The 144,179-nt window shown below is 43.3% G+C and overlaps 3 protein-coding genes and 2 pseudogenes across 11 annotated transcripts in view; 2 read left to right on the top strand and 3 right to left on the bottom strand.

The window, feature by feature from the left end:
• The window catches only part of LOC135541722 (potassium voltage-gated channel subfamily B member 1-like), a 79,476-nt gene extending 57,931 nt beyond the window's left edge, over nucleotides 1-21,545 (top strand). Inside the window, exons 2-3 of the mRNA XM_064968040.1 lie at nucleotides 18,666-18,876; nucleotides 19,028-21,545. Coding sequence (XP_064824112.1) covers nucleotides 18,666-18,876; nucleotides 19,028-20,844 — 2,028 coding nt within the window. The 3' untranslated portion in view covers nucleotides 20,845-21,545. The remainder of the gene's footprint in view (nucleotides 1-18,665; nucleotides 18,877-19,027) is intronic.
• Nucleotides 21,546-31,643: 10,098 nt separating this feature from the next.
• On the bottom strand, nucleotides 31,644-41,961 carry LOC135541529 (somatomedin-B and thrombospondin type-1 domain-containing protein-like; annotated as a pseudogene).
• Nucleotides 41,962-48,782: 6,821 nt separating this feature from the next.
• On the bottom strand, nucleotides 48,783-58,236 carry LOC135541721 (double-stranded RNA-binding protein Staufen homolog 1-like). Of its 3 annotated transcripts, none has more exons than XM_064968036.1 (16): nucleotides 58,044-58,236; nucleotides 56,814-57,132; nucleotides 56,617-56,738; nucleotides 56,180-56,330; nucleotides 55,848-56,004; nucleotides 55,528-55,702; nucleotides 54,893-54,988; nucleotides 54,545-54,763; nucleotides 54,156-54,299; nucleotides 53,787-53,933; nucleotides 53,542-53,620; nucleotides 53,089-53,246; nucleotides 52,729-52,896; nucleotides 52,030-52,152; nucleotides 50,044-50,132; nucleotides 48,783-49,822 (listed from the first exon to the last, which is right to left on the bottom strand). In XM_064968036.1, the coding sequence occupies exons 2-16, from the start codon at nucleotides 57,001-57,003 to the stop codon at nucleotides 49,726-49,728; spliced, it is 2,115 nt and encodes a 704-aa protein (XP_064824108.1). In that variant the 5' UTR covers nucleotides 57,004-57,132; nucleotides 58,044-58,236; the 3' UTR covers nucleotides 48,783-49,725. The 3 variants fall into 3 exon arrangements, with proteins under 3 accessions (XP_064824108.1, XP_064824110.1, XP_064824111.1); XM_064968038.1 differs by having other exon boundaries at nucleotides 55,848-56,001; XM_064968039.1 differs by lacking the exon at nucleotides 56,814-57,132 and having other exon boundaries at nucleotides 58,044-58,234.
• A 270-nt stretch (nucleotides 58,237-58,506) lies between these two features.
• On the bottom strand, nucleotides 58,507-73,983 carry LOC135541720 (protein polybromo-1-like). Of its 7 annotated transcripts, none has more exons than XM_064968029.1 (31): nucleotides 73,876-73,983; nucleotides 73,136-73,285; nucleotides 72,809-72,906; nucleotides 72,442-72,589; nucleotides 72,113-72,262; nucleotides 71,635-71,820; nucleotides 71,340-71,438; nucleotides 70,955-71,132; nucleotides 70,596-70,812; nucleotides 70,195-70,336; nucleotides 69,861-69,958; nucleotides 69,264-69,405; nucleotides 68,824-68,961; nucleotides 68,510-68,621; nucleotides 67,081-67,288; nucleotides 66,464-66,764; nucleotides 66,041-66,177; nucleotides 65,622-65,833; nucleotides 65,330-65,512; nucleotides 65,086-65,243; nucleotides 64,218-64,460; nucleotides 63,682-63,827; nucleotides 63,226-63,383; nucleotides 62,867-63,050; nucleotides 62,043-62,250; nucleotides 61,453-61,651; nucleotides 61,053-61,166; nucleotides 60,384-60,530; nucleotides 59,654-59,718; nucleotides 59,307-59,505; nucleotides 58,507-59,064 (listed from the first exon to the last, which is right to left on the bottom strand). In XM_064968029.1, exons 2-31 carry the CDS (start codon nucleotides 73,271-73,273, stop codon nucleotides 58,901-58,903), a joined length of 4,872 nt encoding a protein of 1,623 aa, XP_064824101.1. In that variant the 5' UTR covers nucleotides 73,274-73,285; nucleotides 73,876-73,983; the 3' UTR covers nucleotides 58,507-58,900. The 7 variants fall into 7 exon arrangements, with proteins under 7 accessions (XP_064824101.1, XP_064824102.1, XP_064824103.1 ...); XM_064968030.1 differs by having other exon boundaries at nucleotides 62,082-62,250; XM_064968031.1 differs by lacking the exon at nucleotides 60,384-60,530.
• Nucleotides 73,984-78,096: 4,113 nt separating this feature from the next.
• LOC135541043 (calcium/calmodulin-dependent protein kinase type 1-like) lies at nucleotides 78,097-105,023 on the top strand (annotated as a pseudogene).
• Nucleotides 105,024-144,179: the final 39,156 nt, after the last annotated feature.

Below are 144,179 nucleotides of genomic sequence, written 5' to 3'. Positions count from 1 at the left end.
CCCAATGAGCCGGAAGCGGCATGGGAGGCTGACGATCCCGGTGAGGCATGTGAGCTTGGTGAGCCGGCTGAGGCGTGGGAGCCCGGTGAACTGGCTGGGACATGACGTGGGATGGGCGCCTGATGAGCTGGCTGAGGCGTGGGAGCCCGGTGAACTGGCTGGGACATGACGTGGGATGGGCGCCTGATGAGCTGGCTGAGGCGTAGTAGCTGACAAGCCGGCTGAGGCATGACGTGGGATGGGAGCCTGCCGACCCAACCGGGGCAAGCAAACCTCTCGAGCCAGCTAAGGCGTGAAAGTCCGACGAGCCAGCTGAGGCGTGAAAGCCCGACGAGCCAGTTGAGGCACCCCCATCGGCAGTGGCAGCTGGACCCGACGTCACCAAAAAAAAAAAAAACTCCCTGATGCTTAGTACAGTGGTGTCAGCATTCTGTGAGGTTTGACGCTGGTAGACGCTGGTAGACGAGAAGCAGGTACAGAGAGAACATTTAATGAACAACGGACATGAAACAGAACACATAGCCTGTCTTCTCTCTTCTCTAGCCAGGTCTGCCTATGGCGGCCTTTCTCAATAGCAAGGCTATGCTCACCGAGTCTATACATAGTCAAAGCTTTCCTTAAGTTTGGGTCAGTCACAGTGGTCAGGTATTCTGCACTCTGAGGTTCGGGCCAAATTAGATTTTTGGTTTCTCATCTTTTGGTTGGTTCTAATTGTGTTGCTGTCCTGCAGCTCTGTGGGGTCTGTTTGTGTTTGTGAACAGAGCCCCAGGACCAGCTTGCTTAGGGGACTCTTCTCCAGGTTCATCTCTCTGTAGGTGATGGCTTTGTTTATGGAAGGTTTGGGAATCGCTTCCTTTTAGGTGGTTGTAGAATTGAATGGCTCTTTTCTGGATTTTGATAATTAGTGGGTATCGGTCTAATTCTGCTCTGCAGGCATTATTTGGTGTTTTACATTGTACACTGAGGATAGTTTTGCAGTCTCAATTTGATGTTTGTCCCATTTTGTGAATTCTTGGTTGGTGAGAGGACTCTCTCTCACATAGCCCATTGACACACAGACAGCAAAATATATATAAAACAACAACAGCCTACATTGGTGTGCTCGGCTCACGCTTACTCATATTAGACAGATTACCTGGGGCTACATGGACACTATTTTTAGACAGACAGACAGTTTCATCATGCATGTTGCCACAGGGTCCAGAATCAGTGTATATCACCAGACTGCCCTGGTATTTACTGTCTGCTGTCACAAACAGTAGTACCACCAACAACTCTCTGTAGAAATATGTGTGTGCATGTGTGTGTGCATGTGTGTATGTGTGCATGCGTGTGTGTTTGCAGTCGCCCCTTAAAGCAGTTGTTTACTTCCCGATCTCTCTATTACAGTGGGATGGATTACTAACAACCTACTGCCCCCACTTAGAGAGAGAGGGGGGGGACCTGGCAGTAAACCCCAAAAAGATTCATATAATGATTTCACAGAGAAGATGCAGATCTCAGGGAATTAGACCAACGTTCTCAATTGGTGCAAAATATAGAGAGTACTGCACACACTACAATTATTTAGGTTTAAAAATAAGCTCAACTGGACACCTTAATGAGGCAGTGAATGAACTGAGAGTGAAAGCATGCATGTCATTCTACGCCATAAAAAAACAAATTCAAATCTAAATACCTATTAAAAGTTGGCTAAAACTAATTGAATGTGTCATTGAACCAATTGCACTTTATGGCAGCGAGGTGCGGGGTCCACTTGCAAAACAAGATTTCACCAAATGGGACAAACACCTCATTGAAACCCTGCATGCAGAGTTCTATAAGATTCTCCTTCATGTCCAGAGGAAAACTACAAACAATCCATGCAGGGCAAAATTAGGCCAATATCCACTAATAATAAAAACTCAAAAAAGAGCATTTAAGTTTTGGAAACATCTAAAATACAGTGACCCCATCTCATATCATTACCAAGCCCTGCAGTGCAAGAGCTGACCAAAGAAAATTGTCCCCTCATCCAGCGGGTCCTGGGGCTGAGTTCACAAACCTGTTCTACCAACACACTGAAGCCTCAGGACCAGAACATCCAATCAATCAGAATAAATCAAATTACAACACAGTGAAAACAAAACTTCATTGCTTATTGGGAAACACAAGCACAAAGCAAAATGCAGTGCTATCTGGCCCTAAATCAACAGTACACCATTGCAAACTATTTGACCATGGTTTCTGATCCAAATCTTAGAAAAACATTGACGAAGTACAGGCTCAGTGAGCACAGCCTTGCCATTGAGAAGGGTAGACACAGGAAAACCTGGCTCCCTGTAGAGGAAAGGCTGTGCAACCACTGCACAACAGCAGAACCTGAGACAGAGCTGCATTTCCTGACAACATGTCAAAAATATAAAACAATTAGAGACTGTCATTTCCCCAAATTTGAAACCCTTATTCAATGTTTCAAAACCTCTCTGATGAGAGTAGGCTACCCATCCTGTTGGGGGAGGACGCAAAGAGCTGTGGGTTGGCAACGCACTACATTGCTGCCTGCCATAAAATGAGGGACAGTGTCTGACAGACCAATCAACCTGCACATGTCCTCTACTGTATGCTTATTGTTATTGTTCAATTTATGTTTATTTTGACCCTTGGTTTTTGTTGTTACTGTTGTCCTGTTGACAATTGTGATTCTTATTATTTTCATATTGTAAATATCAAAAGTAAGCTTTGGCAATATGTACATCGTTAGGTCATGCCAATAAAGCAAATTGAATTGAATTGAATTGAGAGAGAGCGAGAGCGAGAGCGAGAGAGAGAGAGAGAGAGAGAGAGAGAGAGAGATAGTGACAGAAACAGACAGAGACAGAGACAGAGAGAGATTTACAGAGCAAAAAGAAAGACAGACAGACGGATAGAGAATAGAGAGAAGACGGACGGACGGACGGACGGACGGACGGACAGACAGACAGACAGACAGACAGACAGACAGACAGACAGACAGACAGACAGACAGAAAATAAAGACAGACAGACAGACAGACGGACAGACGGACGGACGGACGGACAGAGAATAGAGAGCAGACAGACAGACAGACAGACAGACAGACAGATGGACGGACAGACGGACGGACGGACAGACAGACAGAGAATAGAGAGCAGACAGACAGCCAGCCAGACAGACAGACAGACGGACAGACAGACGGGCGGACGGACAGAGAGAATAGAGAGAAGACCGACAGACGGACAGACAGACGGACGGATGGACGGACAGACGGACGGACAGACAGAGAATAGAGAGAAGACAGACAGACAGACAGACAGACTAGAGAATAGAGAGAAGACAGAAGAGGGACAGAGAGATGAAGAGAGAAGACTGAGAAAAGGGACAGAGACAGATGGAGAGAAGACTGAGAAAAGGGACAGAGGGAGACGATCAGAAGATGAGAGAAGATGCCAGAAGATGAGGGACACTTATCTGCCCGAGGGAGTTATCCAACTGGCCACTCTGTCGCGACGTTAGCGGTCCGCTAATCGTTAGCTGTCTTATAGGCTGCTATCTGAATAGACCTATCAGACAATTTTTTTTATTTTTTTCTTGGCTCTATCTATTTTTTTTTTTTGCGAATTGGATTGAGCCCCTCTACCACACGGAACCCCACTAATCCTACCGACGGAAATGCACGAGGTGGCTAAAAACAGACCTCCATCCTATGCTAGCTGGCTACCGATGGCCCGGCTAGCTGTCTGAATCGCCGTGACCCCAAGCAACCTCACTCTTCACTGGACCCTTTTGATCACTCGACTAAGCACCCCTTCCTTAATGTCAATATGCATTGTCCATTGCTGTTCTGGTTAGTTTTTAATGGCTTATTTCACTGTAGAGCCTCTAGTCCTGCTCACTATACCTTATCCAACCTATTAGTTCCACCACCCACACATGCGATGACATCTCCTGGTTTCAATGACGTTTCTAGAGACAATATCTCTCTCATCATCACTCAATACCTAGGTTTACCTCCACTGTATTCACATCCTATCATAGCTTTGTCTGTACATTATACCTTGAAGCTATTTTATCGCCCCCAGAAACCTCCTTTTACTCTCTGTTCCAGACGTTCTAGAAGACCAATTCTCATTGCTTTTAGCCGTACCCTTATCCTACTCCTCCTCTTTTCCTCTGGTGATGTAGAGGTGAATCCAGGCCCTGCAGTGCCTAGCTCCACTCCTATTCCCCAGACGCGCTCTCATTCGATGACTTTTGTAACCGTAATAGCCTTGGTTTCATGCATGTTAACATTAGAATGGGCATGCTCCTCCCTAAGTTTGTTTTATTCACTGCTTTAGCACACTCTGCCAACCTGGATGTCTGAATCCTGGCTTAGGGAGACCACCAAAAATTCTGAAATTTTCATCCCAAACTACAACATTTTCAGACAAGATAGAACTGCCAAAGGTGGCGGTGTTGCAATCTACTTCAAAGATAGCCTGCAGAGTTCTGTCCTACTATCCAGGTCTGTACCCAAACAATTTGAACTTCTACTTTTAAAATCTACCTCTCTAAAAACAAGCCTCTCACCGTTGCTGCCTGCTATAGACCACCCTCTGCCCCCAGCTGTGCTCTGGACACCATATGTGAACTGATTGCCCCCCATCTATCTTCAGAGCTCGTGCTGCTAGGCGACATAAACTGGAACATGCTTAACACCCCAGCCATCCTACAATCTAAGCTTGATGCCCTCAATCTCACACAAATTATCAATGAACCTACCAGGTACCTTCCCCAAAGCCGTAAACACGGGCACCCTCATAGATATCATCCTAACCAACCTGCCCTCTAAATACACCTCTGCTGTCTTCAACCAAGTTCTCAGCGTTCACTGCCTTATTGCCTGCATCCGTAATGGGTCAGCGGTCAAACGACCTCCACTCATCACTGTCAAACGCTCCCTGAAACACTTCAGCGAGCAGGCCTTTCTAATCGACCTGGCCGGGGTATCCTGGAAGGATATTGATCTCATCCCGTCAGTAGAGGATGCCTGGTTATTTTTTTTAAATGCCTTCCTCACCATCTTAAATAAGCATGCCCATTCAAGAAATTTAGAACCAGGAACAGATATAGCCCTTGGTTCTCCCCAGTTCTGACTGCCCTTAACCAACACAAACACAGCCTATGGTGTTGTGCATTAGCATCGAACAGCCCCTGTGATATGCAGCTTTTCAGGGAAGCTATAAACCATTACACACAGGCAGAAAAGCCAAGGCTAGCTTTTACAAGCAGAAATTTGCTTCCTGCAACACTAACTCAAAAAAGTTCTGGGACACTGTAAAGTCCATGGAGAATAAGAACACCTCCTCCCAGCTGCCCACTGCACTGAAGATAGGAAACACTGTCACCACTATAATTGAGAATTTCAATAAGCATTTTTCTACGGCTGGCCATGCTTTCCACCTGGCTACCCCTACCCCGGTCAACAGCACTGCACCCCCCACAGCAACTCGCCCAAGCCTTCCCCATTTCTCCTTCTCCCAAATCCAGAGAGCTTATGTTCTGAAAGAGCTGCAAAATCTGGACCCCTACAAATCAGCCGGGCTAGACAATCTGGACCCTTTCTTTCTAAAATGATCTGCCAAAATTTATGCCAACCCTATTACTAGCCTGTTCAACCTCTCTTTCATGTCGTCTGAGATTCCCAAAGATTGGAAAGCAGCTGCGGTCATCCCCCTCTTCAATCTATCCTACCCTGCCTTTCTAAGGTCTTCGAAAGCCAAATCAACAAACAGATTACTGACCATTTCGAATCTCACCATACCCTCTCTGCTATGCAATCTGGTTTCAGAGCTGGTCATGGGTGCACCTCAGCCACGCTCAAGGTCCTAAACAATATCTTAACCGCCATCGATAAGAAACATTACTGTGCAGCCATATTCATTGATCTGGCCAAGGCTTTCGACTGTCAATCACCACATCCTCATCGGCAGACTCGACAGCCTTGGTTTCTCAAATGATTGAAACACCTGGCCTCCAATTGCTCTTAAATACAAGTAAAACTAAATGCATGCTCTTCAACCGATCGCTGCCTGTAGCTGCCCGCCTGTCCAACATCACTACTCTGGACGGCTCTGACTTAGAATACGTGGACAACTACAAATACCTAGGTGTCTGGTTAGACTGTAAACTCTCCTTCCAGACCCACATCAAACATCTCCAATCCAAACTTAAATCTAGAATTGGCTTCCTATTTCGCAACAAAGCATCCTTCACTCATGCTGCCAAACATACCCTTGTAAAACTGACCATCCTACCAATCCTCGACTTCGGCGATGTCATTTACAAAATAGCCTCCAATACCCTACTCAACAAATTGGATTCAGTCTATCACAGTGCCATCCATTTTGTCACCAACGCCCCATTGCGACCTGTACGCTCTTGTTGGCTGGCCCTCACTTCATACTCGTCGCCAAACCCACTGGCTCCATGTCATCTACAAGACCCTGCTTGGTAAAGTCCCCCCTTATCTCAGCTCGCTGGTCACCATAGCATCACCCACCTGTAGCACGCGTTCCAGCAGGTATATCTCTCTGGTCACCCCCAAAACCAATTCTTTCTTTGGCCGCCTCTCCTTCCAGTTCTCTGCTACCAATGACTGGAACGAACTACAAAAATCTCTGAAACTGGAAACACTTATCTCCCTCACTAGCTTTAAGCACCAGCTGTCAGAGCAGCTCACAGATTACTGCACCTGTACATAGCCCACCTATAATTTAGCCCAAACAACTATCTCTTTCCCTACTGAATTTATTTTATTTTATTTATTTATTTTGCTCCTTTGCACCCCATTATTTTTATTTCTACTTTGCACATTCTTCCACTGCAAATCTACCATTCCAGTGTTTTACTTGCTATATTGTATTTACTTTGCCACCATGGCCTTTTTTTCCCTTTACCTCCCTTATCTCACCTCATTTGCTCACATCGTATATAGACTTGTTTCTACTGTATTATTGACTGTATGTTTGTTTTACTCCATGTGTAACTCTGTGTCGTTGTATGTGTCGAACTGCTTTGCTTTATCTTGGCCAGGTCTCAATTGTAAATGAGAACTTGTTCTCAACTTGCCTACCTGGTTAAATAAAGGTGAAATAAAATAAATAAATACAATTTGAATTATGTTAATATTGTAAATATCCAAAGTAAGTTTGGCTGCATGTACACTGTTGTGTCATGCCAATAAAGCAAATAGACAAAAAGAGAGAGTGTCATGTGTAGAGAGAATTCCCATTAGATGGCAACAAGGACAGAAGGTACCAGAAGGAACACAACAAACTGCAGGCTTTCCTCCTATAGTGGAACATAGTGCAGCAGCAGCAGAGGCAGCAATGTGCCATTATTAAACTCCCTGTCTTAGCAACCTTTTTGCAGGAGCCTTCCAATCCTATCAGCTCTATCGTTTCCTGTCCTACACAGGCACCTCTTCCCCACGGGCCCCACTCTTGGGGACCCTCACATACACACTTACACACAGAAAACACACACACGCACACACACACACACACACACACACACACACACACACACACACACACACACACACACACACACACACACACACACACACACACAAACACACAACACACACACACACACACACACAGGCACGCTCGCGGGGACCCACACACACAGCAGGGTTTAAAAGCAGGAACCAGGTTACCAAGATGTACTACCCACACCCACACCCACACCTGTGTTCTGAGATAAATAACTGCGAGAAACCAGTAAATTATAATTAATAATTTATATTAACACCGTGAAGTGAAATGGAACTGTTACAGGATATGCAAGGTCTGATTTTGCCTTCTCTACTGTATTCTGTGCTCCGCTATATGTATGATTACTCATGAACGCTCAGTGTGTCCCAAGGATGGTGCCGATAGAGATGGCAGCTTCACTTCTCGTCCTTAGCAAACTGTGCAGTATTTGTTTTTTATGTATTATTTCTTACATTGTTAGCCCAGAAAACCTTAAGTGTTATTACATACAGCCGGGAAGAACTATTGGATATCAGAGAGACTTCAACTTACCAACACAACCAGCATTACGACCAGGAATATGACTTTCCCAAAGGGGATCCTTTGTCTGTACCTCACAGGGCATTTGAACTGATTCCAGAGCCCGACCCAAAACAATGCCACTGGAGGAGAGGGTGCTGGAGCGGTCTTCTAGTGAGGCTTTGGATGCGCACACACTACCCACCGCTTCCGAGTATATTACTCGCTAATGTCTAGTCCCTAGTTAACAAATTCGATGAAATCAGGGCAAGAGTTGATTTCCAAAGAGACATCCGGGATTGTAACATACTCTGTTTCACAAAAACATGGATAGCTTGGGACATGATGTCGGAGTCAATAATGGGATTTTCAGTGCGTCGCGCCGACAGGAATAAACATCTCTACAGTACGAAGAAGGGCAGGGGTGTACAGTTGAATTCGGAAGAATACACCTTAGCCAAATACATTTAAACTCAGTTTTTCACTATCCCTGACATTTAATGCTTACTTATGAGCCCCTAACCAACAGTGCATTTAAAAAGAATATGGATAAGAATAAGAGATAAAAGTAACAAGTATTTAAAGAGCAGCAGTAAAAAATAACAATATATACAGGGGGTGTCGGTACAGAGTCAACGTCCAGGGGCACTGGTTAGTTGAGGTAGTATGTACATGTAGGTAGAGTTATTAAAGTGACTATGCATAGATGACAACAGAGAGTGACAGTGGTGTGGCGAGGGGGGGGGCAATGCAAATAGTCTGAGTAGCCATCTGACTAGATGTTCAGTAGTCTATTTGGCTTGGGGGTTGAAGCTGTTTAGAAGACTCTTGGACCTAGACTTGGCGCTCCTGTAGCGCTTGCCGTGCGGTAGCAGAGAGAACAGTCTATGACTATGGTGGCTGAAGTCTTTGACAATTTTTAGGGCTTTCCTCTGACATTGCCTGGTATAGAGGTCTTGGATGGCAGGAAGCTTGGCCCCAGTGATGTACTGGGCCATTCGTACTACCCTCGGTAGTGCCTTGCGGTCGGAGGCCAAGCAGTTGCCATACCAAGCAGTGATGCAACCAGTCAGGATGCTCTCAAGGGTGCAACTGTAGAACCTTTTGAGGATCTGAGGACCCATGCCAAATCTTTTCGGTCTCCTGAGGGGGAATAGGTTTTCATGCCCGCTTCACGACTGTCATGGTGTGCTTGGACCATGTTAGTTTGTTGGTGATGTGGACACCAAGGAACTTGAAGCTCTCAACCTGCTCCACTGCAGCCCCATTGATGAGAATGGGGGGCGTGCTCGGTCCTCTTTTTCCACAATCATCTCCTTTGTCTTAATCACGTTGAGGGAGAGGTTGTTGTCCTGGCAACACATGGCCAGGTCTCTGACCTCCTCCCTATAGGCTGTCTCATTGTTGTCGGTGATTAGGCCTACCACTGCTGTGTCAACGGCAAATTTAATGATGGTGTTGGGGTCGTTTCTGGTCGTGCAGTCATGAGTGAACAGGGAGTACAGGAGGGAGTTGAGTCATTCCGCTACCCAAGAATAGTAAGCCCCCTTTACTGGCTCAAATAGCCGACCAATCAGCCTGTTACCAACCCTTAGTAAACTTCTGGACAAAATTGTGTTTGACCAGATTCAATGCTATTTCGCAGTATACAAATTGAAAACAGAATTTCAGCATGCTTATAGGGAAGGACACTCAACAAGCACAGCACTTACACAAATGACTGATGATTGGCTGAGAGAAATTGATGATAAAATGATTGTGGGGGCTGTCTTGTTAGACTTCAGCGCAGCTTTTGACATTATCGATCATACTCTGCTGCTGGAAAAACGTATGTGTTATGGCTTTACACCCCTTGCTATAATATGGATAAAGAGTTATTTGTCTAACAGAACACAGAGGGTGTTCTTTAATGGAAGCCTCTCCAATATAATCCAGTTAGAATCAGGAATTCCCCAGGGTAGCTGTTTAGGCCCCTTGCCTTTTTTCAATTTTGACTAACGACATGCCACTGACTTTGGGTAAAGCCAGAGTGTCTATGTATGCGGATGACTCAACACTATACACGTCAGCTACTACAGCGACTGAAATGACTGCAACACTCAACAAAAAGCTGCAGTTAGTTTCAGAGTGGGTGGCAAGGAATAAGTTTGCCCTAAATATTTCTAAAACTAAAAAAATTGTATTTGGAACAAAACTCTCACTAAGCCCTAAACCTCAGCTAAATATTGTAATAAATAATGTGGAAATTGAGCAAGTTGAGGTGACTAAACTGCTTGGTGTAACCCTAGATTGTAAACTGTCATGGTCAAAACATATTGATGCAGTAGTAGTTAAGATGGGGAGAAGTCTGTCTATAATAAAGCGATGCTTTGCCTTTTTAACAACACTATCAACAAGGCAGGTCCTACAGGCCCTAGTTTTGTCGCACCTTGACTTGTGTTCAGTCGTGTGGTCAGGTGCCACAAAAAAGGACTTAGGAAAATTGCAATTGGCTCAGAACAGGGCAGCACGGCTGGCCCTAGGATGTACACACGCATGCACACGCACGCACGCACGCACGCACGCACACACACACACACACACACACACACACACACACACACACACACACACACACACACGCACTATACATATGCACGGCTTTAGTACTGTAGATTAGATATGTGGTAGTGGTGGAGTAGGGGTCTGAGGGCACACAGTGGGTTGTGAAATCTGTGAATGTATTGTAATGGTTTTAAAATTGTATAAACTGCCTTAATTTTGCTGGACTCCAGGAAGAGTAATAAATCCAAAATACAATTTCATCTTGAGCTCTTTCCTGAACACTTCCTTTATGTACCCTACCGCTGTAGCTTGTCACCATTGACCCCTGACTTACTCGCAAAAGATATTGTCACCATAGTCTAGTTCTGAGTCGTACAGTCTGCGACTCACTCCCTGTTTTATTAGGATAATACATTCCAATTCCTTGCGGCCCTTCCATCACCCCTTCTGGTCCTTCCTGCCCGAAAGTATTCGGCCCCCTTGAACTTTGCGACCTTTTGCCACATTTCAGGCTTCAAACATAAAGATATAAAACTGTATTTTTTTGTGAAGAATCAACAAGTGGGACACAATCATGAAGTGGAACGACATTTATTGGATATTTCAAACTTTTTTAACAAATCAAAAACTGAAAAATTGGGCGTGCAAAATTATTCAGCCCCCTTAAGTTAATACTTTGTATCGCCACCTTTTGCTGCAATTACAGCTGTAAGTCACTTGGGGTATGTCTCTATCAGTTTTGCACATCGAGAGACTGAAATTTTTCCCCATTCCTCCTTGCAAAACAGCTCGAGCTCAGTGAGGTTGGATAGAGAGCATTTGTGAACAGCAGTTTTCAGTTCTTTCCACAGATTCTCGATTGGATTCAGGTCTGGACTTTGACTTGGCCATTCTAACACCTGGATATGTTTATTTTTGAACCATTCCATTGTAGATTTTGCTTTATGTTTTGGATCACTGTCTTGTTGGAAGACAAATCTCCATCCCAGCCTCAGGTCTTTTGCAGACTCCATCAGGTTTTCTTCCAGAATGGTCCTGTATTTGGCTCCATCCATCTTCCCATCAATTTTAACCATCTTCCCTGTCCCTGCTGAAGAAAAGCAGGCCCAAACCATGATGCTGCCACCACCATGTTTGACAGTGGGGATGGTGTGTTCAGGGTTATGAGCTGTGTTGCTTTTACGCCAAACATAACGTTTTGCATTGTTGCCAAAAAGTTCAATTTTGGTTTCATCTGACCAGAGCACCTTCTTCCACATGTTTGGTGTGTCTCCCAGGTGGCTTGTGGCAAACTTTAAATGACACTTTTTATGGATATCTTTAAGAAATGGCTTTCTTCTTGCCACTCTTCCATAAAGCCAGATTTGTGCAATATACGACTGATTGTTGTCCTATGGACAAAGTCTCCCACCTCAGCTGTAGATCTCTGCAGTTCATCCAGAGTGATCATGGGCCTCTTGGCTGCATCTCTGATCAGTCTTCTCCTTGTATGAGCTGACAGTTTAGAGGGACGGCCAGGTCTTGGTAGATTTGCAGTGGTCTGATACTCCTTCCATTTCAATATTATGGCTTGCACAGTGCTCCTTGGGATGCTTAAAGCTTGGGAAATCTTTTTGTATCCAAATCCGGCTTTAAACTTCTTCACAACAGTATCTCGGACCTGCCTGGTGTGTTCCTTGTTCTTCATGATGCTCTCTGCGCTTTTAACGGACCTCTGAGACTATCACAGTGCAGGTGCATTTATACGGAGACTTGATTACACACAGGTGGATTGTATTTATCATCATTAGTCATTTAGGTCAACATTGGATCATTCAGAGATCCTCACTGAACTTCTGGAGAGAGTTTGCTGCACTGAAAGTAAAGGGGCTGAACAATTTGCACGCCCAATTTTTCAGTTTTTGATTTGTTAAAAAAGTTTGAAATATCCAATAAATGTCGTTCCACTTCATGATTGTGTCCCACTTGTTGTTGATTCTTCACAAAAAAATACAGTTTTATATCTTTTTGTTTGAAGCCTGAAATGTGGCAAAAGGTCGCAAAGTTCAAGGGGGCCGAATACTTTCGCAAGGCACTGTACACACACACACACACACACACACACACACACACACACACACACACACACACACACACACACACACACACACACACACACACACACACACACACACACACACACACACACACACACACACACACACACAAACAGATGTAGAGCTTGATGTTAAAAAACCACTCCGCTCCAGGAGCATTTAATTCAAACACCAGATTTCAAGCTGAAGGAAGTAGAGAATGGAGAGAAGGAGGAGAAGATAAATGGATGAAGATAAACAGATAGGGTCATTATTCACATCTGCCGTGACACTATGGCAACAGTGTGCTCTGTCTTTTATTGGTCATAGATAAGGCAGCCTGGCTGGCCATAATTTCTCCTCCTGGGAGACTGAGCCGGGCAAAATGATTATGAGACCGTTGTCAAGGCCTTCGCTGTCAATCACTTCCTAACAACCACTCCTATTGCGATGTTTTGGCTCTTATCTCCTCGCTAGTTTTTTAACATCAAGCTCTACATCTGTTTGTGTGTGTGTGTGTGTGTGTGGGGGGGGGGGGTGAGAGAGAGAGAGAGAGAGAGAGAGAGAGAGAGAGAGAGAGAGAGAGAGAGAGAGAGTGAGAGGGAGAGAGAGAGAGAGAGAGAGATGGCTGGGTTGCCCATTTGTTAACTAGTCCTTTTGTAAGACTGCATGTGATACAGGTGGGTAATACTACAGATAAATTGGCAAATTGTGAGGGTGAGTTAAGTTGTTGTCTAGTAGCCTAATATACTGATGAGTTGTAGGCCATAGAGTAGCAGTGTATCCTAATATACTGATGATTTATAGGCAGGGCCTGCCCTGGACCCTCTGCCGCCCTAGGCGAGATGAACCCCCCCCACACACACCCAAAAAATATAGAATTTTCAGGGAATAATGGACAGGAAAATAGGCATTCTTACCATATTTCTTAGTGTCCTACCAGAGTTTCTTGTTTGCAATGCTGTTTGCAAATAATTACATCTTAGACATCCTTATGAATCTAAGCATGGCACTTTCAAAAGTTACCTTTTCACCCAGACAGAGCAGAAAAATGTAAGCTTCAACTGCTGGCTACTCGTCCATTGCATAACCCAACAACAGAAATGTTTCCCTAAAGGCTGCCTGGGTTTAAACAAACATCTTCTCTTTTCAGAAATTGAAATGCTCAATTGATAGGGACAGAATAGCAAAGTACTTTTTTTCTTCTCGAATATTATAGGCTGCAGCTCAGCTTCAGAATGTCATAGAGAGGAATCAATCTATCAAACCAATCTATCCCCATATGCATCGGAGTCATGTCTTTCTCGGGCACTTTAGAGCTTGTTTTTACCATTAGGCATCAACGAGTTAAGCATTGTTATAGAATGCTTGATATAATCTGGATACGTTTCATGTATTTATTTCAAAATATAAAGCAAACAATGGATATCCTTTTTGCCCTTTTCTTTAACAAAGGGTATGTGATACCATCACTCAATTCAATCCCTGGTTTTAACTAAACACACCAAGCCCTTCCCAGATACGGAGGTATTTAATCAGTGCATGCGACAGTATTGTATTTGGCTATGCCGAAATCTATGAATAGCATAATTGTGTCTGTCAAACAGGTAAGCTTTCCACTTATTTTTTGGAGTAGGAAGAAATAGGCTCCAATTATATCTGTAATTCTCTGATTATACCCATAGAAAATGTTGGTGCACACATGCACATATAGGAGGTCCCTTACCAGGCAGAAAGGAATATTTGACTTTAACCCCTGCATTGGAGAGTTACAATGTTGCTATCACTATGCAGAAAGCTGCCTATAGTAGGAAACCGAGTGTCTTATTCATAATATGCCTCCTGTTATCACACATGGCACGATCCCATACTTGTTGCAATAAAGATAACAATTTTATATACAATTTTTAACACATATTTTTGTATTCCCGTAGAACTGTAAAAAAAATAGTAAGATAATTTGAGCTTCAGGAAGAAGTGCTTTCATAAATGCATGGCAGGCCTCGTTTTGCTGGAGCAGTGTAAAATAAGCTTTATTTCAATGACCCATCCTTACGAATTTTGTTTATTTACATATTGGTTTTGATTGTCCAACATCAGTATCAGCATTTATTTATTTAGTCTCTGCCTAAAGCCGCTTTCCTCTTCTGTGGTGCTGCATTGCAGTCAGTGAGGTTTTCTCTCGGTAGCTGTCCATGGTCCTGAAATCAAATCATCTGATAGAGACAGAGAGAGATAGAGGGGAGAGAGAGATTAGGATGTAGTCTATTTAAATTTTAAAAATAAAATGTAAACAGGTGATAGATAATTGAATAATCTCTCATTATTGAGTACTCATTCATGATTTCATCAAAGATTCCCAAGATTTCCACAAACTTCAGAAAGTTCCCATTATTTGGCTCATTCAGCCTGTCGGTGGTCCCACATAACGCAATGTTCTGGGTGGGCATTACGCGTATCAGGGCTATGAACCTCTGCAGCACCTGCTGCCAGTTGACAGTCTCTCCGTCAATAGCCCGTTAGGCTTGGGACAAGAGAGTTTGCTTGGACATGAGCCCGATCTCCAGCTCCTTCCACCTCTGGAAACTAACTTGGTGGTCATGCAAATTCTCATGTGAGCTGAGGAGGTGGCACAGATTCTTCCAGTCCCTGCTTCCATCCCTAACCAGGTCAGATTCTTCCAGTCCCTGCTTCCATCCCTGACCAGCACAGATTCTTCCAGTCCCTGCTTCCATCCCTGACCAGGGCAGATTCTTCCAGTCCCTGCTTCCATCCCTGACCAGGGCAGATTTGCAATACTGTTAAAAAAGTTTGCAGCAAAAACAGAAGACTGCATTGATAGGAAAGACAAGCAATGGTCTCTCCACTCTCTCCCTGTTCGCCATCCTCCTATTGTAACTTTCGATGCCCCTCATCTCTTGGGAAATTCCCGTCTTTATCCTGATGTGGCCCAGCCTGCACTAACATATCCCGTAAAGATCCATTCATATATTGTGGCCACTCACCGGGATCTCTTTTTTTTGTTGTTGTCTGGAAGTCGGATTTAGCAGCAGCACCACCACTGTCAACGGGAACAAGGAGTGACGAATCTGAGCCCGGGTCCAAGATAGTAGGGTCTTTGCCGGCATTGTTTGGAGGTGTGGCGAGGCCTAGTGCAACCACTTGTCCTTTTCCAGCCAGAGAGCTGTCATCATCGTGGAAGTGCATGGCTCGGACTCCTCCGGTTTGCCCTCTTTGCTGCTAGAATCAGCGAATCGCGCAAATTAATGGCCTGTCCTCGGAGGCTTGTCATTCTCCACACCGGCTGATGGACATTGCTGCACGCTGATACATTTCAGCAGCGAATTTCTTTGATTTAGAGATTGTGTCTCTTTTCTCATTCGTTTAAAAAAAATATTTGCTTCCTGATAGTTTTTGTCTTTTAGATATGGTAGCAAATTGTTTCCAATCTCTATTGCTTACTTTTAGCAAAGATTATATCCATTATTAGTAGCTAGCTAACGTTAACAGGCTAGGCTAAGCTACTGTCTTAATCAATAATCATCTTTGTCACTGTCACGCCTGCTCCCGCTCTTCCCCCCTGGTGCTTGAGGGTGCCAGGCTCCCCAGCATTGCGCACTTCTGCCACCATCATTACGCACGCCTGCCTTCCCCCCGTCATGCGCATCAGCGATTATTGGACTCACCTGGACTCAATCACTTCTGTCATTACCTTCCCTGTATATGTCTGGTTCCACGCTCTGTTCCGTGCTTTAGCGTGAATTGTCACTTGTCTTTGATACCTGTCTGTTCCTGGTTAAATGTTGATCCCGTCCCTGCTTCTCATCTCCGGCATCGGTCCTTACAGTCACACACAAACATAAAAAACCAATGCAATCATTTCATTGGCAGATTAATCTTTATTAATGTTTCACAATTAAATAATCCCATATAAACACACACATCACCATAGGATAGTGGGAGTGAACTTTGGGAGAAGTGGGAATGAAATGGGGGCGGGAACTGCAGCAACGCTATGAGCTGGTGGCTGGGTTGCCACTGGTGGTGGAGCCAATCAGGGGCGCCTGAGGGCTGCAGCCAATTGTCAAAATGCCGCCCCAAATTCAAGTGCCGCTATAGGTCTAATGGGAGGGCCAGCCCTGGTTGTAGGCCATAGAGTAGCAGTATATCCTAATATCCTGATGAGTTGTAGGCTATAGAGTAGCAGTATTTCATTATATACAGTTAAGCTAACTTGCACTAATGTGATTACCATGAGGTTGTAAGTAACAAGAACATTTCCCATTACATAGACATATCTGATATGGGGAGAAAGCTTAAATTATTGTTAATCTAACAACACTGTCCAATTTACAGTAGCTATTTCAGTGAAAGCATACCATGCTAGCGTTTGAGGAGAGTGCACTGTTATGAACTTGAAAATGTATCAATAACCAATTAGGCACATTTTGTCAGACTTGATACAACTTTTTTAACAGAAATCTAAATTATGGCTGGGCTGCAATAATACATTATGGCCTTTCTCTTGCATTTCAAAGATGATGAAAAATAATAATATCTATTCATAAAAATATGTTTTGGATTATCTGCAGTGATACTCCAGTAAATCCCAGGTTAAAGCACTGCTGTTGTTGGATAACATCAAGGTCAGATTAACAGTTACCTTGGGATCTATCATGGGCATTATCATTGGAATTCATTTGAATTTGAATACAGTTGGAATCATTTTGAGCAAAGCTAGCGCTACGTAGGCTTGTTTGTTCTAAAATATACACTCTCAGTGTTTTTTAAATTATTATTTTTTATTATTTATGACAAAAAAACACAAGGAAGGGGTAACATTAAATTATGTGTTTTGTATTCAACCTTTTAGATAGAGCAAATAAAACAGTTATGAAATGTATAATTTTTTATTTTAACCTTTATTTAACTTGACAAGTCAATTAAGAACAAATTCTTATTTACAATGACGGCCTACACAGGCCAAACCCGGACGACTCTGGACCAGTTGGGACTCCCAATCACAGCCGGTTGTGATACAGCCTGGATTTGAGCCAGCGTGTCTGTAGTGATGCTTAAAGCATTGAGATGCTGTGCCTTAGACTGCTGCGCCACCCGGCAGCCAAAATGAATTTGGAAATAGGATTTTTCTGCGACTTTTCAGGCTCTCAAAGATATTTCCATCCATTGTTTGACATTTTTATATTTTGGTTGAAATGTCAGATTGTTGTTGCCATTCTGCTGGCTAAGCATTATCTCTCACTCTAACGCTCATTCATAGCAAGGAGGCAATTGTAGTCAGATAAGTGGGTCATGAATTAATCACTGTTCCAAGTCAGTCCCTCTTCATTAGGCTGAACTCCTACCCAAACACACAAAAACCTGTGTAAGCTTTTTTATTGTAGGGTGGTTGAATGGAACCAGGAAACTTGTCTTCAAGACTACTCATTTTTATAATGCATTCAGAGTTTTTCTTTAATACTACTCTTCTCAATTTGTCCTCAATAAATTTGAATCTAGGTATGTGTCAGATGTGCAGATCTGTTCAGAATAACACACGACAGCAAAAAATGAATGTGCAAATCACACTAGACAATAAAGTTGTATGTTGTTTGTTTTCCCATTCATGGGGCTCCTCTTCTTGTATTTTAATGTTTAAGGACTCTTGGAAGATTAGTCCAAATGGGGACTAAAAGAAATCCAAATCAAATCAAATATCCTGACATCTCCACTGATACTTGCTCACATATTGTACTTTACAGTCACTTTGTATGAAGGCGTCTGCTAAATAGCGTATATCATTGACACTGATAATGTCTTTGATAATGACCCTGAGTCTCAAATGGCACCCTATGAGCCCTTGTAAAAAAGTAGTGCACTATATAGGGAATAGGGTTTCATTTGGGACACATTCATTCTCTTTGTCGCAAATCGTCCACAATGATAACCTCTCTCTCTCTCTCTCTCTTTCTCTCTCTCCCACTCCCTCTCTCTCTCTCTCCTCCAGATCCTAGCCATCATCTCCATCCTTTTCATTGTCCTCTCCACCATCGCCCTGTCCCTCAACACCCTGCCTGAGCTGCAGGACACAGATGAGTTTGGCCATGCCTCAGACAACCCCCAGCTGGCCCACGTAGAGGCCATCTGTATAGCCTGGTTCACTATGGAGTACCTACTCCGCTTCCTCTCATCCCCCACCAAATGGAAGTTCATCAAAGGTGAACACTTCTGTTTTTAATGTACATTTAAGATGTGCTACCTTTAGTGTCTGTCTGTGTGTCCACTGTTGTGTATTTATTGGTGTTTTATATTTTAGCTGGTGCAAACAAATTTCCCTGAGGATGAATAAAGTACTATCTTATCTTTAAGGTCCCCTGAACGTGATCGACCTGCTGGCCATCCTTCCTTATTACATCACAATCTTTCTGACAGAGTCCAACAAAAGTGTTCTACAGTTCCAGAACGTCCGGAGGGTGGTTCAGATCTTCCGGATAATGCGCATCCTGAGAATTCTGAAGCTGGCACGTCACTCCACGGGGCTACAGTCTCTAGGTTTCACCCTGAAGAGGAGTTACAACGAGCTGGGTCTACTCATCCTCTTCCTGGCCATGGGCATCATGATCTTCTCCAGCCTAGTCTTCTTTGCCGAGAAGGACGAGGATGACACCAAGTTCAAAAGCATCCCTGCCTCCTTCTGGTGGGCCACCATTACTATGACCACGGTGGGCTACGGGGACATTTACCCTAAGACTTTGCTTGGGAAGATTGTGGGGGGTCTCTGTTGCATTGCAGGGGTGCTGGTGATAGCCTTGCCCATCCCCATCATCGTCAACAACTTCTCTGAGTTCTACAAGGAGCAGAAACGTCAAGAGAAAGCTGTGAAGCGTCGGGAGGCACTGGAGAGGGCGAAACGCAATGGGAGCATTGTCTCCATGAACATGAAGGAGGCATTTGCCCGCAGTGCCGAGCTGATGAACGTGGTGGTGGAGAAGAGCGAGAGGCTGCTGACGCAAGACAACCACCTCTCACCCAGCCACTGGAAGTGGACTCCAAAGCGGGCTGCCAACACCTCAGAGACCAGCTCGGCCCACTCCTTCAACCCTGTGGAGTCCCAGATGGGTTCCCCCAGCAAGGCCATGGCCTCCAGTCCTCAGGGGCTCAACGCTCAGAAGCTGGAGGAGATGTATTACCAGATGGCCAAGACCCAGTCACAGCCCAACCTCAATGCCAAAGACAACAGCTCCAGGGCTGGCAGACAGAGGGATGAGATTGAGCTGGGGGCCATCCCTGGAGGTCCAGGGGACCCTATGCTAGGGGCTCAAGAGGGCGTGGGGGACATGAAGAGCCTGTCTAGTATTGACAGCTACATCAGCTGTGCTGCAGACTTCCAGGAGAATCCACGTGGTGTCTACCCCCTAAGTCCAGCCTCCGGCCTGGCCCTCCTTGCCCAGGAGACCAGCCGCTTCTCCCGTATCAGCCCAGCTACGGCCCTCTCTGGGTGGGTCAGCACCAACCCTGGCCTCCAGACCACACTGGAGCATGAGTTTTTTTCTGCTGAAAAAAACGTAGTCTCGGACAACACTCACAACTTCAACAAACCTTTGAAAGGTGGCAGCCACTCCTACAAGGTGAAGTACCAGAGCAGTGGAGGGGAGTCGGGGCCAGGACCAGGTTGGTTGCCCAGCAACGGTGATCCTCTCTCAGGCATCTCCATCCTGTCTGACCGCTCCCTGCTCAGCCCGGAGACGTCCATCTACACCACAGCCAGTAGCAGGACCCCACCAAAGTCTCCGGACAGCTCCACCCTGACCACGGCCCCGACCTCCACCCCGGCTGTCTTTACCTTCCATGACTCCTCCATCAGTAAGTACATTGACGCCGATACAGATGACGACGAGCACCTGAGGGACATGTCGGATGCCACAAGCCCCTCAGAGTGCCTGCTGGCCGGCTCCAGTGCCCCCAAATGCAGCCAGAACATCAACAGTGGCTACAACCATAGAGGCATCAACCACCTGGCATCAAGCACCACCCAGCGAATGCTGGGGCAGAACTGCCTGTTCCCCAGCCTGGATGGGGGGATGCGGGGGAGCGGGGGCCACATGGAGAACAATGTGGTGCCGGAGCTGCCCCACAGGCCCAAAGGGGACAGAGGAAAGTCTAGTACCATTGACCAGAGCCTTTGAGCTGCAGAGGGACATCCAGGGACATCCAGAGAGACACGGACTAGCCGTGTGAGGAAGGCGGAGAAAGAGAAAGTGATAGAGAGATAGAAAGAGAGAGAAAGAAAGGGAAGGAAAGAGAGACACACTGTGCCAAGTCCCTTTACAAACTAACAGTAAGGGCCAGGAAATGAGAGATTCAGGGCAGAGTTTGGGCTGTGGTGTGGTGTTGAATACTCTGGGAAAAGACTTGTAGAATAGATCGAGAACACCACTCTCCCTCCCTATTAGCCACAGTACACTAGCTACCACAAAACTGGGCAGAGCACTCCCAGGGACCCATCTGAGCAGAGGCCCCACAGGGAGATGTGGGAGTAGGTCAAAGGTCAAAGCAGAGCATGCTGGGATGGGAAATGGTCTGTTGGTTGGGGCTGTGGTGGTTCAGGTCAATTCATTGGCTCTGGGGTAGGTGGAAAGAGGTGAGGCAGAATGGATGAAGGGGGGAACTGGGAGGCAGGGAAGAGCAAGGAGAGATTCATGTTGTGAGCATAGGGATAGAAAGACAATCATCCCCTATATTCTCCTACAGTTCTACCTATCTCAGGTGACCACTGTCCCATTCATGCCTGAGCCCCAGCACAGCTCACACTGTAGTAGGGATTCCAGAAGAGGAGTTACGGTAGACTCCAATAAGCTACTTACTAGTGCCCCCCCCCAGCCCCAAACCTGGCCTTAGTCATATGTGTGTGTGTGTGTGTGTGTGTGTGTGTGTGTGTGTGTGTGTGTGTGTGTGTGTGTGTGTGTGTGTGTGTGTGTGTGTGTGTGCGTGCATGTGTGCGTGTTTAAAGGATAATTTATGTATCCACATTTTGAGATTGTCTTATCTGATTAATTTATTTTTATATAGATAAAGGAGGTTACCTAAATGAGTCTTGGATTTACTAGTCTGTTGTGTCATGACCATATCTGTTTGAGTATTTCTGTATGGGATAATTCTTCTTGTCAGACAGTTACAATCCAGATACAATCCAGACTTGTTTTAGAGGAAACCAGTCTGTGAGTCTTGTTCTTCTTGGTACAGTTTGTTTATCTCGTGGTGAGAGTAGAGAACCACATCTGATCTTCCATTTCTGTCTGTGAATATGTCTTGATTGTCTGTTGTTTTGTGTAACACTGAGTTTGAGTCAGAGGGGAATGGTTGAAAGAATCTGTACATTTTGGTACGAAAGTGAGGAATCATAATCATCCCTGAAGATTTGTGCAGCAAGCACACATTTAGGAGAGCTCTGCTCCAAGGCATCCATGTACCGAACAGCCTGCCTCTATACCACCAAGACACAAGGGTTCAAAAGAATCTCTTCAGACGAAATGCTGAGATGTCAAAAGAAAAATACCTGTTTATTTTTGTGGTATTTTATAAAGAATGTGGTGAATGGATTTATGAATTTATATTTCCAAATCCAAGCAAACATTTAGGATATATGCTCATATTAAAACAGTGAAACATTGATACACAGCTGCCCCAACATGCATCATCATCATTTTCCTTTGAACAACATAAAGAGACTGAGTGTTGAGAGAGAGAGTGGAGGGGACTGAGTGTTGAGAGAGAGGGTGGAGGGGACTGAGTGTTGAGAGAGAGGGTGGAGGGGACTGAGTGGTGAGAGAGAGGGTGGAGGGGACTGAGTGGTGAGAGAGATGGTGGAGGGGACTGAGTGTTGAGAGAGAGGGTGGAGGGGACTGAGTGTTGAGAGAGAGGGTGGAGGGACTGAGTGTTGAGAGAGAGGGTGGAGGGACTGAGTGTTGAGAGAGAGGGTGGAGGGGACTGAGTGTTGAGAGAGAGGGTGGAGGGGACTGAGTGTTGAGAGAGAGGGTGGAGTGGACTGAGTGTTGAGAGAGGGTGGAGGGGACTGAGTGTTGAGAGAGAGGGTGGGGGGACTGAGTGTTGAGAGAGAGGGTGGAGGGGACTGAGTGTTGAGGAGGGGACTGAGTGTTGAGAGAGAGGGTAGAGGGGACTGAGTGTTGAGAGAGAGGGTGGAGGGGACTGAGTGTTGAGAGAGAGGGTGGAGGGGACTGAGTGTTGAGAGAGAGGATGGAGTGGACTGAGTGTTGAGAGAGAGGGTGGAGGGGACTGAGTGTTGAGAGAGAGGGTGGAGGGGACTGAGTGTTGAGAGAGAGGGTGGAGGGGACTGAGTGTTGAGAGAGGGTGGAGGGGACTGAGTGTTGAGAGAGAGGGTGGAGTGGACTGAGTGTTGAGAGAGATGGTGGAGGGGACTGAGTGTTGAGAGAGAGGGTGGAGTGGACTGAGTGTTGAGAGAGATGGTGGAGGGGACTGAGTGTTGAGAGAGAGGGTGGAGTGGACTGAGTGTTGAGAGAGATGGTGGAGGGGACTGAGTGTTGAGAGAGAGGGTGGAGGGGACTGAGTGTTGAGAGAGGGTGGAGGGGACTGAGTGTTGAGAGAGAGGGTGGAGTGGACTGAGTGTTGAGAGAGATGGTGGAGGGGACTGAGTGTTGAGAGAGAGGGTGGAGGGGACTGAGTGTTGAGAGAGAGGGTGGAGGGGACTGAGTGTTGAGAGAGAGGGTGGAGTGGACTGAGTGTTGAGAGAGAGGGTGGAGGGGACTGAGTGTTGAGAGAGAGGGTGGAGGGGACTGAGTGTTGAGAGAGAGGGTGGAGGGGACTGAGTGTTGAGAGAGATGGTGGAGGGGACTGAGTGTTGAGAGAGGGTGGAGGGGACTGAGTGTTGAGAGAGATGGTGGAGGGGACTGAGTGTTGAGAGAGAGGGTGGAGGGGACTGAGTGTTGAGAGAGAGGGTGGAGTGGACTGAGTGTTGAGAGAGAGGGTGAAGGGACTGAGTGTTGAGAGAGATGGTGGAGGGGACTGAGTGTTGAGAGAGAGGGTGGAGGGGACTGAGTGTTGAGAGAGGGTGGAGGGGACTGAGTGCTGAGAGAGAGGGTGGAGGGGACTGAGTGTCGAGAGAGAGGGTGGAGGGGACTGAGTGTTGAGAGAGAGGGTGGAGGGGACTGAGTGTTGAGAGAGAGGATGGAGTGGACTGAGTGTTGAGAGAGATGGTGGAGGGGACTGAGTGTTGAGAGAGAGGGTGGAGGGGACTGAGTGTTGAGAGAGAGGGTGGAGGGGACTGAGTGTTGAGAGAGAGGGTGGAGGGGACTGAGTGTTGAGAGAGAGGGTGGAGGGGACTGAGTGTTGAGAGAGAGGATGGAGTGGACTGAGTGTTGAGAGAGATGGTGGAGGGGACTGAGTGTTGAGAGAGAGGGTGGAGGGGACTGAGTGTTGAGAGAGAGGGTGGAGGGGACTGAGTGTTGAGAGAGGGTGGAGGGGACTGAGTGTTGAGAGAGAGGGTGGAGTGGACTGAGTGTTGAGAGAGATGGTGGAGGGGACTGAGTGTTGAGAGAGAGGGTGGAGTGGACTGAGTGTTGAGTGGGAGAGATGGTGGAGGGGACTGAGTGTTGAGAGAGAGGGTGGAGTGGACTGAGTGTTGAGAGAGATGGTGGAGGGGACTGAGTGTTGAGAGAGAGGGTGGAGGGGACTGAGTGTTGAGAGAGGGTGGAGGGGACTGAGTGTTGAGAGAGAGGGTGGAGTGGACTGAGTGTTGAGAGAGATGGTGGAGGGGACTGAGTGTTGAGGGTGGAGGGGACTGAGTGTTGAGAGAGAGGGTGGAGGGGACTGAGTGTTGAGAGAGAGGGTGGAGTGGACTGAGTGTTGAGAGAGAGGGTGGAGGGGACTGAGTGTTGAGAGAGAGGGTGGAGGGGACTGAGTGTTGAGAGAGAGGGTGGAGGGGACTGAGTGTTGAGAGAGATGGTGGAGGGGACTGAGTGTTGAGAGAGGGTGGAGGGGACTGAGTGTTGAGAGAGAGGGTGGAGGGGACTGAGTGTTGAGAGAGAGGGTGGAGGGGACTGAGTGTTGAGAGAGGGTGGAGTGGACTGAGTGTTGAGAGAGAGGGTGAAGGGACTGAGTGTTGAGAGAGATGGTGGAGGGGACTGAGTGTTGAGAGAGAGGGTGGAGGGGACTGAGTGTTGAGAGAGGGTGGAGGGGAGTGCTGAGAGAGAGGGTGGAGGGGACTGAGTGTCGAGAGAGAGGGTGGAGGGGACTGAGTGTTGAGAGAGAGGGTGGAGTGGACTGAGTGTTGAGAGAGAGGGTGGAGGGGACTGAGTGTTGAGAGAGATGGTGGAGGGGACTGAGTGTTGAGAGAGAGGGTGGAGGGGACTGAGTGTTGAGAGAGAGGGTGGAGTGGACTGAGTGTTGAGAGAGAGGGTGGAGGGGACTGAGTGTTGAGAGAGAGGGTGGAGTGGACTGAGTGTTGAGAGAGAGGGTGGAGTGGACTGAGTGTTGAGAGAGAGGGTGGAGGGGACTGAGTGTTGAGAGAGAGGGTGGAGTGGACTGAGTGTTGAGAGAGAGGGTGGAGGGGACTGAGTGTTGAGAGAGAGGGTGGAGTGGACTGAGTGTTGAGAGAGATGGTGGAGGGGACTGAGTGTTGAGAGAGTGTTGAGAGAGATGGTGGAGGGGACTGAGTGTTGAGAGAGATGGTGGAGGGGACTGAGTGTTGAGAGAGATGGTGGAGTGGACTGAGTGTTGAGAGAGATGGTGGAGTGGACTGAGTGTTGAGAGAGGGTGGAGGGGACTGAGTGTTGAGAGAGGGTGGAGGGGACTGAGTGTTGAGAGATGGTGGAGGGGACTGAGTGTTGATTGAGAGGGTGGAGTGGACTGAGTGTTGAGAGAGGGTGGAGGGGACTGAGTGGTGAGAGAGATGGTGGAGTGGACTGAGTGTTGAGAGAGAGGGTGGAGGGGACTGAGTGTTGAGAGGGTGGAGGGGACTGAGTGTTGAGAGAGGGTGGAGGGGACTGAGTGTTGAGAGAGATGGTGGAGTGGACTGAGTGTTGAGAGAGATGGTGGAGTGGACTGAGTGTTGAGAGAGAGGGTGGAGGGGACTGAGTGTTGAGAGAGAGGGTGGAGGGGACTGAGTGTTGAGAGAGAGGGTGGAGGGGACTGAGTGTTGAGAGAGAGGGTGGAGGGGACTGAGTGTTGAGAGAGAGGGTGGGGGGGACTGAGTGTTGAGAGAGAGGGTGGGAGGACTGAGTGTTGAGAGGGGGGGGGACTGAGAGCGAGATCCTACATGCGGTACTCCTTGGGTTTGCCGTACAAGCCATAAATTCATCCAGAATGCTATCTGAACAGCATATTAATTCATAAAGGGAAGAGCTTACGTAACCAAACCTGGTTATAGGTTTGGATTGAATAGCAAGTCTAGAGTTATTTGAGTGCGTCTGCATTCATTCACACAGACATTCATACATTGAAGGCCAGCTGATACACAGGTCTTATATGGCAGACATCTTCACGATAGCTCCAGCCTAGTTTCCATAGTAACAGGCTCTCTCCTGGCAAGGCTGATACCAGGGCTGCATAGCTCTGCTAATTTGGGTGGGTAGTCTGATTGTATCAAAATGCATGCATTCTAATCCGTTTATACAGTTTGAAAACTCTCAAACATACTGTAGTTAGTACACAGGTATGTACATAGATACATATCCCTCATGAAGCCACAGCCCCCCTGCATTGTTCTGTAATTCAGATACAGGCATCATGCAATCCTAGTTTTGAATATATCCATGATAATCCTATCTGAATAATAGACATCACAGTGCATACTGTAGATATCGTATAAAATCATAGACAGATCCACAACACTGTCCACTTACACGTCCATGTGTTTGTCCTTTGCTCTCTTTCGCTCTGAGAAAAGGTGAGAATTCTGCATCCCCAGAGTCACATGTATCACTTCTGTCCCTGTCTGAGCTGGATCCGAGCGAGTGGAGCTGAGGTGTGAAAGGAATAGCAATGACTGCGGAAGGGGCAGAACCTCTGAAAAAGTGTGTGTGTTGATCATTTCTAAAGGGACTGCTGCTCAGCCAAGCAGAGAGCTAGTGATTAGAGCTGTGGTTACTGCTTAGTGGAGGAAGTTGAGCTGCTTCCAGTGTGTGTGTGTGTGCATATGTTCATATTGGACGAGATAGTTATGATCTAGAGGGTGTATGTCGTTTTCAGCCCTACAGACTGCACCTGTTATCATCAACAGTGATTAGTGTTACAGTCATATCTGGGGAAGACCATTTGCCTATATACTGAGCACTGCTTTTTCACTGGCTACAGTTTTTTTCACTGCCTACAGTTTTTTTCTCTGCCTGTAGAGCTCTTCAAGGCAATCTCCACCTTCACATAACACTCTAGTTCATAGTCTATTTAATGACAGTATTTCACGGCCTATTTAATGCTAAGGCCAAAACAGTCACAGTGGTGTGCATGCGTGTGTATGTATGTTAGTGAGTGAGTGAGTGAGTGAGTGAGTGAGTGAGTGAGTCAGAGAGAGAGATAGAGAGAAAGAGAGAAAGAGAGAAAGAGAGAGAGAGAGAGAGAGAGAGAGAGAGAGAGAGAGAGAGAGAGAGAGAGAGAGAGAGAGAGAGAGATAGAAACAGAGAGAGAGAAAGAGAGAGAGAAGAGAGAGAGAGAAAGAGAGAGAGAGAAAGGGAGAGAATGAGAGAGAGAAAGAAAGAGAGAAAGAGGAGATATATAACTAGACTTCTACTTTGTTTGACAATGTTAACATGAATGACTTTAGCTGTAGGGTGGACATACAGTACAATGTCACAGGTTTATTTTCATTGTGTTCACAATGCATTTCAAATCCTCCTTCAAATCCTTCAACTGCCCCGGTGGTCGAATTAGCTGTCATCTGTAGAGCACTGGCTTCTCGTGCTCGGTTCTGGTTTTGAGCATTGAGATAGATATGTGTTCCTGTCCCCTATGTTTCACATTACCATACATCAATTTATGCTTTCCCTGTAAGAATATATTGTGAGGGTCAGGGACCGCTTTGTCATGGAAACTATCTCTTTAAAGAATGATGACAATCAAATCCTCATGAATAGACATGAAATAAATTGTAGCATTGTGAAGAGAAGATCCAAAGGAGAGTCATAGGATGGACAGAATGACTGGATCACGTCATGGACAGACATTCAGACACATACAGGTCAAGCATCTACTTATAGCCTTTATATATTTCTGTTTTGGTAGGAGGGATGACTCTGGAAAATATTCTGACAATGTCAAATTTCTTTACTAGTATACTGTGACCGCTGACTGGTATGTTTAAAAAAAAACTATTTTCTATATCAGTCCTCTCTTCCATCTCCAAGTCACCCAACATCCAAATATCCTGTAGTACAGTGTTTCCCAACCCTGGCACTTCTTTAGCTTCTACTGTGTTCCTGTACAAGAGGATTTCTGGTGTCAACGGATTTGTAAATGTTATGGTAAAATGAGAAAGCATAATCAAGTGACTTCTTTTATTTCTCTTGTTTTTTTTATAAGCTATGAAAAATGTACAATTAGGAATTAGCCAAAAGCAATTGAAATGTGTTAGATTTCAGGGTTGGGGTCCATTTGAAATGCTTTGGTAAATTAGAATTCAATTAAATAATTTAATTTGAAATTTGAAGATAATATGATGGAATAAGATGGAATTGATTCCAGCCTTGCCGAATCCACCAGTCATTGTAACATACACAAATTCCAGGGAAATTGTGTATGTTACAATTGTGTACCTCTTCTTCTACTGTTTGTAGGTCACTAGTCTACTGTTTGTAGGTCTCTAGGCTACTGTTTGTAGGTCTCTAGGCTACTGTTTGTAAGTCTCTAGGCTACTGTTTGTAGGTCTCTCGGCTACTGTTTGTAAGTCTCTAGGCTACTGTTTGTAAGTCTCTAGGCTACTGTTAGTTTTGTAATGTTTCTACCTGTTGTCTTTCCTATGCTGTAAGTTGTTTCTGTATAAATGTTCTGTTGTTCTATCAATGCATGTTGTAACTTTGGAGCCGTGACTGGCTGTGAAACACACACACACAACTCCGGTTTACCTGTCCTGTAAAAAGTGTCTCAATGTCCCAAGATCTTTCTTTACATTCCGCTTAAATGACTGACAGTTAAATAAAATCAAATTCATTAATGGTTTTGTATTCCAGACATGTATTCCAGGCATTATTGAAGGCTTTCAGTGATACAAAGAAAAATTGAACTGACAATTACATACTCAGCAGATCTACAATAGCATGTTTCAGAAGGAAGATGCTGTCCAACCAGAGAACACAATTACCCATAACACCCATATAAACAAGACTTATATGTTGGCAGAGGTTTCATACCAATTTTTATGGGAGATACTGGTACAGTCTGGTCCATATGCATGTACACACTGTCTGAGCGGCATTCTGATTATGCCTGATCCCTGTGCTGTCCTGTGTCTGTATGTCCATGAAGAGGAGGTAGACAGTAACCCAGGGTTATATAAAGAGGAATCTGTCCAGGGTTATATAAAGAGGAAGCTGTGCAGGGTTAAATAAAGAGGAAGCTGTCCAGGATTATCTGAAGAGGAGGTTGTCCAGGGTTATATAAAGAGGAATCTGTCCAGGGTTATATAAAGAGGAAGCTGTCCAGGGTTATATGAAGAGGAATCTGTCCAGGGTTATATAAAGAGGAATCTGTCCAGGGTTATATAAAGAGGAATCTGTCCAGGGTTATATAAAGAGGAATCTGTCCAGGGTTATATAAAGAGGAATCTGTCCAGGGTTATATAAAGAGGAATCTGTCCAGGGTTATATAAAGAGGAAGCTGTGCAGGGTTAAATAAATAGGAAGCTGTCCAGGATTATCTGAAGAGGAGGTTGTCCAGGATTCTATGAAGAGGAATCTACCCAGGATTATCTGAAGAGGCACATGTCCAGGATTATGTGAAGCGGAGGTTGTCCAGGATTCTATGAAGAGGAATCTACCCAGGATTATCTGAAGAGGAGGTTGTCCAGGATTATCTGAAGAGGAAGCTGTCCAGGATTATCTGAAGAGGCACATGTCCAGGATTATGTGAAGAGGAGGTTGTCCAGGATTATCTGAAGAGGAAGCTGTCCAGGATTATCTGAAGAGGCACATGTCCAGGATTATGTGAAGAGGAGGTTGTCCAGAATAGTATGAAGAGGAAGCTGTCCAGGGTTAAATAAATAGGAAGCTGTCCAGGGTTATATGAATAGGAAGCTGTCCAGGGTTATATGAAGAGGAGGTTGTCCAGGATAGTATGAAGAGGAAGCTGTCCAGGGTTAAATAAATAGAGGAAGCTGTCCAAACTGTCCAGGGTTATATGAAGAGGAGGTTGTCCAGGGTTATATGAAGAGGAGGTTGTCCAGGATAGTATGAAGAGGAAGCTGTCCAGGGTTAAATAAATAGGAAACTGTCCAGGGTTATATGAAGAGGAGGTTGTCCAGGGTTATATGAAGAGGAGGTTGTCCAGGATAGTATGAAGAGGAAGCTGTCCAGGGTTAAATAAATAGGAAGCTGTCCAGGGTTATATGAATAGGAAGCTGTCCAGGGTTATATGAAGAGGAGGTTGTCCAGGATAGTATGAAGAGGAAGCTGTCCAGGGTTAAATAAATAGGAAACTGTCCAGGGTTATATGAAGAGGAGGTTGTCCAGGGTTATATGAAGAGGAGGTTGTCCAGGGTTAGTATGAAGAGGAAGCTGTCCAGGGTTAAATAAATAGGAAGCTGTCCAGGGTTATATGAAGAGGAGGTTGTCCAGGATAGTATGAAGAGGAAGCTGTCCAGGGTTATATGAAGAGGAAGCTGTCCAGGGTTAAATAAAAAGGAAGCTGTCCAGGGTTATATGAAGAGGAGGTTGTCCAGGGTTATATATGTTAAATAAATAGGAAGCTGTCCAGGGTTGTCCAGGATAGTATGAAGAGGAAGCTGTCCAGGGTTATATGAAGAGGAAGCTGTCCAGGGTTAAATAAAAAGGAAGCTGTCCAGGGTTATATGAAGAGGAGGTTGTCCAGGGTTATATGAAGAGGAGGTTGTCCAGGATAGTATGAAGAGGAAGCTGTCCAGGGTTATATGAAGAGGAAGCTGTCCAGGGTTAAATAAATAGGAATCTGTCCAGGGTTATATGAATAGGAATCTGTCCAGGGTTATATGAAGAGGAGGTTGTCCAGGATAGTATGAAGAGGAAGCTGTCCAGGGTTAAATAAATAGGGGAAACTGTCCAGGGTTATATGAAGAGGAGGTTGTCCAGGGTTAAATAAATAGGAAGCTGTCCAGGGTTGAAGAAGGAGGTTGTCCAGGGTTATATGAAGAGGAAGCTGTCCAGGGTTAAATAAATAGGAAGCTGTCCAGGGTTATATGAATAGGAAGCTGTCCAGGGTTATATGAAGAGGAGGTTGTCCAGGATAGTATGAAGAGGAAGCTGTCCAGGGTTAAATAAATAGGAAACTGTCCAGGGTTATATGAAGAGGAGGTTGTCCAGGGTTATATGAAGAGGAGGTTGTCCAGGATAGTATGAAGAGGAAGCTGTCCAGGGTTAAATAAATAGGAAACTGTCCAGGGTTATATGAAGAGGAGGTTGTCCAGGGTTATATGAAGAGGAAGCTGTCCAGGGTTATATGAAGAGGAAGCTGTCCAGGGTTATATGAAGAGGAAGCTGTCCAGGGTTATATGAAGAGGAAGCTGTCCAGGGTTATATGAAGAGGAAGCTGTCCAGGGTTATATGAAGAGGAAGCTGTCCAGGGTTATATGAAGAGGAAGTTCAGGATTATATGAAGAGGAAGGTGTCCAGGATTATCTGAAGAGGAAACTGTCCAGGATTATCTGAAGAGGAAGCTGTCCAGGATTATATGAAGAGGAAGTTGTCCAGGGTTATATGAAGAGGAAGCTGTCCAGGGTTATATGAAGAGGAAGCTGTCCAGGGTTATATGAAGAGGAAGCTGTCCAGGGTTATATGAAGAGGAAGCTGTGGACGGTGGGACAGGAGCAAGAGTCTAGTCTCCCAACACGTCTCCACACACCACGACACCTGGGGTTCCCCACTGCCTGCCACTGCAGAGACTGCCTGCCACTGAGAGAGGGGGGAGGGAGAGATAGATCAAATCTGAGAGAGAGAAGGGGGGAGGGGGTGGGAGTTGGAGAGAGAGAGAGAAACAACTGCTGTTTACTAGACAGTTTTTATCAGGCACTCGTCTAGACTAAGCCTGCCACCTAGTGGCTGAAATCTGACTCTCCAAACAAGAAACACAATATTGGGTTAGTATGTAAACATTATTTAAATATTTACTACATATCTATAGACTCTCCTCTCCTTGTGTGCCCAGCCTGTCCTACCTCTCCTCCTCCTCACTGTCTCCAGTACAGTGTCTCTGCCCGGCAGCGAGGGCAGGAGGCTGGCACTCCATACACACCTGGTGGCCCTCCTTCAGGTACTGCATCCAGCGGGTGTGTGGCCCCACACTACGCTGGCACCAAGGGGTCAGGGAGGTCAGCTGGAACTGCACACAGTGCCTGGATATGCATACACACACACAAACACACAGGCACGCATGCATAAACAAAAGCATATATAGACGTCACATTCACATTTTTTATTTAACCTTTATTTAACTAGGCAAGTCAGTTAAGAACACATTCTTATGTACAATGACGGCCTAGGAACAGTGGGTTAACTGCCTTGTTCAGGGGCAGAACAACAGTTTTTTAACTTGTCAGCTCAGGGATTTGATCTGGCAACCTTTCGGTTACTGGCCCAACGCTCTAACCACTAGGCTACCTGCCGCACATAAACACGGGTTAGATATCATATTTCTCTGAAGATAACAGGAATACCATGGAAGAACACAAACACATAAACCGGGCCTCTCACCCTGTGACATCATCATCATTGTTAACAGGAATGTCTCTCTTCTTCCTGGCGTTGCCATAGCCACCGGTAGTGATGAGAGCCAGTACTGCAAAGACAACAACATCCATAATAACAACAGATTTAGTTCCCTTCCACACACAATATGTTTTTTTATTTAGACTATACTTAACCAGGTAGTATCACAGAGGTCAGAAGACTTCTTTCCCAAGGGAGACCTGGGAAGGTAAGCTTTATTTGAAGACAGGAATATTTGACATAGACAATATGCCATTAACGGCATATGGGTAAGGTCCTAACCAAAGTGAGATGCAACCTACGGCTATATGTTTGGCTGTGGTACTTACCCAGTGATTTGCTGCACTGCCGTTGGTGGTCCCAGTACTCTGCACAGCCGGCATGCTCCTCTACGTGTGGACAGGGTTCCCCCTCCTGCAGGACCTGCCTGCTCCTCATCCGAACTGTGGCCCTGCAGGGCACAGCACAGCCAGACCATGCACTCCACTCACTCACCACACAGGACACCTCTAGGAAGGAGGACAGGACTGGGTGAGGACATATCAGGGAGGAAATGAAAGCAAATACAAGCATGACTCTATAGTTGTGTCCTCTACCATGTTTGCTACTGAAAAAGCATGTCGTCAAAGTGAGACAGATTAAGTATATTGGTATACAGTCCATCTATAAGCAATACATATATGAATTACAAACCAATCATATGTCTGACACAGAAATGAAAAACCCACTTCCAGGAGAAACTCAATTACCTTTGGCCCAAACTGGGTTTTAAAATCACCATATGTATCCAGTGAAGTTAAAAACAGATAACAGGCTACTGTTGTGTTGTTGAAATTGACACAATTTGGGCAACATATAATTTGTCAAGCATCTTACCTGGGCAGGCTAGTTCATAATCATAACAGCAGTCCAGGGTAGAGGTACTAGCCTGGTCGCAATAGCAGGTCCCATACGAACGGTCAGCTCTCCATCCCTTACTGATGCACAACGGGTCACGGCCGTGCAGCAGAAACCAGCCTCCTCACACCCTGCATCCAAAAAACGACCAAGACAACCATCAGCCCGACACAATAATAGATCCAGCGGCCGGTAACAGTATACCTGGCTATGGCACAGAGGAGTAGCCTAGCTTCTGTGCCACTTGGCACCGAAGCCAACACCTGTAAAATCTCAGAGAGCTGTTCGTTCACACGCTCAAATTGAGAGAGTTTCTGATGTAATTTATCTCTGTAATTCGATTTTTAGAAAATATAGATCATTCAGAAATGTTTTTGACACCAAGTTTGTTCAGCCAAATATCCCCATGAATTCAAATGTCAAATTGGTATTCTTGCTCAGACAAACCACCCTGGCAGACTGTTGCTGTACCCTCTACTTCTGTGCGCTGGGTCGAAGTGTCATCGGGCAATCATGCTGCAATCTCTGGCCTCTTCAATGGCCTATATCTACCCCATGTCTCTCTCACTCTCTCTCTTAAAGGGACATCGTTTCTCTAACCACAATGCTCCCTACAAGGAAGCTCATTACCCACCTGCACAGACGTCAATTCAACGTCTATTCCATGTTGTTTCAGCATAATTTCATTGAAATTATGTGGAAATAACATTGATTCAAACAGTGTGTGTCCAGTCGGTAGTCTATTAAATACATGAAAACAGTACAGCTGTGAATCACAGGCTTCTTAATCATATTTGTCCTTATTTCCATGAGATCCTGCATGGCTCCTAATTACAAATAACATGGCAATTAAGCAGACTACTCTGTACTATATTGTAATAATTGCATGGTATGTGGGTGTGCATTTAAAATTGTATATGATCGTGGTACATGCCTAAGAGCAGCTTTACTTAGGTCTACTGCATATATCCATGAGGTTTATGTTATGCTCAGTAGCCTAAAGTGACAGTATGCGTAGCAGGGGCCACACTTCCATGGTTAAATAAATGGGAGGCCTGAATAGTTTGTTTGCTTTGCACAGCCCATCCTTTCTACCCATTGGCTTAAGCTGTCAGTTGTCCTGGCTGTTTGTTCCTCAACATGTGAAAGGAGTGGATTAATCAAATTCCTATGGCCAGGGCCATTCATGCAGAAACAAAATACTGTGAACAATGTGGCAGCACAGGGCTTCCACTCGGATACACATTTCCCAGCTACTTACTGACTGACTGAGTGTGTGTGTGTGGGGGGGGCATATTCCCAAGCATTGACCTGACTGCAGTACCTCTCTCTCCACACACATACCTACAGTGTGAGGGGCCCTGTCCTGGTGTACACTGGGAGTTCTGAAGAACCTATTCATTTACCACTCTAATAAACCCCTAGTCATCTCAAACTGTCGCAGACAGTCCAAAGACACAGACCATATTCACAGCGCAATCAAATGTTACTTTGGTAGTTTCCCCAGGTCATCAGATAAGTGTCACATATAGTAAACTCATTCAATGATTCAGAATGATCAGTTCATAATTGTAGTCTATTTGTTGAAAGATTTGTGTTATATATTAACTTCTCTCTGAGTGGCATATTATACATAGCAGCAATAACTCTGCCTCGTTCTCTCTCAAACTCCTTCTGTTCCTCTCTTTTTGTCTCTGTATCAAGCAGGCCGAGGACAAACTCAATACACTTTAAAATGACTAAAACCAAATCGAAACTGTGTAGGAATGTTAATGGACCTTCTTCATCCCTACATGTGTCCCACTTGCTAATAAAAAATAGAAGCTAGACAGTCAGGGAGCACAACAAATTACAGAAACGATGGATAGGGGATCATTATTGCAAAATTTGACGGCAAAGAAATATTTCCAAAAATTGGTGCGGCCCTCTGGATTTCGTTGAAGACCAAATGCGGCTCTAGGGGCAAAATGAGTTTGACACCCCTGGTCTACATCATAAATAAAACAATGTCACACAAGACATTCTGCACTTTACAAATGGCTACTGCTTCACTATTACAAATTGTAAATATAAAATGTACAACATTTCAAAAATAGAATATTACAATGTGTGGGTGTGTGTAGAGTTTGTATGTTAGAGTGTGTGTGTCTCTCTTCACAGTCCACGTTGTGCTGTGAGGTGTAATTTCCATGTAATTTTAACCTGATTTAACAGCTAGCTTGAGTTACCTGATGTGGAAGAGAGTTTTATGTAGTCATGGCTCCATGTAGTACTGTACATTTCCCGGGGTCTGTTCTGAACTTAGGGACTGTGAAGAGACCCCTGGTGGTATGTGTTGTGGGGTATGTATGGGTGACTGGGCTGTGTGTTAGCTGTTTGAACAGACAGTTTGGTGCTTTGAACACATCAATACTTCTCACAAATACAAGTAGTGATGCAGTCAAGCTCTCCTCTACATTGAGCCAGGAGAGATTGATGTGTACATTTAAGGGCCAGCCATGTGCTCTATTCTGGGCCAACAGTAATTTGCCTATGTCGTTCTTTGCAGAGCTTGAGAATATAACTGGGCAGTAGTCCAGGTGTGATAAAATTAAGGCATGTAGGACTTGTTTGGATGATCGTGATGTCAAGAAAGCAGAGCATTTCCCCATTTTAGCAACCATTGCATCAATATATTTTGACCATGTCAGTTTACAATCTAGGTTTAAACCAAGCAATTTAGTCTCCTCAACTTGTCAAAAGTTTAATTGACAATGATGCTGGCTCCACCAAGTCTTCATGCATTGGGCAACTGAGAAATATTGTTATGCTTTTATTGTTGATATCTGGTAATGTGCAACCAAACTGTCACACCCTGACCATAGTTTACTTTGTATGTTTCTATGTTTTGGTTGGTCAGGGTGTGATTTAGACCAAGCAATTTAGTCTCCTCAACTTGTCAAAAGTTTAATTGACAATGATGCTGGCTCCACCAAGTCTTCATGCATTGGGCAACTGAGAAATATTGTTATGCTTTTATTGTTGATCTCTGGTAATGTGCAACCAAACTGTCACACCCTGACCATAGTTTACTTTGTATGTTTCTATGTTTGGTTGGTCAGGGTGTGATCTGAGTGGGCATTCTATGTTGGATGTCTTGTTTGTCTATTTCTATGTCTGGCCTGATATGGTTCTCAATCAGAGGCAGGTGTTAGTCATTGTCTCTGATTGGGAACCAAATTTAGGTAGCCTGGGTTTCACTGTGTGTTTGTGGGTGATTGTTCCTCTCTCTGTGTTTTGCACCAGATAGGACTGTTTTAGGTTTTCGCACGTTTGTTGTTTTGTTAGTTTATCCGTGTTCAGTTTCTTTATTAAAGTAAAATTACTAACAACCACGTTGCGTTTTGGTCCGCTCCTCCTTCTACAGACGAAAGCCGTGACACAAACACTGGGCCGGTAGATACCATGCAATCTCTACCGACTCTCTATGATTTTAAAAACAGAGCAGGTTTGCTAGCTTATTTGTCCTATTTAGCTACCTTGCTGTTGCTAGCTAATTTGTCCTGGGATATAAACATTGAGTTATTTTACCTGAAATGCACAAGGTCCTCTACTCTGACAATTAATCCACACAAGCGGCCAACCGAATCATTTCTAGTCATCTCTCCTCCTTCCAGGCTTTTTCATCTTTGAACTTATATGGTGATTGTCATCTACACTTTCATAGTATTACCACGACAACCGGCAAAACATTTCATCTTTCAATCACCCATGTGGGTATAACCAATGAGGAGATAGCACATGGGTACCTGCTTCTATAAACCAATGAGGAGATGGGAGAGGCAGGACTTGCAGCGCGATCTACGTCAGAAATAGAAAGGAGTTCTATTTTAGCCCTTGGCAACACAGATGCTCTTTGGCGCGCACGAGCAGTGTGTGTGCAATAATTGAATAACATGGATTTGTAAAATGTATTTTGCGACGCCCGCGCACGCGACGTGTCCAGTCTGGTCAACATGTACGAAACAAATGCACAGGATTGATCAGGAAGTCCAAATCAGATGACTATTTAAATGCAGTCACAGAGAACCTAATCAAATCAGTTTCTAATGTATCCTCTGGCCTTCCTGACCATTTAATGATGGATTCTAATGAAGTGAAGGATAAAGCCAATATTGTAGGGGTTTTTAACAAGCACTTCATATCTGCTGGTTAAGTTTTGATAATGGTGGGGCCCAGGCCTCTAATGTAAACTCTGTTACAGTCAACTATCTCCTGTACACTCAGCCCTCTCCTGTACTCCCTGTTCACCCACGACTGCATGGCCATGCACGTCTCCAACTCAATCATCAAGTTTGCAGACGACACAACAGTGGTAGGCTTGATTACCAACAACAACGAGACGGCCTACAGGGAGGAGGTGAGGGCCCTCGGAGTGTCGTGTCAGGAAAATAACCTCACACTCAATGTCAACAAAGCAAAGGAGATGACCGTGGACTTCAGGAAACATTGATGGGACAAGTTTGGTTGGATGACAAGTTGTCCTTTAAAGTTCATGTGGATAATCTTGTGACAAAGCTTAAATTGAAATTTTATTTTCGTAATAAGGTTTGCTTCCCGCTTATGGCTAGAAAGAAGCTTGTTCAGGCCACTTTTCTCTCTGATTATTCTCTCTGATTATGGTGACTTGTTGTATATGCATGCAACCTCTTCCGTCTTACAGAAACTGGACTCTGTATATCATGCATCCTTCCGCTTCATTACAAATGCCAAGTCACTCACCCACCATTGCACATTGTACCAAATGGACCTCACTTTATATGCGCAGAAAGATACATTTGTATGCGTTCATCTACAAACCCTTTTGGGTAAACTCTCTCTTTACCTCTGATCTCCTTCACCACCAGCAGTTACCATACCTGGTCACAAGGTGGTTTCTACTTAAAGTCCCCAAGACATTCACAGTATTAGGCAAAGCTGCCTTCTCTTCTTGTGCACCAGACGCATTGAATAATCTACAATCCATGCTTTACTAGATATGTTAGTGCCACTGAATTAATTTCAAATATTGATGTTAGACTCTGTTACAGAGGAGTGTAAACGTTTTGTTTTAGGCTGGATCACGTTGTTGTATTGTTGTATGTTTTATTTATGTAATGTATTTATTGTTGCTGCCTTCTTTACCAGGTCTCCCTTGAAAAATTGACTCTGGGTCTCAGTGGGCTTTTCCTGGTTAAATAAAGGGTAAATAACTACAATTTGTTACAAGATTTAAATGAGGTTAAGGGTTTAGAGAGTGATTTGTACCAAATTCAATGCTTTTAATGTTTATATATTTAGGACTATCATATTGCTAGACACCAATTCTGAAACTGACTGCAGCTCTTTGTTAAGGGTTGCAGTGATTTCACTTGCTGTGGTAGATGATGTGTATAATGTTGAGTCATCAGCATACATAGACACACAGGCTTTACTCAAAGCTAATGGTAGGTCATCAGTAAAAATAGGAAACAGTAAAGGACCAAGACAGCTACCTTGAGTTATACCACACTCGACCTGAGAGACTCCCATTAAAGAATGTTCTGTTGGAGAGGTAGCTCTCAATCCGCGATATGCCAAAGGATGTAAAGCCATGACACATATGTTTTTTCAACAGCAGACTACTGAAGCACTAAAGTCTAACAAAACAGCTCCCACAATCTTATCAATTTCTTTCAGCCAATCATCAATCATGTGTGTGTCAGTGCCGTACATGTTAGGTGCCCTTCGTTATAAGCGTGCTGAAAGTCTGTTGTTAAAATGTTTACTGTGAAATAGCATTGTATCTGTTCAAAAAATGTTTTACCTAACTTTTACTAATGGCCAGGAGCAACCAGATTGGCTGGCTGTTTGAACCAGAAAATAGTGCTTTGCTATTCTTGGTTAATGGAATGACTTGTGCTTCCCTCCAGGCCTGAGAGCACACACTTTCATGTAGGCTTAGATTAAAGAGATGGCAAATAGGAGTGGCAATATAGTCCGCTACCATCCTCAGTCATTTTCTATCCAAGTTGTCAGTATCAGGTGGTTTGTCATTATTGATAGACAACAATAATCAGAGTAGGACTTCTGATCCAGCATTGCCTTTTATATCATAATGAATATGGGCCAGATGTATACTGTAAGTTTGTCAGCAGTCCTTTAAGGGCACATCTCACCTCATTTAAAGACGGACAAGTACTGTACATGTATATTGACTAGCCTATTTGGTAATATACTAAACACACACTCTCATATTTACATTTTGCGTTATACAGTATGATCATAGGTTTTAATGTTGTGAGTCAGGATAAGAACTATCAACACTCAAACCAAAATCAAGATAACTGCTATAAAGGGAAACATAGGACTGCTAGCTAACGGTGTGATTGGATTATCCCCACAGGCAGCAATACTGTAATGATCAAACGCTAACTCAGGCTTTAGGGCCTAGCCTGCTATGTGGGCAGGACTTGGCTGGCTGGCACACCATCAGGCAGCACTATGTGCCAACAAGGCAGCCTGAGCCTTAGATCCAAAGTATTGCTGGACTTGGGGCAATTGGAAGCTTTGATGAGATATTTTCACAGTTTCCAAGTCTGAACAGATGTCAGGCCATGCCAGCCACTCTGTAGTAGTAATATAAAGTTGACCTGGTTCCAGGACTGTAAGCAAAAGTTTGTCTGTTAATTATAATTTCTCTGACTGGTCAGCCAGGTGTTGTTCAATGTGTTTAATTCAGACATGATCCTTCACTTTTATCCAACCACACCCCGATGAAGGCTCTTTAGCAGAAACATTGGTGAAATAAATAAACACCAAGTAGAAATGAGTGTCACCTTTTTCTTTTCTAACAACCAAAGAAGCAACCACACCCAAATTATAGAACATTGTGCTGTTCCTATAGAAATAGAATGAGTAATTGTAGTAATTTTATCTCAGATGGCTGCTCCCCTCCCATAACACTGCAAAGGAATGACCTTAAATAGCCTTTAGTCTTTACATTGATTGCATAACCCTGATTCACATGCATGTGTGTGTGTCTTGTATTTCCCTTTGTTCAGTAACTTTGATGCGTGCCTGTGACATTGAATGAATTCAAAGGGGCTGAATAATTTTGCACGCCCATTTTGTCAGTTTTTGATTTGTTAAAAAAGTTTGAAATATCCAATAAATGTCGTTCCACTTCATGATTGTGTCCCACTTGTTGTTGATTCTTCACAAAAAAATACAGTTTTATATCTTTATGTTTGAAGCCTGAAATGTGGCAAAAGGTCGCAAAGTTCAAGGGGGCCGAATACTTTCGCAAGGCACTGTATGTAGAGCAGCCTAGAAGTAGGTAAATGGTGATATATTCCCAGTCTTCTCTGGTGATGAAGAACTGTAGGCTATGGCGTAGGCCACGGTGGGTAGCGAGCTCTTTCCACACAGTGTGTGGTATTGTCTTCAAAGCGCTCTGCGCTCACAGTGAGTGGGCCAAATCGGACATACATGTAAAAAGAACAGCCACAGACGGAAACCTCAAGGTGCTGCTTAAACGTCTGTCTTGTGCCAACTTGGGGCTCATGTACGAAGGACTTATTAATAAATTTGACCTACTGTACGAGTGCTTACAGAAAAGTAACACCACTATTGCATATGCATAGACTGTATGTAGTGCGCGGAAGCATCTAGTGGTGGCTGTTTAACAGTCTGATGGCCTAAGAATAGAAGCTGTTCATCAGTCTCTCAGTCCCAGCTTTGGTGCACCTTTGGTGAACAGGCTGTGACTCGGGTGGCTGACGTCCTTGGTGATCTTCTTGGCCTTCCTGGGAGGGCTTAGGGCCTCACCCTGGGAAGCAAGCACCAGTCAATCAGAAATAGTTTTTCCCCACAAAACAACTTTATTACAGATATAAATACTCCTCAGTTTCATCAGCTGTCCGGGTGGCTAGTCTCAGATGGTCCTGCAGGTGAAGAAGCCTGATGTGGAGGTTGTGGGCTGGCGTAGTTACATATGGTCTGCGATTGCGAGGCCGGTTGGGCGTACTGCCAAATTCTCTAAAACGATATTGGAAGCGGCTTATGGCAGAGAAACGAACATTCAATTCTCTGGTGGACATACCTGCAGTCAGCATGCCAATTTCACACTCCCTCAAAACTTGAGACATCTGTGGCATTGTGTTGTGTGACAAAACAGCACATTTTATTGTCCCCAGCACAAGATGCACCTGTGTAATGACCATGCTGTTTCATCAGCTTCTTGATATGCCACATCTGTCAGGTGGATGTATTATTTTGGCAAATGAGAAATACTCACGAGCAGGGATGTAAACAAGTTTGTGCACACAATTTGAGCTAAATAAGCTTTTGTGCGTATATATCGTTTCTGAAATCTTTTCTTTCAGCTCATGAAACATTGGACCAACACTTCACATGTTGTGTTTATATTTTTGTTCAGTATAGTTCAGTTACCTTCACTTTCTTGGGACCAGGAACGATTTTATACATCTTGAAGCCAGTTGGGCCAACAGACTTGGAATGGGTAGTGAGAGGGTTGAATTATGTCCGTAAACACTCCAGCCTGCTGGTCTGCGCATCCTTATCTCACCACAGAGATTTTTTATGTAAAATAAAACAATATTTTAAACAAATGTTATTTTGTCAAGTTCCTCCAACCTCATTTAACAATAGGTTTTGTGATATCATTTTTAAAAAACTATCCTCGACACAAAAAAAATCTTGTGACGGCCTAATTACATGACAAACTATGGTTGGCAATTGATTATTTTCAGATGGGGAAAACCCCTGGTCTCAATGAAATTCCAAGAGATACAGTGCATTCGGAATGTATTCAGACCCTTTGACTTTTTCCACATTCTGTTTTGCTACAGCCTTATTCTAAAATGGATAGATTTTTTTCCCCACTCATGAATCTACACACAATACCCCATAATGACAAAGCAAAATTTGGCAAATTTATCAAATTAAATTAAAACTCAAATATCATATTTACATAAGTACTCAGACCCTTTAATCAGTACTTTGTTGAAACACCTTTGGCAGCGATTACAGCCTCGAGTCTTCTTGAGTATGACGCTAAAAGCTTGACAAACTTGCATTTGGGGAGTTTCTCCCATTCTTCTCCGCAGATCCTCTCAAGCTCTGTCAGATTGGATGGGGAGCGTCATTGCACAGCTATTTTCAGGTCTCTCCAGAGATGTTCAGAGACTTGTCCAGAAGCCACTCCTGTGTTGTCTTGGCTGTGTCCTTAGGGTCGTTTTCCTGTTGGAATGTGAACCTTCGCCCCAGTATGAGGTCCTGAGCTCTCTGGAGCAGGTTTTCATCAAGGATCTCTCTGTACTTTTCTCCTTTCATCTTTCCCTCGATACTGACTAGTCTCCCAGTTCCTGCTGCTGACAAACATCACCACAGCATGATGCTGCCACCACCACGCTTCACCAAAGGGATGGTGCCAGGTTCACTCCAGACGTAACACTTGGAATTCAGGTCAAATAATTACATTTTGTTTTCATCAGAACAGAGAATCTTGTTGCTCCCTAGGTGTCTTTTGGCAACCTCCAAGCAGGCTGCCATGTGACTTTTACTGAGGAGCACCTTCCGTCTGGCCACTACCATAAAGGCCTGATTGGTGGAGTGGTGCAGAGATGGTTGTCTTTCTAGAAGGTTCTCCCATTTCCACAGAGGAACTCTGGAGCTCTGTCAGAGTGACCATCGGGTTCTTGGTCACCTCCCTGACCAACGCCCTTCTCCCCCGATTCCTCAGTTTGGCCGGGCTATGAAGAGTCTTGGTGGTGCCAAACTTCTTCCATTTAAGAATGATGGAAGGTGTATCATCGGAAGCAGTGTATATATAGCAGTGCATGGTAACATTTATATACACATATATAACAGGTCTTCCATGGCTGTTTCAGTGAGTAGGCCAAAGTAAGCTGAACGAAGCCTATGATAGTAAGCTTGTGGGTGTTCGTTCCGAGCTTGTTTGACCGTGCTAACCAGTGAGCTATCGTGTTTGCGAGTCGCAGAACCACTGATTTCTAATTTCAACGCTGTGGCAAGTTTAGCGTAGTCATTTAGCACGTGTTGCTGTTGTAGACGAATGAACCTTGTCACATGTCTGTTCGACATTCGCTTCAACAGGTAAACCTTAGAGTACTGATTTTGGACACGTGAGTGTCGCTCTTGCTCCTTTCGGTCTCAAACATATCTGTCATGGTGTGCAGCTGTGCACTGTGGTATTGGACTGATGCCACATTTTTATGGCGATAGATCAGTGCAAAAGTGGGGAGAACCGTCACAAAGCCTGTGATTGATGGTTGATTTTGGAGAGCGTTCGCAATTTCGGCTGTTTTTTGCTAATGGTATAATTAGGGTTGATATCGCTGCTGAGGTCAGAGATCAATTATTTTATGGGTGGAGGTTCACTAATTAGCGGAGGAGTGGTGACCACCTCCTTTGATAGCTTGCACATTAGAAAAGTTTAGAAGAAAAATGTTCCTATTTTTTTTTTCAAAGTTTGGGTTTGGAATTCATTGGAAGCTGCAAAGACAAGTTTAATCTATTTATAGATGTTGATGAACCATCAGTACCATACCAGTAATGTGGAAGTTGGACGTGAATGAATTTGCAAAAGCAAATTGAATTAATTAATAATTTCCAATGATTAATCCTACATGGGTATGCTATCTAGGTATTAAACTTTAATTAACCTGAGAAGTTTCTTCATCTAGGTTAATATGAGAAGTTTAAAAGTGTTGAAGAACATTAAGTTATGTTCGACAATTTAACTTATTAAATTGAATGAGACGATAATGTCAGGATTTGGCCAGGGTTGTTCCGGGTTTTGGTCACTAGATGCCCCCATTGTGCTTTTTGACCTCATGTTTTTTCCCTTGTTCCCCATTATTATATGCACCTGTGCCTCGTTTCCCCTGATGGTATTTAAACCCTTAGTTTCCCTCAGTTCTGTGCTCTGTGTTTGTATGTTAGCACCCAGCCCTCGTGTTCTGTGTATTCTTGTCAATTCCGGTGGATGCTCTTGTGGAATTCTGTTTTTGTTTTTGAGTATCTCTTGAGGCTTTTTTGTGCTATTCCTACCACCTTTTGGATTTGCCATTTTTTGTATTGAAGGACTTCTCCTTTTTACTTTATTAAATACACCGTCTTAAGTACTGCTGTGTCTGCCTCATCTTCTGGGTTCTGCTGACTATTCGTGGCTCAGTTGGTTAAGTGACTGTTTCTCACTCCGGAGACCCAGGTTCGTAACCGGGTCCTGACAGATAATCCATACAATCTCCATTGATTGGATATCATAAGTGTAAACAGTAGATCAAATGTTGCGAAAATTCAACACTCTGGTACACTTCTCCCTAAGACCGAAGTCACGTGGGATTACCGCTGGGGCAGGGCTTCTGTCAGTACTGGATTACTGAATGGTTTTGCAAAAACCAAATTTGACTGATTGATCAATTTAATGATAAATCAGACCTGTATAGGCTATTTGGGAATTAAACTTTAATTAACCTGAGAAGTTGCTTCATCTAGGTTAGTATCAATAGCAGTCAATATTAATCGTCACCTTAATTCAGTCTCAACGGAAAGTTGTACATTCTTGGTTATCTTCACGAACCCTGGCAATACAAAATTGGGTTTAATTATTTATTTACTAAATACCTAACTAATCACACAGAATTACACATACACATAATTAATCATAACTTGATTACAAATTACGTCATAAAGGAAAACGTCCCTAGCGAGCGGAACAGATATGACAGCTGGTTACACAAAAGAAAAGGGGCTGGGTTTGAGTGAAAGAGCGGGAAGACCGAGTAACAAAGGAAGAAGCTGTGCTATCGTAAATACAGTATCTTATGCATTCTAAATTACCTCCCATTTAGAAAAGGAAAATGCAATAAATATTTACTCTGAGCTGCGCATCAGTAGATTGGTGGAAGATGGAAGGCCGTGTTGCCAAACCGAATCTTTTGAAGAATGTCTCTGGTGGTCAATTGAATACGTTGTAGTAACGTCGTTGTGTGATAGACGGGATACTCTGTCTGTTTCTTCCTAACCCTCGTTTGCAGCTGTTGTTGCTAACTCAATGGCTAGGAGGTATCACTTCTGTAGTGAATAAAAGTTCAAAGTTCATACCATTCGCAACCAAAGCTCACGCTGATGTTGGCTTCGTTCTGTAGTTATTATCGGAACCATTCTGACATCGGACCGTCGTCCTCACATCCTCGGAACAGGAGGTTATATTGTCGTCAAGGCTTTATATAGGAAGGGAGAGGAGGGCGTGTTTGAAAAGTTTTATAACCCATATCCCTTCACAGGGGCGGGCCACTGATTGAGCAGAGCCCTAACCTTATGAAAACCCAAATCTCACATTTTAGAAGCTAAAATCACGTTTCATCCCATCACGAATAATTTCATATTCAAACATTTAAATTGAACAACAATTCCATGTGAATCCGATAACTCTGACGTGTAGACTTTCCACTGTAGAGTTTATGTCATCTTATCATTGATGAGAATGTCTCAGATGACAACCGAACTGACACCATATTCATTAAGTACCACTGCATATGTTCAATTGGTCGGATTACCAGAATATAGTTCATTTCCCCCCACCTTCTGATGTTCCCAGAATCTCTATGTTAACCAAGGGGTTTGCAAATGTAACATCAGTAGGGTAGAGAGAGGAAAAAGGGGGGGGGAGAGGTATTTATGACTGTCATAAACCTACCCCCAGGCCAACGTCATGACACATGTTCGACAGGTGCAAGATCAGATGAGAGAGACTACAGCTGCGGAGTGGGGACACTAAAGAGGGACTAAGGGAAACTTTGTTGTAGGTCAATCACAGACTGATATTGCAGCTGTAAGCCTACTTCAAACAATCATACACTGTGGTTTATAATATGGCAGAACATATGCTTACTACAGTATGTATCAGAATGTCCCTTGTAGTTGTGCAGTTAAACAGTGGGATGTTGTGAAACTTTTCAATCTGCTGCCCCCCTCAGGAATGAGGTAGAACTGTCCCTTGCATCACTGGAGCCTGAGTACAGTTTGGAGAAGACCATGAACGCCATCCCAATAAGACCAGCCCCGGTCTGCATTCCACACCTCACCTACGTGCCCATCATCTCTTGAGCGCGAGTACACACATTGATTGAAAAAAAAATGTAATGATCACCCACTCACTCGCCTTCGCCTTTCATTGGAAAGGTGCGGAGCACCTCAACATCGGTCTCTCCACGCTGTCCTGTTCTCCCAGGCTGATGTAGTGTTGAGACCCAGGTTGTGTAGGTGGTCCATCAGTTGGTCGGACCATTTGTCAACTGCCGCATATGACCTATACAGAGGCAATACAGACACAGGCATTCATCAGAACACATAGGCCTGAGGCATGATGGCTGGTGAAACCTCAGAACTAGAATAAATGTATACAGTGCCTTGCAAAAGTATTCACCACAATTGGTGTTTATCCTATTTTGTTGCATTACAACCTGTCATTTAAATGGATCTTTATTTTGATATCATGTAGTGGACATAAACAAAAAAGTCAAAATTGGTGAAGGGAAACGAAGAAAAAAAACTGAAAAGTGGTACGTGCACCTTTGCTATGAAGCCCCTAAATAAGATCTGGTGCAACCAATTAGCTTCAGAAGTCACATAATTAGTTAAATAAAGTCCACCTGTGTGCAATCTAAGTGTCACATGATCTCTGTATAAATACACCTGTTCTAAAAGGCCCCAGAGTCTGCAACACCACCAAGCAAGCTGCCGCTCCTGTTTGGAGGACATCTCCAAACAAGTCAGGGACAAAGTTGTGGAGAAGTACAGATCAGGGTTGGGTTATATAGTTTGGGCAGCGGGGTAGCCTAGTGGTTAGAGTGCTGGACTAGTAACCGGAAGGTTGTAAGTTCAAATCCTCAACCTGACAAGGTACAAATCTGTCATTCTGCCCCTGAACGGGCAGTTAACCTAGGCCATAATTGTGAAAGTAAGAATGTTCTTAACTGACTTGCCTAGTTAAAGGTAAAAAAATAAATCTGAAACTTTGAACATCCCATGGAGCGCCATTAAAACCGTGAATAGTTTTGCATGCTCATGTTTGATTTTCTTGTGTTTCACAATAGAAAATATTTTGCATCTGCAAAGTGGTAGGCATGTTTTGTAAATCAAATGATACAACCCCCCCCCCCCCCCAAACCCTAGCCCTTTGGGGTGAATACTTTCGCAAGCCACTGTCTGTACGATACAGCCAGGTTTAACCTGTGTAACTGCAACCTTCTTCCTCTTCCTGCAGGCTGTTTCCGTGGGAGTCCTCCGTGGTGACATATCAGTTCATGGGGTCAGACAAGTGCACATAGCCTTTCATTGAGAGCAAGTGGAGCTGACCAATGGGGAACCTACCCTGATTGCAGTTAACTAACTATCCCTGTAGACTTAGTCTCTACAGATAAAATCTACGGGTGGATTTTCCAGACACATAAGCCTAGTCTTGGACTATAATGATACGTTGACCATGTTTTTTTTATTCCAGATTTAATCTGTCAGGGAAACCAGGTCTGAATGGATAAAAAACACAATATGGGGAAATAAAATGACCAATGACTAATCCCAACTGTACTACTCTTATGGCTTAATGTTTTCCAGTCTGAGGTCAGCCTGCCTTTGTTACACTTATTATCAAGCTGATTTGAGAAGGCCATGGCCAACCAACCATGCCCCTCGGCTGGTTTAAAGGCAGGCTGGCACCCTAGGTCCTGTTCAGCTCGCTTTAAGAAACCCAAGTTGTGCTGGAACTACGATGGAGAGGACAATGTAAAACAAAACAAAAAACCTGAGCTAGCACAGTAAGGTTCAGTTTGGCAAGATAGTGTGAAATGGTTGTGTGAAACAGCACCAGAAGTGGTCCTGATTGCATGTGATGGAATGCCAGTAATAGTCATTGGCCAGAAATTAAGTCTTGCAGGACAGGGTGGTTGTATCATGTGTTTCAGGTCAATAATGTGTCAGCCATTTGTTTGACTTATAAACTGTGTTGATATGTGGTAAAAACATCCACTGTTAAAGTAAAGCCACTGTGTAACTGGTTGGTTGTTCACTCATTGATATCACATCTGTGTAGGGCTAGACTCGCTTTGGCAGAAACACGCCTGTTGAGAGAGACTAGTTTAGGCTTGCACTACACGTCCAGTCCAAAACGTACCCCCAAATGTACCTACCTTTATCATCTACCATTTTGTCTTGGAACATGAGGGCACATACAGTAAGAACAAATATACAACAACTGATGGTTTTGTTTTGTGCGTGATAGCATAAGTTTTACTTACATTTCATGGGGAGCAGAGAGGTGGTTTGACAACAAGGGGAGAGAGGGGGGATATCGTGCTAGGACCGTACGCAACAGACTTATACTGCCCCGACACCTCTGACAGTGGGGACAGACAAAATCACAGGACATCACACACGCTATACTTAGTCACAAAACCTTCGCAGCCCTACATGGTAATGTAGATAAACACTGTTCACTTGCGGTGGTTGTTGTTATAAAGCACTCTAGGAAAATCAACAGTGGTTCGCTAGCTGCATCCTATCCTTCTATGGGGTCCCATACTTCATAAGTAAATGCTATTGTAACAACCAGACTTGGGTTAAAAAGCTATTTTAAATAATTTCAAATACATTAGCTGGGTTTGATTATTCCATTTCCCCAGGCAAGCTCAGAGGCAAAACGGCAAACTCCGCCCATCTGGCACTCATAAAGCAAACTCTCCACGTATTTGAAAGATTTCATTTGTTTTTTAACACAGGTCTGTTAACAACCCTCCAATAATTCCAGGGTCAATGAAGACTTAAACATTTAAAAATAAGAGAAAGATCTCATTAACAGAAAAAAAGGGAAAAATAGACAAAACGCTTCTCAAAAGCTGATTTTCACAGTTATCATATTAACATTATTCCATCTTATCTCAACATATATATATTGGCTATGATGCAGCAAATTTGTTTCTATAAAGCAACAAAAAATAATGAATAATGTGCACAATTAAACAAAATCAAGGAGGAGGAAATAAATGCAATTTTTCTTCTATCAATCTTGTTTAACTGAACATTTCATACAATATGAACACTAGTGATGGTTGCCCTCAGCTTCCTGTAGAAATCTAAAACAGCCTATCAGAACAGTGTTAGTTTTCTTTTAGTGCTTCTTTCAAACAACCAATGGTGTGCGTCTGTCTAGACAGTGCCATCCAGAGTCTGTTGTCCCAGGGTGCTTGAGTTAGCCTGTTTGATGAGGAGAGAGTCACTGCCCTCCATGTCCTGTTTACCACACCTACAGAAACCCAACACAAGACAGACAAGTGTTACCAAGTCATACGGACCTAGTTCTCAGGTTGAAGAGAAACTAGGATTTCTGAATAGCTTTTGGAATGTTTTCAGAGTTTTGCAACCCTAGAAAATAAGACAAATATATTAAACTATTATTATTATTCAACCTCAATAATAGTGTTCTCTTATTGGTCCTCATCTGACCTATTAGATGCATGGTCTTACCCAGAGAGTGGTGCGTTCCCTGCCCTGTCATTGGTCTGCTGCTGGTGCTGGTCCAGCTCTGACAGAATCTTCAGGATATTCAAAGCAGCCTGTAGACAGAGGGAGGATATGGAATATTTGATGTAGCCTAGATCATCATTTCCCTATTGCTTGTGCCTGTATACAGTGCCTTGCGAAAGTATTCGGCCCTACTTGAACTTTGCGACCTTTTACCACATTTCAGGCTTCAAACATAAAGATATAAAACTGTATTTTTTTGTGAAGAATCAACAACAAGTGGGACACAATCATGAAGTGGAACGACATTTATTGGATATTTCAAACTTTTTTAACAAATCAAAAACTGAAAAATTGGGCGTGCAAAATTATTCAGCCACCTTTTGCTGCGATTACAGCTGTAAGTCGCTTGGGGTATGTCTCTATCAGTTTTGCACATCGAGAGACTGACATTTTTTCCCATTCCTCCTTGCAAAACAGCTCGAGCTCAGTGAGGTTGCATGGAGAGCATTTGTGAACAGCAGTTTTCAGTTCTTTCCACAGATTCTCGATTGGATTCAGGTCTGGACTTTGACTTGGCCATTCTAACACCTGGATATGTTTATTTTTGAACCATTCCATTGTAGATTTTGCTTTATGTTTTGGATCATTGTCTTGTTGGAAGACAAATCTCCATCCCAGTCTCAGGTCTTTTGCAGACTTCATCAGGTTTTCTTCCAGAATGGTCCTGTATTTGGCTCCATCCATCTTCCCATCAATTTTAACCATCTTCCCTGTCCCTGCTGAAGAAAAGCAGGCCCAAACCATGATGCTGCCACCACCATGTTTGACAGTGGGGATGGTGTGTTCAGGGTTATGAGCTGTGTTGCTTTTACACCAAACATAACATTTTGCATTGTTGCCAGAAAGTTCAATTTTGGTTTCATCTGACCAGAGCACCTTCTTCCACATGTTTGGTGTGTCTCCCAGGTGACTTGTGGCAAACTTTAAACAACACTTTTTATGGATATCTTTAAGAAATGGCTTTCTTCTTGCAACTCTTCCATAAAGGCCAGATTTGTGCAATATACGACTGATTGTTGTCCTATGGACAGAGTCTCCCACCTCAGCTGTAGATCTCTGCAGTTCATCCAGAGTGATCATGGGCCTCTTGGCTGCATCTCTGATCAGTCTTCTCCTTGTATGAGCTGAAAGTTTAGAGGGACGGTCAGGTCTTGGTAGATTTGCAGTGGTCTGATACTCCTTCCATTTCAATATTATCGCTTGCACAGTGCTCCTTGGGATGTTTAAAGCTTGGGAAATCTTTTTGTATCCAAATCCGGCTTTAAACTTCTTCACAACAGTATCTCGGACCTGCCTGCTGTGTTCCTTGTTCTTCATGATGCTCTCTGCGCTTTTAACGGACCTCTGAGACTATCACAGTGCAGGTGCATTTATACGGAGACTTGATTACACACAGGTGGAATGTATTTATCATCATTAGTCATTTAGGTCAACATTGGATCATTCAGAGATCCTCACTGAACTTCTGGAGAGAGTTTGCTGCACTGAAAGTAAAGGGGCTGAATTTTGCACGCCCAATTTTTCAGTTTTTGATTTGTTAAAAAAGTTTGAAATAACCAATAAATGTCGTTCCACTTCATGATTGTGTCCCACTTGTCGTTGATTCTTCATAAAAAAATACAGTTTTATATCTTTATGTTTGAAGCCTTAAATGTGGCAAAAGGTCGCAAAGTTCAAGGGGGCCGAATACTTTTGCAAGGCACTGTATGTCTGATTTAGAGCATCAGGGTCGTGTTCAGGGGGGACATGTGTAACAGGGAGGAACTTTGTGAACATGTCCAATATACTTGTTTTCTTAGCAATGCAGTGCCTTAGACCGCTACGCCTCTTGGGAGAGAAGCTTGTTTTTGCTACAGTGTGCCCTAATGAACAAGATCCTGGTCTAAACACTAACGCTCCTTCAGTGTGGTTGTGTGCGAGTCTAACCATGTCGTGACAGGACTCCACGTCCTTGCCAATGCCGTGGCTGATGAGGGGGGGCTGGGAGGAGCAGTTGATCAGCGATACAAATTCATTCTTGTTGTTTTTGGGGAAGTCTTTGTATTCCACCTGCAAGAAAAGCAACAGAGGATATTAATACAAACATTAACACTCCACAAAACATTAATATAGTTGTTTCAAAATTGGGGTCGCGACCCCAGGAACTGCAGTGGGGTTGCCCAACAACAACAAAAAGGTAGAGATTGTATGGGACAAAATGCAAACATTTTTGAGAAAGATAATTTATTACAATGTAATAATATTGAGTAAATATATTTATCAGTTTCTTATCATTTGGATAAGAGATGAAAATGTAATGAATTGAAGGTTATTTGTTGATGTAAAAATGTATGAATTTACTGATTTTATAGCTGGGGTGGGGTGGAGTAGACAGAAATTTGTGGGAGAAAATATTATGTCCCCAGATATATTTCCCCACTGAAAAAGTTTGAATACCACTGCATTAATAAAAAGTTTAATTGTGTGTGTGTGTGTGTGTATTTGTTTGTGTGCACACACACCATTGTGTCTATGACTACCTGTAGTCCCTGTACATTAGGCCAGGTAGCTGAGCAGTTTGGAGGGTCTGGTCAGGAACCCATGGGGTAGGTAGGTGTTTGTGTGTGTGTGTGTGTATGTGTGTACCTGCAGTCCCTGTACATTGGCCAGGTAGCTGAGCAGTTCAGAGGGTCTGGTCAGGGGTCCATGGGGTACTAGATGACCCACACTGTTCTGGCTCTTCAGAATGGTCTCGGCGGTCAGGGAGGCGCCAGCGTACAGCAGCTCATTGGCGATGATGGCCGTCAAGGTGGCCTTAATATAATAATAACAATGCTGTTTATTTGCATAGTGCTCATCTTGCTAATCAAAGACACCTTTACAACAAAATATTGAAGTAGTAAAAGAGATCATCACAGGACTAAAATAAACATACAAACTGTGAGGTTAAAGATAGCAGAGCTAAAATAATACCATGGCTAATTCCACTAAAACAAAGGGACACACCTTGGCAGGGTTGGCCCGGGGACCGAAGTCCTTGTTCTGGTGCCCCTTGCTAGGGCTGGCCCCTACAGCCTGGGCCACCTCGGGCACCATGAGCAGAATGCCTGCTGGGAGCTGCTGGTGGCTGAGGAAGGGCAGGCGGTAGTCCTCCTCCTTGGAACCTGAGAGATGATGGGGGAGTCGCCAGAGACATAATCATGTAAAACAGGAAGGAAGGAGAACACGGAATGAAACACCCATGTAACGTAACAGTATCCCACTTTCCAAAATACTAAATCAGTCATCCCGCATAACACTCTGGGGGAAGTTTGTGGATTACCTCTGCTCCCCAAAAGAGACAAAAGGGTTTAAGTCGAGTAAGTAAAATGTCTCATACCAAATCCAAAGAAAGTGTACTGCATAAATCAGTACATATCAAAATATGTGTAGTTTCAACCCTGCGCCTGAACCACTCACCCAGCGACTGGCTCTCTTCCACAGAGCCTGGCTCAAAGAAGGTCACTTTCCTCCCATCTCCATTTTTCTTCAGTGGAACCTTGGGTCACATGATCAACAGAAAGAATACATGGCTCAATGATCATTCAAGTCAATACAAACTATCTTTGCTATGTACTACCTGATAGATAAGCACATGAGTGGAGTCTAACTAAACCAGTGGTCTGGATGGGATGCCTCTGGTGGCTCTTGGGGACCTACTGTACCTTTTCGTCCGTTTTGAGCGCAGGTTTGTGAGGCTGCGGCTGAGGCACTTTGAAACCTAGAAGCTCCAGCATCTTCTCTGCTGCGTTCTTCTTCGCTACCTTCTTACTGGGGCCCAAGCCCTCCGCACACTGACCACACACCGTCACCTGGTGACCACAACCATGGGTCAGAATGAGAGAACCATAGACACTAGTGAGATGAGAGAACTAGCCTAGATAGGCATACACACTATGGTGCAAGCTCCACATTGCCCTCTGATAGGCTAGGTGTTATATTGCTCACACCTGTCCAATCCCCTCAGACCTACACAAGTGCACTAGGCCAAGAGCAGGTAGGGGAAGGCTATGTTCCAGGGTCTCCTGTCTCACCTGCATAACAAACTCCCTGCGTCTGGGCAGCCCCCTCTCTGTCAGCATGTTGTACTCTGGTTCCTTCTCTTTCTTAGCCTGCTGGATCTGAGCCAGTCTGCTGATGGGGTTCATGCCCTGGCCATATTCTGGACTGGTCTGCAGCTGGAGGGGGACGGAGAGAACAAGCACAAGATCAAACATTCCTATAAAAAAAAATCCAACCATGCAAAAGCTTTCCCCATCACCCCTCCTCTCCCTTCTGTTGCCCTGTAAGAATTAACAATGGCTTTCTTAGAAGCCCTTGTTCTTTTTTTATGATGTACAGTTCTTGTATTCACTGCCAGCTCGGAAGCAAATTTCCCATCTGCCCTCTATTCTCCCTGACCTCACCCCCATGGTCCTCTCACCTTAATGATGGACTTGGTCTTCTTCTTGATACGTGCTGGCTGCATCTTTTCCACACAGGGGATCAGCTGGGGCAGTCTCCTCAGTTCCTCCAGCACGGCTGTAGCTGCCAGCTTCTTAGCGATCTTCTTACTCTTGCCCTCGCCCTCACCACAGAACTCCCCCACCGCCACACGCACCATGAAGCTCTTCATGTGGGGAGGACCTGCCTCCTTCAGAACCTGTGGGAAGAGGTAAGGGAAAGACAATTAGAAAAAGACTTGGAAAGGTATATCCTCAGGGGAGAGAACATAATTAGTTCCACTATATAACTGGACTGTTAGTTGAGCAAATGCAGGACCAAAGCCTACCTCAAAGTTGACAGGCATGTTCCTCTTCAGTGCGATCTCAAACACCTGGCTGATTTCTGATTTGTTGAGGTTCTCTTCAGTGTCTTCTCCATTCATCTGAAATGAAATAGTTTGTGTCAAAACATTATATCTGCCAGCTGTGTATGTTGCAGCAGAGTGGCTATAAGATGCAGCGGAATTGCTCTGTGTGGCAGAATTGAATCAAATATGTGCCCTTCACGTTGTGAAGCAGACCGGTGTAGTGATCCATGTAGCTGGTGTTGCCCTTTGGGCAAAATACCAGAAATGTTCCCAAACTTTCATCCAACTTTTTCCAGGAATTCCAGTTGGAGTATTCACAGAAACAGAAAGGAATAAGCAGGGACTGTTCCAACCCTAGTGTTTTCTCCCCAGTTCTGACCCCAGGCAGTTCTAACCCCAGGCAGTTCTGACCCCAGGCAGTTCTGACCCCAGGCAGTTCTGACCCCAGGCAGTTCTGACCCCAGGCAGTTCTGACCCCAGGCAGTTCTGACCCCAGGCAGTTCTAACCCCAGGCAGTTCTGACCCCAGGCAGACCCCAGGCAGTTCTGACCCCAGGCAGTTCTGACCCCAGGCAGTTCTAACCCCAGGCAGTTCTGACCCCAGGCAGTTCTGACCTCAGGCAGCTGCTGCAGCAGTATGGGCTCCTTCTGCATAGTCTTCAGGGCCTTGGAGGCGGCGTCGTGTTTGGCGAGCTGCCGCGTCCGCCCCTTCCCGTGGAACTGCTGGCCCCCGATGTTCAGCTCCATGTGGTACAGCACCGGCCCCACTGGGGGAAACGGGTAGTAGTACCTGACCACACACCGAGAAGACAGGATACGCTCAGGTATAGCTTTTACTGACTGACTTACCTAATCATGCTGGCCTCCAATAAACGCCTGGGGTATTAATTGAAGTTTTACAATGAATACCCCCCCAGAAAAACAAATGGACGTACTGTTGCATGGAGCGTTGGTAAGGCCCCGGTGCCCTGATGTTGTAGTTGAAGCTGGGTGGTCTCATCCCGGGGTAAGGGTCTATGGGCTTGTACATAGGCTTCATCCCTAACTTCATACAGAGGGAATTCAGCTCCACTGTTTGCGTCATGCAGTCTACTGTGGTAGTACACACACAGATGAAACCAAAAACACAAACAGAACACATTAAAGAACAATAGGCACCAAAACTTTAATACACCTAGTGATCAAACTCAAACCCTATTTAATGTAGACTACTTAATGCCACTGACTATCAATGTTTCCCTATCATGATACTGAGCAACGTGATGACCTGTGTTGTTGCGGGTATTGTTCCTCATGCTAGGTTTGGGCATTGTGGTCTGGGCCAAGGCTGTGGCAGCTGCAGAGTGCTGGGCCTTCTTTATGCTGGTCCCCTCTGCCTCCCAGTGCTGATCCCCTAGCGATAACCTCACTGAGAAGATCTGGGAGAGTAAGGAAACAGAAGATAGAAGTAGATTGAGATACATCTTGGTTATAAGTATTAAAGAGCAGGAAGGTAGACATAAAAAGCACACTGATGACTGATCTTTCCAGGCTTGTGTTCAGTTGTCACAAAAGGCCAGAAATGGTATGGCACTATCTGAACTTGTTCAACAAGAAACATTTGTTTTTATTTTCAGTTGCAAAACCTTTTGCTACAGTGAGTGTCTCCTTATAAACACAACCTAAGTTAGCTAGTGAGTACCAGTGGCTGGGTTGTTGAGTTACCTTGGAGTGAGCTGGTCCTTGCTCACAGAGCAGCTTATACTCAGGCTGGATCTTATTGAAACGGGCTAACTCATTCACCAGACACATGGGAGTCTTCTCTTTAGGGTTTGCCATGTTAGATACTAAAAACAAACAAACAAAAACAGATAAGCCCATTGAGAGAGACACACAGACAGCTTTGACACACACTCACACACCTGTGGAGGTGGGGCTGAAGGGAGTGGCTGAGCCCAAGGGCAGGGCTGAGCTCCGGAGAGGGTGACTGGCGCTCTCAGAGGGCAGGGGACTCGAGGCACAGGGGATGCTGTACCCTGGCTGGGGCTGAGACAGCTGCTGCATGGGGCTGGCAGCAGCGCTGGACATAGGGTTACCCGGACACTGGAACATACTGGCTGGTTGGGTTTAGGTGAGTCAGGCGGTTAGCTGAGGTTGAGTTGAGGTGGGTGCTTTTCAGTGCAGCAGCGATAGACGTTTAGGGTTTATTGGATTTTGAGAGGAGTGACTGCAAAGCTCTCCCTGAAAAGAGGGTAACAAAGAGAATGGTATAGTGTTTGTTTTGGGGTAGCTTGTTAACTGCATTTTGAGATGCCACATTCGCATCACTACAACGAAGCCCACTGTCAGTGCCTTGCACAACTGGCTTTCAGGGGCCTTTGTTGATCCAGGCCAGCAGTGACAAGACGGAGCAATTAAAACGTTGCAACACCTGACAACACCTACGCATGAAATGGTTATAAGGGTGCTGTGATTTTGCATTAGACAAAACATGAATGGATTGCAATACATCCAATACAGAGAACATTCAAACGTCAATTATTTCCTTGCAATATGGCTAACATAGTCAGTATAACTTAATACCAAACTTGGTGAGAGAACACCAAGTTTGGAATTCCAGTTGGAAACTGTCGTTTGAAGGTTCTTTGTAAGGCGTGTTCCGCTCGCTACAACTTAGCTAACTAACGTTAGCTGTCTAGCAAGGCTAACTTCGTTTCATATCACATAACTTACCTACTAACGTTAGTACCCAACTACTATAATGTATTTTTTACAAAACGGTCATTGATTAATTCTGGTTGACTAGACAAATGCAGGTGGTTGCACGCTTGTTATAAGTACCGGTAGATAGTTATCGAACCTAGCCTAATATTAAGCTAGATATGTAAGTTAGCTAATTATTGAGGCGACGTCAATACATTTCACACTCATGGCGTTTTTTTATTTGAAATGTGCTTTGAAAACACAACTACAGTATAGTTATAATTTTCAATGACACGTTTGCATCCGGCATAGCAACATCTGAAGCACTAAGCTTAAAAATGAACGATCCGACGCCGCAAGCTTAGCCATCTAACGTTAGGTAACTCCTGCAGCAAATCATGTCTGGCTAGCATTTAGCTAGCGTCTAAGAGTCGTCTAATAAACCTCACCTCGTTATCTTTCTGTTCAGTTCTTAGTTATTCCATTTGGATACGTTGCTTAAGTGTTGTATTGGTTTGTTTTTGCGCCAGTTGTGTAGGGTTTCCGTGTGATTTTGGATCAAAATGTTTCTAGTGAAGAGGTGGGGGAAAGGCAGACAAGGCAAACACTAAAGAGAATGGCCCAATCTTGGCTGTCTCTTCCGGGAAATGACATCGTTCAGCTAGGAGGATGTCTGCCTGGAAAGTGGATTATTTTGTAGCTAATGAATGAACATTAGAAATTGCATATTATAGACATGTCTGTTAGCCACAGACAAGCACATCCATATCTCCAATAAAGGCTCAGAAACCATTTGAAGACTACATACAGAGTGGCCACACCTAGGCCTGAATTTAATGCGGGATATCTCCCGTTATAAACCTTGTGGTGCATGGGTGACTCAAAACAGACAACACAAATGAAACAACCATAAATGTTCTCAGCAAATTTATTTTGTCAGTGACTAAGTGGCTAAGAACGAACTTACATTTAGAAATCTTCAAACATGATACAAAATAAAGAAATTACAAACCTAAGCTTATTCTGCTCTAAAAAAATATAAAAATGCATGATTGATTCACTATAAAATATTGCTTCTCTATCACCTAATTCTTATTCCTGTGTCCATTCTACGATGAGGACAGTGAGCGTGTGACAGTGGTCGTGTACCAGGTCAACTACATTGCAGACATTTGCATTGAATCAACAAATGGTTGTGTGCGATATGTGGTTAGCTAATATGTTAAACACCTATCCAAGTATTTTGGAGATCTGGCAGGTGTCTGCAATGTAGTCAGCCAGGAACACATACAGTTGTTAGAGGTTTCTACAAGTTGTACGCCTGATGTATGTTCAGTGAGTCTCGAAGCATCAGGTCCCGCAGGCGCCACAGTGCGTCTGCCATCGTCGTGTGGGCTCCCTTGCTCTTCAACCAATGGGAAGGGAGTCTGCTCTCCTGCTCTTTGGACAGGTGGACATCTCTCCTACGTGCTATGGAAATGTGACACTTTACCCATCACAAGTCATACCACAAACCCAAAAACTGAACAGTCCAAAAAAATGCAACAATAAATGACACCTAAGAGGACAGCTATTCAAGAGAATGTTAGAAAACATGGTAGTACAGTGAGAAGGAAATTGTTGTAGTTCATTTAGTATGCTGTATGACAGGTGCATGGAAAGAAAGGCAAACGCAATACAGAAGAACAGCAAATTTGTGAGTAGAAATATACCTTTGAGAGATTGGTCCCACTTGCTGACAGTGTTGTTCTCTGCGTTCAGGCCCTCAATGTACTTGAGGTAGGCCTCAGAGTGGAGCACCCTCTGGGTCTTGGGCGGTGGAGCCACAAACATGGGGGTCGTGGGCTGGAGGTGGGAGGGTTGCCCTAGCTGGCCCATGCCTGGGTATGGTGGAGGTGCCTGCATCCCAGGCTGAGGGAGATACAGGAAAACAATAACTTTCCCACTGCATTTGAATACAATATAACATATGGAACTAATGGAAATCCAATCAGGAATCATACACAACATGCAAATAGTTAATTGGTAGCTCATTGGTCATTGTAAGTTCGACTTTTACCTGCTGCATGTAGTGGTGGCCTCCGGGACTTCCTTGCATGCCATTCATACCAGGACCCATCATACCTATCACAACGAGTTCCCACAAAATCGTGACAAGACGGCAAGCACTGTTGTATGAGGGTAATAGATGTTGCATGGTACATTCATAGTGTAGGCTATATAACATGGTGGATGTGCATAGAATGCATGCTGGAAAATAAACATGTGTGATCTTTACAGAAACTGGTGAGATAAAGGGTTAGCTGTAGTCATTGCTCCACAGGCATTACATGTTTGTTCATGTGTTAATTGAGGCGAGCATGGATTCTGATGTTTGAGAAATTAGATATGAGAGTAGATGTGTAGAGAAGTAAATGACTGTGACGGACAGACAGACTGAAAAGGTAGTCAGTTGCACACGATATAGCTACGATGCAGAGCATCTTCATTTCAAACTGTCTGTCTGCCAGGCAGTTAAGCAAGTACCTCTACTCTACACACTACCTTCTTTACTTTGTGTTTTGTTCTGCTGCCTGCAGCTCACCAACTCTGGAGTACACTTTATCTCCCAGCAGACAGAGATGTTTGGCAGCCTGAGTGGTCAGTGGGCCACCACAGCACAGCCTGCCTGTAGACCAGGTAAGCCCCTCCAGCAGGAGAGACAGACACGACTGACTGGGAGCTACTGACTGACCAGGACAGGTGTGGCCTTGGCCTGGAGTGGACGGTGGCTGGTTGGGGGTCCTTACCCGGGTGGGGCATGCCAGGGTGGTACCCAGGCATACCTGGCTGGAAGTGTTGGGGGGGCATCGAGCCCATTGGGCCCATACCCAGCAAGCCCTCATAGGGGCCCTGCATGGGCATACCGTAGGGGGGGCCATAAGCTCCCATCATGCCTTAGGAGGAGGAGGCAGGGAACGGACAACAACATATCCATGCATAAGTGACATGCACTACACATATTAATGAATGATAAAAAAACAAAAAAAATCAACCAGTTAGTAGGCAAAACAAGCATGGTGTTAATGTATATATCTACATGCTGATGGAATGAAATAAAAGGTTAAATAAAACAAATACTTTTCTTGTTCATGCAGTTGATTTGGATCATGCATTTGATGCAAAACAAAAACTGATGGAATAGTATACATTTAAATTAGTAGCAACAAACAAAAACAACCACAGCCTATAATGAGGATGCAGTTGAAAGGCACTGGACAATTTTCAGATAGGAGAAAAAGTTGAATAAAGGTTGAATCGTTTTAGCAGTCCAGCTAAGTCCCAAGCGATCGTGCTGTCTCCCTGAATCACAAATCAACCCCTAGCCCCTATTCTATAGAAATGTATGCACATCTGTGTGCTTAGGGGCTCGTGGTGTATTTGTGTTTCACTGCCTGTCTCTGCGAGTTAGGGGTTACCTGGACCAGGCGTCATTCCCATCATGGCCCCTACTGGGGTACCTGCTCTAGGGGAAGCTTGCTGCTGGGCTGCCCTCTCCCTCTCCTGCTGCTCCACCACCCTGGCTGCCCGCTCTGGAACAAACAGTAACATGCATGCTTCGATAGATTCATAACGCTAACATTGAAGGGACATTACAGTCCAAAATCAAAGTTTGTCAGATGTTTGGCATGGGATTTGGACTACTTTCGTGACCTAAAAACAGATTATGGAGTGTAATAATGTCCCTTTAAATAATGACATTGTCACCTGGCTGGTACATACTGATTGCAGATCTCAACCAGTGCATGAATCTACTGGTGTAACTAAAAGACTCTGTATAGACACCTCAGTACTAGTATTCTTCCCTGGCCTTCCTACCTTCATACTCTACTTTCTTGGGAGCCTCCAGGTTCCTCCACTCGGTTCCCACCAGACGGCTGAGCTCCCCAAAGGAGAAATCAGGGTGGCGGGTCTTGATGACTGAACGCATCTCACTGCTGAACAGGATGTAGCCGCTCATGTTCATCTTCCTCTTGGCTCCATCCTTCTTAGACACACCCTTTACCTTGGGCGTGGACTGTGAAGGGAAACAGGGGGAAGACGGGTCAATCAACAGTAACACGTACTGTTTTTAATGAATTCAAGCTCAATTCCATAAAGAGATACATTGACAGGCCCTAGGTAGTGATGTACACATTGGTTTTGTAGGAGTGTGTGAAGAGCTTTAAGATCTAGGGGGAATGATGGTAATGGGTGTAAAATCATGGGTCGGGCTGTGTGTGATGCATGAGCGGCTGAATGGAGGGGTTATGTGGGGTTGGGTGTGTGTTTGATTGGAGGTAAGAGACTTGTTGGGACAAAGGTGGGTGTATGCATGGAGGTGGAAGGGTAAATCTGTTAAGGTGGGTTGTGTGTGGGCAGAAGGGTACAGCATTTGGGCAAAGGGTGTGGGTGCGTGGATGTAAGACCTGAGGAGGGGTGTAAGGCATGATGTCCAAATCGCTTGCCAGAGGGGTCTGCATGATGGGCATGGAGGGAGTCTCTGGAGCCTCGTCCTCATCCTCCAGGTCATCCAGATCCTCATCCCCCTCATTCGTGTCTGCCAGCTTCATCTCCAACTCTTCAATCTTCTTATTCAGCAGAGGAGACGGCTCCTTCTGGGGCACTATCAACTTCCTGGATATGAACCAATCAGAGAAGAGGGTTGATACCAGCCAGACAAGAAACTCACATATGCTATCAAGCGAATAAAATCTTTGGCTGCAGTTCGATTCTCTTCCCTTGTTCTCCCTGAAGAGAGCAAAGCAGCTTTCTTAGCCTGGGTGTACACCGGTCCAATCCACGAGGGGGAGTGAATTAGTTCAGTGCACACTTAAGGGGGAAATTGGAATAAATGGAATAGGGCTTTTACCTGTTCTATGTTAAAGGCCCAATCAGCAGTTGATACTATAACAAAGCGTTCTCCCGACCACTTTCTGTAAAAATCTGACAGATGCGGCTGGAGAAATAGAATCACTCAAATTTATAGACAAAGATATGGATGCAAGGACGGACCATCCATGTTATTAAAATTATAGTTTAACCTTGTTGAGGCTAGACATTGTTTGTTTACAAACATTGGAGTAAAAAAAGCTTATATTTTGGGTTCTGATGGGGTACGACATTTGAAATAAGCTCATAAGTTATAATCTTCAAGAATCAATGGGAACATATGATTCATGCATATTTCCTAAATGGATGTAGCAACTGCTGATTGCCCCTTTAAAATGTTCAGTATGTGAGTGGCTCCCACCTGAAGTAGTAGATCTCGTCGTCCACCACCTTAGCGTGGAGGGAGAAGCGCTTCAGGCCTTTAAACTTCTTCATTTGCTTCTCACTCTCGATGTAGCGGCTCTCGCACAGCAACACGTCCTCCTCAGACACCTCAGTGGGCCGACACGACAGGTAGTCCTTAAAGGACGACACCACACATTTACCTGCAGGAGGGAGGGAGAGCGTGATGGTTAATTACAGGACCACTCCAGGGGGTGCTATATGTCGGAAACGGTTTTCAGAGACTAGTCTGGAAAAGGTTTGATAATGTAAACAGCAATAATGTGTAGATTGAGTATTTGCATGTTGAGTGTAGTGCCTTGTAAAGTGGTACAGTACCTATGACGCAGGTCATGGGACATGTCTCCTCCAGGTTGCTGAGAAACACCTCTCTCTTGTAAAACATCCTGGTGGGCTCGTGTTCAGTCTCCTCTGGGTGGATGAAGATGGGCCCAAAGAAGAAAGCTGCTCCGTCACGCACCCACAGCTTCTCTATCCTGTTACAGCCCAATCAATTAAAAGTGTTAGCTTCCTAATTGTCACATTCACAGACCTAAACCACATTTCCATATTGAAAACACAAAGCTGACTCAATTCTATATTTCTGGGACTTCTCACATCCCATCTCCCTTGCCTTCTTCTCAACTGTATGGGAGAAGTAGGTCCAAGGTGCCTCCCCTCGGACCTTGTTCTTCAATACATTTTGAGGAGGCGACGAGAGGATGCAAGGATTCGACTAAAGAGCCGCTCACACACAATACATATGAAGAGAAATTCTAGGTTTGATTGACATACCTGCCGATGCGTGGTTTAATGAGCTCATGTGACTGGATGTAGACACAGTCTCCCACCTTCAGCCACATGTTGTTGTAGTGAAGCTGGTCATAGTACGGACAGCCTGGCTCCCCTCCAGTCATCTCCACTGGCACATCCTCACGCTCCTACACATCACACAGTAGGAGAGCACACACACTCAGTAACACTGATATAGTGTTGGCGCCGCAACAACAATATTCAGCTTTACCCCTCTAACACCTTTTACACTAAGTGTACTGTGCTGACTGATATTTTCCTTTCCCATTGTCCTTCACAGCACAGCAACTATGGTGGAAGCTTAACCAGTACAGCATGTCTCAGTTTAGCTCAGCAATATTTAATACATTCTAATGTTTAGTGTTATTTAATATTACATCGGAGGTATTTGCCCAATGAAGTGTTGCCTTACAAGTACAGTAATTGTGGTGGTCTTATTTGTGATGGACATGTCCTATAAGCAGGACAACGGCAATTCACTCTAAAATAAAGAGACCCCCTGTGCTCAGACCTCTCACCTTGTCGACGATGCTGCGGCTGCCATTATCAGCCACAGCCAGCAGTTTCTCCTGATCACGTTTGGCATACATGGAGGCCACCCGGACAACGGGCAAAGGCACGTCCCGAGGGACAAACCTCACGGCGGCTGGCACGGCCCACAGCTTGATCTTTTTAAAGGCCTTGTTCCTGGCAGAATAACGGGACTCACAGACGTACACGTCCTCTGGTCTGACTCCCTCAGGCTGCAGCTTGAAGTAATCCTGTAGAGGAAGCACACGGATGATCAGTGTGTTGGAGGGGATCAATTTAAAGCAAGGCAATGGCTAATCTTCATCACATAATGAGAAGTTCTTTGGAATACAAGGTGATTTGTAGATCAGTGATTCTGCGCAGTAGGACTGCAATGTGGGTTGGGGGGTAAATCGATATATAATATCCCAATATGTAACTTTGACGATATAGCGTATCTTTTTGACAATATTGCACTAGTTGGCTGTACCTGCATTAAAATAGGGAGTTTTAGGCACTTGTTTCAATGACTGATCAAAACTTGTTTTCCATTGGCTCTCTCGTCACTCTACAGCAGACATATGGCGAGCAATATGTTTGGAACCTTGAATCGCAATAAAAAAATAATCACAGTATCAAATCGCAAACGCATTGTATCGGCACCAAAGTATCATGATAACATTGTATCGTGAGGTCCCTGGCAATTCCCTGCCCTAGTAGTCAGTGCATGTTATATTACAAATGACATTACAATTCAGCTCAAATAATGATGTAATCTAATCCAATAGATGAGCATAACATTTCAATTGAATTACATACATCTATGTCGCAGGTGTGTGTATTATCAGAACCGTTCAGATAGATACATGACCTTACCTTGACAAACATGACCATGCATTTGCCCAGTATCTTGCTGACTAGTACTTTGTTGAAGTAGTCACTCTTGAAGACCTCTTGCTGGAGGAACTTGCGTGTTGCCAGATGGAAGGTCTCACCGGGCCTGTAGAACCAACAGCCATACAGCCACTTCTCGCCTACACACATGGAAAAACAGAATAACACATTACTGACAGTAAAGCAGTGTGTGTGCGCGTCTCAAAGTGTGTGTCGTGTTGGTTACCTGCTTCGTCCTCCCACAGGCGCTCGATGCAGACGATGTGAGGCTTGCGGTTGGCCTCGGCCAGCTGCACGTAGACACAGTCTCCCACGTGGTAGGTGCGGTTCTCAAAGCTGCAGTCCTGACTGTACATCCTCTCTGGCCCCGCACCTCCCCCAGCTGGGTCCTCAGCCTTCTCTCCCTCCTCTGGAAGCCACATAGAATATGATAATACATCAACCTCACATTATATAGGCCTCAGACTCAGTCACAATCACCTGCACTGACACACACCCGGCCCCATGCCATCACACACCTTTATTCTCCTCCTCCCTCTTCAGTTTGTCCTCCTCCATCTCCTTGGGTAGTTTCTCTCTCTTCTCCTGCTCTACGTCACTGTGCATGTGTTTAGAGGTGTAGCTGAGAGCCGGGGAGAGGAGGATCTCACCGTTCTTACACAGCTCATCTCTGATCTTTATAAAGAACTGCTGCAGCTCCACCGCATCTTCAAATATCTCAGAGTCTGTCCTGTGAAGGGACAGGGCAAGGCATGCAGGGTCAAAGGTTGAGGGTTCACGGAGAGATCAGTTAGATTTAACTTGGTTCCTGGTTTAAGTTGTGGCATGTTTCAGCTTTCTATCAATGCTGCATAAACTCAAACACAAAACAAAGACTCAGAAAGGTTGGAGAGCAATTCAAAGCGACAAGGGCCTTTCTAATGTGCAGACTACGTACCGGTGCAAGCGCCTGGCCTTCTCCAGCACCTCAAACATGTGCTCCTGGAACACGTCCAGCCTGCGGTAGCGTCCTCGCTCTACGTTGGCCCGGATCACGTCAAAGTTGAGCAAAGGCTTCTCTGGGCTGGCCGGGTCCTGTTGGGGTTAGTTCACTTAGTTTAATGGTCGTTCAGAACTTTTTATTAAAAACTCAATGACTGCTATTAGAATAAACATAAGAATTTCTTAATGCTACACATATTTGTTTAAATCTAAGAAAAAGAGTCTGACCGAAGGCCATTTGAGTGCGGATTTAGTTGCCTGTTAGATCACACTGAATAAGATTACAGACAGGGGGCACCTGATCCTAGATCAGCACTCCTACCCTGATAAACTGTGAATACGGCCCCAGGTAGGATACGGACGATCTCCTATCGCTTACCTGGGCAGGGATCTCAGCCAGTGAGTCGCTGTAACACCTCCCCTCCTCGTCTTGGTGCCCAAGCACAGACATAAACAGGTTCCTGATCAGCTCCCTGACTAGAGGCCCCACAGCAGGGGGCGAGCCACCCTCCTCCACTCCCTCCTGCAGCCTGCGGGTCTCCAGGAGCACGCGGTGGAGAAGCAGAGCGTCGCGGTAGATCAGGCTCTCTGGCTCGTTGTAGGTACAGGCGTTGTTGAACATCAGGGCAAAGTCTTCCACCAGTGCATCCACGTCCTGATAACGGCCGCCCGCCATGTGGCTAGAGAAGGGGAAGAACATAGGACTTTATTTTCTTTCGAAAAATAATTGTCTTTTTTGCTTTATTGACTCCGAATCCCCCCCCCACCCCACACACACACACAGGTTGGAGCACAGGGCGCACTTTAGGGGATAAGTGACGTGCTCAAGGGCACAACACCAGAAGATGGTACATCTAGGATACTGATACCAGAAACACTTCAGTTGCTGGCTCACTCTACACCAGATTCAAACAGGGCTAACTTCCTGGCCCAGCTTTCTAACCTCTCAGCAACCTCACCTCTTGCTAGCCACACACAGGTTAGCCTGTAGCTTACCTGCGCAGGCGCTCCATGTCGATGGGCCTCTTGATGGTGGAGTAGTAGTCAGGCAGCTCAGCGCGGGACGGAAGGCGCAAGAAGATGGTGGAGATACGTCGCCCCCTGCCGTCTGTGTAGTTCCTCACAGCATCATACAGCTCATTGAGGCGCTGCTGCAGCGGGGTCAGGTATTTATTGGACTTCTTAGGAGACGCGCCACTCTTTCCTACAGAGAGAGATGGCGAAAAACACGCATGTGAAAGGGACGAGTACCTAAATTGCTGGACTATTAAGCACACCTGAATATAAACCGCACCCACTGAATTATTTAAAAAAAATGTATTTTGTACATAAATAAGCCGCACATGTCTATAAGCCGAAACAAATGAACTTTACACAGCCACAACGAAACACGGCTTGTAACAAAAATTATTAGGCTTTAACGAAACACGGCTTGTAACAAAATTAAAACAGTGGCCTATCAAGAAAGTCATTGGTCACTATCTTCCTCCTCCTGTGCACTGAAACCACTGAAGTCATCTCCTTCAGTGTCGGAGTTGAATAGCCTCAGAATTGCTTCATCCGATGTAGGATCGTTTTCATTGTCGCTCTCGTCACTTTCATCCGGAGGCAAATACCCCGCTGAGCTCATGCTGCCCCTTCAACACGCAGCAGTCCAGCCTTTCGAAACCCGTTGATGATAGTGGATTTTTTGACAATGCTCCACGCTGTCAGGACCCACTGGCAGACTTGACCATAAGATGCTCTTCGCCTGCGGCCCGTTTTAGTGAAGGATTTCTCCCCACTTGTCATCCAAGCCTCCCACTGAACAAGGAGCGCCACCTTAAATGCACGATTTACACTAATATCGTGGCTGCAAATACTTTGGGCCATCTGCTTTTCTTCCCTCAGAAAGCTTTTGTCTTTTTGCACTGAGTCAGTTCCTCACGCTGCTGTTTCCAACGTCTTATCATCGACTCATTAAGGCCAAGCTCCCATGCAGCAGCTCTATTTCCTTTTCCAACAGCCAGATCGATCGCCTTCAACTTGAAAGCTGCATCATATGCATTTCTCCGTGTCTTTGCCATGATGAGGGTGACAAAATGGACTACCGTAATCAGAATGATGGGAAGTTTGAGCACGCTCGATTTACGTCACATTATGTGACGGTGCTCAGTTTTTTGGCGGCATGAATCTTGTGAAAGCGGGAAAAATCCATAAATTAGCCGCGTCATTGTATAAACCGCGAGGTTCAAAGCGTGGGAATAAAGTAGCGGCTTACAGTCCGGAAATTACGGTATACACAAAGTACAAAAATATTTGAGAATTCTCATGTAAATGTTATCAGAACAACAATATACATTTAGCCTTTTACTCTCGTTTTTAAAAATGTTTATACATATTTCAAAAGTGCTGTTAAACACCCATAGAAAAGAGTCAAACATACTTAGTTTGAGCTTAGGAGATCCCATGTTGTCAGTGCCCTCCTCAGGAGAAGCTCCTAGCTCCTTCCGCTTGTCCTTCACGATCTTCTCCAGGATGTCAGCATCATCATAAACCTCCACAGCAAAACAGATCATTCAATCCTCCCTCCCATGTTGTAAATTTAGCCCAGGGTGGTGTTCATTAGGGCATAGCATAGCAAAACAAAATTATGTTTCTTATTGGCCAAGTTCAGGTAATAACTCCCCGTTTTACTTTATCTTATGCCTACGGAACACTTTGTGACATGGCCTTGTGAGTGATTGGCAGTGGTCCTACCTGAGATCCCTCCTCGTTATAGTGGCGTGCGTTGCGAAACATCAGCCTCATGTCGTCCATAAGGGCCTCTTCGGTGGCGTAGCGCTCTGAGCGGATGTTATGCTCCATGGTCTTAAGATCCATGGGCTCCAGGATCACCTGGTAGAAAGGAGGAGTTAGGTTCATAGATTTGCCGATCTACAGCATCCGTATCGATACCAACATTAGGGAATCAAAAATGTAAAAGTAATATTTTCCATTGCTGGACCAAGATCTATGTTTCAAATAACCAAGATTCTGCTTTAATTTAAAATGTGTGGCTTTTCTCCAATGCAATAGGATGTCCAGTACTCACTATATTCTGTTAGGGGGGAGAGAGAGAGAAAGAACTTTTCATATTTGTCTTAGCAGCCCTAGCAAACTAGTGGATTGTGAAAACCTGGTGTTGACTTCATGCCTACCTTGTAGTAGTCTGCGTAATCCTTCTTGGAGGGCTTCACCATGAACAGATCACAGAGCCTCCGGTTGGTCCCTGCTTCTCTGGCTTCAGTCACTGCAGCATACAGTGCCTTCATACGGTTCTTCTTCACATTCTTCTTATGGCTAAATGGCAAGAGGTGGTTATATTCGATAAATGTTTTTATAAAAAGTATGAATTTCAGCACCCCGCGGAAGGGTCACAGTTATACAGAACAAAAATAGGTACAGATAAAAATGTACATTCAAAAAAACTCTTAAAGTACTAACTGATGGTGACTCAATGTTGTTGCAAGCAAATTGCATGACCAGTTATCAAAACTCAACTCCACCTCGATATAAGAGAACGGAGTTGGGCTGCCTGCAGGCAACTTGAATTGAGTCTAATTACCTTGGCAAAGGGTAAACTTAAAAGCAGGAGGGCAGCAGATGTAGATAAACAACAAAAAATAGTGAGAATGAAAGCTATAGTTGGTTGACTTGGTGTGAGATGTCAACGATTGCATCTATCTAGATGTGGTAATGAAAGAATGAGAGAGAGAGCGAGGGAGGAATGGGGGGGAAGGAGGGGGGGGTCCTACCTTTTCTTCTTGGTAGCACTGCCAGTTCCTGTGTCAGAGGACAGAATGCTGTCCTGATCCTCTTCATCGCCTCTCCTCAACAGCTCCCTCTTCTTCATCTGCAAAACATTCATTACATATCACGGTCAACAATAGCGTACTCACCATTCAGTCTTTTATACACAGAAACACTACCAGAATTTACATTTCAATGTCTTGTATTCCTAGTTGCATTTCCAACTCACCAACAGAAAGAAATCCTACCAGTGTACTCTGAATGACTGTTTATTATATTCATCCCTTTCCTAAACAATCAACAGTATAAAAGGCAGATAAGGTCCAATACCCTACTGACCAGCAGGATCTGTTGCAGCCGCAGGGCCCGTTTGAAGATGGCCGAGTTGGGCACGTTGTAGCGCTTAGCGTTCTCAAACATCAGAGTGAGGTCAGAGTCCATCTGGTCCACGCTCTGGTACTCCCCGTTCTTCATCTTCTCCCTGGGACAGAGGACAAGGTCGGTCATCATTCACTGATGGGTTTTATGTATATCCAAAGTAGCAACAGGAGCTGGGCAAAAAGGTCCAAAGAGTTTTGCTGATCACAAAAGAATATCACATTTGGGAGAAGCAAAACAGCGAGTAGGGACATGATCTTTTCCTCCAGTTCATCATTCAATGACGTTAGTTAGATGGCGAAAAACTCTCCATGTACAGTACCTATAAGACAATGTACTGTAGTACATTGTACAGATCCTACCTGATCTGCTGGAGGGCGATGGGCTGTTTGACCTGCTGGTAGTAGTCAGGGTATTCTTTCCTGGAGGGCACCTGGAGGAAGGGTTCAGAGAGGAGCTGTCCCTGGCTGTTCCTGCCCCCCCTCACAGCCTCATATAGCTGGAACACTGGGTTACCCATGTCCATACTGAAGCTCAGGCACTCCGCCTCAGACTCACCCTCGTCATAATGCACAGAGCCTGGAACACAATAGACAGAGGAGTGCACACAATTAGTCACATATACTTATCCCTACTGAAACAAAGCTATGAAGAGGGTTTGGTCACAAAGATTAAACAATTCAACTCTAGTTAGTGTGTGTATGTGTTGAGACAAACTCGCCAGAGAGCAGGGCGTCCTCGTCACTCTCTGAGCCGTACTGCAGAGCCAGAGTGATGGCAGAGAGACGGTCTCCTTGGGCTGACCTCCGGTTCCTGATGCGGACACTGGTCTTAGTGGGCTCAGCGTGGTCGATCTCAGTCTTTCTCTGGATAAAGACCTTCTTGATGGTGTTAGCATCCTTAACATCAAATTAGGGAAAGCATTGTGATTAGTGTGCTTTGTATAGCATCTACAGTACATTTGGAAAGTTGTAGACATGCAGTAAAATCTAGAGTATAACATAGCTCTACTGAAACTAGACTTTCAACTCAATTGTACACCAGAACATATGAGAATACGGAAATGCAGCATAATATATATTATATTCAGCATAAGATAAATATACCTTAAAAACCTGAGATCCTGGTTCATTGTATGTTTTTGCATTTTTTGCCAGAAGGTCAACATCCTTGGCCATGGCGGTGACACTTTTGTAGTACCCAATCTGAAAAAGACAAATAATCAGTAGTAGTCACAAGAAATCATAGTTAGGTTACACAGTTATCTTATATAATTACACAACGCCAGAAATGATGTCAAGTAGGCCTATATTAACTTGTTTATGTATCAATACGCTTAAATCAATTAGATGTCAATCAATTCTACACAAATCACAATGCTTCAGGAGGTGAATAGGATACTTGTATTCTCTGAGCGATGGCTCTAAGATCAATGGGCTCCTTGATAACGGCATAGTAGTCTGGGTAGTGCATTTTGGAAGGCAGCTTCTGAAAGAGCTCACTGATGACCCGCCCTGATGTGTCCGTGTATGACACCACAGCATCCAACAGCTGCTCCAAAACCTCCTTCAGGCAGCTCGGTGGAGTCTGCAGATCAGAGCATACAGGAACAATAAGCTATGATCCCAAGCACATCCACTGACTATGCAACTTGAGTTGCAAGTGTTACAGAGCTTATAAAGAATGGTTCAACTTAGCTTGACAGTAGCAGTTGTAGACACATTAAAAGTGATAATGAACAGTATTAGGTGGTTGACCTGACACGAGATATGAGCTATCGAGATTAATTTTATATTCTATGATAGATGCACAGCAGCAAGGAAATCGAAGATCATGACAGAGGTAAAACTGATTTGTCCAGATGATCTTTGAGCTTTACCTCATCTTCAGTGGAGAGAGCAGGATTATCCAGCATGTCTTCACCATCGTCATCATCTTCATCACCATCCCCTGGCTGCACAAACTCATTCCTGATGTGAACGTAGAGTTCCCACAGCCTGCAGGCTGCCTTGTACTCTTCACTTTCAGCCTGATAAGTCAGAGATAAAACCATGACTAACCTGCAGTGTTTGAAGAATGTTTTTCCTACTAGTCAAAGAGTAACAATGTTTGTTAATAGTCAAAGTGTAATGGCACAGCGTACAGCATAATCAAGCCTTCAATAGATTTTCATCTCAGAGTTTCCACTGAACATAGTGTGTGTGTCACCTTATAGTAGTTCTTGGCATTTTTGAACATAAGCTGGAAATCAGCAGTGAGCTGCTCCACATCTTGGTAATCCTCTGACTTGAGCTTCTGCTGGATCTTGGTCATGTCTATGGGCTGGGACACCACCTCATAGTAGTCTGGCAGGTTCCTGGAGGAGGGAGAGGCAGATAGAGAAAAAGCCTCCAGGTTACTTCTACATTAAGTCTATGGTCATTTGGCATCAAATGTTAGAAAGTGGGTTGAAATGGGGAGGGATTACTTGGACATGTCAAAAAAATAAACAGGTTAAGTGTCTGTTGCGAATGTTTTGTTACTGTGTGCCCTGATGAAATGACCCACCCATCTCTAATGTCAAATGGTACATTACCTTCTCTTTGGTACCCTGATGAACAGCTCACAAAGCAGCCTCCCCTGGTCATCCTTGTGGTCCCTGACAGTGTTGTACAACTCATGGCACACAGCAATCTGTTTTACACAAAAAATGGTCATACAATGTGTGTCAAAGCAGGTTACAGTACACAAATCCAAGTGTGGGATACTTGGATTCACTGCATCACATGAATAAAACATGACAAAGCTGCCCAAATGTCAAACAACAAGGATGTTAAGAATAACAAGCTTTAAGGGGATAGTTAGTTTGGTCTGATCTCAATAATTTCATACATCAGCGCTAGAACTAAGAAAATCAACTCACAGGGTCTACTGTAGGAACATTAAAGGCTCTTCGTCTTTTTCGTCCGCTTCCAGGAGTGGAGGATGCATCGTCAAAGTCCCCTCCGCTCACACTACTGGAGGGAGAGGTGGCCCTTCTTCTTTTCGAACTCATTTGCATAACTGATGGTACCTTTAAAAAAAAAAATATATATATATATATATATATAAATAATTTTATCACCTTTATTTAAGAAAATAACACACCGCGTTAGCTTGGTAGCTAGGTAACGTTAACTGCAACTTTCTGTATAATATATTATACACACTGACTAGCCCTGTAACCTTAAATAAATTGTTTGTTGAGACTAACTGACATCAACGCAAATATGACCATGTTCCCTTTAAAGTTATTAGCTAACTAACTACTTAGCTTGCTATGTAGCCCATAGTTATACGTTTATGCTCACGTTAGCTAGGTATTTCAAACGCGGGACACGGAGATCTTCGTATACTATTGGTTTATTTCGCTATCTAGCGATACTTCATTTAACTTAACCATAACAAATATAGAGCAACGGTGGTAGCAGACCGTTAGCGCGTAGCTAGCTAATGTAGCTAACTAGCTACGGTAGCTGCTAACATTCCAGCTACAAACAAAGGCGAGCGCCTAAAATGTTCGCTACATGTTCAAACAGAAATTCGATCAAATAACTAGCAAGCTAGTTGTAATGTTAGCTACTTTGTTAAACTAATTTAAGGCACAGTGCAAAGCAGGCTTACCTTAATTATTATATATTTCCCTGAGCAAAATTGTGTTGTACTGTATATCTAGCTAAAGTCAATTCATATGAAACGTCAGGGAGTCAAGCGCCTCCCCATGATTGCCGGAAGTGACAATATACAGCTGCGTTCGATTTGGAAAAAGTGGGAAATAGCAAATATTCATTTCTAGAGTTGGGGCCAATTCCAAACCTACAACATTATCCTAACCCTAACCACCTGAATGGTTTATATCTGATTTAATGTAATAGATAAATACCCAGTCTGAGGTCCTGAAGAACTAGACTAAGTTAATTTGGTTGCGTTGAGAATGTGCCTTGCAGGTAACATAGATAGATGTCTGGAATGGTAACAACCTCAATACAGATTCGATTGAATTGACATGCAATATTAGTCTACAATTCTCCGAATCAACATTATTTTGTTTTAAAATTCTCAAATTAAATCTCACACGAAATTTCTATTGTATATCTATTGTATGTCATGAAAGTGCACCCCCTCTTGAATCGCCAGCCCAAATGGCTTATAATAACATCATCCTGAAGTCTAATGCGGTATGTTAGCTTTAGGCAATAAAATCCATGTCAGGCGATAGATAATTTAAGGTAGGTCCAGATAGTGGGCTACTTTTTATTCAATTATTTAGGACTGTTTCATTTCCTGAGCTCTGAAGCGAGTACCCTTCTTGGCGTTAGGCGAGTAGCTTGAACTGGTCTAGCGATGCGCACAGAGAGCCAAAACTGAAACCGCACTTTGAGAGGGAGATGGGATTCTTGAGCTCCGTGCATTCAGGTAAGATTTGAATTGTATTTGGATGCATTATAAAATGTAACCACCTTTCAATTTTTTGGCCTCTGGTATATTATCGCCGTACACTATTATATAGCCTTCCTAATCCTATCCAACCGGAGCATCTTCGATTTTGCATAAACTGTCTTCTTATACCTTAGCCGACAGTTCATATCCAAGATGCTCTTATATGCTTGTTAGACTATACCCTTGAACGTTGAGAACATGCTTAGGCCTATGCACAGCGCACCCACACACTCCTTTCATTTTCATTTCAACAATCGCCTATTGATGTGCGCTGTACTTGTACTTGGATATATTCAAATATGTATGTATGATAATAGTGTAGATTATTTTTTTTTGTCAGTTCTGATTCATAATTGCACTGGTCAACCCGTCTGCTATAGTACCGTTTTCGTTGACGGCCTAATCGTGCCAAGACCAGAATGTTTCTGACTAAATTAAAAGTATACATATTGTAATCCAATCCATTCCAAATGATAACGATTTTTTTCGGAATATATAGCCCGTTGGAATTTGAATAAAGCTAGAAGAACTATGAGACTATGGAACAAGATGTTGCATCTTTCCCAAGCAATTGGTGATATTCTGCTATAGCCTATTCGGACTCTGGCTGTCCTTACTACTCACTATTTATACATAGAGCAATAATGTCCAGGACTTCCACACATTTCCATGTGACTATGGGTGCACTGTGCAATACACTGGGACTTGGCCAACAGGGTACTAATTGTCATGATCAGTTCTTGACAGGTTGGTTTTAAATACACTTGTTGGAGAGGTTGCGGTTGTACAACATATGTCAGGATCCAGCTAAATCTCCCTTTCTCTGTAGTCGTAACCAAGTACACTAGAAATACAAAAGTATGTGGACACATTCAAATTCGTGAATTTGGCTATTTCAGCCACACCAATTGCTGACAGGTATATAAAAATCAAGCACACAGCCATACAATCTCCATAGAGAAACATTGGCAGCAGAATGGCCTTACTGAAGAGCTCAGTGACTTTCGCTGTGGCACCGTCATAGGATGCCATCTTTCCAAAAAGTCAGTTTTTCAAAGTTCTACCCTGCTAGAGCTGCCCCGGTCAACTGTAAGTGCTGTTATTGTGTACTGTAAATGTCTAGGAGCAACCACGGCTAAGCCGTTAAGTGGTAGGCCACACAAGCTCACAGAACGGGACCACTCACTGCTGAAGCGCGTAGTGCATGAAAACCGTCTGTCCTCGATTGCAACACTCACTACAGAGTTCCTAACTGCCTCTGGAAGCGACGTCAGCACAATGACTGTTTGTCGGAAGCTTCTTGAAATGGGTTTCCATGGCCAAGCATCCACACACAAGCCTAAGATTACCATGCGTAATGCCAAGTATGGGCTAGAGTGGTGTAAAGCTCGCCGCCACTGGACTCTGGAGCAGTGAAAATGCGTTCTCTGTAGTGATGAATCACACTTCACCATCTGGCAGTATGATGGACGAATCTGGGTTTGGCTGATGCCACAAGAACGCTACCTGCCGTAATGCATAGTGCCAACCCTAAAGTTGCAACTTCGGGATGCTGGCCTTCTAGGCAGAGTTGCAAAGAAAAGCCATATCTCAGACTGGCCAGTAAAAGTAGAAGACTAAGATGGGGAAAAGAACAGACACTGGACAGAGGAACTCTGCCTAGAAGGTCAGCATCCCGGAGTCGCATCTTCACTGTTGACGTTGAGACTGGTGTTTTGCGGGTACTAATTAATGAAGCTGCCAGCTTAGGACTTGTGAGGCATCTGTTTCTCAAACTAGACACTAATGTACTTGTCCTCTTGCTCAGTTGTGCACCAGGGCCTCCCACTCCTCTTTCTATTCTGGTTAGAGCCAGTTTGCTCTGTTCTGTGAAGGGAGTAGTACACAGCTTTGAGCCAGATCTTCAGTTTCTTGGCAATTTCATGAATGGAATAGCCTTCATTTCTCAGAACTAGAATATACTGACGAGTTTCAGAAGAAAGCTCTTTGTTTCTGGCCATTTAGAGCCTGTAATCAAACCCGCAAACGCTGATGCTCCAGATACTCTACTAGTCTATAGAAGGCCAGTTTTATTGCTTCTTTAATTAGGACAACAGTTTTCAGCTGTGCTAACATAATTGCAAAAGCATTTTCTAATGATCAATTAGCCTTTTAAAATTCTGAACCTAGATTAGCTAAAACAACGTGCCATTGGAACATGGTTGCTGATAATGGGCCTTTGTACGTCTGATTTAACCAAAATGTTTGATCGATTTCTTGATTGTTTATAGGTTAATAAAGGTGGACTCTGGAAAGCAGAATTTAAAGAGGAGTCTGATGATGTGCCAATATTTATGACAATAGACTTGATGCCATAACAGCTATCATTGAAAGTAAGTATATAGTTTACAGAAAACTATTTATTCTGTTTTTGTTAGGATTTATTAAGTAACTGGCTCCTGTTCAAGCTTTTAATTTGTTTTTGAGCTTTATCATGCCAGGTATCGGGGTATCCTCTCAAGTGAAAACGCTCAAGGAGAGAGAGAATTTGATTGTCTATCATATTTTTCTTATTTTACAGATGTGACGCAGTCTATGAAGTTGTCTTACTGGTAAACCTCTTTTTAGGGGGAGAGGGGGATAAATATCAGCTATCAATATAGTATTTTTATCTGTAGGTTTTCTGTAAACTGTAGTACTTAGAAATGGTCTCTTCTTTGTAACAAGTACATCTAAGAAATGTATAGAGTTAATGGTATTTTCCATAGTGAAGGAAATTAATTGTATTCTAGAGTTAATGTAGTTAAGAAATTAATTTAATTTAGGAACCTGTCCAGCTCTGGCTGTAGAGCCGAAACGTCTGTGTACACTACCCCTGATGTAGTAAAACATTTAAAACGTTGAATAATGAAGTAAGCTTTATGCAACTTATTTGAGTGCGAACCCATTACACCTGTCTGTCTGTCTGTCTGTCTGTCTGTCTGTCTGTCTGTCTGTCTGTCTGTCTGTCTGTCTGTCTGTCTGTCTGTCTGTCTGTCCCTTCCTCCCTTCTCTTAGCCTTGTGGTAAATACAACCTTGAGTAGTGATCACTATTTTCTCTGGTTATTTATCGATTGAAATGACCTCTGTGAGTTGTAATTAATTAAAATACTAAAGAGAGATGGCATTGGAAATTGCTTTAAATCTCCCATGTTGATCCATACATCTGATTTCGCATTAGGCACACCATGGGGTCAATGGGGCTCTGGTCAAAACTAGTCCACTATATAGGGAATAGGGAGCCATTTGGGATGCAACCCATGCTCAGTTAAGACCCTCCATGTTTCATCCATGTAAATACCACATCTTTCAAAGCCTATCATAATTTGGTATTGAATGACTAGATGATAGATTGTCTGTGTCATCATTAGCATGCTTGGCTGTTCTTCTCTTCTCGATTTAAAGTATGAAGTGTATGTGTGTGTGTTTTCCAGTGAGCAGGGTCTGCCTGCTAATAAATGTGGATGCTAAACTTTCTGCCTGACTGTTCACCACTTAATCCCTCCACAGTTCTCCTGTGGCCGATTGGATTGACAGAATAGGTTAGGATGCCCCTTGGAGATCTAGAGGACGGGAATGGATGGAAAAAGAAGACATCAGACATCAAAGAAAACTATGACTTCAAAGAAGTTCTGGGAACGTAAGTGTTCTGACACCACTGTTACAGTAATAGCTAAATACAGTAAGTCTCAATGTATTGCTGGGAGAGAGATGTGCAAGAAGAAGTATATCACGTTTAGCGTAACAGAGAGATTAGTGCTCTTGGACATTATTGTATTTATTTCTAGTGTCTCAGTGAGAGCAGAGCATAGAGCAGCCAGGCCAAATGGCACAGTAACAGCCGCGTGTGAGAGGAACAAAGAGGGAAAATACAAGAAGAAGACAAAGAAAAACAGGATGAGAAGACATTTTATTTAACCAGGAAACACCCTTGAGGATAGAATTTTCTTTTGCGAGGGTGACCGTGACCTGGATATCATTGAGGAAATAACACACATTTTGATATGATAATTGGTCCAAAATGTAACATCTTTGGCCTTTTTCTGTTGCAAGACATCATGCTGTGTCACGCCCTGACCTTAGAGAGCCGTTTTATTTCTCTATTTGGTTAGGTCAGGGTGTGATTTGGGGTGGGCATTCTATGTTGTTTGTTTCTATGTTATGGCCGGGTATGGCTCAATCGTTGTCTCTGATTAGGAATCTTAGGCAGCCTTTTTTCCTTTTATCTTTGTTAGTGGCACTATAGCCCTAGTAAGCTTCACGGTCATTTTGTTGTTTCTTGTTTTGTTGGTGACATTTTAATTAAATAAAGAGAAAATGTACACTCACCACGCTGCACCTTGGTCCGGTCATTTCCAAGACGACGTTCGTGACAAGCTGCCATGGATACATTATGCTTTTACTTGGATGTTCTGAGGAGCAGAACCATAGAGATCATATCATTCATTACAAATGATATGATCTCTATGAGAACTCCATTATGTCTTTGAGTAGTTAAATTTAGAATGTGTACTTAAAAATGCATCCTTGTTTGCTCTCCCAAAGTGTGTGGGTGTGTGTAGCTTAGCATGCCTCTGCTTGGGGTAGAATGCAATGCACATAGTGGGTAATATGAGGCTATGTTGGCAGATCCCCCTTGGAAATAGTCATTATATGGATGCCTGACTCATCTCTCCTGCTAAAGGCAAGAGGTCTGACTGCTGCAGTACTTTCACTGGTCTTGTCCAAATACCCATACTTGTGTACTACATACTTAAACTGCATGCGGTGTACTCATCAATACTATTTAGCATGTACAGTTTAGTAAAAAGTGTGCAGTATGACACGGCCGCAACACAGTAGCAGCTCCAGTCTGGCTGAGTAGGTGGGGCGGGGTCGAGTGCGAGTAGATTTTTCCAAATTCAACAGACATGCATTGCATTAACCAGCCTGATAATAGCCCATTTAGAAAATGATTAATTTCTCTAAACTCGGAATAGAATAGGAATGGAGTTATTGGCTGGTTATAGGCAGTCTATCACAATCAACCTATACCCTTGTAGACCACATAGCCCATCTATCCTATTTATAAACGACTGAAGACAGAAATAGATCATTTGAGTGTGGAAAACTGTCATCAAGGCAACTTTGAAGAATAATAAGTTTGTTTAACACTTTTTTGGTTACCACATGATTCCATATTTGTTAAATCATAGTTTTGATGTCTTCGCTATTTTTCTACAATGTAGAAAATAGTTTAAAAAAATGGTGTGTGTGTCCAAACTTTTGACTGATACTGTATATAAATGAAATCAAATAGCCTAGTACACACACTTTTTAAATGTTCAAATCGAAAGTCTATTGCACAGAAAATTGTGGACATTCGGGTGCATCACAAATTCAGAACCGCTGGACGCAGCCACATCCCAATGTAACAAGTGTTGAATTTCATGTTGTATAAATACACAAAATCGGAATAGTTTCCATGCCTGATATTAGTGTACATTCCCTTTGTTGTTGTAAGTGCCCTTTTTAACATTGCACGATTTCTTCTCCTTCTGTATTCCCCCTCATAAACATCCTCTGCCCCTCTCACCTCTTCCCTGTCTACTGTACCTATGTGGAAGAGAGGAGTTGGTGCATAAGGGCAGCACAACATTCCATTTGTGGATGTTGTTTGTTTCTTTATCAGAGAATAAAAGATCAACACCAACCCTGAATCTTTGGTCAGATGTAAGCTGATCAAAACACAACGCAGAGACAGTCTACACCGGTGACACTGAGTCCCTTTAAAGCTGTAGCCAGCGAAGCAATACTTGTGATCATTTTAAGGAGAACAAAAACTACTTGGCCTACATTTGTACACCACCACAGAAGCTTTGCTATTATGTAGCCTTTTTTATGTAGCCTTTTTGTTTTTTAATCACATACTATAAAACATTCTATTTTCGCATAATTAGAACGTGACAGTATTACCACTATTTGTTGATTTTGGTAGTGCATCACGTGTCTAGTTGATCAGCTGTTGTCAAAGCCCAAATGAGTATGACATCCAGGCATTTAAAGTATACAACATTTTCAAAATGTTGCATACTATTAAAGGTCATTTGTTTCGCACACTCAAACGGCCTACTATTTAGGACGCAGTATGGGTATTCGGAAACGGCCACTGTCTGATGCAGCCTCATTCAGACCATTTCCCTTTCTGTCCATGTGTTTGTGATCAGACTACAGAGCAACACTCGTATTTCATTATTCAACTGCATTGTTTTGTTCGTAAATTAGCACATATTTCTCAGTTGACATTTTAATGGTCCGAACCTTGAAGCACACATGAAGCCTATGATCATCACATTATGTTTTGGTCAGTTCACACAAGCCTATGCACCCCAATGGACCAGAAAATCTATTTCCAAGCAGAAAGCTGAACACAGCCCTTGGCATTATGACTGATGGTTTGTATCTGGAGGGGACAGACTAGATCGAGTCTGACGGCGTGACACTAAGCAACAGGAGGACAGCATTGACTCCAGATGGTCAGGGATTGAGTCTCCACCTTTCCGCTCCCCCCCACTAAAGCACCATGCAATGACCTAACATACATGCACTGGTGTTAACAGAGATATGGTGCTGTGTGTGGATGCTCACCTCTGTCAGGAATCGCATATTAATAACAGGTGTTTCCCTGGGACAGGAATGGTTGGAGCTGGAGATAAGTGGCTCTACTGCATGCAGCTCAAACAGGGTGACATGATAGTGGCTTTGTCCTCTGGTCAAAAGTAGTACACTGTATAGGGAATAGAGTTCCATTTGGGATGCAACCACTGTTGTTGGTTGGATAATGAGGTGGTCCCTTACAGAATATCAGACCTGGTGTAGCCTGGACTCCAGCAATTCACTGTGATGTCCTGTTCTGTGAGACTAGAACTGGCGTAGCCAAGAGGAGTAAACTGAAGTAGTGAGTCAGAGTATAGTCTGTGATATACAGTTACAGTATCACACCATATTTACCCCAATGTCACATCAATGTGAGAGAAGTAGAACATCACACTGCATCAATGCTAAACAGTGACAAAATAACATGAGCAATGATCTTCGTCCGCATATTTCAACCTTCCAGAGTTGTTCATTGTTATCTATTTCTTTCAGTAACATTGGATACAGAACTCAATACAGTGGTGTGGCGTCTGACAGAATATTAAGATATTATAAAAGTCTTATATAAGCAGGAGCCAGGAGGAAAGCATTGCATTCTTCCTATGAAAACCTCATAGCAATCTTCCCTCCCTGTTGTCATGGTTCACAGTGAGACATGGCAGAGTGCAGAATACAATCCCACTGTATGTGTTGACGGAAAGCTGTTTACGCTCCCAGACAGATTACTGAATACAGCTTTATCTGGGAATGCAGGGTAGGGAGTTAATAGATTTATTTGGAAATGTTGTATTAAGTTCTTCTGGTTAAGTCTTGACATTCCTCATGTGTTTACTCAGTGGCGGGTTTAGGATGAACTGTTCTGTCGGTTCTTGTCCTGTCCTGTGTCCGGTCCAGTCCCATTCTATCCTTGTGGACTTGTGGGGTTGACAGAACAATGACCTCCAAATATCATTTGTTTTATGGATCCAGATGTTATCATTTACAGTGACCTCCAAATATCATTTGTTTTATGGATCCAGATGTTATCATTTACAGTGACCTCCAAATATCATTTGTTTTATGGATCCAGATGTTATCATTTACAGTGACCTCCAAATATCATTTGTTTTATGGATCCAGATGTTATCATTTACAGTGAGCTCCAAAAGTATCTGGAACGGTGGGGAAGTGACAATTTTGCTGTTGTTTTAGTTCTGTACTCCAGCACTTTAGATTGAAATAATACAATGACTTGTTGTACATAGTCCCGCCATGTTAATGATGAGAGGCATGTCTTGGGGCTATGATATTTGTGCGTCTGTACCTTTCTCACCGTCATTATTCACAACTCATTCAGGGCTATTCGTAATCTAGCGAGCCAACTTCGTTCAGCAATTAGCTTCAGCAAGCAGGTGTGCGACTGTGGCAAAGTTGGTTTCACTTTGGATTGCCTGTCTGAGGGGCTAGTTAGGGACTGTCAATGAATTACACTATGTAAATGGACAATATACATTTCATATTAATTTATACAAGCTTTTTAAGTCATTGAAATTTGGTGCTATTGAAATGTTTAAATATTGTCCCCTGTACATTTGTCTCTCCTCCGTGGCCCGGTAACCGATAAGTGGTCGAGGAGAGTGTCAATTAATTAAGGAGTCGATTACCTACTTTGGCAAGAATATTGTGCTTAGTGTGCAGCTGCGCACTGAATTGATGATTACTTGGGTGCTGCCAGCTGTGGGGATATGGGCAGGATTTTAAAAAAAACAACCCAAGGAAAACTGGCCTACCTTTTATTCCGTGACCAAAAGAATTTCTAGTTATCTTGCTAATCTCAGTTTTGAACTAAACTGATTTTATGACCAACATTATCCTTATATTATAATCATTATATTATTTTTATACTAGGATAAATGTTTCTAACTCATATCGATGCCACATAGGCCCATTTTAACCAGAGAAGTTGGTTTTTCGGTTCAGTTGCACTTTAAATCTACACTGTCTGCTACATAAAGGAGGTTTCATTTACCCCGATGATAATACCCACCAGAATGTCTTCAAAGATGTTGACAGTGTCCAGGAACACTTAGTGAGCTTTAGAGAGCAGCAATTCAGTGCCCGACGATGGTTGCAATTGAAATCAGCTGTGCCGGTGATATTATGTTGTATTGATGGTTTAACGAGAGTTTTAATTTTAATACACTGGCCAGTGCTGGTTGCAATTGACCCTGTGTGTTTATAGCCAGGTCTAGTACTAAGCATTAGGAAGAATAGGGTCAGTATGTTCCATGGTAGACTACTGTTTCTCTTCAAACCAAACACTGTTCTGTAGGCTAGGTGTTGAAGTAGATGGCGCCGAAGAACATGGCCGATGTTTTATATTCTCCCAACCAAATGTGCCAATTTGTTAGTTTTTTTTGCGTTTTGTGTAACTTTTTTAACTTATTGTATAAATAATGTTGCTGCTACCATCTCTTATGACCGAAAATAACTTCTGGACATGAGAACAGCTGGAAGAACTCACCGCGGACTGGAAGAAACCTTTTTCTTTAATGAGTCCGTCAAGAAGGATATCATGCTTTTAATGGAACAGGCCCAGATCCATGCCTTTTGCATGAAGAAAATATGCAGGAAAAGGGGCCACAGATCAGGCAGCCTTCTGAGAATCTGTAGGTAGTGAAGCGAGTAAACTCCCACTGCCATCCGTTCTTCTTGCTAACGTGCAATCATTGGAAAATAACATTGATGATGCATGATTAAGATTATCCTACCAACAGGACATCAAATACTGTAACCTCTTATGTTTCACTGAGACGTGGCTGAACAACAATACGGACAATATAGAGCTAGCGGGATTCTCTATGCACCGGCAGAACAGAGATGCTACCTCTGGTAAGGCGAGGGGTGGGTGTGTGTGTGTGTGTGTGTGTGTGTGTGTGTGTGTGTGTGTGTGTGTGTGTGTGTGTGTGTGTGTGTGTGTGTGTGTGTATTTGTCAATAACAGCTGGTGCGCGATGTCTAATATTAAATAAGTCTTGAGGTATGCTCGCCTGAGGTAGAGTACCTTATGATAAGCTGTAGACCACACTATCTACCAAGAGAGTTCTATTATTATTCATTGCCGTCTATTTACCACCACAGAACGAAGCTAGCACTAAGACCGCTCTCAATCAACTCTATAAGGCCATAACCAAAGAAGAAAACGCTCACCCAGAAGCGGCGCTCCTAGTGGCCAGGGACTTTAATGGAGGCAAACTTAAATCAGAAAATCCTAGACAACCTTTACTCCACACACAGAGATGCATACAAAGCTCCCCCCCCCCCCCATTTGGCAAATCTGACCATAATTCTATCCTCCTGATTCCTGCTTACAAGCAAAAACAAAAGCGGGAAGTACCAGTGACTCGCTCAATACGGAAGTGGTCAGATGACACGGATTCTACATTCTACGTCGTCCCCACAGTGACTGTATGTACATATCCCAACCAGAATCCATGGATTACAAGCAACATCCGCATTGAGCTAAAGGCTAGAGCTGCTGCTTCTAAAGAGCGAGAGACTAATATGGACGCATATAAGAAATCTCACTATGCCCTCAGACGAACCATCAAACAAGCAAAGCGTCAATACAGGAATAAGATTGAATCCTACTACATCGGCTCTGATGCTCGTCAGATGTGGCAGGGTTTGAAAACTATTACGGATTACAAAGGGAAACAGACTCGAGCTGCCCAGCGACGCTAGCCTACCAGATGAGCTAAATGCCTTTTTATGCTCGCTTCGAGGCAAGCAACACTGAAGCATGCACGAGAGCACCAGCTGTTCTGGATGACAGTGTGATAACATTCTCGTAGCCGATATGAACAGAACCTTTAAGCAGGTCAACATTCACAAAGCCGCTGGGCCAGATGGATTACCAGGACGTGTACTCAAAACATGCTCGGACCAACCTCTCCCTGACTGAGTCTGTAATACCTACATGTTTCAAGCAGACCACCATATTCCCTGTGACCAAGGAAGCGAAAGTAACCTGCCTAAATGATTACCGCCCCGTGGCACTCACATCAGTAGCCATGAAGTGCTTTGAAAGACTGGTCATGGCTCACATCATTAGCATTCTCCCGGACACCCTAAACCCACTCTAATTTGCATACCGCCGTAACAGATCAAACAAAAGGAACACCTATGTGAGAATGCTGTTCATTGACTACAGCTCAGCGTTCAACACCATAGTACCCACGAAGCTCATCACTAAGCTAAGGACTCTGAGACTAAACACCTCCCTCTGCAACTGGATCCTGGACTTCCTGATGGGCCGCTCTCAGGTGGTAAGAGTATGCAATAACACGTCTGCCACGCTGATCCTTAACACTGGGGCCCCTCAGGGGTGCGTGCTTAGTCCCCTCCTGTACTCCCTGTTCACCCATGACTGTGTGGTCAAACATGACTCCAACACCATCATTAAGTTTGCTGATGACACATCAGTGGTAGGTCTTATCACAGACAACGATGAGACAGTCTATAGGGAGGAGGTCAGAGAACTGGCAGTGTGGTGCCAGGACAACAACCTCTCTCTCAATGTGAGCAATACAAAGGAGCTGATTGTGGACTACAGGAAAAGGCAGGTCGAACAGGCCCCTATTAACATCGACCGGGCTGTAGTGGAGCGGGTCAAGATCACCAACAAACTATCATGGTCCAAACATACCAAGACAGTAGCGAAGAGGGCACGTCAAAACCTTTTCCCCCTCAGGAGACTGAAAAGATTTGGCATGTGTCCCCAGATCCTCAAAGGTTCTACAGCTGTACCTTCGAGAGCATCCTGACTGGTTGCATCACCACCTGGTATGGCAACTGATGGGCATCTGACCGTAAGGTGATACAGAGGGTAGTGCAAATGGCCCAGTACATCACTGGGGCCAAGCTTCCTGCTAAACAATAGGCAGTGTCTGAGGAAAGCCCATAAAATGGTCAGAGGCTCAAGTCACCCAAGTTAAAGACTGTTTTCTCTGCTACAGCATGGCAAGTGGTACCGGAGCACCAAGTCTAGGACCAAAAGGCTCCTCAGCGGCATCCCCCAAGCCATAAGACTGCTGAACACTTAATAAAATCGCCACCGGACAATTTACATGGACTGCCCCCCTCCCTTTTGTACACTGCTGCTACTCGTTTATTATCTATGCATAGTCACTTCACCCCCACCTACAGTGAGGGAAAAAAGTATTTGATCCCTTGCTGATTTTGTATGTTTGCCAACTGACAAAGAAATTATCAGTCTATAATTTTAATGGTAGGTTTATTTGAAATGTGAGAGAGAGAATAACAACAAATGTCCAGAAAAACTCATGTCAAAAATGTTATAAACTGATTTGCATTTTAATGAGGGAAATAAGTATTTGACCCCCTCTCAATCTAACAGATTTCTGGCTCCCAGGTGTCTTTTATACAGATAATGAGCTGAGATTAGGAGCACACTCTTAAAGGGATTGCTCCTAATCTCAGTCTGTTACCTGTATAGAATACACCTGTCCACAGAAGCAATCAATCAATCAGATTCCAAACTCTCCACCATGGCCAAGACCAAAGAGCTCTCTTGTAGACCATGTCAGGGACAAGATTGTAGACCTACACAAGCCTGGAATGGGCTACAAGACCATCGCCAAGCAGCTTGGTGAGAAGGTGTCAACAGTTAACAGTTAATGGAAGAAACACAAAAGAACTGTCAATCTCCCTCGGATTGGGACTCCATGCAAGATCTCACCTCGTGGAGCTGCAATGATCATGAGAACGTTAGTCTTAAATCTACTTTGAAACAAAAGTATACACCTCACACATATGGTTATGGGCGACAACAAAAAAAGAAGACACCTGTACCATGTCAGATATAGAATTTAAAGTATTCAATTTTGAGTTTGCATCCCAATATTACACTTTATATCGTGCTTTCAAAAAGTATTCATCCTCCTTGGCGTTTTTCCTATTTTGTTGCATTACAACCTAATTTAAATGGATTTTTATTTGGATTGCATGTAATGGACATACACAGAATAGTCCAAATTGGTGAAGTGAAATTAAAAATAAAAAAATAAAAATTAAAAAAATGTTTTCAAAATGTCAACGGAAAAGTGGTACGTGCATATGTATTCACCCCATTTGCTATAAAGCCCCAAATAAGACCTGGTGTAACCAATTAGCTTCAGAAGTCACATAATTAGTTAAATAAAGTCCACCTGTGTGCAATCTAATTGCAACATGATATGTCACATGATCTCTGTATATATACACCTGTTTTGAAAGGCCCCAGAGTTTAGTGTGCGTTAGGGCTGTGCAGAGAGCTTTGGGAGGGCAGGTGCTCAAAATAAAATAGGGCGAATTCATAACTTGAAATTCATACTATATACCAACTGTCTTTGTAGCTAACATGTAAACATTTGTAGGCCTATTTGTTTTCTGCAACAACACAATCACTCATCACACATGCCACTGACTCCTAGGCCTACTAACTAGATGACAAATTTATTGACATTGGGAAAAGAGTGGCTGTCAGCTGATCATAGCGAATAATGATGTAAATCTGCCAGCTAGCTAGTTAGCTATGCTGTCAAAACAAACATGTTTTTACTTGACTTCAGTTTGTTCTGCTGCTGTGCCAACATCTGCCTTTACAAACATGCGGTCGAATTGCCCCCTTCTTGGCCCCCAACAGTGAGAGATATACACATGACAGATCCAACATAAAGTAGCCTACCAGTATTCAAACGGCCAGTGTCAGTAGCAAGTGGCTGTTGCATGCAGAAGTTAGACAGGTGCACTTGGGGCTGGAGGGCCAGGGAGGGGGAATTTTCTGAGATTCAAGAGTTTATGAAATGAACTAGTTTGATGTGCAATTAGTTACACTTAAAATATGTTTTTTAAAGAGACAAGGACAAGGACGGCAAAAGGGCAGGTTCTCGGGCACTGGTTGAGCCCTATCTGTACACATGCCTGGTGTTCATGCATGTGTGTGTGTGTGCATGTGCGTGCACGTGTGTGTGTGGTTGGTGTTATGCTCACCTCAGTGATAGACAGTAAGTTAAAGCTATGCACCATGCTACCCTATAGCAGGACAGGGTTGCTAATAGTAACAGAGTCTGAGAACCGGAAAGTTTGCATCCTTTCACTTAAGAGATGCGCTTTTAGCCAAACAGGTTGTAAGTGAATGGGAATTATAGTGTCTTCAGAAAAATGTTCACACCCTTTGACTTTTTCCACATTTTGTTGTCTTACAGCCTGAATTTAAGATGTATTAATGTTTTATTTTTTTGTCACTGGCCTACCCACAATTCCTCATAATGTCAAAGTGGAATTATGTTTTTCAACATTTTTACAAATGAATTAAAAATGACAAGCTGAAATGTCTTCAGTCAATAAGTCTTGAACCACTTTGTTAATGCAAGCCTAAATAAGTTCAGGAATAAAAATATGCTTAACAAGTTGCATGGACTCACTATGTGTGCATTAATAGTGTTTAACATTATTTTTTAAATAACTAGCTCATCTCTGTACCCCACACATATAATTATATGTACGGTCCCTCAGTTGAGCAGTGAATTTCAAACACAGATTACACCACAAAGACAAGGGAAGTTTTCCATGCCTCGCTAAGAAGGGCACCTATTGGTAGATGGGTAAAAATGAAAAAAAAGCAGACATTGAATATCCATTTGAGCATGGTGAAGTTATTAATTAGACTTTGGTGTATCAATGCACCCAGTCACTACAAAGATACAGGCGTCCTTCCTGACTCTGTTGCCGGAGAGGAAGGAAACCGGCAACCATGCCAATGGTGACTTTAAAACAGTTAGAGTTTAATGCCTGTGATAGGAGAGAACTGAGTATGGATCAACAAACATTGTAGTTACTTCACAATACTAACCTAATTGAGGGAAAAGAAGAAGAGATAGAAGAAATATTCCAAAATATGCATCCTGTTTGCAAGAAGATATTACAGTAATACTGCAAAAAAATGTGTCAAATCAATAGACTCTTTGTCCTGAATACAACATGTTATGTTTGGGGAACATCCAATACAAGACATTACTGAGTACCACTTGAAAAGAATAATGGGCAAATGTTGCACAATCCAGGTGTAAAAAGCAACGTTTTTCTGTACTTAATTTTCAATAAATGTTCAAACATTTCTAAAAAAATGTTTTCACTTTGTCATCATCTGGTGTTGTGTGTAGATGGATGAGGGGAAAACATGATTTACTGTAATCAGTTTTGAATTGAGCCTCTAACACAACAAAATGTGCAATAAGTCAAGGGGTATGAATACTTTCTGAAGGCAATGTAAGAGAGATCCAGCCAATCTTCTGATAAAGGATGCAGTGATGAGTATTAAACCTGTCACCTGTGATAAAGTGAAGCTCGCTATCATACCCTGCATCCAAGGGTTTTAGAGCAGTGTCTGCTGCAGGAAGTTGGCAGGAAGGCTTTCCCATACAACCTGCTTCCTGCTGCTTAGGGAGAGGAATGATCTATTTCTATAAAAGAAGTGTACTGTAAATATCAGCATCTTAACTAGCTCATCGGTATGTTTGTTAAACATAACATATTTGTCAACCCAGAAGTCCGTATACTGCGCTTTTAACGGACCTCTGAGACTATCACAGTGCAGGTGCATTTATACGGAGACTTACACACAGGTGGATTGTATTTATCATCATTAGTCATTCAGGTCAACATTGGATCATTCAGAGATCCTCACTGAACTTCTGGAGAGAGTTTGCTGCACTGAAAGTAAAGGGGCTGAATAATTTTGCACGCCCAATTTTTCAGTTTTTGATTTGTTAAAAAAGTTTGAAATATCCAATAAATGTCTTTCTACTTCATGATTGTGTCCCACTTGTTGTTGATTCTTCACAAAAAAATACAGTTTTATATCTTTATGTTTGAAGCCTGAAATGTGGCAAAAGGTCGCAAAGTTCAAGGGGGCCGAATACTTTCGCAAGGCACTTTATTTATAGGCGGGAACCTGCTCGATGAAAGAACCATCCAAAGCATAAATGTGTAAACCATCTGAAATATTTCTACAAGAATTAGAAAACATAATACTTTTATTTTTTTCTGCATTAAGTATGAATTTTAAATCTACAAGGGCTTTCTGCAGGGCAACAAAATCAGATTACAGCTCTAACATAGGCTGGTCAGCAGTAGGCAATAGTGTACATAACAGTGCCATCTGCATACAGATGAATGTTACTGATTTTTGCAGATTAACCAATATTATTTATATGAATATTAATTGGCCCCACAATTAACCCCTGTGGGACACCTTTAGTAATGTCGAAGTAATTTCACTTGATCCCATCAGAAAGCACACAGTGTCCTGTCTGACAGATACTTCTCAAACCACTCGTGAGACACCTTGGCCGAGGCACATCTCAGACAACCTCTGAAAGTGTAGGACATGGTCGACAGTATAACATCCCTTGGATAGGTCTATAAATATGGCAGCACAGTGATTCCTATAATCTAAGCAATTTAACAAATTATTTAAGACAAGTGTAGTTGCTGAAGCGGTGCTATGTCCAGGTCTAAAACCAGATTGGTGCACATTATTAAGAATAGAATTAGAAGTTAAAAAGTTAGGAGTTTTGTTTAAAAGATTTTTACCACTTTTCAGAAGTGAGCTAGATTTCCACCACATTCAGTATTTACAATGGTGTTTGTTCTTCACTGGTTGCCCTTTTCCCGTGGCAACAGGTCACAAATCTTGCTGCTGTGATGTCACACTGTGGAATTTCACCCAGTAGATATGGGAGTTTATCAAAATTGGATGTGTTTTCGAATTCTTTGTGGATCTGTGTAATCTGAGGGAAATATGTCTCTCTAACATGGTCATACATTGGGCAGGAGGTTAGGAAGTGCAGCTCAGTTTCCACGTCATTTTGTGGGCAGTGAGCACATAGCCTGTCTTCTCTTGAGAGCCATGTCTGCCTACGGCGGCCTTTCTCAATAGCAAGGCTATGCTCACTGAGTCTGTACATAGTCAAAGCTTTCCTTAATTTTGGGTCAGTCACAGTGGTCAGGTATTTTGCCACTGTGTACTCTCTGTGTAGGGCCAAATAGCATTCTAGTTTGCTCTATTTTTTTGTTAATTCTTTCCAATGTGTCAAGTAATTATCTTTTTGTTTTCTCATGATTTGGTTGGGTCTAATTGTGCTGCTGTCCTGGGGCTCTGTAGGGTGTGTTTGTGTTTGTGAACAGAGCCCCAGGACCAGCTTGCTTAGCGGACTCTTCTCCAGGTTCATCTCTCTGTAGGTGATGGCTTTGTTATGGAAGGTTTGGGAATCGCTTCCTTTTAGGTGGTTATAGAATTTAACGGCTCTTTTCTGGATTTTGTGGGTATCGGCCTAATTCTGCTCTGCATGCATTATTTGGTGTTCTACGTTGTACACGGATGATATTTTTGCAAAATTCTGCGTGCAGAGTCTCAATTTGGTGTTTGTCCCATTTTGTGAAGTCTTGGTTGGTGAGCGGACCCCAGACCTCACAACCATAAAGGGCAATGGGCTCTATGACTGATTCAAGTATTTTTAGCCAAATCCTAATTGGTATGTTGAAATTTATGTTCCTTTCGAGAGAGTGGTGAGAGAGAGAGTGGTGAGAGAGAGAGTGGTGAGCGAGAGAGTGGTGAGAGAGAGAGTGGTGAGAGAGAGTGGTGAGCGAGAGTGGTGAGAGAGAGAGTGGTGAGCGAGAGAGAGTGGTGAGAGAGAGTGGTGAGAGAGAGAGTGGCTCGTAGAAATAAAAAAGGAAATGCTTTATCATCTCAATAATATAGATGGATGGAGTGCAGTTTTTGTGGGAGTTCGGATGGCTGATGTGGATGGATTGTTATAATGGCTGGTAATGGTGAGTGAGAAAACCCAGTCATGTTTTTGTTTGTACAGCCTCTTCTCGGGCCCCACGGGACCCGGCTGCCATGACACACACGGCTGTGAGAGGCTGCTGGCCTGGGACGTACCGTGAAGTGCTTCTGGGATTAGATGAGGGGACGGACAGCATGTGATGATATTGTTATAATAACTCGCCCTCCGTAGGGAAACCCTCCATGGGTGGAGAGACAACCTGTGGTGCTGCTGGGAAGGATGGGGTCGGGTGGGGTGGGAGGGATTGGGTGGGTGGGTGGGATGGGAGACGCAGGATGTGCCTGGTTAGAGACTGGCGTGGGGACACATTTCCTGGATAGAGAGGTGCTGCCTGCTGGGCTACTGGGATCGCTTAGAGACAGACACAATGTGCCTGGTTATAGCTGGCATGGGGATCCACTCTCTCGGTGGAGAGAGCCTACGGTGCTGGGAGGTATCATGGGAAGGATAGGATGAGAGACCGGCAGGATGTGCTTGGTTAGACCATGGGGATCCCGTCCTTAGGTGGAGAGACACTGTGGTCCTGGGAGGGAAGGGAATTGTGGACACTGGACAGAATGTGCCTGCTAATAGTGACTGGCCATGGGGAATGGGTTAGGGTTGGACAGGTTGTGCCTGGTTAGGCCAGGGGTATCCAGGGGGATACCCTACCTTGGTGTGTGTTCTCAAGGGGGAAGGCTCTGTCTGTACCCGCACTCACCCCACCATGAGTCATGCAGCTCACGTGCAAACACTGTCTAAGCAAAGTGAGCCACACAAACACACACACCACACACACAGGGTGGACACTTGCCTTATTTCCCAGGAACTCCACCTATTCATTTGAACCTGAACCTTTCCTTTTATTTAAATGTCACTGTCGTTTTAGTGACCCACCTCAGAGACAGGCCTCACTTTTTAATTGGTGGCATACGTTCAGCAACCACCCTTTAATACAGTTTACTGCATATGATTTGTTAATGTACAGCATTTGAATTGGTCTTTGCAGTTAGTAAGTGTAACTGTACGTGTGTGTGTGTGTGTGTGTGTGTGTGTGTGTGTGTGTGTGTGTGTGTGTATGTGTGTCATGTTTTAGAAAATGTGTGTTTCCTGTGCTGCAGGGGGGCGTTCTCGGAGGTGGTGCTAGCGGAGGAAAAGGGGACACAAAGGCTGGTAGCCATCAAGTGTGTCCCAAAGAAGGCTCTGGAGGGCAAGGAGAACAACATTGAGAATGAGATCACTGTCCTGCACAGGTCAGTAACATAGAGAATGAGCTCATCGTGCTGCACAGGTCAGTAACATACAGAATGAGATCGCTGTGCTGCACAGGTCAGTAACATAGAGAAAGAGATCACTGTGCTGCACAGGTCACTAACATAGAGAATGAGCTTGCGTGCTGCCCAGGTCAGTAATATAGAGAATGAGATCACTGTGCTGTACAGGCCAGTAACATAGAGAATGAGCTTGCCGTGCTGCCCAGGTCAGTAACATAGAGAATGAGCTTGCCGTGCTGCCAGGTCAGTAACATAGAGAATGAGCTTGCCGTGCTGCCAGGTCAGTAACATAGAGAATGAGCTTGCCGTGCTGCCCAGGTCAGTAATATAGAGAATGAGATCGCTGTGCTGCACAGGTCAGTAATATAGAGAATAAGATCCCTGAGCTGCCCAGATCAGTAACATAGAGAATGAGATCACTGTGCTGCCCAGGTCAGTAACATAGAGAATGAGATCACATAGAGAATGAGCTGTGAATGAGATCGCTGTGCTGAGATCACTGTGCTGCACAGGTCAGTAATATAGAGAATAAGATCCCTGAGCTGCCCAGGTCAGTAACATAGAGAATGAGATCACTGTGCTGCCCAGGTCAGTAACATAGAGAATGAGATCGCTGTGCTGTTCAGGTCAGTAACATAGAGAATGAGATCATTGCTGAATGCTGTGCTGTAACAGGAATCAGCATGGCTGTGCTGTTCAGGTCAGTAACATAGAGAATGAGATTGCTGTGCTGTGCTGCACAGGTCAGTAACATAGAGAATGAGATCGCTGTGCTGTACAGGTCAGTAACATAGAGAATAAGATCACAGTACTGCACAGGTCACTAACATAGAGAATGAGATTGCTGTGCTACACAGATCAAGACAACACACTGCACCACACCACCATATAACACAATATCCTTAATAATACCAGATTGTTCCCCCATCATCAGTCATTGAAATGACTTAATAGTCCTTATGGTCAGGAACGAGGCTGAGGGATCATAACACACAGGTTCTATCAATGTAAAGGACTGACTGCATGGTATTGATTGGCTCATCATGGTAATGTACAGCAGAGCCAGCTTGTTGTAAAGCAGTAGTATGTGGTTATAGTACATGTGATTTTAGTATATGGAGGTCATTGGAGAAAGGGGACTGGCTGGATTCATGTTATGGTATATTATGGTATGGTATAGCATGGTATGGTGTAATATGGTATAGCATGGTATGGTGTATTATGGTATAGCATGGTTTGGTGTAGTATGGTATAGCATGGTTTGGTGTAGTATGGTATAGCATGGTATGGTGTATTATGGTATAGCATGGTATGGTGTAGTATGGTATAGCATGGTATGGTGTAGTATGGTATAGCATGGTATGGTGTATTATGGTATAGCATGGTATGGTGTAGTATGGTATAGCATGGTTTGGTGTAGTATGGTATAGCATGGTTTGGTGTAGTATGGTATAGCATGGTATGGTGTAGTATGGTATAGCATGGTTTGGTGTAGTATGGTATAGCATGGTTTGGTGTAGTATGGTATAGCATGGTATGGTGTAGTATGGTATAGCATGGTTTGGTGTAGTATGGTATAGCATGGTTTGGTGTAGTATGGTATAGCATGGTATGGTGTAGTATCTATGTGTCAGTAGAAACAATGGGTTGTTCACCAGAAATGTCAGGAGTAAAGAAGATAGCCCTATTTTTAGTGTCCTTGTTGCCAGGGTAACATCACACAGAGGCAGAGGGAGATTGTGTGTGTGGAGTTCCTTTCTGCAGTGTAATGAAGAAAGAGAAGGAGAGAGCAAGAGAGAAGGCAAAAGAGAGAGACAGCAGGAGAGAGATGGGTTTGTGATGAGGGAGAAGTAAACAGAGCGTGATACAAAGAAATACTCATAGACAGACACTGACATGGATCCCAACACACTTATACTTTCTCCTTCCTCCTCTCTCCTTTACAGCAAGAACACACAGTGTCACATATCACCTACATAACTGCCTATAACAACAGAGCAGAACAACAGTGTATTACCAGTGCTGTTTTTGCCAGTGTATTTCCCTCAGTCACTGTAGAACTCCCCCTAACTGGCTAGTTTCTCTCTCATCAGTGGTGCTGAATGAAGACATGGACACTGGTGTTCAACCAATGTCAGTGGCTGGCCCCATATTCTGGCTAGAGATTATGAAACACTCATCTATGTCAGACCACTGTTTGATGTGGTGAGAAAACAACTGGCCCTACGATATGACTAGTTCTGTATTGATTGGATCCCGTATAGGGCTCTTTCATTTAGCCTAATGTTTTTGTTTGTGTCGCTCCTACACACTCTTACACACAGCAATGGTGCCACCTGGCGATCATATGACAGTATTGCGAGTGAGACACCGTGGGGCATAGCACTGCTGGAAAACATTGGGGATAGCACTGCTGGAAAACATTGGGGATAGCACTGCTGGAAAACATTGGGGATAGCACTGCTGGAAAACATTGGGGATAGCACTGCTGGAAAACATTGGGGATAGCACTGCTGGAAAACATTGGGGATAGCACTGCTGGAAAACATTGGGGATAGCACAGCTGGAAAACATTGGGGATAGCACTGCTGGAAAACACTGGGGATAGCACTGCTGGAAAACATTGGGGATAGCACTGCTGGAAAAGATTGGGGGATAGCACTGCTGGAAAACATTGGGGACAGCACTGCTGGAAAACATTGGGGATAGCACTGCTGGAAAACATTGGGGATAGCACTGCTGGAAAACATTGGGGATAGCACTGCTGGAAAACATTGGGGATAGCACTGCTGAAAAAAAACACTGCTGGAAAACACTGGGGATAGCACTGCTGGAAAACATTGGGGATAGCACTGCTGGAAAACACTGGGGATAGCACTGCTGGAAAACATTGGGGATAGCACTGCTGGAAAACACTGGGGATAGCACTGCTGGAAAACATTGGGGATAGCACTGCTGGAAAACACTGGGGATAGCACTGCTGGAAAACATTGGGGATAGCACTGCTGGAAAACATTGGGGATAGCACTGCTGGAAAACATTGGGGATAGCACTGCTGGAAAACATTGGGGATAGCACTGCTGGAAAACATTGGGGATAGCACTGCTGGAAAACACTGGGGATAGCACTTGAAAACATTGGGATAGCACTGCTGGAAAACATTGGGGATAGCACTGCTGGAAAACACTGGGGATAGCACTGCTGCCAAAAACATTGCATTGGGGATAGCACTGCTGGAAAACATTGGGGATAGCACTGCTGGAAAACATTGGGGATAGCACTGCTGGAAAACATTGGGGGATAGCACTGCTGAAAAACACTGGGGATAGCACTGCTGAAAAACATTGGGGATAGCACTGCTGGAAAACATTGGGGATAGCACTGCTGGAAAACATTGGGGGATAGCACTGCTGGAAAACATTGGGGGATAGCACTGCTGGAAAACATTGGGGGATAGCACTGCTGAAAAACACTGGGGATAGCACTGCTGAAAAACATTGGGGATAGCACTGCTGGAAAACATTGGGGATAGCACTGCTGGAAAACATTGGGGGATAGCACTGCTGGAAAACATCGGGCATAGCACTCCTGCATTAGCAGTAGGTTGCTGTTCAAGTTGTCAGGGCTGGCATTGTACTCATAACAATATCCCTGTATTTCTTTCTTACTCTGTCTTTTTGTCTTTTCAGAATCAAGCACACCAACATTGCTTCACTGAAGGACATCTTTGAGAGCACATCCCACCTGTATCTGGTCATGCAGCTGTGAGTCTCCTCTTTCTTTCTTTCTTTCTCTCTCTTTCTTTCTTTCTCTCTTTCTCTCTGGTAATGTTGCATTAAACATGTTTCTTATTCAGTGTTCTGTTAGGAATACTGTAGGTCATAAATCGGGGACAGATTGGGGGATTGGTTTGGAGTATGAGTTCAATACATGTGGGTGTGTGTAAAGCTTCTCCCTTTAATGTTTCTCCTCTGTCTCGATCAGGGTGTCTGGAGGGGAGCTATTTGACCGCATCGTAGAGAAGGGTTTCTACACAGAGAGAGACGCCAGCCAACTCATCCACCAGATCCTGGACGCTGTCAAATACCTCCATGGCATGGGCATCGTACACAGGGACCTGAAGGTAATCCAACTTCACATACAAACACGCACACACACACACACACACACATATTTACACATGCACGCATGTGCACACATACATACACACATCTCCATGACATGAGCATCCTACACAAGGGACCTGAGGGCTCAGAAGAGGGCTGATCTGTTTGCTTACTCCTTGGAGAGTCAGTATGTTAGAACTTGTACACTACTCTTGTGCAATGGTAATGGATCCTGTAGAAATAGATACAGAGATGCATTAGATGCTGTCCATTAGATTAGACACAAACAAAATAACCACTCCCGTTACGCATTGTCTTGCATTGCCACACATCCATGTCTCGTGTTCACTAACGTGAGAAATCTGGAAATCAAGGTTAATTTACATCCCAGGCTGTATGGAGGTACCAATGTGCTGCCTCAACAGCTTGTCTTGCCCATTATTTCTTACCAGAATCGTTAAGGTTTCTGTGAGAAAAGCTTCAAGTAAACCAAGTTATATTCATTTTTACCCTCCTCTCTTTCTCCCATCCTTTCTCTTTCTCCCCTACTCTTTTTCTGCCTCCCTCCTTTTTTGCTCTCACTTTTCCCCTTCTCTCTTTCCCTCTATCTTTTTCTTTCACTTTTTTTCTCTCTTTTCATCTCTCTCTCTCCCTGCCTCTCGGTAGCCAGAGAATCTATTGTATTACAGTATGGACGAGGACTCTAAGATAATGATCAGTGACTTTGGCCTGTCTAAGATCGAGGACACTGGCAGTGTCATGTCTACAGCCTGTGGGACCCCAGGATATGTGGGTAAGGTGTGTGTGTGTCCGTGGGTGTGTGTGCGGGATCTCTCTCACTACCCCCTCCCTCTCTCCCTGATCCACTTACAACCTCCTCTGAAGCATGCTATTATATTGGAGTGCTATTGTGTCATCTGTTAGTGCTTCAAAAGCACACACTCTCTCAATTCAATTCAAAGGGGAAACATATGTTAACATTGCCAAAGCAAGTGAAATCTCTTTTTCTCTCTTTCTCCCTCTCTCTCTTTCTCTATCTCCCTTTCTTTCTCTCTCTCTCTCTCCCTTTCTCTCTCCCTCTCTCTCTGTTTGATGTTGCCCACTAGATCTCTGGTAAAACAAGAACTTCAATGGGCTCTGTCTCAGTCACTCTCTCTCCCCTGTCTCAGTCACTCTCTCTCCCTCTGTCGCCATCTCTGTCTTTCGCCCGCTCCCACTCTGTCTCTTTCAGTGTCCCTCCCTCCCCCTTTGTCTTTCTCAGTGATCCTGTCCCTCTTTCACTCTCTCCTTCTTCTGACTTCGCTGTTTCATGTTATTGGCAGCTCCTGAGGTGTTGGCTCAGAAACCGTACAGCAAAGCAGTAGACTGCTGGTCCATCGGAGTCATCTCCTATATTCTGTAAGTCATCTGTTTAGTACTCTAACACAAATACAGTCCCTCATACTCTGTATACTGGTGCCTGTGCATTTAAAAATCTGTTATATTCATGGGTTTCACCTCAGTCACTCGGTCGCATCATTGCCATTGTTATGAACGTTCTACATAGCGCCGTAACCATAATGATGACCGACTGATGACTGATGCCCAGTCATTCTGAGCGGTACAAATCAAATCAAATTTTACACAAATACGATGGCAGTGTTAAAGAATGCAAATCATTTGTAGGAAACAACTTTGCCATCATTATGATGCCATCAAATTTATGATGCTATGATTCGGTGCTGTCCCCTCAAACTAGCTAACTAAATACTGCATCTAAAGTCAATCTGGTGACTTCACAATGATGACAAAAGATTGTCCAACTAATTATTTGCCTCCTCTTAAAATTATATTGTGTTTCCAAACCACTGTAATGCACTTTTAATTAAATATTAATTAGCGCCAATTGACATTGCATTGAGCAGCTCATTCCAAATGTTCGAAAATTATAAAATGGTTCTGTGCATGACCTTCACACCTCCACATTTATGTCTGAGAAAGTACGGTCCACCTGTGGCTGGGACACTTGGCACTTAATAGCACTATAGGGATATTATATCCTAACCAAATTTATATTGGCCATTTTATTATCTGGGTTCCATGTATAGAGCAATAACTGTTACCTCATGTCACATGAACTCTTTCAGGTTATGCGGATACCCTCCGTTTTACGACGAGAACGATGCTAAGCTTTTTGAGTAGATACTGAAGGCAGAGTATGAGTTTGACTCTCCGTACTGGGATGACATCTCCGATTCAGGTAGCTTATACCCCCGTTTTCCTTCCTTTAAAAAAATTAAAATAATGATAAGGACAAACAAAGAGGATCACATACACAAAACAAACAATCAAATTCAAATAGCATGAATCGTTTTCAATTATCTGTAATTGTTTCAAAGACATAGATTACATTTGACTGTGAATTAATACCATGTCTACTTTGTGTGGAATTGTAAATCATTAGTTATACTGTATTATGTCTGTTCTGTAATGATTTGAAACTGTTTTTTATTCATTCCAGCTAAGGACTTTATCTGTCACCTGATGGAAAAAGACTTTATGAAGAGATATACCACAGATAAAGCACTCCAACACCCCTGGTAATACAAGATTTCCTTACCTCTAACTCTAGCTACATGTCCACGACCCGGTTCAACCCTAACCTTAGCCTCAACCCTAACCCTAACCCTAGCCTCAACCCTAACCCTAGCCTCAACCCTAACCCTAACCCTAGCCTCAACCCTAACCCTAACCCTAGCCTCAACCCTAGCCTCAACCCTAACCCTAGCCTCAACCCTAACCCTAACCCTAGCCTCAACCCTAACCCACAAACCTAAGCCTAGCTTCATCTCCACATCCCGATACAACCTTAGCACCTTTTTTTCTAAGAGTGTAGTGTTATCTAGAACCTAAAAGGATTCTTCGGTTGTCCCGATGGGAGAGACCTTTAAAGAACCCTTTTTGGTTCCAGGTAGAACCCTTTCCACAGAGGGTTTTTCATGGAACCCAAAAGGAGTCTACCTATAACCTAAAATGATTATCCTATGGATAAGCCAAATAACAGCCAAATAACTATTTTGGAACCCTCAACCACAACTCTTACCCTAACCATTGCTTCAGGTCCACATCCTGGTTGTTCCCCACACCCTTCAATGCATTCCTGCATAACATTCAGGCTGGTTAAACCAGGCTCGAATGCCTACGTCCCATAACTCAAACTTTAAACTTCTGACAGCTTGCCCCCTCCTTGCTCTCTTTCTCTCTTTAAACTCTCTCTTTTCCTGTTTGCAGGACCTGTGGAGACACAGCGCTTGATAAGAACATCCATGAATCTGTCAGTGCTCAGATCAAGAAGAACTTTGCTAAAAGTAAATGGAAGGTCAGTGGCTCAATATTACTGCTTTAATAATTTAAATGTTCTTTCTACTTTTGTTCTTCTTCTATCTGTCTATCTGTCTCATGTACACTACATGACCAAAAGTATGTGGACACCTGCTTGTCAAACATCTCATTCAAAAATCATGGGCATTAATATCAGTCGGTCCCCCCTTTTCTGATATAACAGCCTCCACTCGTTTGGGGTGGCTTTCTACTAGATGTTGGAACATTTCTGTGGTGACTTGCTTCTATTCAGCCACAACAGCATAAGTGAGGTGGAGCACTGATGTTGAGTGATTAGGCCTGGCTTGCAGTTGGTTGTTCCAATTCATCCCAAAGTGTTCAATGGGGTTGAGGTAAGGCCTCTGTGCAGGCCTTTCTTCCAGTTCTTCCACACCAATCTCGACAAACCATTTCTGTATGGACCTCGCTTTGTGCACGGGGGCATTGTCATACTGAAACAGGAAAGGGCCTTCCCAAAACTTGACACAAAGTTGGAAGAATGTCATTATACCGTTAAGATTTCCCTTCACTGGAACCAAAGGCCCTGCCCGAAACATGAAAAGCAGTCCCAGACCATTATTCCTCCTCCACCAAACATTACAAATAGCACTATGCATTTTTATCACCTTTATTTAACCAGGGAGGCCAGTTGAGAACAAGTTCTCATTTACAGCTGTGACCTGGCCAAGATAAAGCAAAGCAGTGCGACAAAAAACACCAACACAGAGTTACACATGGAATAAACAAACGTACAGTCAATAACACAATATAACATCTATATACTGTGTGTGCAAATCAAGTAAGGAGGTAAGGCAATAAATGGGCCGTAGTGGCGAAGTAATTACAATTTATCAAATAGTACTGGAGTGATAGATCTGCAGATGAGGATGTGCAAGTAGAAATATTGGTGTGCAAAAGAGCAGAAGAAAAACAAATATGGGGATGTGGTAGGTAGTTGGTTGGATGGGCTATTTACAGATGGGCTGTGTACAGCTGCAGCGATCGGTAAGCTGCTCCGACAGCCGATGCTTGAAGTTAGTGAGGGAGATATAAGTCTCCAACTTCAGCCATTTTTGCAATTCATTCCAGTCATTGACAGCAGAGAACTGGAAGGAAAGGCGGCCAGAGGAGGAGTTGGCTTTGGGGATGACCAGTGAAATATTCCTGGTGGATCGCGTGCTACGGGTGGGTGTTAAGGCGGAGCTTTACCTTGCAAAGACTTATAAGGTTTGGCAACAAATATGTAGCGAGGACCAGCCAACGAGAGCATACAGGTTGCAATGGTGGGTAGTATATGGGGCGTTGGTGACAAAACGGATGGCACTGTGATAGACTGCATCCATCCAGGGTTTGTTTGGCAGCATGAGTAAAAGATGCTTTGTTGAGAAATAGGAAGCCGATTCAAGATTTAATTTTCGATTGGAGATGCTTAATATGAGTCTGGAAAGAAAGTTTACAGTCTAGCCAGACTATTAAGTATTTATAGTTGTCTACATATTCTAAGTCAGAACCGTCCAAAGTAGTGATGCTAGACCGGTGCGGGCAGCGATCGGTTGAAGAGCATGCATTTTGTCTTACTTGCGTTTAAGAGCAGTTGGAGGCCACGGAACGAGTATTGTATGGCATTGAAGCTCGAGAGATGGATCAAATAATCACCCACAGCTAGAGCAACATCATTGATATACAGTATACAGAGAAAAGAGTCAGCCTGATAATTGAACCCTGTGACATCCCCATAGAGACTGCCAGAGTTCCGGACAACAGGCCCTCCGATTTGACACACTGAACTCTATCTGAGAAGTAGTTTGTGAACCAGGAGAGGCAGTCATTAGAGAAACCAAACCTGTTGAGTCTGCCGATAAGAATACGGTGATTGACGTAGTCGAAAGCCTTGGCCAGGTCGATGAAGACGGCTGCACAGTACTGTTTTTTTATCGTTGGTGGTTATGATATCATTTAGGACCTAGAGTGTGGCTGAGGTGCACCCGTGACCAGCTCGGAAACCGGATTGCATAGCAGAGAATGTACGGTGGGATTCGAGATGGTCGGTGATCTGTTTGTTCACTTGGCTTTCGAAGACTTTAGAAAGGCAGGGCGGATATAGGTCTGTACAGTTTGGGTCTAGAGTGTCTCCTCGTTTGAAGAGGGGGATGACCATGGCCACTTTCCAATCTATAGGAATCTCAGACGATACGAGAGAGAGGTTGAACAGACTAGCAATAGGGGTTGCGACGATGGCGGCAGGTAATTTTAGGAAGAGGGGTTCCAGATTGTCTAGCCCAGCTGATCTGTAGGGATCCAGATTCTGTAGCTCTTTCAGGACATCAGCTGTCTGGATTTGGGTGAAGGAGAAGAAGGGGGGGTCTTGGGCTTGTTGTTGCGGGGAGTGCAGAGCTGTTGGCCAGGGTTGGGGTAGCCAGGTGGAAAGCGTGGCCAGCCGAAAAGAAATGCTTATTGAAATTCTCGATTGTCATGGATTTATCTGTGGTGCCAGTGTTTCCTAGCCTCAGTGCAGTGGGCAGCTGGGAGGATGTGCTCTTATTCTCCATGGATTTAACAGTGTCCCAAAACGTTTTGGAATTAGTGCTTTGAAAAAGCTAGCCTTTGCATTCCTAACTGACTGTGCATATTGGTTCCCGACTTCCCTGAAAAGTTGCATATCGCGGGGACTATTCGAAGCTAGTGCAGATAGCGTTCTCCTGGCATTCGCCAAACCCAGATTCGTCTGTCGGACTGCCAGATGGTGAAGCGGGATCCCTCACTCCAGAGAATGCATTTCTACTGCTCCAGAGTCTCATGGCAGTGAGCTTTACATCACTCCAACCGACGCTTGGCATTGCACATGGTGATCTTAGGCTTGTGTGCAGCTGCTCGGCCATAGAAACCCATTTCATGAAGCTCCCGATGAACAGTCATTGTTCTGAACTCTGTAGTGAGTGTTGCAACCGAGGACAGACAATTTTTGCACACTTCAGTACTCAGCGGTCCCGTTCTGTGAGCTTCTGTGGCCTACCACTTCGCGGCTGAGCCGTTGTTGCTCCTAGACGTTTCCACTTCACAATAACATCACTTACAGTTGACTGGGGCAGCTCTCGCTGGGCAGAGATTTTACGAACTGACTTGTTGGAAAGGTTGCATCCTATGACTGTGCCACGTTGAAAGTCACTGAGCTCTTCAGTAAGGCCATTCTACTGCCAATGTTTGTCTATGGAGATTGCTTAGCTGTCAGCAACGGGTTTGGCTAAAATATCCAAATCCACTAATTTGAAGTGGTGTCCACATACTTTTGTATATATAGTATATATGGTAAATCACTGTGCTTTTATCACCTTCCCCTCTCTCTCTCTTTCTTTCTCTCACCCCCTTCTCCTCCCTATCTCTCAACCCCCTCCCCCTGTCTCTCGCTCCCCCGTCATTCTCTCCCTCTCCCCATCCCCCTCTATCTCTCTGCCCCTCCTATCACTATCCCTACACAGCAAGCATTCAATGCCACAGCAGTGGTGAGACACATGCGGAGGCTGCAGCTGGGTACCAGTCTAGACAGCCCCAGCCAGATCACCCCCACAAGCCCCTATCGTGCCCACGCACTCCTGCTGCGGGAGGAGGACAAGGAGAAGGAGGGACTGGGGATAGAGGAGGAGGAGAGCTGTAAGTGAGACAAACACTGCGCTTGTCCCCCCCCCCACTCAGCCAGCCATATCTCTCTCTCTCTCTCTCTCTCTCGCTTTCTGAGCACGTAGCCTACAATACTGTTGAGCCTCTGAGCACGTACAGTGGTGTGTACAGTACTCTAGTAGTACAACACTCTAGTACAGCACTGTGGAGTACCGTCCCTGTCATCTCCTCTCTCCTCCTCTCCAGTGCCATACTGTGAGGATGAGCAGCAGCGTGGTAGTGCAGAGGGCAGGTCCTACCGGGACAGTCTGACGAGTTGCACCTACTGCTGCAGGCCAGCCAGTCACATCTGAGTGGCCATAGACCCCTCCCCTTTGTCGACATGGGGATACGTATGTTTCCATGGAGCCACCCAGACCCGCCCTGTCCGCCTGGTCTGGCCATGAATGCAGAGTGATGTTATGACAGGCTGTGTCCAGTAGAGTAGGGTGGTGATGAGTCAGCCAGCAGCCATGTCCAGAGCCACCTTCTAGCTCCAGATGCTTGCCCAGAATAAACCATCTACAGTTACTTTTAGAGGGGAGTTTTGGATGCAGGTATTACTTTGTTAAATTCAATGTACACAAACACTGATGTTTGTGTAGAGTATGCGGTAACACTTTACTTGACACCCAGCTTCATAACACATTATGACACAGTCATAACCATGTCATAATATGTCATACCAGCTGACATAACTTGTCATAACCTGTCATAATATGGTCATAACACTGTCATAACACATATTTAAACCTGTTGTGACATACATGGCATTATTTTATGGCTCTACATAAGAGTGTCAAAACCCACATTTATTCAAATGTGTTTTTCACTGCCAAGAAGTTTCCTTTCGTTTTAAAGTCCTTTGTTGTTGTTGTGAATTCTTTAGACATTTTTTTCATCATATTTTAAATAACTTGCAGACACTGTCATGAAGCTTTATGACTATCCTGTGTCACTTTACTTGGACTAATAAAATTCACTTTATGACACTGTCAAGAAGCATTATGACCATCATAATCATATAAGCCAGATAGGCCTATCACACACATTCCCTTATGTCAGTAATCAGTCACAAAGAGGGTGCCTTGTCCTGCTCCTGAAATCTGCTCCTGCACTTATCCCAGTCATCAGCAACCTAGCATTGACGTAGGTACATGTCTGACATCAATTTGTGCTCAATTACTGTACAATGATAATTTAATATGGTCAGTTTCATAAAATGGTATATAACAAACATATTATTGAGAAGTAGGTTATGGTGTAACGGAATGTTTTGCCTTGTGTGGTAGGTTGACATTTTTATGTAGGTGTCATAACCAGTAAAAAAATGATGCAATATTTGTCACAACAGTTCTAAATATGTGTCATGACAATGTTATGACCATATTATAACAGGTTAAGACAAGTTATGTCAGCTGTTATGACGTACTACCCACCAGCATCACTACTCTGGATGGTTCTGACCTAGAATATGTGGACAACTGCAAATACCTAGGTGTCTGGCTAGACTGTAAACATTCCTTTCAGACTCACATTAAACATCTCCAATTCAAAATTAAATCTAGAATCGACTTCCTATTTCGCAACAAAGCCTCCTTCACTCATTCTGCCAAACATACCCTCGTAAAACTGACTATCCTACCGATCCTCGACCTGTATGCGCTCATTGTCTGGCCCTCGCTTCATATCCGTCACCAAACCCACTGGTTCCAAGCCATCTATAAGTCGTTGCTAGGTAAAGCCCTGCCTTATTTCAGCTCACTGGTAACCATAGCAGCACCCATCTGCAGCATGTGCTCCAGCAGGTATATTTCACTGGTCAACCCCAAAGCCAATTCCTCCTTCGGACGCCTTTCCTTCCAGTTCTCTGCTGCCAATGATTGGAACGAACTGCAAAATTCACTGAAGCTGGAGACTCATATCTCCCTCACTGGCTTTAAGCACCAGCTGTCAGAGCAGCTCACAGATCACTGCACCTGTACATAGCCAATCTGTACACAGCCCATCCAACTACCTCATCACCATATTGTTATTTATTTATTTGATTTATTTTGCTCCTTTGCACCCTAGTATCTCTACTACACTCATCTTCTGCACATCTATCACCCCAGTGTTTAATTTGCCATACTGTAATAATTTCACCACTATGTTCTACTTATTGCCTCACCCCCCCTTATCCTACCTCATTTGCACACACTGTATATAGACTTTCTCTATTGTATTATTGACTGTATGTTTGTTTATTCCATGTGTAACTCTGTGTTGTTGTTTGTGTCGCACTGCTTTGCTTTATCTTTGTCAGGTCGCAGTTGTAAATGAGAACTTGTTCTCAACTAGCCTACCTGGTTAAATAAAGGTAACATAAAAATAAAAAATAAAAAATTAATGACATGGTTATGACAAAAATCAACAGATCAGTGCTGACTTGACCAAAATGACTATTAGGTCAACTAATTCTGATCCTATACTAGTTTACTAATTAGGTTACACGTCCTTAATTAAAATAACAGATGTATGGGGTTAAAATACCCCTATGCAAATGGGAAGTAGAAGTCATAGTAGGTGGGTCTGGACACACATGAAGGTGACGTATTATTGGAGATGTTGTGACATACAGACAAGGGTTTCCTTTCCCAACATTGTTCTCATTTTATGGCATATCATTTTGCACCACCCTATACTCATGGTGTCATATCCCACTGTTAGTCCATACTTCATACTATCAGAGCTGTTTCAGACCAGACCAAACAGTGCATATGGTTTTAGGAGAGGGCAAACATTTGGTGCAGCCCCTATCATGACCCCAATTTGACCCCATCACCTACCATTGTAATGTGTTTTTTTTTCCATTTGGCTCATTAGTCATCCTTCTCTTACCTGTGTTTGTTTTGGTTTTGAAGTTTACAGCTCCATCAGAAACATTCAGGGTTTACAAGTGAGTTGACTTTCTGGGCTCTGGATTGACTCTGTATTCTGGCTCAGACTAGGCTCATAAAAGCGTTTCTGTTTCGAGGCACATGCATGTCTCGGTTGAATGATAAAAGGTGAAATGTATGGCTATAAAAGGCATACCTTTTATTTTATGGTTGTTCTGTTACCAGAGGTTCACACTGAGATCCCTATGGCAACACACAGTCCATATAGCCTATCAGATTTATACAATCTCTCAGCCAATGAGCATTTCCATAGTAGCCACACCACTTAACATGAGAGTTGAGGTACCACAGGGTTTGATGTTGAGACCATTTCAGTTAGAAATAGTTTGCAATTATCTTCCACGTGCTAGGGAATCAAATCAGTTGTATGCATGACATTTCTATCTGCAAAGGTCCCTCAATGTTATGCCCATTTAAACAATATTTCACTCTTGTCCTCCGGGTGGTGGGAGGAATCTCAGTGTGTGTTCTCTGGCTTCTCTGTACTTTGCACCTGTCTCTCTTGGAAGAAGTATCGGTCTACCTATCTGCGTGACCTGGTTATATGTTTACACAGTTGATGATCAACATAGAAATATACAAAAACATGCAAATGATTATTATTACTACTCTGTTGTCCTGATGAACATGTATTTCTGTAATTGTGAAAAGTACATAATGTGACGTGAGAAGAACATACGTGTTGCGCGGTCTGAACTGTAACGTCACCTTAACCTCTGCATTTACCATATGATGGTCATATCTCTACCCAGTGACACACTGACACCATTTCCCTGGTAACCATGTTGATTTACTTTAGATTACAACTCTAGGATGTACAATAAGTTGTTGTGGGAGTCTGTTTATTTGTCATTTTGTAGTCTTTCTCAACCTACCAAATATAAATAGTCCCTGACCCCTCCCTTGTCCCAGTTCTGTTTGTAACATACACCATGTTGAGTGACCAAGACAGACCTAAGTTCTCTAACTGTGCTGAAAAGACAGAATGCAGTCTGATAGAAAATCTCAAGGTACAGTGTTACCTGCTATGATTACAGTCTAAACACATAACTAAGGCTGACAATGGGTAGGCCTACATTTATTTTATAAGATTTAGGACTCTATTCAATCTGTATCGCTGAAGTTCAGCATTACAGCTTGCTTGAAATTTAAAGGCAATGTTCCCGCGTTAGCAGAGACTGCATTCATGGTAAACACTGCATATGTCACCTCAATCGGAAATTACCTTTATAATTATATTTCGCAATCTGTATCTCTTCAGCGATATGGATGGAATAGAGCCCTTACTCTGTTTGGTTCACGCTGCGCTGCATTTTCTCTGCTGTTCGGATTAGATTATCCTTATTGTTAAGTTGAATCAGAGGTACTAGCTAAAGCCTTCTAGTTGAACTCTACCTTGTTTAGGGCAATGACCTGTGTTTGGTCCTTAGCAGCTTATAATTGCTCAAGAGCAATCATTCTAGCTTCACAAGACAGTGACTGACTGACTGCAGAATGGAAAATATGCAAACTCTGTGTGAATGGCTTCATGTTATATGTTAGGTATAATTGCTGTTCATGACTTTGTTGATAACCTGTGTTCATTTGTTTGGTAAATACATTCTTCTGTTGAACCTTTCCTTGGTTTCTATATGTTTTTAACAAACGGATTTATTTGACTCATGACCAACACTTAAATGCACAAAGGAACGTGTATGAAAAAATACAAAAACGTGTCTTTATTATAAGTATATATATATTGTATATCCTTTTTTGGAAAAGTTGTTTTGAGCCAATAATGTATGGATGCAATGCATCATGGCTTATTGATCAACATGTAAGGAAGGAGACAATAATTTGTACCTTCGATATATGATCGCAGGAAATTAAATTCAACTTCCTTGTCTATGCATTGTGTGTTCTGTCATTTTACTGTCATTTCTTTTATTTAGTCAGGGCCATGTTCATTAGGCACCAAACAGAAGAAAACAAACTCAAAACAGGGAGGGACTTTAAGAAAAACTATTTAAAATGTTCTGTTTCGAAACATCTCAAAATGTTTCGCTACAGTGTGCTCTACTGAATACGACTCAGTAGATGTCATTACAGTGAGTGTCATGGTATGTTATAATAATACCATTGCTTATACATGTAGCTTGTGATCTATTCTGCCATTTTGTGGGGGCAGTATATACCTGAGCGTGGCTGATAGAAGATGTATGGTACAACAGACATATGATGCTGTCTGTTGGGCTAAAAATATCTCAAATATAGTTGCACAGTAATAATATCCGTTTTATTTATGACAAAGTACAAATGTGTCCAAGGACACTAATGTGTCACCAAACAATGATTCACTAGTATCATAATATTTGTTTGGTAAAGACATTCTTCTGTTGAACCCTCTAGTTGGTTTTGTTCCCACTCGTGGGAATTGGTCTATATAGATAGGGCTCAAGATATTAGTTCAAAGTTGAAGACACAACTGTTCACTTGACACAAGACTGAATCCAAACATTACGCTGTTGATTTATGTGCATTTTAAATGTATTGTATCTGAAAATACTCTGGATACATTCAGTAATCTCGTCTCATTGATTGGACTCCAATTAGCTTTTGGAGAAGTCATTAGCCTAGGAGTGCATATACTTTTTACAACCTCCACTGTGAATGTTTAAATGATGTATTCAATATATACAATACTTTTTGTGTTATTACTTTATCAATCACACTATGTTTGTCTATTGTTGCGACTTAGATGAAGATCAGATCAAATGTCCAGGTAATTCCAAAGGGTTCACATACTTTTTCTTGCCACTATATGTGAGAAATGGCGGCGGAAACGCCTCTATAAGCAAGTATTTATATAATAACCATCATATAAAAGTAAACTTGGAGTCACATGATGATATTGTGTGGTCTTCCCATTATGAAAGCATGCAGTTTATTAGGCTACAGATGGAATAAGTTATGAACTTTGCAGTGTGGAAAAGGTGCAAGGTGATGAGGTTGATGCTCCTTTCCAATAAATATTGAGGGTTGATGCTTGGTTGCCACTTGACAAATAAAACATAATCAGGCTCTTTATGTCCATAATAATGTCATCATCTAGCATATTCCCACACTGTGTCTGGGAGCTGTTACCTGGAGTGAAAATGCCATGACCAGAGTGGGCACATTCGCTATTAAACAGCAACATGTTTAGTGACAAAACCATCAGTAGAGTTGAAAATGAGATGGAGAGTTTAATTTTTTTAAAGATACTTTTGTAACCCTTTCAAGCTTTATGCAAGTCATCAAGTTCCAGATCTGTTTGTGATGTATAGCCAGATCCGACTGTTGTTGTCATGCAAAACATGTTCATATGAGGTTAGCAAAACAACAGAAGGAGATCTGGGACCAGGCTAGGAGGGACTCAAACCCTAATAGGAACAAGTAAAGATGTTCTTCAATTGCCAAATGAACACGTCGAGGACATGTTCAGGTACCAATCTGCACAATGCACGCATCCGTCTTTCACCACCACCTCCCTCCACTAATCTCACCTTCAGTCTCTTGACCATCGATCGACTCATGATGATTAATGAATTGCTTATTTTTTGTTGTTGCTTTACATCGCTTTGAGATGTCTTTATGTAATGAATAGCGTGATAAAGGTTGAATAAATTATACCTTATTATTATTATCTGTACTCCCATGCAGCTGAACCATGCCAAGCATACTATCCCACCAACATGATCTGTCAACAAGATCTAATAGCTCATTGTCAACCAGTCAGGGCGAAAAATCTCAATTGCATACTCCTTGAGTCCACTCCCCTCTCCCCTTCTCAAAAGCCATTGGAGGAGAAGGTCAGAGGGGAGGGACCTCCGGCTTTCTCCTTTTCTCCTAAAAACCTACAGACACTTGGCCCTCCGTGGAATGAGTTTGACACATGTGATATACAGTATGTAGTATGTACAGGTTGCAGGAGCTGAATAAGACATGTCTGCTCTGCTTTACATTGTGTGTAAATGAGCTAGTAAGGTATGAGTGAAATTGTGTGCAATGCAAATCATGTCATGGAGAGCAAGATGTGCTTGGATTAAGCAAATGGCAGTCATGTGACCATGGAGCATACCAACCTCCTTCAGCCTCTGATGCCTCTTGAGCAGTCCAAATACCCATACGAGCTAGGTGTACACCTGTGGTTATGTCCCAATACTCAGATAAAGCAGGTCTACCCCTGCTGTGACTATTCCGAAAAAACTCACATAAACCAGGTCTACCACTGTGCAAGAGACACGAAACAAACCTATTGATATCAAATATTTAAGTTATTAGACTAATTCAGTTGGGTATATACATGGACAATTCCCCCTGAAATATAACAATAAGACATTTTACAGTCACAACCACTGATTTAAACATGTACAGGCTCATTGATAATGGTAAAATCCATAATCCAACCCAACTTCAATCTATTGATGAAAGAAATAATCTGATATGATTAAATATACACTGCTCAAAAAATAAAGGAAACACTTAAACAACACAGTGTAACTCCAAGTCAATCACACTTCTGTGAAATCAAACTGTCCACTGAGGAAGCAACAGTGATTGACAATACATTTCACATGCTGTTGTGCAAATGGAATAGACAACAGGTGGAAATTATAGGCAATTAGCAAGACACCCCCAATAAAGGAGTGGTTCTGCAGGTTGTGACCAAAGACCACTTCTCAGTTCCTATGCTTCCTGGCTGATGTTTTGGTCACTTTTGAATGCTGGCGGTGCTTTCACTCTAGTGGTAGCATGAGACGTAGTCTACAACCCACACAAGTGGCTCAGGTAGTGCAGCTCATCCAGGATGACACATCAATGCGAGCTGTGGCAAGAAGGTTTGCTGTGTCTGTCAGCGTAGTGTCCAGAGCATGGAGGCGCTACCAGGAGACAGGCCAGTATATCAGGAGACGTGGAGGAGGCCGTAGGAGGGCAACAACCCAGCAGCAGGACCGCTACCTCTGCCTTTGTGGAAGGAGGAGCAGGAGGAGCACTGCCAGAGCCCTGCAAAATGACCTCCAGCAGCCACAAATGTGCTGCTGGAGGTCAAACAGACTCCATGAGGGTGGTAGGAGGGCCCGACGTCCACAGGTGGGGGTTGTGCTTACAGCCCAACACCGTGCAGGACGTTTGGCATTTGCCAGAGAACACCAAATTCGCCACTGGCGCCCTGTGCTCTTCACAGATGAAAGCAGGTTCACACTGAGCACATGTGACAGACCTGACAGAGTCTGGAGACGCCGTGGAGAACGTTCTGCTGCCTGCAACATCCTCCAGCATGACCGGTTTGGCGGTGGGTCAGTCATGGTGTGGGGTGGCATTTCTTTGAGGGGCCGCACAGCCCTCCATGTGCTCACCAGAGGTAGCCTGACTGCCATTAGGTACCGAGATGAGATCCTCAGACCCCTTGTGAGACCATATGCTGGTGCGGTTGGCCCTGGGTTCCTCCTAATGCAAGACAATGCTAGACCTCATGTGGCTGGAGTGTGTCAGCAGTTCCAGCAAGATGAAGGCATTGATGCTATGGACTGGCCCGCCCGTTTCCCAGACCTGAATCCAATTGAGCACATCTGGGACATCATGTCTCGCTCCATCCACCAACGCCACGTTGCACCACAGACTGTCCAGGAGTTGGCGGATGCTTTAGTCCAGGTCTGGGAGGAGATCCCTCAGGAGACCATCCGCCACCTCATCAGAAGCATGCCCAGGCGTTGTAGGGAGGTCATACAGGCACGTGGAGGCCACACACACTACTGAGCCTCATTTTGACTTGTTTAAAGGACATTACATCAAAGTTGGATCGGCCTGTAGTGTAATTAATTTTGAGTGTGACTCCAAATCCAGACCTCCATGGGTGGATAAATTTGATTTCCATTGATAATTTTTGTGTGATTTTGTGGTCATTACATTCAACTATGTAAAGAAAAAAGTATTTAATAAGAATAATTCATTCATTCAGATCTAGGATGTGTTATTTTAGTGTTCCCTTTATTTTTTTGAGCAGTGTATATATATTGTATATATTGCATATATATATATATAAAGTTAAAGCCACTGTATTTTGCCATTGGTCACAAATGTGACCGCTAAGATATTTTAATATAACATGAGCATCATGGATACAATGTATTGAAATTGAAGGCACCTACTGTACGTATGTTAACTAGACCATTTAAACATTATATTTATAAAGAAAATATTTTAAAATGTCATTTATTTATTTTTTTAAAGCTGTTGAATATATATTTCTGGTGCCAAATTCGACAGTGAAAGTACACCTTGGAGATTTATACATGTGGTCTTCTGACCATTTTGAGAAATCATATGAAACTTATGTGAATCATACTAAACACCTTAAAGCAACAATCAGCAGTTGAAACTGTAGTACTCCCCGCTCCTGTTTCAGTAAAAAGCTGAGGGATGTGGTTAGAGAAATGCAACCACTCTCAAATTCATAGACAGAGCTATGGATGCAAGGGCTGACCATAAATTATTTCAAATGTGAACTTTTAACCATGTTTTGAAGCTTTATTCGTTTACATTAATGACTAAGCTCATGAGGCATTTATAAGTTATATTCTTCAAGAATCAATGGGCACATTCATTTATAGGTTAACAAAATATGTATCAACTGCAGATTGCACCTTTAAACATGCAGAAATCGTTATGCCATTTCCTTGTTGCTAAAAATTCGAATAGTTCGCCTAATTTTAGTTTATGTGACAAAACAAGCATGTATAGTGAAGAGAATCTTTGTACCATGTAAACCCGCTGTGAAATATATATTCCATAAACAAAAAATGTTTTACACTGCATGAACAGAGTGATTGGCTCAAACATATTAACAAATTAACTTTTAATATGATTGCTACTTGATTCCATATGTGTTAATTCATAGTTTTGATGTCTTCACCACTATTCTACAATGTAGAAAAATCAACAAAAACCTTTGAATGAGTTGTTGTGTCCAAACTTTTGACGGGTACTTTATATATTCTGTATGATGTGGAACCCACAAACTGCAGTTCAACAAATAGCCCATAGAGAGAGCCCAAGCTGCATCATTTATATTTAAACAATTTCCTCTACTCTCATTCCACAATGACACAATGAATTTGTGCAAATTCTGTAAACTTGATTAATTTGACTTGAAAACCCCCACAATTCCCAGCCTGTACAAGGCAGTGTTCCATGTTGTTGAGTGATACTGACAGTGGTTTCTTTAATACCTCAATCATCAGTCAAAAGCCAGTCTGGATCCAGTCTAGATCCCCCTTCATAGGATGTCTGTCAAGGCCCTTACTTATAAAACATCTCATACTACGAGTGCTGATCTAGGATCCGTTTATCCTTCATAATGAATAAGAATAAATGGACAGGATGGACATGATCTTAGATCAGAAGGCCTACTCTGGGATCTATTTATGGGATGTTTAGTCTATCGGAACTTCCTGGGGAAGCAGCCAACTGTGTGCACCATCTCTTGGCAGGTTACGTACATATTGGTATTTTGATTATTTGCAACCAGCTGAACAGTAGAAGATAGGAATTAATCAGACACGGTGGTTCCATTAAAGAACCTGTCACACTATGCCATCTGTTTCATTACAATTAAAGAGGGAGCTTATTATACTACAGTTTATACTACTACAGTATAGACGAGAGTACTAGTGCATAGTACTGATGTACTGCTCAACATGTTTCCCTACATAATAGGGACTTTATATTGATTGAGCTTGATATTTACAGTAGACAGTGTCGATGCTACGGATGCTTTCTCACTTTCTCAAAGAGGCTTTTCTCTTTTGTCCCGGAGCCTCCAGCCTCCAGCAACCAGCAAACACCCAGACATCCTTGATCATGCTGCTTCCCAGTCCCACAAATATGTCTCTGACTTCATCCGTCATCCTGAGGAGAGATTGAGGGTCAGAGAGGATGTTTGACTGTTGTAATTAGAACACAGGATGTAAAATGTATGTTGAATTATGAATGAGGAATGGGCACCGATATGGAAAATCTATATCAATATCAGTAGCATTTTTCCCCAATATGAGCACAGAGAGAAAGGTGTATTGAAATGATATATTTACAAACCAGAGAAAACAACATACTCATCAAGGTGTAAAACATCCTTATAATATGTCTCATGTACAACTAGTCAAACAACCTATGAAGACTAAACTCTCTTCTGATGAGATCTAAATTGATCCAACGTATACATTAATACAAGGCGAATGATAAGACACATTTTAAGAACTTTTAAGAAAATCATATTATGAGAGACAGACTTAAGAAACAGAGTTAATTAACATGTAGGACCCCCCTCCTATATCTCCTTTACAACGAGCGCTATCACGCTCCTAATTCTGATGAAACAGAGTACTGGGTTACTTTCAAGAAGTGAGGGAGGAGGTTATGAATAAATAAAGATGACTGACTGATAGATGACAGAGTTCTGATACATGGATCAGGAACAAAGAGAACTTCAGACATCATAAGAGTCTTCTGAACTGTCTGTATCACTTTGACATTCAATTATTTACTTCATAATCAATTATTCCTTTGGAATATTTGGTTGAGGAGATAGGGTCAAATTCTAATTGCTGTGTTCAGCTATGAAGAATGATTGAGAGTATTGAATAAGATAGGGAAATAAATTAAATGGAAATTTTTAGTGATCACTGTTGCTGAAAAATGAAAACACAAAACAATGATATGAGAACTAACTAATAGAGGGCAAAAGAGATACACTGTCTCGACTTCCGAAGTTGGTTCCTCTCCTTGTTCGGGCTGCGTTCGGCGTCGCCGGTCTTCTAGCCATCATCAATCCACTTTTAATTTTCCATTTGTTTCGTCTTGTTTGTTTCGTCTCACACACCTGGTTTCAATACCATCATTACATGTTGTGTATTTAACCCTCTGTTCCCCCCATGTCCTTGTCCGGAATTGTTTATTGTAACTGCTTGTGCACGTTATTCCGGTGTGCGTCGGGTTTATTGAACTGCGCTGTTTTAACACAGCTTTTATTCTCCTGCGCCTGACTTCTCTGCCGCCAGTACGCACCCCTTACATACCCAGAAATACAAATGGCGAAAGAGTAACTTTACCTAAGATAACTTGTATGTTTCTGGCTCTTTCATGAATGTAGGGTGGATTAGTAGAGATGAGTAACAGCACACAAAACATCGAGCAACCACAAATAAGTGAGATCATGCAAATTCCACACTCAAATCGCATTAAACTTATAAAAAAATATTCCCATACCATGCACAGACTGAGATCTCACCTCTTAGTCTCATCTCAACAGTCAACAAAAAGGCAATTCCTGGGTATTTATGGCAGTTCTAACCACTGAAAGAGATTCCTGAAGTATTTCCTGTCAGCCTGGAGTACTCTCCACCGACAGCCTGATGAAATCTACAGCATGCTGACTTAAAATCTACAGCACTGTGTTCAAACTCAATAGAGAACTAACAGTGATTGTACTGTCGAGAGAAAATGCCAACACTCGTGTTAGGTTCTTATTTTTCAGAGTAAATAACTCAGACTCTAGAGAAGCTTTAACCAAGTTGAATTCTACCCAAAGGTTCTGTACAGCTGTAATTCAGACCACCCAACATTTCTCCCACACACACACACACACACACATATACACACTGTATATTGTGAGCGGACCAAGTAATTTGGCGTCACTCTAAAGTGGAAAGGTGGAATAAACGAGTCAGGAGTAGTTTTTCTTGATTGAACACAGTTCTCTATTGGGGGCATTTGGTCAACACAAACACTCCAACATAATCACTGACAATCTCCCAAGGAAAAACCATACATCTTCTTCTCCAGATGAAACAGGAAAACAATACGATTATCTTTAAAACTACAATAAAAGTCACAGGATTGTCACCGTCTTAGTGGTTCTTCATGGATAGCTCCTCTGTCTCAGTAGCCATCTTCCAGAGATAGTTTTATCCCCCTTCTCTGCAGGTTCCATACTCTCTCTTATAGGGGAAGGAGAATATGTCATTAGTACCGTCAGCTGTGCTTAATTGCCTCTGGTTACCTTGTCTCCCATGCCTTGTTGCGCTACTATCCGTGAGCCCAGCATGCCCTCTGGTGGACCTTCCACACTATATATATATATATATCCCACTTAAGACACTCCTTCTCTCCAATCCTTACATCTTATGGTGCTACAGGAAAAGAGTAACAGGATACTAAACCCTTATTACTCCCTTCAGGGGATCTGACCTCACCTCTTGACCTCAACCCCTCCTTCACCTTGTCCACAGATGTCCATCTGTCTCCCCTATATCAACACGTTGCTCTCCTCCCGTCCACCCAACACATTCCAAAGCCATCTGTCTTTCTACAGAGAACCATTCTTCTTCTCTATCATTTATTTAATATCTCAATGTTCAAAATGTCGAATCCAACAGTCCCTCCTCTTGAACAATAGCATCCTAATGTAACCATTGTTGCAATAATTGCAGTAATATTGCACAGAAGAAGTATTTTGTTGACACAGCTTCCAAAATGGATTATTACGTCAAGCATTTCATTAACTGTAAAACCACTCATGTCATCTATAGATTGGAATGTCCACAGTGCAAGGTGTTCTACATTGGAGAACAGACCACTTAGCGGAACACAAGTATGCCATACGGGTAGGCAATGAAATCTACCCCATGGCTAAGCACTACAATTCCCTACACCATGGCAACCCTGCCTCCCTACAAGCTATGGGTATTGATCATATTCCGGCCTCTATTAGAAAAGGGGACCGTCTTAACAGTTAAACCAAAGGGAAAGCTTTTTGATTTACAAACTACAGGCCACTAAATACCTGGTTTAAGTGAAGATATGGATTTACAAACTACAGGCCACTAAATACCCTGGTTTAAATGAAGATATGGATTTACATACTACAGGTCACTAAAAACCCTGGTTTAAATGAAGATATGGATTTACAAACTACAGGTCACTAAATACCCTGGTTTAAATGAAGATATGGATTTACAAACTACAGGTCACTAAATACCCTGGTTTAAATGAAGATATGGATTTACAAACTACAGGCCACTAAATACCTGGTTTAAATGAAGATATGGATTTACAAACTACAGGCCACTAAATACCCTGGTTTAAATGAAGATATGGATTTACAAACTACAGGTCACTAAATACCCTGGTTTAAATGAAGATATGGATTTACAAACTACAGGTCACTAAATACCCTGGTTTAAATGAAGATATGGATTTCTCACCCTTCCTGTAGGGTCGTGATGGGTCCATTTGCTGTCATCTAGTGGACATTTTGCTCAATTGCCCTCAGCTATGGTTAGACTGTTGTTCATGTTTTGCTGGGTTCTAGTGTACTATGGAATATATAGCTTTCTTATTCTTGACACCTCTCCCAGTCATATTTAAGGTTAGAACTACCTGTTAGTGTTCTGATACTTCTAGCTTGGAGTTATATTTTTATGATAACTTAGCTACAGTATTTCACCTTTTAATGTGTATAGTATTGCTTACTAGGTGTGTCCAATCAATTGTGTAACCACTCCCTCTTCCAATTAGGGCTAATTGAAAACCTGTTAAAAAGAGGACCTTGTATTTCTTTTTTGCACTCCCTGACAAAGGCCATGCAGCCGAAACACGTCGTTTTTTAAACAACTTTGTTTCTATTGAACATGCCATACGAATAAAGGCATTTTAATCAATTATATGAAGAGTGCCTTTCTTTTTGACGACCAAAAGCATCCTAAATGTTCAATTTATATAAACTTGGAAATTACTAATAAATGGATAAACAATGATAATAAAACATTAATAAAATATTATGAACATGAATTAAACAAATCAACAAACAATGAACAACCACCGCGAGGTTTACAAATTCAGAGACTTATGGCCTTTGTACTATGATCACACAATTTGATTTCCATCTATCGTCACACAACAAAATGCCATTCCAGCTGAATCTGTGGTCTTCTTCTGTCAGATGGGGCCGCTTTTAGTTTCTCCACTTCCCCCTCTGGTTCCTAAGAGAGTAATAAGACAAGACTTGGAAAGCAACAAAAATACATAAAACATAACAGTAGTAACAATGTGATAAGCTATGCCTAATTATATATGCATGAAAACCAAAGTCTGAGACCCTGACAATTCCCCCTCTCTCTTCACCTGACTCTATGCCTCCAGGATACTTTTCTGCTGGGTTCCACAAAAATGAAAACTCTAAAAAGCTTCCTCATGCTTTCGCCCAGTTTTCCCCTTTAGGCTCCAGGTTCCGAGAGGTGTTCCCAAGTCATGTCATTTTCACTTTGTTCCCCATCTCCTCCCCTTCAACTGATAAGCACATCACCTGATATGCAAATGTCAAATGTTCGCCGGCTGTTAGAAATTGGAGAAAAATTAATGAGTTGGGAATAATATCCAACCTAACAAAACTCTGAGTCACAGGTGTCCTGAAAGTTTACCATAGTGTCTGAAATGCCTCTTCTACTCTCACCATGATCTAGGTGTGTGTAAAGTTTAATTAACCTGTTGAATCTAGGGGGCACTATTTTCATTTTTGGAAAAAAACATTCCCAAAGTAAACGGGCTAATTGACAGCTTAGGATAGAAAACACTCTAAAGTTTCCAAAACTGTAAAAATATTGTCTGTGAGTATAACAGAACTAATATTGCAGGCGAAAGCCTGAGAAAAATCCAATCAGGAAGGGACTCTTGTTTGAGCAGTGAATGAGATATCAACCAGATTCCTTTTTCAATGGCTTCCCAAATGTGTCTAGTGTCACAATACTTTTATTTTGAAAAATGAGCCTGAACGTCAACATTGTGTCAGTGGTCAGCTGGAGTCTCAAAGTGTTTTGTGCGTAAAAGACAAATGCGGCCATTGTTTCTCTCTTTCCTACTTAGAAGCCACCTGTCCTGGTTGATATATTATCAAAAAGATATTTGAAAAACACCTTCAGGATTGATTATAAACAACGTTTGCCGTGTTTCTGTCGATATTATGGAGCTAATTTGGAATATTTTTCGGCATTGTCGTGACCGCAATTTGCGGTCAAAATCTCAGCCAAACGTGAAGAACTAAAGGAGTTATTTTGGCTACAAAAATAATATTTTGGGAAAAAAAGGAACATTTGCTATTTAACTGAGAGTCTTGTGAATGAAAACATCTGAAGCTAATCAAAGGTAAACGATTTAATTTGATTGCTTTTCGTGACCAAGCTGCCTGCTGCTAGCTAGGCATAATGCTATGCTAGGCTATCGATAAACTTACACAAATGCTTGTCTTGCTTTGGCTGTAAAGCATATTTTCAAAATCTGAGATGACAAGGTGATTAACAAAAGGCTAAGCTGTATCTCAATATATTTCACTTGTGATTTCATGAATATGAATATTTTCTAGTAATATTTATGTCCGTTGCATTATGCTAATTAGTGTCAGTTAATGACAACGCTCCCGGATCCGGGATGGGTAGAGTTAACAAGAGTTAACTAAATCCCCATTTTTGTACAGTTAGCTGTCCTCCCTCTTCTATGAGCTATCTCCTGCAACAACATACAGTCTCTGGGAATGCTACTCCTCTATCATTACATATAACCCATAACATACTATACTCCTAATGCATTTTCTACAGTTCTAAACACACTAACACATTCTCAAATCAGTTAGTCAATATACATCATTCCCTCCTCTGGAACAATGAACACCCTCATGTTCAATGAAACCTAAAAACACTTGGAAAGAAAAGAAAAACAAAGTACATGATTAATAACTTAGCACCACTCATTGATGCAATGCAGCATAAACATTTTGAATACAGGGTAAAACAAAAGAGAACAGAAAACGTTAATGATTGTCCCACGCTTTCATCCAGTGATTCCCCTAACAAACCACCTCCCCTCAGGATGATACTTAGAGATAAGGTTCTGGAGACTCTCTCGGCCAAATAAATGTTAGCAGTGCCCCCACCCCTCATCGCTCTTTAGCAATTCTCTCTCGCTTTATCCCAATCACAACTAAAACATTTTATAAATTATCCAACCCAACTTTAGAGTGACTGACCTCAGTGCTTACTTTGAGTATAGGGCTCTAATTCCAGGTTATCAACTTAGCACACATCATCCCTGTTTGAACATACATTTATCAACAACCTTTTATTGCCGGGCAGGGTAGCCTAGTGGTTAGAGCATTGGACTACTAACTGGAAGATTGCAAGTTCACAGTTGATTTCTTCAAACCAAGCTGCTTACCTATTGCAGATTCAGTCCTTTGACAGCTCTTTGGTCTTGGCCATAGTGGAGTTTGGAGTGTGACTGTTTGAGGTTGTGGACAGGTGTCTTTTATACTGATAACAAGTTCAAACAGGTGCCATTAATACAGGTAACGAGTGGAGGACAAAGGAGCCTCTTAAAGAAGAAGTTACAGGTCTGTGAGAGCCAGAAATCTTGCTTGTTTGTAGGTGACCAAATACTTATTTTCCACCATAATTTGCAAATAAATTCATTAAAATCCTACAATGTGATTTTCAAGATTTTTTTCCTCATTTTGTCTGTCATAGTTGAAGTGTACCTATGATGAAAATTACAGGCCTCTCTCATCTTTTTACGTGGGAGAACTTGCATAATTGGTGGCTGACTAAATACTTTTTTGCCCCACTGTAACTTAAGTGTTGCTCAAGTTTTCCTGTCTCAAAAAAGTTAATATCACCCTTATTTGAGACAGCTGTTCTGGAGTAGACTGTAGTTCCCCTCAGTACAAATCCAGGATCAGCTTTCCTTCCCCAATCCTAACCTTAACAATTGTTAGGGCAAACTTCACCCTACACCACTATAGTTACAAGGAGGATGACAGAGATACATGACCAGGACCACCAACCTAATCAGATTCCTCCCCAGGTGAGTAGGACCCAGACCCCTTCCCATCCTCCTCCTCCTCAGTCCCTCATAACACCTTAGCACTGAGTGTCCGTATGTGGCCTCATTGAAAAGAAAAAACACATTTTAACATTTACATTAAGTTACTCCAGGACAGACATGTATTTATTAATCAGACTATGACTTAAGGTGTTCATTATTATAGCACCATGGGTACTCCACCAGCAAAATACATTGATTAAATAACATGAACATAGCATAATGGACAACCCATGGAAAACAATCATAAATCCATAAGAGGCTCCATTCATATTGACCCAAATGCAGATACAGATTACTGTATCTCCAGGCAGGCAAAATGTTTGGTTTTTCATGATAGATCCATAATGATCAAAAATACATAGGCCCAACACAGCTCTATGATGAGCTATATCAATCTCACACTTACTTGAGGAGAAGGCAATATTTTCTGATGATAAAAACTACAGCAAGAATCACAGCAAATACACTATATAAATAAAAGTATGAGGACACCCAATCAAATTAGTGGATTTGGCTGTTTCATCAACACCAGTTGCTGACAGGTGAAAGAAATCGAGCACACAACATATGCAATCTCGATAGACAGACTTTGGCAGTAGAATGGCCTTTCTGAAGGGCTTCCCCGGTCAACTGTAAGTGCTGTTATTGTGAAGTGGAAACTTCTAGGAGCAACAACATCACAGCCACGAAGTGGTAGGCCACAGAAGCTCACAGAACAGGACCTTCAAGTGCTGAAGTGCGTAAGATGTAAAAAATTGTCTGTCCTCGGTTACAACACTCACTACAGAGTTCCAAATTGCATCTGGAAGCAATTTCAGCACAGTAACTGTTCGTCAGGAGCTTCATGAAATCGGTTTCCATGGCCGAGCAGCTGCACACAAGCCTAAGATCACCATGCGCAATGCCAAGTGTTGGCTGGAGTGGTGTAAAGCTCACCGCCATTTGACTCTGGAGCAGTGGAAATGTGTTCTCTGGAGTGATGAATCACGCTTCACCATCTGGCAGTCTGATGGAAGAATCTGAGTTTGGCAGATGCCAGGAGAACGCTACCTGCCCCAATGCATAGTGCCAACTGTATAGTTTGGTGCAGGAGGAATATTGGTCTGGGGCTGTTTTTCATGGTTCAGGCAATGCCCTTTAGTTCTAGTGAAGGGACATCTTAAGGCTACAGCATAAAATGAAATCCTAGACGATTCTGTGCTTCCAAATTTGTGGCAACATTTTGGGGAAGGCCCTTTTCTGTTTCAGCATGACATCGCCCCCTTGCACAAAGTGAGGTCCATACAGAAATGGTTTGTCTAGATTTGTGTGGAAGAACTTGACTGGCCTGCATAGAGCCCTGACCTGAACTCCATCGAACACCTTTGGGATGAACTGGAACGCCGACTGTGGATCAGAACTAATCACCCAATGTCAGTGCCCAACCTCACTAATGCTCTTGTGGCTGAATGGAAGCAAATCCCTGTAGCAATGGTCCAACTTCTAGTGGAAAGCCTTCCCAGAAGAGTGGATGCTGTTACAGCAGAAAAAGGGGGACCAACTCCATATTTATTCCCATGACTTTGGAATGAGATGTTCAACGAGCAGGTGTCCACATACTTTTGGTCATGTAGTGTATAACAAATATATCAGCTGCAATGAGCCCAGGGTGCAGTCTTGCCTATTGAACGACAGACAGAGATGTAGAAATCAATCTGAGAAATGAGATTGCCTGTCACAAATATGATTGCCATAAACCGAATGCCTAGGTGAACGCATATTTACAACTGTCAACAATGATAAAGTGACAGATATCAGATATGCTACTTCACCTGTTGAGTTGACGCCTTGGTGTGGGTGGCAACTCTCATATGGATTTCATTCCCATCCTCTAATAACTTCTGGGATAAAGATAAACTAGTGTCATGTGTCTCATATAGTGTGAATTGAATAAACAAAATAATAAATAATTTTCAAACAGGATTTTTCTTGATCTCGTCGCCATTATTCTTTACTTCCTGGTTGGGTTTCACACCTGTTTACGTGTAAAAGAACAGCTTTTATGATTGTAGATGCATTTTTTTATTTTGGAGTGTTATAGTATCTTTAGACAAGAGAGGGCAAGAGCCTCAATAAGGTACATTATGTACAGGTAGGTGATATTGCATGATAGAGTTGTGCGTGTTTCTTGAATGGGAAAAAGTACAAATTCCATGAAACAGCTGTATAAACTATAGGCTTTTTAGTCTCTTTTACTTTCTGTTTTGTACACTAGCTTCAAACAGCTGAAAATACAATATTTTTGGTTATGTCAAATATATTTCACAACTATTTAGATGGTAAAATGATTCTCTACACTATACTTCATTTGTTTTGTAACATAAACTGAAATTAAGCAAACTATTGGAATTTAGCAACCAGGAATGGTGGAGCGATTTATGCACAGTGCATCTTTAACTGCAGTCCTGATTTGTTATTGTAGGCCTACTTTGTGTAGGCTAAGTCTAAACACTTAAATGGTTAGAAAAGAAACCCATTTATACTCAAGGATAAAACTAACTCCTTACAAATATTTGTAGAGGACACACATGATACAACTACACACAAACATACACTATACAGTACAGAACACTTCAAAAAGCCACAGTATGAAAAATGTATTACAAGAGTATCCTCACCATTCCATATCAAATACAACCGAGGATGACAGAATGCTATACAGTACATATTTTCTAATTCTCATCAAAAGTTAACTGTATATTTAGTGAGTGGGCAAGCTACGGATGCTGATATATTTCAGGATATCATGAAAAGTGTTTATTTCCAGGGAGTGTATTTGATGGGTTACATTTCTGTAGCTAGCTTGGCTGGCTAGCCACTTTGGTAACTACTGGCTGGCTAGCTAACTAAGACCGAAGAAATGAAATAATGTTTTTCTAACTGAAGCATAGTGACACAGTGCCCCTGTGGACCGAAGCTGAACTTTACTACAACATTATATTTAATCCTGTTTAAATTCAGTGGCGGTCGGTGACGTTTAAGATGAGGGAGGATGTTTTTTTTATAAGCATGGCCTTATTTCTATTAGAGCATATTGGATGACTGTCATTCATATTCCATTCACCCAGCTCAGTGTAACAGCAATAGGTTTAGGCTACTACATGATTTCCCTGTACCCATCATGAGGTTACTACAACCTAACCTATGAACGAAGGTTTACAACGTAGGTGCTCATATCAAGAGACTATTGAGTAATCAAGGTAACAGTGACACATTCAATACCGCCTTGCAAACTCTTGCCTGCATCTAGCTGATCTAGGATGTATAATTATTAGTCCAAAAGTTGCAAATGAGTTTCTATTGGACAAATTCAGGTGTTACGGATACAGGTATACTGTGTGTATCCTGTGTTCTTTTCTCTCCTCCCTTTTCTCATCTGCGGAGCCTCCACTGTTTAAATTAGCAGTGTTGATGTGCTAGAACTGACAAAATGAAATTAATCATAAGTCTTGTAACCTCTACAATTCTACAGGTTAACCCGCTTGGCTCATGTCTGTTCATTTCCATATAGGCTATGTAAATATTTGTAAGAAACTGCCCATTAAATTGGTGAAATGATTTTATTGAGCTTTGTTTTTTATTACTTTTTCTCATATCGTCGCCGTTCCTCTATTCTCCGGTATTTCTCCTCGTAGTATCGCCGTTCCGCTTTCGCTGCCTCTATCTCCTCCTTAGGACGGCGATACTCCCCCTGGCTGCGTCCAGGGTCCTGCTCCATCTAATATCTCCTCCCAGGCCCATCTCCCCATTAAGCGCTGTTCCTCCTTTTCACACGGCTTGGTCCTAGTTTGGTGGGTTATTCTGTCACGTTCGTCATAAAACGAAGAACACTAAACAAAACAACAACACGACCACGACGCTATAAGACACGAATGCTGACAGGCAACTACACATAGACAATAACCCCACAAAACCAAAATGGAAAATGGCAACCTAAATAGGATCCCCAATCAGAGACAACAATAAACAGCTGCCTCTGATTGGGAACCAATTCAGGCCACCATAGACCTACATTTATCTAGACATACTAAAACCCTGTCATGACGTTGGCCTGCGGGTAGGTTTACCTCTTCCCCCCTTTTTCCTCTCTCTACCCTACTGATGTTACATTTTCAAACACCTTGGTTAACATAGAGATTCTGGGAACATCGGAATGTGGGGGGAAATGAACTATATTCTGGTAATCCGACCAATTAAACATATGCGGTGGTACTTAATGAATATGATGTCAGTTCGGTTGTCATCTGAGACATTCTCATCAATGATAAGATGACATAAACTACAGTGGAAAGTCTACACATCAGAGTTATCGGATTCACATGGAATTGTTGTTCAATTTAAATGTTTGAATATGAAATTATTCATGATGGGATGAAATGTGATTTTAGCTTCTAAAATGTGAGAATTGGGTTTTTACAAGGTTAGGGCTCTGCTCAATCAGTGGCCCGCCCCTGTGAAGGGACATGGGCTATAAAACTTTTCAAACACGCCCTCCTCTACCTTCCTATATAAAGCTTGACGACAATATAACCTCCTGTTCCGAGGATGTGAGGACGACGGTCCGATGTCAGAATGGTTCAGATAATAACTACAGAACAAAGCCAACATCAGCTTGAGCTTTGGTTGCGAATGGTATGAACTTTGAACTCTTATTCACTACAGAAGTGATACCTCCTAGCCTTTGAGTTAGCAACAGCCGCTGCAACGAGGGTTAGGAAGGAACAGACAGAGTATCCCGTCTATCACACAACGACATTACTACAACGTATACAATTGACCACCAGAGACATTCTTCAAAGGACAAAGGACTCGGTTAGGCAACACGGCCTTCCAACTACCACCAACCTACTGAAGCGCAGATCAGAGTAAATATTTATTGCATTTTCCTTTTCCAAATGGGCGGTAATTTAGAATGCATGAGATACTGTATTTACGATAGCACAGCTTCGCCCTTTGTTACTCAGTCTTCCCGCTCTTTCACTCAAATCCAGCCCTTTTCTTTTGTGTAACAAGCTGTCATATCTGTTCTGCCCGCTAGGGACGTTTTCCTTTATGATGTCATTTGTAATCAAGTTACGATTAATTATGTGTATGTGGTATTCTGTGTGATTCGTTAGGTATTTAGTAAATAAATAATTAAACCCAATTTTGTATTGCTGTTTCAACTTGTTAGCCAGGGTTCGTGAAGATAACCAAGAATGTACAACTTTCAGATGAGACTGAATTAAGGTGACGATTAATATTGACTGCTATTGATGTAAAATATTACTAGGTCTTTAAGAGTTTATTCGGATGATAACAGCTCTATAAACATTATTTTGTGGTGCACCGACTCTCTAGTAAATTACATTTACATGATTAGCTCAATCAGGTAATATTAATTACGGAGAAATTATTTTATAGAATAGCATGTCATATCACTTAATCCGGCATAGCCAAAGACACGACAACCCCATAGATATACAAAATCCCTAGACAAGACAAAACACACATACCCACCCTCGTCACACCCTTACCTGACCAAAATAATACAGAAAGCATAGATAACTAAGGTCAGGGCGTGACAGCATCACAACTTAAATGATGGTTGGGTTTGTTTCAGTCCTGTTCACATGCCCACAGCTGGCAGTACACAAGTAATCATCAATTCGGAGCGCAGCTGCACGTGACCCAATCGTAATGCCTGTGGTAAATTTGGGTTAACTTTGGATATCCCCATTGGGCTAGTTAGGGACCATTGGTCAATAACACAATGTACATGGGATAATATGTTAAAATTCTAATAGCTCCAAATTTCATGACTTAAAAACCTTAAACCAACTCTAAATTCTTGAAATCCATGTACACATTTTGAAAGAATTTAATGAGAAAACTGTGCAGAAAACTGTGCAGCATGAAAATATTGTCTCATTTACATTTTGTAAAAAAAAGGTATGGTCCCTAACTAGCCCCGGAGGTAGGCTATGAAAAATCTAAGTCAGGTCGCACACCATCCGGCTGAAGCTAATTGCAAAATAATTTGGCTAAGTCTTCCCACCTGCAAACACACCCACGAGACCTTCAATCAAACCACACTCCGAAACAAACTCACAAGTTAATTCAGTCATGGCTGCTGGCATTTCGTAGTGAACCAATTCTAAAACAAGGCCAAATCAGGAAGTGCAGTAGCCCTCTAAAACTATCTCATGACATGTTGTACCTCTACCTTGTTACCTTTCAGATGATCCAAGGAGGAGGACAGATGAGAACAGCATGCCAGTGGAGCACTTAGATCAGCAACAGCCGGGGGCAAATGATAGGGAATAGGATGATTTATGTGACCCAGAATAAGGCCCAAAACAAGTTAAACTACCCCTTCACCGATTTGGATTGTAAAACTAAAGAGACACACCAGACAAGACACAGAGACAGCAAAAGAATAATAGGTGATGGAGAGAGGCACCAGACAAGACACAGAGACAGCAAAAGAATAATAGGTGATGGAGAGACACACCAGACAAGACACAGAGACAGCAACAGAAGAATAGGATATGATAGAGAGAGACACACCAGACAAGACACAGAGACAGCAACAGAAGAATAGGATATGATAGAGAGAGACACAAGAATAACAGAACAGGCCATAAGAAGAACCTGAGACAGTAACAGGCAAGACAAAGAGAAAGAAGAGAGAGGGCAGATGTAGACAGAACAGAGATGAGTCGAGGACACAGTAGACTTTATCACTTCAAGCTGCTCTATAGATTATAATTTGTTGTATTTATTTGCATAAATTATAACAGGTGAAATAGAAACAGTGAATAAGTTAAACATGGTTTACCAAGAATTTGCAGGTGAGGTGAAGAAGCCTGTGAAATGACAATTAAAACAATTGTTTATTTTTACACTTTTTAAAACCAGGAAAGGACTAGAGAGGCTAGACAAGAGAGAGCACCGTAGCATACTCAGAGACAGCAAAAGAAGAGGGCAGACAAGAGAGACAGCAACGATGACACAGAGAAAGCAATGGAGAGAGGCAGAGGAGGGGTGAGCATACAATAGACTGTATCACTTAAAGCTGGTGTATGGATTCTAATTAGCGTGCATGTGCGTGCACGTGTGTGTGTGTGTGTGTGTGTGTGTGTGTGTGTGTGTGTGTGTGTGTGTGTGTGTGTGTGTGTGAGCGAGAGAGAGAGAGAGAGAGAGAGAGAGAGAGAGAGAGTGTTTTGGTACTGTGGGATTCTTTAATCCGTTTTGCTCATTGGACAGATCAGAGTCTATGTTGAACGTTTTTGAGTGGTTACTGGCAATACACTGTAGAAGTATGTTTTCCAGAGTAAAAAGTAGAGCGTGTTCCAGAGTAGAGAGTAACCACAGTAGCAAATGTAATTGAGTACTTGCAGAGTCTGCTGTGGCAAGTGGGAAGGTGCAAGTTACCTCAAAAAGATATAAACTCTCCATGTTCTAATCTCTCAATATTCATCTCAAAGTGCACCAAATTCATGTATTTAGCTGTTGAAATTATATATTTTTTGCCAAGGGAAAATGCCCCCAGACTCCCCTACTAGCTTTGGGCTAAGCCCCTAATGTCTTCAACTCCTAGAAAAACCCTGTGGTTCTGTTCCTTTTCATGCATTTCTAGCAGATTCAGAAACTCCTCCTCGTAGTCATCTACTCCATTCACTGATCCATCAGCCCCTGAAACACACACAGGAGGAACATACATTCACATAAACTATTATTATTATCTATCTATCACTTTACTCTGCCTTCATGTAAATATTTACCTCAAAAACCTCATACCCCTGCACATTGATCTGGTACTGGTACTTCCTGTATATAGCTCCATTATTGTGTATTTTCCTCCTCCTGTTACAATTTAAAAAAAAATGTTTTACTCTGCATCTTTAAGAAGGGCTCGTAACCAAGCATTTCACTGTAAAGTCTACACGCGTGTGTGACAAATAAAATGTGATGTGATTTGATTTGATTTGATTAAACATGCACATGCATGGGGGGTGAACTTGGCTCTCTACGACCAATCCAATTTCCAACGCCATAACCGAGGTCCAAACCGCTTAATGAGATTGCTAAGTGTTGTTTAGCTCGCTACAATATATACTACACACCATACATAAATATATAGTAGAAGTGTATGACTGAATAAACTGTCTGATTTCCTGTTAGGTGGGATCTCTCTTTGGTGAGAACTGAACACGACCCTGTATGAACTATAAGTGCAAGACCGAAGAAACTGCCAATAATAGACCAAGCAGTGCAAGCCGTGAATCTGTCCCCCTACTAACCTGTGAACAGAACTAGTTGTGGAATGAAATGGTACCTGGGAGGCTGTAAAGGTCTGCGGACCATCGGACTGAGGTGGATCTAAACTTCTCCTTCTCCAGACACTCTCTTCACATCAATAAGCACATCCACATTTAAGATCCTCTCACCCCAGAGTACCGAACAGACACATTATAAAAGCTTGTAATAAAAAGGTGATGCAATTTCCAGCCCATGGCTTCAAAGCGCCATGATTTTAGCTGTTAAATTGACAGGCAGTTATCTATTTAAAAAGGTTATGGAATGCTCCGGGAGGAACATTCTATCTAATCGGAAACTCCAATAGATGAAAATGAAAACGTATTATAAGACACAATGTGTCAGAGTTTTAAAAACGATGTAAAATGAAAAGGTTTCGCCAATTAACCCCGGCAGGCGTGTCTCTGGAAGCACAGTCTTGTAAGGAGATGGTCTCTGCTGACCTATGGAGTCATGGGGAGGACAGAAAGCTGCAGCCTTCTGGGTTTTTTACTCCTAATTGGACCGAGTTTTACAGGTCTCCTCTCTCGGCCTCGTCTCCATGCTGTGCCTTATTTACAAGAGCCTTAACATTTCAGCCTGCCTAACCTCTGACACGTGTAAAACATTTCCATTAGCAAGATGTGACGGTGGTGTCATTTCAAAGGTTTCTGGGAATAATGATAACCATATGGATTCTATAGGCTTACACACAGAAGAGCCATGTATTGCCTGCCTTTCATCTACACATAGGGGTGGGATCAGAAATGCCAGTCCTGGAATACTTTGTATTTAAGTTTTATTAGTAAAAAAAAACTTCTCAAAGCAGGCTCAACTTGCCTGACTGCCTACTGTCACGTTCTAACCTTAGTTCTTTTGTTATGTCTTTGTTTTAGTATGGTCAGGGCGTGAGTTGGGTGAGTTGTCTACGTTCGTTTTCTATGTTGTGTTTTGCATTTGGCCTGGTATGGTTCTCAATCAGAGGCAGGTGTCGTTAGTTGTCTCTGATTGAGAATCATACTTAGGTAGCCTTTTTCCACCTGTGTTTCGTGGGTGTTTATTTTCTGTTCTGTATTTTGTATTTCACCGTTCAGGACTGTTTTCGTTTCGTTCTCATGTTATGTTGTTTTTGTTTGAGTATTCGTTTTCATTAAAAGAGAATATGAATACTTACCACGCTGCATCTTGGTCCTCCTCTCTCCCAATGACGAGCGTTACAGAAACACCCACCACCAAAGGACCAAGCAGCGTGGTAACTGGCAGCAGCAGCAGCAGCAGAGGCCGAAATCTCAGGACTCCTGGACATGGGAGGAGATTTTGAATGGAGAAGGACCCTGGGCTCAGGCTGGAGAATATCGCCGCCCCAAAGCAGAGCTCGAGGCAGCGAGAGCTGAGCGGCGTTGGAATGAGGAGACAGCACGGCAGCGAGGTTGGAAGCCCGAGAGGGAGCCCCAAAAATGTATTGGGGGGTGGGGGGTGTCTAAGTCAGGTATGACACCTGAGCCAACTCCCCGTGCTTACCATGGAGAGAGAAGGACCGGGCAGGCACCGTGTTTTGCCGTGAGGCGCACAGTGTCCCCGGTGCGCAGGCATAGCCCGGTGCGGTACATAGCAGCGCCTCGTATCGGCTGGGCTAGAGTGGGCATCGAGCCAGGTGCCATGAAGCCGGCTCAGCGCATCTAGTCTCCAGTGCGTCTCCTCGGGCCGGGGTACATGGCACCAGCCCTACGCATGGTGTCCCCAGTTCGCCAGCACAGCCCAGTGCGGGCTATTCCACCTAGCCACACTGGCCTGGCTACGAGGAGCATTCAGCCAGGTAGGGTTGGGCAGGCTCGATGCTCGAGACCTGCAGTGCGCTTCCATGGTCCGGTCTATCCGGTGCCACCTCCACGCACCAGCCCTCCGGTGGCATCCTCCCGCACCAGGCTATCTCTCCGTCGCCTCCCTACAGGTGCTCCCGCCTGTCCAGTGATGCCAGAGTCTTCCTCATGCCCAGCGCTGCCAGAGTCTCCCATCTGTCCTGAGCTGCCAGAGTCTCCAGTCTGTCCTGAGCTGCCAGAGTCTCCCATCTGTCCTGAGCTGCCAGAGCCGCCCGTCAGTCGGGAGCTGCCAGAGCCGTCCGTCAGCCAGGAGCTGCCAGAGTTGCCTGTCACGCCGGCTAAAGAGGCGGAGAAAGACTATGGTGGAGTGGGGTCCACGTCCCGCGCCAGAGCCGCCACCGCGGACAGACACCCACCCAGACCCTCCCCTATAGGTTCAGGTTTTGCGGCCGGAGTCCGCACCTTTGGGGGGGTGGTACTGTCACCTTTGTTCATTTGTTATGTCTTTGTTTTAGTATGGTCAGGGCGTGAGTTGGGTGGGTTGTCTATGTTCTGTTTTCTATGTTGTGTTTTGCGTTGGGCCTGGTATGGTTCTCAATCAGAGGCAGGTGTCGTTAGTTGTAGCCTTTTTCCACCTGTGTTTTGTGGGTGTTTGTTTTCGGTTCTGTGTTTTGTATTTCACCGTTCAGGACTGTTTTCGTTTCGTTCTCGTGTTTTGTTGTTTTTGTTTGAGTATTCGTTTTCATTAAAAGAGAATATGAATACTTACCACGCTGCACCTTGGTCCTCCTCTCTCTCAACGACGAGCGTTACACGTACATTATCGGTCTTTCACTTAAACAATGGGGATGAACCAGAAAGATCCGATTTAGGTTCGGAATTCTTAGCAGTTTTTTGTCAAACATTTTTACCTGCCCAATGGGCAACCTCAGAAAAGGCTAAACTTCCACTCCGATGTACAACTGTGCCATCTGAATCAAATCAAATCACATTTTATTTGTCACATACACATGGTTAGCAGATGTTAATGCGAGTGTAGCGAAATGCTTGTGCTTCTAGTTCCGACAATGCAGTAATAACCAACAAATAATCTAACTAACAATTCCTAAACTACTGTCTTATACACAGGGATAAAGAATTTGTACATAAGGATATATGAATGAGTGATGGTACAGAGCAGCATAGGCAAGATACAGTAGATGGTATCGAGTACAGTATATACATATGAGATGAGTATGTAAACAAAGTGGCATAGTTAAAGTGGCTAGTGATACATGTATTACATAAGGATGCAGTCGATGATATAGAGTACAGTATATACGTATGAATATGAGATGAATAATGTAGGGTAAGTAACATTATATAAGGTAGCATTGTTTAAAGTGGCTAGTGATATATTTACATAATTTCCCATCAATTCCCATTATTAAAGTGGCTGGAGTTGAGTCAGTGTCAGTGTGTTGGCAGCAGCCACTCAATGTTAGTGGTGGCTGTTTAACAGTCTGATGGCCTTGAGATAGAAGCTGTTTTTCAGTCTCTCGGTCCCAGCTTTGATGCACCTGTACTGACCTCGCCTTCTGGATGATAGCGGGGTGAACAGGCAGTGGCTCGGGTGGTAGATGTCCTTGATGATCTTTATGGCCTTCCTGTAACATCGGGTGGTGTAGGTGTCCTGGAGGGCAGGTAGTTTGCCCCCGATGATGCGTTGTGCAGACCTCACTACCCTCTGGAGAGCCTCACGGTTGAGGGTGGAGCAGTTGCCGTACCAGGCGGTGATACAGCCCGCCAGGATGCTCTCGATTGTGCATCTGTAGACATTTGTGAGTGCTTTTGGTGACAAGCCAAATTTCTTCAGCCTCCTGCGCCTTCTTCACGATGCTGTCTGTGTGAGTGGACCAATTCAGTTTGTCTGTGATGTGTATGCCGAGGAACTTAAAACTTGCTACTCTCTCCACTACTGTTCCATCGATGTGGGTAGGGGGGTGTTCCCTCTGCTGTTTCCTGAAGTCCACAATCATCTCCTTAGTTTTGTTGACGTTGAGTGTGAGGTTATTTTCCTGACACCACACTCCGAGGGCCCTCACCTCCTCCCTGTAGGCCGTCTCGTCGTTGTTGGTAATCAAGCCTACCACTGTTGTGCCGTCCGCAAACTTGATGATTGAGTTGGAGGCGTGCGTGGCCACGCAGTCGTGGGTGAACAGGGAGTACCGGAGAGGGCTCAGAACGCACCCTTGTGGGGCCCCAGTGTTGAGGATCAGCGGGGAGGAAATGTTGTTACCTACCCTCACCACCTGGGGGCGGCCCGTCAGGAAGTCCAGTACCCAGTTGCACAGGGCGGGGTCGAGACCCAGGGTCTCGAGCTTGATGGCGAGCTTGGAGGGTACTATGGTGTTGAATGCCGAGCTGTAGTCGATGAACAGCATTCTCACATAAGTATTCCTCTTGTCCAGATGGGTTAGGGCAGTGTGCAGTGTGGTTGAGATTGCATCGTCTGTGGACCTATTTGAGTGGTAAGCAAATTGGAGTGGGTCTAGGGTGTCAGGTAGGGTGGAGGTGATATGGTCCTTGACTAGTCTCTCAAAGCACTTCATGATGACGGAAGTGAGTGCTACGGGGCGTTAGTCGTTTAGCTCAGTTACCTTAGAATCCTTAGAATCCTTCCCTTTCTTCTGGCTAGGAGGGATAATGAGATGGCTGATTCCATTCCCAAGAGGCAATAGGCATCAGAACAGTCATTAACTACTGGGATGCTATCAGGACAATAAAGAATATGAAGAAATATATCATATTGATTTGAGTGTATCATATAAAATGAAGACATGTTTTATTTATCAGGAAAATCCCATCCCTGTGACCAGGACCTAAAGTATTACCACCACCCATCAAAGAGATTTGGTAGATAAGAATACTGTAGGGATTGCGTGTGATGATCTCTTCATGAAGCCCATCTCTTTTGTTCTTTAGACGAGCCCACCATGAGCCACAACTAACCTCCCCGTCCACTGCCCTTGAGCCTTCTGTTCTAACTGGCTCAACAACAGAAAGCTTGGCTGGAGGACCATTCATCAGACAAAGACACAAGCTGTGAGAAGTGTCTGTCCCGCACAGCACTCCAGTCCCATTGACGAGGGCAGGGGCCTCAACCTTGCCTTTGGCTGGGAGGGATAGAGAATGGTGCATTACAGGCAGGGCTCTGTCTGTGATACTATATAATGATTGTCTTTCCTCCATAGGAGCACCTCTCTCAGCAAATTAGTTTCCCCTCTCCTGTCTAGAGGCTCTCTATATATATATATGTGACTGCCACCCCTGTGCTCCATTCTCCCCTTCCAGCATTGCAGTTTGAGTCAGAAATGAAACAATTCAATATAAGTATATAGTGATGGAAGGTGGAAAGAAACTGGAGAAAAAGAGGCATCATCATTGTATGGTAAATTACTGGAGCACCATCCAGAGAGGTATTCATTGTCTACAATTTGTCCCCACTTTTTTCTCACTTCTATCAAGTCTTTATCTCTAAGATCATTTTAAATCTATTTGTACTTTCTTTGCCTTAAGGTAAAAAAGTTGCTTCAGAGAACATCATGGGAGGTTTATGAAGTTTCGAACTCAAATTCTTCTTTTCTTCTAGAGTTTTATTATATTTTTTACAATTAATTTGAGTGTCACTGGTCTTTGTGGTCGTCACAGGACCGATATTACACATTATGCTGCTGGGGTACATAGTGGATCGATAGTCTTTCTCTTACATATGACAGAGAGGGTGGAAGAGCACCGCAGACTGTTGATACTTATATGATGTGACTTGACTTCAGTATTATGTGACTTGACTTCGGCACTTCATCTCAGTGCAAGAGGTGTCACTACTGTCTCCAGTCCCTGAGCTTCCATCCTCCTCTGGGCCCATTGACTTCAATACAAAACCTAGGAGGCTCATGACTCTCACCCCCTTCCATAGACTTAACAGTAATTATGACAACTTCTGAAGGACATCCTCCAGCCTAGCAGAGCTCTTGCAGCAAGAACTGACAAGTTGTCCGCCCAATCAAAGGATCAGATAATTAATATAGTACTGAAAACATATGCTACAGCTAGCTAGTAATGCAGTGTATAAAATGTGGTGAGTAGTTTACTCAAAGAGAGAAAAAGACAATAGTTAAACTGTTTTGAACAAATGTATTTCTTCCAAAATGAAGGAGAAGCAAGAGAGAAATAGAGAGAGATGGTCATTTTTTTTCACTTTCAGTTTCACTTACTTAGCCAGCAAATGTAGCTATCTAGTTTAGCCTACTGAAACACCCTGCTCATACAGAGGGATACTATGTTAGCTAGCTGGCTATGACTATCCAACACAACACTGGAACTCTTCCAATTCAAGATAAGCTTTTGGTATCACTAATTTTTTGCCACCTGGGCCCTCCAGTGAAACTGCTTACTGACTGTACACGAACGTTACTGCATGATTGTAGCGGGTTTACTAACCTGTTTAGTTATATTAGCTATGCTGACTATGACATTACTTTAGCAGATATGGTAACAATGATGTAGGCTGTGTGTAGGGGTTTGGTTTGGAAAGGTTTTTTGGCCAGGTCACATACAGCTGAAGTCCACAAGCGAAGGGAATAGATGAGAGGAAGAGAGCCCATAGAAGGAATACAATGTGGCTGCTATGAATGTGAACTGTGTTTACGAGTGATCAGGGATGTATTCATTCTGCCGATTCTGTTGAAAAATGTTTCTTCAACGGATGCAAACGGAACCAAACAGGGATAAACATAACTGAATTTGCCCAATAGAAACTCTTGCTTGCAACTCTTGGACTAATGATTACACCCTATATCAGCTAGATGTAGGCAAGAGTGTGCAAGGGAGTATTAAATGCCACTGTCAGTCCATGTTTCGCTGTCTGTCGCCTCAAATTTGTTTCTTGACCTGTGTGCAACTACATTGTAAACTTTCATTCATAGGCTAGGTTGTACATTCTCATGATGTATATAGGGAAATATTTAGTATCATGTAGTAGCCTAAATCTATCGCTATTACATTGAACTGGGTGAAGGGAATATGAATGAGAGATATCCAATATGCTGTAATAGAAATAAGGCCATGCTCATGAAATAAAAAATAACCTCCCTCATCTTAAATGGCACTGACCGCCACTGGTGTTAGTGATGCGCAGGTCAGCTATTTGTTCACTCGCACCCACCTACAATTGCTAATAACCCATCCACAACCGCCAAACTAAATGTGATAAAGTGAAAATATGAGGCCCACACCCGAGAATGCGCATGTACAGTTATCTTTTTCTCTTTAACATTTATTGAACAATGTACTTTTCTTAAACATTTCTTAATTTATTTATTGGATGTTTAGGCCAATTGAACAGTATGTGACAATGTGAGCTCTCTACTGCTCTCTCATCATGTTGAACCACTGGTCTCCATTCCTCATGTAAAGTGATTAACCTACAAACATTTCCATTTCTGTAAACTGTATTAGGCCTACTGCCATTGCATTAAACTTATGAGTGCACCATTTGTTTGTGCTATTAGCGTTAACACAAACACAAACTCAAGCACTATTTCATTAGTTTATAAAATAATGTGTGTTAGAGTTCTGTCAGGGAAGGGCGTGCAGTGTTGCTAGCAGGTGCAGATGCCACACTTCAGTATTTCAGGCAATCTGTAATTGCACTGGTTTCTCCCGTTTGGGATTCATACTATTCTGACAAGTTTCATTGTATTTCTTAACCAGTCGGGTAACTGTATTATTTATGGTGTACGTTTATTGTGCTGACGTCTGTATATTTGATTTCCTTTTAGTGTCTATAACAATTATCAGGGCCGTAACTAGGGTCTGAGTTTTAGTGAGGTCTGGAAGAATTCTCAAATGCTATTTGGAGAATTGCAAAGATAAGAAAAAATGACCCCAGTAATTATCACGTTGGTTTCTGTAACTTCATTCACTTCAGTTGATCTACAAACACTTAGCCTACACATGAACTCACATCAACTCAGTACCGGGATTAAAAACTATAATTTAATACGTACAGAGGGATCTGTAAGCAGGAAAAGTATTTTATTAACAAAAAGTTAACAAAATAATTCATTACAACACCACACTCCTCTTGAGTTGGAGGCATGCATGGCCACGCAGTCATGGGTGAACAGGGAGTACAGGAGAGGGCTGAGAACGCACCCTTGTGGGGCCCCAGTGTTGAGGATCAGCGAGTTGGAGATGTTGTTTCCTACCCTCACCACCTGGGGCGTCCCATCAGAAAGTTCAGGACCCAGTTGCACAGGGCGTGGTTGAGACCCAGGGTCTCGAGCTTATTGACGAGTTTGGGGGATACTAGGGTGTCAAATGCTGAGCTGCTGTCGATGAACAGCATTCTTTCATAGGTATTCCTCTTGTCCAGATGGGTTAGGGGATTAGGGCAGTGTGCAGTGTGATTGCGATTGCGTCGTCTGTGGACCTATTGGGGCGGTAAGTGAATTGGAGTGGGTCTATTGTGTCAGGTAGGTTGGAGGTGATATGATCCTTGACTAGTCTGTCAAAGCACTTCATGACTACAGAAGTGAGTGCTACGGGGCGATAGTCATTTAGCTCAATGGTGGCCCTCTTGAAACATGTGGAACAGCAGACTGGGATAGGGATTGATTGAATATGTCCATAAACATACCAGCCAGCTGGTCTGCGCATGCTCTGAGGACACGGCTAGGGATGCCGTCTGGACTGGCAACCTTGCGGGGGTTAACACATTTAAATGTTTTACTCACGTTGGCTGCGGTGAAGGTGAGACTGCAGGTTTTGGTAGAGGGCCGTGTCAGTGGCACTGTATTGTCCTCAAAGCGATCTAAGAAGTTGTTTAGTTTGTATGGGAGCAAGACATCGGTGTCCTTGACGGGGCTGGTTTTCTTTTTGTTGTCCGTGATTGACTGTAGACCCTGCCACATACCTCTCGTGTCTGAGCCATTGAATTGCGACTACTTTGTATCTATAGTGACGCTCAGCTTGTTTGATTGCCTTGTGGAGTATATAGTTGCACTGTTTGTGTTCGGTCATGTTTCCTGTCGCCTTGCCCTGATTAAAAGCAGTGGTTTGCGCTTTCAGTTTTGCGCAAATGCTTCCATCAATCCACGGTTTCAGGTTGGGGAAGGTTTTAATATCACCGATGCACTTGCTAAGAAACTTGCTCACCGAATCAGCGTATACATCAATGTTGTTGTTCGACGTTATCCGGAACATATCCCAGTCCATGTGATCGAAGCAATCTTGAAGAGTGGAATCAGATTGGTCAGACCAGCGTTGAACAGACCTGAACACGGCCGTTTCCTGTTTTAGTTTTTGTCTATAGGCTGGTAGCAAAAAAATGGAGTCGTGGTCAGATTTGCCGAAAGAAGGAGGGCGAGGGAGGACTTTGTATGCGTTGCAGAGGTTAGAGTAACAGTGATCCGGGATTTTTCCGGCCTGGGACTTGCATTCGATATGCTGATACATTTTAGGGAGCCTTGTTTTCAGATTAGCCTTGTTAAAATCCCCAGCTACAATAAATGCAGCCTCATGATATGTGGTTTCCAGTTTAAATAGAGTCCAATGAAGTTCTTTCAGGGCCGCCAAGGTGTCCGCTTGGGGGGGATATACACGACTGTGATTATAATCGAAGATAATTCTCTTTTAGATAATGTGGTCGGCATATGATTGTAAGCAATTCTAGGTCAGGTGAACAAAAGGACTTGAGTTCCTGTATGTTGTTATGATCACACCACGACTCGTTAATCATAAGGCATACACCCCCGTCCACTGACAAAGAAATGATCTGTCTATAATTTTAATGGTAGATTTATTTGAACAGTGAGAGACAGAATAACAACACAAAAATCCAGAAAAATGCATGTCAGGAAATAAGTATTTGACCCCTCTGCAAAACATGACTTAGTACTTGGTGGCAAAACCCTTGTTGGCAATCACAGAGGTCAGACGTTTCTTGTAGTTGGCCACCAGGTTTGCACACATCTCAGGATGGATTTTGTCCCACTCCTCTTTGCAGATCTTCTCCAAGTCATTAAGATTTCGAGGCCGACGTTTGACAACTTGGACCTTCAGCTCCTTCCACAGATTTTCTATGGGATTAAGGTCTAGTGACTGGCTAGGCCACTCCAGGACCTTAATGTGCTTCTTCTTGAGCCACTGTCATGCTGGAATACCCATCCACGACCCATTTTCAATGCCCTGGCTGAGAGAAGGAGATTCTCACCCAAGATTTGACGGTACCTGGCCCCGTCCATTGTCCCTTTGATGCGGTGAAGTTGTCCTGTCACATTAGCAGAAAAACACCCCCAAAGCATAATGTTTCCACCTCCATGTTTGACGGTGGGGCTGGTGTTCTTGGGGTCATAGGCAGCATTCCTCCTAACACAGCAAGTTGAGTTGATGCCAAAGAGCTCCTTTTTGGTCTCATCTGACCAAAACACCTTCACCCAGTTGTCCTCTGAATCATTCAGAAGTTCATTAGCAAACTTCAGACGGGCATGTATATGTGCTGTCTTGAGCAGGGGGACCTTGCGGGCACTGCAGGATTTCAGTCCTTCACGCCGTAGTGTTACCAATTTTTTCTTGGTGACTATGGTCCCAGCTGCCTTGAGATCATTGACAAGATCCTCCCATGTAGCTCTGGGCTGATTCCTCACCGTTCTCATGATCATTGCAACTCCACGAGGTGAGATTTTGCATGGAGCCCCAGGCCGAGGGAGATTGACAGTTCTTTTGTGTTTTTTTCATTTTCAAATACTCGCACCAACTGTTGTCACCTTCTCACCAAGCTGCTTGGCGATGGTCTTGTAGCCCATTCTAGCCTTGTGTCGCTCTACAATCTTGTCCCTGACATCCTTGGAGAGCTCTTTGGTCTTGGCCATGGTGGAGAGTTTGGAATCTGATTGATTGATTGCATCTGTGGACAGGTGTCTTTTATACAGGTAACAAACTGATTTGGAGCACTCCCTTTAAGAGTGTGCTCCTAATCTCAGCTCATTACCTGTATAAAAGACACCTGGGAGCCAGAAATCTTTCTGATTGAGAAGGGGTCAAAAACTTATTTCCCCAATTAAAATGCAAATCAATTTATGACATTTTTGACATGCGTTGGTATGAATTTTTTTGTTGTTATTCCGTCTCTCACTGTTCAAATAAACCTACCATTAAAATTATAGACTGATCATTTATTTGTCCATGGGAAAACTTACAGAATCAGCAGGGGATCAAATACTTTTGTCAGATATAGACCCGACTTGCTTTTAAATTTCACTTCATTTACTTGAAAGTAACACACATTATCACTTCTCCAAAGCAAAGCAAAGTGCTAATATATTCCAAATCATTTTTTCCTACCCCTACCAGAGCCACTTAAAAATAAATATGTTGGCTTTTCTATTTGTGTTGAAAATAGTCTATTTGTAAAAAGAGGATTCCGAGTTCAGTGAAAATGCCACTCTGTATCTCTATGACAAGGTGTTTAAGAGATCCAAAGCATGTTTATCAGCTAGAGGCAGGAGGCATAGACATCACACACAGAGGAACATGAAAAAATGTGTCGGAAAAGCACTGAAAATCCCAGAGAGAGAGAGAACTACAGCACCAGCATCTCAGCTGTCTGAGGGAAGATTTCACCACTCCAAATAACGGACGTTTGAGTCACCCCAGTGCGTACACACTGGTTAAATCTACATTGTTTCAACAGAACTTGTCAATGTATTGTGACGTGGATTCTACATGGAAATTTGAACCACAGGATTATGTCGTCATTGATTATGTCGTCACTGTTAAAAAAAGCAGCTTCTTGCTATATTCGTTGACAGTATCTCTAGTCATAGTTTTGAATGTTTAGAAATCTCATAGTAGAGTGGTTATCAACTTCTCTAGGCTCCTGGAAGCTGCAGTCACAATGACCTGAGCATTCTGATTGACAAGCCGTAGGCCTATAGGTGCACTTGATTAACTCTCCAGGCCCACCGGGTAGGCAAAGTTGGTACCTTCAGATACATGAAATGGTTCAAAATGGGAGCACTTCGACTACCAAATCGACTAGGGAAGCCTCCAAGGCGTCGTGACCGACCGGTTGGTGAGCACTGCTGTACACAGAAAACAAAATGTATCAGAAGTTTAAATCAAATCAAATTGTATTTGTCACCTTACCATGCAATGCTAACTTACAAGCCCTTAACCAACAATTAGAGTTAATAATGTCATGACTGTCCTGATCAGGTCAGGTTACAGGAGACCACAACCGTACAGATTATCTCTCACCCCAACAGAGGAGGGAGATCTAGGGGTATGAAGATGTGAGGGATTTTATGACCCCTCACGCCCATTGTAAATCTTAGGCAACAGACAAAATTCCTTTGTCCTCTCACTATGGAGAACCGGACTCAGAACATTAAACATGCAATAAATGGACTTTGGAACAATGGTCTCGTCAGCCACAATGGTGGTAATGACGATAGATGGAATATGAAAATTAATGTCATTTTTGTTATGTCAGTAAAAGTCAAAGGACAAGGTTATAACAAAAACATTGTAACTTTAAGAGTTTTCCTAATATCTGCTTGATGTTTATACATTGTATGTTGTGTGGAAAATGTCCAAATCAAAGAGAATGTTTTTGTAAAGATGAAATGCGAAGTTGGTTGTCTAAATTGGATCTGAGTAAAATCTAGACCTTGCCTCATAACTTGGTGCGTCCAGAGAATTGCCCTAAAGGCGGTTACCCCCACTTCTGACCCGAGGCTATAAGACATGTGAGTTAAGAATTAAAATATCAGACTAAGTGACCCGAGCTGCAGCAAAGGTCTGAGTAGTCAACGACCCCAAAACGCAACACGAGGTTGAAGACTTAGGAATCCTTCTCTACCCATGCTACGGATGAGTAACTGCTTCTAAAAGGGTGAATTCAAGCAGGACTTTCCATTTCACCAGTCTCTATCAAATCGTGTACCTACACTGTTTTCATTCCTACGCTGTGAGCCCTGAGCTACAGGGCTGGCTGTCCTCAGTAGACGCCTTTCAGAACAAGGGCGAGGAATCAGACTATTAAGCCAAAAGGACACTGACATCTTGAGGACAACCAGAGAGTTGCACCAGAGAAGTGTGTCATTTCTTGAAGCCTAAACGGCCCACCTTCAACGCGTAATTACATAATTATATTCTGACCCATAAGAGCGGCAGTTAGGGGCAAGAATCGGGTTAAAATAAGCATAATAAGAAATGTACATTTCTTGTGTTACCTTGTGATTGATTCGAATTTTAGTTTATTTCGTAAATATTTCATTAACTATTTCTTGAACTGCATGGTTGTAAGTAAGCATTTCACGGTTGTATTCGCTGCATGTGATTCGCTGCACTTTCACAATAAGGTCTTGACTAACTTGTACCCTCGCACATTGACTCGGTACAGGTACACCCTGTATATAGCCTCGTTATCGTTATGAACATTTCTTGTGCTACCTTTCGATTGATTCAATTTTTTATTATTTTACAATTTTTTATT

This window comes from Oncorhynchus masou, chromosome 6, assembly GCF_036934945.1.
Source record: "Oncorhynchus masou masou isolate Uvic2021 chromosome 6, UVic_Omas_1.1, whole genome shotgun sequence".
Lineage (NCBI taxonomy): Eukaryota > Metazoa > Chordata > Actinopteri > Salmoniformes > Salmonidae > Oncorhynchus > Oncorhynchus masou.
The sequence above is the reverse complement of the archived record's forward strand: the minus strand, read 5'-3'. Positions and strand labels throughout refer to the sequence as shown.

Bases quoted from the DNA above. Each gene is read 5' to 3' on its own strand.
- LOC135541721 (XM_064968036.1), bottom strand. From the start codon at position 57,003: ATGTTCCAGTGTCCGGGTAACCCTATGTCCAGCGCTGCTGCCAGCCCC. The intron at 53,934-54,155 runs GTGAGACAGGAG...TGTGGTCACCAG, and splicing joins GCAGGGAGTTTGTTATGCAG to GTGACGGTGTGTGGTCAGTG. The intron at 49,823-50,043 runs GTAAGACCATGC...GGGTTTCTGTAG, and splicing joins GGGAACGCACCACTCTCTGG to GTGTGGTAAACAGGACATGG.
- LOC135541720 (XM_064968029.1), bottom strand. From the start codon at position 73,273: ATGCAAATGAGTTCGAAAAGAAGAAGGGCCACCTCTCCCTCCAGTAGT. The intron at 65,513-65,621 runs GTGTGTGATGGC...TGTGGCTTCCAG, and splicing joins GAGGGAGGAGGAGAATAAAG to AGGAGGGAGAGAAGGCTGAG. The intron at 61,167-61,452 runs GTAGGAAGGCCA...TGTTTGTTCCAG, and splicing joins CAAGAAAGTAGAGTATGAAG to AGCGGGCAGCCAGGGTGGTG.